General features: G+C 44.0%; 2 protein-coding genes across 3 annotated transcripts in view; one reads left to right on the top strand and one right to left on the bottom strand.

The window, feature by feature from the left end:
- Positions 1 to 89,428: 89,428 nt before the first annotated feature.
- Positions 89,429 to 141,373, top strand: Ube2e1 (ubiquitin conjugating enzyme E2 E1). Its single transcript, XM_051206758.1, has 6 exons — positions 89,429 to 89,592; positions 90,169 to 90,353; positions 94,567 to 94,617; positions 138,232 to 138,364; positions 139,257 to 139,404; positions 140,606 to 141,373. The coding sequence occupies exons 2-6, from the start codon at positions 90,202 to 90,204 to the stop codon at positions 140,701 to 140,703; spliced, it is 582 nt and encodes a 193-aa protein (XP_051062715.1). The 5' UTR covers positions 89,429 to 89,592; positions 90,169 to 90,201; the 3' UTR covers positions 140,704 to 141,373.
- Positions 141,374 to 143,600: 2,227 nt separating this feature from the next.
- Nkiras1 (NFKB inhibitor interacting Ras like 1) overlaps positions 143,601 to 144,179 on the bottom strand; it is a 10,085-nt gene continuing 9,506 nt past the window's right edge. Inside the window, exon 3 of one of the 2 annotated variants that reach the window (XM_051206778.1) lies at positions 143,601 to 144,023. In XM_051206778.1, the coding sequence (XP_051062735.1) occupies positions 143,781 to 144,023 (243 nt within the window). In that variant the 3' untranslated portion in view covers positions 143,601 to 143,780. The remainder of the gene's footprint in view (positions 144,024 to 144,179) is intronic. The other variant, XM_051206777.1, reaches the window with a different exon arrangement.

Here is a 144,179-nt window from a genome sequence, read left to right as displayed (position 1 = left end):
ATGTATGTGTCTCTGTGTATGTTGTGTGTTTTTTGTATTTTGTGTGTGTGTGTGCTGTATATAGTGTGTGGTGTGTGGGTTTTTGTGTGTGTGTGTGTGTGTGTGTGTGTTTACCATGGTGTCATTTATCTGGAGATTTAGATTCTTGGCTGAACAGTGCCTTCTTTCAGGAATCTTACTTCATAGCAGGGCTATTCAGAGGAAAACTGAGGCCCAATTCTTATATATGTTCATCCACAGGGCCTGCTGAAGTCATTTTGATGTCGGAGAACAGGGAGCCAGGAATGAATGTGGACTAAGAGCCATGAGGACGTGTTTGATCATCAGACACCACGGTGAGGAAAAGTCTGCAGTCTCCATGGAAAATTTTCCACCCTCTTCCATCAGCTGCGGAGGAGGGGTGGTGGAATACGTACTAATTTGCACCTCTGCCCAGAGGATGAGTTGTGTCATTTTTCCTTCAGCAATCTGTGCTGCTGGCTGACAGCATGGGCTTTCCTCCTAGACAGAGTTGGCAACTGCTCACACAAGTAGCCAATCAGGCTGTGCAAAGGGAGCAGCTTGCTGGGATGTGCTAGAGAGGAGGAGGGAGAGGAGGGTTAATTTGGCCCTGTAGCAGAGGGCCTCTGCACTCACCAAGTTCTGTTCATTCCGTGGGGTTTCGCTCCTGAGCACCCCCCATATCTCCATCCCCCATGTCTCCACCCCCACACAACCCCCAACCCCCCATCCCTCATCCTGCTCACTAGCATACCTGACACTTGGCAAAAGTCCTTGGTCAATCCCTGCCTGGGCCCAGGGACTGCAAGGCTGCTCTTCTACCCCACAGAGCCTGGAACACAGTGCTCTGAAACCCAGGGAGGCTGTAATGGCTCCCATAGTCTCATGTATTTGAATGCTTAGTCACCAGGGAGTGACACTATTTGAAAGGATTAGAAGATTTGGATTAGAAGGGTTGAGAGGTGTGACCTTGTTGGAGGAGGTATATCACTGGAGATGGGCTTTGAAATTTTAAAAGCCCATGCTAAGCCCTGCCTGATTCTCTCTGCTTGCAGATCAAGATGAAGGTCTCAGCCACTGTTCCAACACTGTGTTCGGTGCCATGCTCTCTGCCATGGTGATAATGAACTGGCCCTCTGAAGCTGTAAGCCACTCCCCAGTTAAATGCTTTATAAGCATTGTTGTGGTCATGGCATCTCTTCACAGCAGTGGAACACTGACTAAGACAGAAATCTTCCTGGAAGATATAGGTATCCAAGTGTTTGCAGAGATGCTCTCTACTTGCTATGATAAGTAATCTTGACAGTCAAGATGACCGGACCAAAAGATACCCAGGAGTAGTAAGACTAAACAGTGGGTTTCCCACTGACATGTGGGACAGTAACCGAGAAGGAAAGACATTCCCTGAATGTGGATGACACTGTCCAATAGGTTAGGGGTCTCAGATAAACTGAAAGTAGGAATGGAGGGTGCCAGCTTTTCAATGCAGATTCATGCTACAGCTCTACAGGGGCTTCCAGGAATTTCCGCAGTCTGGGTTGCACCACTGGTCTGTCTTGTTCGGAGTCTCCCACCTTCTTGCACTGAGCGCTGCTAGGTTCTCCACTCCTCCCTTGTTCAGACAGCCATGGTGAGGCCACCCAACTTCCAATCATGGAAGCCAACCTGGCAAACTCACTGCACACAGTCAACTAGAGAATGAAGACAAAACTGAGAAGGGTGTGGCATAAGGAGGAGCAAAGGCTTGGCCAGTGTTTCCTTGTCCATGAATCAGGGCTGCGGTTGGTAGCGTGGTCTGATTGAATGATCCTGGACAGCAGTTGTCACCAGGCCCAGGTGAAGGTTGCTCAGTGGGACTTCCAGTATCTATAAACCATAAATCTCCTGTTCTATTCTAAGCTCCCATGAGTAATATGGCCCACATGACACACAGAGAACTGCCCAGCCATCAGATAAGGTGCCAAGCTCCTTGTTTAACCTTTCTTTATGCCTCATCCATACTGATAGATCCCAGAACCCTCGTCCCATCCCTCAGGCTGTATGCAAGCTGTGGCAGAGATGTGACCCGATTTCCAGCTGTTTAATCAGATCTGAGCAAAGCCTTCTCCAAAAAACACAGCTCTTAGGGTTCAACTTTACATTTTTGTACTTAAACATAATTGTAGAAGCTACCTTCTGGAATGGTTATTTTGTTTTTTGTACTTTGTTTTCAATCTCTCTCTCTCTCTCTCTCTCTCTCTCTCTCTCTCACACACACACACACACACACACACACACACACACACACACACACACACACCCCTATGTGGATCCCATGGATCCAACATTTGGGTTGTGAGCCTTGGCAGCAAGCCCCTTCACCCAATAAGCCATCTCACCAGCCCTATTTTCTGCCCTTTCTTTCTTCTTCCTTCTTTCTTTTTTCTTCTTTCTTTCTTTTTTTCTTCTTTCTTTTTCCTCTTCTTTTCTTTTTCTTTTTCTTTTTTTTTTTTTTTTTTTTTGAGATAGTCCAAACTTTCCTGAAACTATATAGCCCAGGCTGGCCTCAAATTCCAGATCCTTCTGCCTCAGCCTCCTGTGTCCTAGGTTAAAGACAGTGCTATCACACACGGCACATGGGTGGGGTGGGGTGGTTGCTTTATTTTTTTGTTTTATTTTAGACACATTCTAAAATAAGGCAGTCCAGGCTGGCCTTAAATATACTATGTAGCTAAATATGACCCAGGACTTATGATCCTCTTGTCTCTATCTCCCAAGGCCCTCGACCTTGGCTGTCAGGAATGCATCACCATGCCCATCTGGGATGTTCATTTTAAAGGTTACACCAGTTTCTGTGTTCATCTATCTCCTTATATGTGACTCCATACATTTTGATAGGACCCCTGTTGGTTTTCTTCTTATTATTGGGGGTTGGGGTGCGTGCCCCTGAAGACCTGTGGAAGTCAGAGAACAACCTTTGGGAGTCAGTTCTCTCCTTCCACTATGTGGGTCCAGGAATCAGCCCGATTGTCAGCCTCAGCAGCAAATGCCTCCCACACTGAGCCATCTTGCAGGCCCCAATTTCTTATTTTCACTTTCATTTTTACTACCTCCAGCCGGGTGTTGGCTCTTCCTTGTTCTCTGATAATTTAGCTCTCCTGTTTAGATTCCCTTCTGTTCCTCTTGTCGATTTCTCTGATTTCTTCCCTGGGCTTCTCCTTATTCTCTCCTCTTTCACGTTAGAGGCCTTCAGTGCTGTGTTTCTGTTAAAGCCACAATAGAGGCTTAGGAGCCTTCAAGATATTCCCAGTGACTCCCAAACCTACCCACCTAGGGTTCAGACTTCCTGTGTCATCCATGCCCATCCCCTTTCCCCCACATGCTCAGCAGAGCTGGACTGTGTAACCAATATGACCATGCAGAAAGGAGGAAGTAGGACCTATCCACAGCACAAAAGACATTGCAGTTCCCACCTCTCAGCTACAACTGCCTAGCAGGAAAGCAGCAGCCGTGGTGTAAGGTTACTCAGCCAGTAAATTCTGTCCACAAATGACTAGATGAAGAAAATGTGATATAGACTCAATGGGATTCTATGTAGCTCTAAAAAGGAAGTGGACCCATGACACTCATAGGAAAATGAATGGACCTGGAAATCATTAAGCAAAATAAGCCAGACTCAGAAAAACAAAATACAGTTTCTTTTATTTGCAAAACCTAGATTTAAAAGTGTGTGAGTTGGGGGAGGGCCTAGGCCCTGCCCCAAATGATGTGACAGACTTTGATGAGTCCCCCCCATGGAAGACCTCACCCTTTCTATGGAGCAGAAGAGGGATGGGATGGGGGTGGGGTGGGGGCATGGGAGGATGGAGGAAGAGGAAACTGGGATTGATATATAAAATAAGATTGTTTCTAATTTAAATTTTTAAAAAAGTATGTGTGTGGGGGTTATCAAACTAGAAAAGAATGGGCAATGACAGATACATAGTAAATTATAGGGGAACTGTTGTTCTTTTGATGCAACTAATGCCTAAGAAACACAAACACGAGACTCAGCGCCCACGTGGACTTTATTGAAAGAAGGGAGAGAAAGAGGGGGTAGCTGGTGGCCAACTGAAAGCAGGAGAGGGAGAGAGAGCAGAGAGAGAGAGGGAGGGAGGGAGAGAGAGCAGGGGGGCAGAGAGAGAGCAAGAGGTGGCAAGAGAGAAACCAGAGAGAGAGCTTGGCGCGCTTGCTTTAAAAGGGGGCCTTGCACATGCATAACTGAGTCCTCTGGCAGCCAGGTAAAGCTTGAGCCACCAGGTAAGGCTGACATAGTGATGACACAGCCATGAGCATCCCGCCCATCGTCGGGGGCTGGGGTCAGCTGGCTGCTAGTTCCTAACAGGAACCATCTAGAGAAGGAAGGAACCAGACCAGACAGAGGCTCTTGTTGAAGCAAAACATCCCGATGGGGACCATAGAGTGGATCGAAACCACTCAGTTCCTGGTGGTTAGGAATCAGAGTAAGAGAGAGAGAGGCAGGGACCAGAGTCTCCTTACACACTTCAGAGGTCCCTCAGGACCTACTTCCTTCACCAAGGCCAATTCCAATACCTTGCAGTAGGAACACCAGCTGTTGTGCCCCAATTCTGAACCCCAAAATCACCAAGAGACCCATTCCTATGCAAAAACAAAGAGTCTTTTATCCTTTATTAACAAGTTAGCTGCATTAACTCGGGCCCTTGGCTGACATGAGGACACCAAGGGGCTGTGAGGTGGGGGGTGAGGGTGGGATTTACTGGGTAGAACAAGGGGAACAGGTGCACTTCCAGGCTTGGACGCCCTGTCCTGTGTTGATTGGTCAACTGGTTGTTATGGCCTATAGGCCCTCCCAGGGTGGTTGCTATGCTCTGCATGTCACTATTGCAGCTAACTTCTGATTGGTGCCTTGCCACATGAAGGGTATCTGATCTAGGGCAGCTCCTAGAAGGCCAGAAACCAAACACATGTGCTGATTCAGGGCCTTTGTCTTGCTAGGTGTTTTTTGCAGCCTGTCATGGCTGCTAAAGCAGGGGGCTTGGTGAGGGTCTGGTCCCTTCACAGCTAAAGACCAGGCCTACAGCTCCTTTGAACCCCTCCAGATCCAAATGAAAATAGACCCTGAGCTCAAACTGCCCAGCTATGTTTCCCAGAATCGTGACCTACATAAACTGTGGCATAATAAAGGCTTGTTTTTATTTGGAGCCACTAAACTGTGAGGCAACTTATTATGCAGCAGTAGACATCAATTCAGAGAGATAGGTGGTTTATGGGGAAAGTGCCTACTGTGCAAGCAAGAGGCCCTACCTGAAAGTTGGAAATAGTGGCACTCCTCCTTCGCCACAGAGCTGTGGGGATATGGAAGCAGGCTTGTCTGGGAAGTCATTGGCAAGCTAGGCTCGCCCAATGGGTGAGCTTCAGGCTCAGTGAGAGACCATGTTCCCCAAAATAAGGTGGAGAACAGTCTAGGAAGATACTCCAAGGTGGTCTCTGGCCTCCACACACTCAAATGCATGCACATGTACCCCCACATGTGCATGTACCCACACATGCATAGAACATACACAGGCAGGGAGGAAGGGAGGGGGAGAGGAAGTGTTCTTGGCCATCTGGGCTGGAGGAGGGAATTTGAACATCTAATTACCCATCAGTTAAAGTTTCAGCCAGTTGTGGGTCTCACCCCTCCCTGTACCCAGCATGCAGAGGTGCCTGCCCTCCCTAATCCCCAGCTTCCAGCTTCTGGTTTCTCCACTCTGCTCAGTCTGCTATCACTTTCCTATCTGCTTTCCCTTTTCTAAAATATTGCCAGCATCGCTCCTCTGCTTCTGAGTCCTACCTTTGGTTTTATTTCATTCTTCTTTAGAGTTTCAATAGTTTTTTGCTTACTGTCATCTGAAGAGTGTATGAAGAGAGGGCAGACTTAGTTATACTTAGTCTGCCACATAGAGTCAAATCAGAGGTGGCCTTTATGAGTGTGGGTGGAGGGAACAGAGTTGGGGGTGGACAATGAAGAGGCCAGAGGTCCATGTTGGGTTCCTCCATCACTCTCCACCTGAACTTTTGAGGCAACACTTGTTGCTGAATCTGGAGCACTGCAGGGTGCTAGACTGGCTGGCCAGTGACCTTGGGGATCCTCCTGTCTGCTCCTCCCCGGTGCTAGGATTACAAGAGCATGCCCTGCGCCCATGTTTCTACCTGAGTTCCACTCAAGACTGCAGAGCAAGCACTCTGCCACTAATTCCCCCATCCTCAGAGTTGATCTCTAACGGGGTTTACTTCTTCTTGGCTACGGAAGACCATGACTACTATAGCCACTTCCTTCTTTATCTGTTCTTTTCTTCCATTTGCATGTGTGTGATGATGGGAGTTGAACTCAGGGCCTTGTATATGTGAGCAAGTTCTCTGCCACTAAGCTGCACAGTGAGGATGGTTAATATGGATGAGTATTTGGAGGAATCCCATAGGTCTAGGAATGTACCTTAGGGCTGCAGTGTAGACACAAGAGGTCCACCTCAGCCCTTTGAGGAGACTGGGAAGAGGGTACCGAGAAGATGCTGAGAACACAGAACCTGAAATGGTTGGAAGAGGAAGAGCATATGAAGCGTAGCGTGCTAGTGATAAAGCCCAGACTCCTCCTCGGACACCTGATGTGAAAAATAGGTCCACATGTGGTGCGGCGATATCTACCTATAATTCTAGCATTGGAGAAGCAGAGGCAGGAGGATTTCTGTAAGTTCAAGGCCACCTGGTTCTTATGTAAAGAGAGTTTTGGGATAGCCAGACTACAAAGTGAAGTTTGTCTCTAAATAAGTGGAGTGAGTAGAAAGGGGCTCATGCTTACACAGCAGCCCTTCCAAAGCAGATTCAGATGACAAATCCACTCTCCACACACAAGAAAAGAATCTTATAGCCCTGCGTGAACTAAATAAAGCACAGCGGATGTCTCAGCATCCAGCATCTTCTACTTTCTAAAACATGTGTCTGCCCTCAAGGTGACCCCATGATCCAACACTGGCTGCCAGTGTCACAAGTCAGAGCAAGGCACACAAGGACAGAAAGAGGCCTCTTGTCAAGACTCCTTTCCTGGAAGGCCTAATAACTCCATCTCCTTGATCAAAAGCAAGGTACACATTCACATTTAGCAGGGATACATCCTCAGTAATCGAATTGATTGATTGATTGATTGATTGATTGATTGATTGATTGATACTGGGGATGAAACCCAGGGTTTCATATTAGGTAGGCAAGGGCCCTGCTAAAGCCACTCCCAAGCCCTAGGAAATGATTATTTATTCTTGGTCATAGTGTACCCAATAAGGAAAGAGGAAGTAGGGGAGAGATACAGGGGTGGCAACTAGCCACCTCTGTGTTTGACAAGACACAAAGGTCAGGCCTTGCACTGGAACACTTCGGACAGAAGTGTTTCTAGGCTCTCTAGAGAATGCCTCTTCTAGCTTTCGCTGGGCTCTTCCAGAGAGTAAAACAAGCCGAAGGGCGGAACTATCCTGGTTTGGACAGTTGTGTTTATTTATTCAGAAGCCTTAGGCAAAAAACAGAAACAGAGGAGATCAGCTGAGCATGCTCAGGTGTGCTGAGGCCCCACAGCAGCAGTGCAGGGCAGTGGAGTGCATAGCAATGTACCTCTGGTGGCATGGGGGCTAGGCAAGGCAGGGTTTATCCTGGTTCCTGGTCTAAAGGGTGTGGTTGTTTGAGAAATGCCCCCCACAGGCTCCGGTGTCTGAGCACTTAGCTCCCTGTTGCTGGTGCTGTTGGAAAGCTTTAGGTGACACTGCCTCCTCATTCCCAGTTTGCTTTCTCTGCTTCATGCTTGTATTTGAAGATACACGCTCACAGCTTGCTGCTCCGGCCACTGTGGCTGCCACTTATACTGATAGACCTCCTTGCCACAATGCACTTATCATCAGGAACCATGAGCCCAAACTCATCTAAAGGGAGGGAACCTCAGTGGAGAGCATGCCTCCGTAGATCCAGCTGTGGGCAAGCCTGAAGGGCATTTTCTTAATTAGTGATTGATGAGGGAGGGTTCAGCCCTTTGCGGGTGGGGCCGTTACTGGGCTGGTGGTCCTGACTTCTATGAGGAAACAGGCTGAACAAGCATGGGGAGCAAGCCAGGAAGCAGCTCCCCTCCGTGGCCTCTGCATTAGCTCCTGCCTCCAGGTTCCTGCCCTGCTTGAGGTCCTGTCTGACTTTCTTTGATGAAGAACTCTGATATAGAAGCCAAGTAATCCCTTTCCTTTCCAAGTTGTTTTGGTCATGGTGTTTCGTCACAGGAATAGTAATGCTGAGACACACCCCAGAGCTCCTGCAGCTGTGACTTCGGCACCGTGATGGACTATATCCATGAACTAAGAGCCAAACCCTTCCTCCCATAAGCTGCTTCACTGGGGTGTTTTCTCACAGAAACAGGAAGGGCAACTCACACACCAACCTACCCCACTCCTAGTTCAGGACTAGACCTCTGACCACAAGCTTAAGTGTAGCAAGGCCAACTTGCCATAGCAATGTGTGTCATTTTCAGAGGAAGAGGTCATGTTGTTGTAGCCCACTTAGCCTGCTGTGACAAAAAGTCTGTAAGCTGAGTGGCTTATGGTATCAACTATTCTTCTCCTCACTGTGAGAAAATACACATCAGAAACAGCCTGAAGAAGGGAGGATTTATTCCTGTCTGAGGTTTAAGGGGCTGCAGTGCACCATGGTGGGGTCAGCATGCAGCAGGAACATTTCAGGACGGCAAGAACGTGAGGCAGCTTGTTCATGTGGCTTAAGCAATCGGGCCACAGCGAGGGAGATGAACTCTGACATTGAGCTGACTTCCTCCTTTTTCCCTTTATTCTGTCTGGGAATCCAGCCCATGTGATGGTACAGCCTACATTTAAGGCACTTTTCCACTTCAGTTAATCCTTTCTGAAAATATCTTTACAGATATACCCAGAGGTATATGTATCACTAGTACCTTAGGCATTTCTTAATCCAGTTAAATTGACAGTTAAATTAATCATCACGCTTCCAAACAATGGAAGTTTATTGGTCATGATTCCAGAAGCTGGGAAATCCAACACTGGCAACTCACATGTTTGCACCATAGAAAATGCCTTCTCCCTTTATCTTCATGGGACGGAAGGGAGATACGAGAGCCCCAAGGATGCTCTTCTCTGACACTCACCCACTTCTGCCTTTATAACCTCTGCACCTCCAATAGGTTCTTATTTGGCAGGTGTTGCTGCCTACATGCTGGGTTTTAAGGCCTGAATGGTCCTTCCATCATGGCGTGAGTTGTACTAATGTCTGGGGCCCTATTACACCCTCTTTTTAAAAAGCAGACAAACAAACCAAAGATCACAGCTTGCTGACCGCTGGCTGAACATTGACTATCATAATACTGCAAGCAAAGCTCTTCTTAGACCCTGCCTAAGTGTCCTGGCCATGTGTGGGACCCTCATTTGTAACTTTGTCTTCTACTGTGGAGTGCCAGTCCTCAGCCCCGGCACCTGAGACCTGTCATCCCGTGTGATTTTACGAGAAAAGCAAGTGCAAGAAATCAGGACTTCCTTCTTGATAGGGAAGACTCGGGGCTGGCCAGGGCAATGTTCTCCTTCAGGAGTTTCGGGGCTGAATGAGTGATACCAAACACAGAGACAAATGAGGGGTGCAAAGACGATCCTGCTTGCCTGCCACTTCTGCTGTTGCTCACACTGGCTTCCTGCCCTAACCCACACAGCTGGGCTTACTCGGTTCCAGTAGCTCCCCCTTTCTGCTGCTGTAGGTACTTGGTTTCTGAAGCACAGGCATCACTGATGTGTTAGTTACAGGGCCCACTGTTTAGAAGGCCAGGCCCAGGTCATTACGGTTTAACTGTGAACTGTATCCCATATTTTCATGTGCTTGGAATTGGTCCTCAGCTGCCAGTGGAGTTTCAGAAGGCTGTGGAATCTTTAGGAGGTAGAGCCATTAATGAAGGAAATGGGTCACTAGAGGTGGACCTTGAGGTGGGATGGGCCTTGAGTCAGGATGGATCTTGGGTCCAGCCTCACTTCCTACTTATACTGTGTTTCCTGGTTGTAGACACAAGTATGGCCGGCCACCTTGAGTTCTTCCTGCTGAGATGTCTTCTCTACCATGACAGACTGTGCTCTCTTAAACTATAAGTTGAAAAAAGCCTCCCTCCCTTGAATCGGACTCTGATCAGGCATTTGGACACAGCTACGAGACAAGCCAGGAGTTCAATGGCTCTCTTGGGTCACTGGCTGTGGAGACAGGTTTATTAGGTGTGCTCACATGACACAGGCTAGGCAATCTAGCCATTATCTGCATTCTGAACCGCTCCAGAACCCAGGCAGCTGCTCAGTCCACAAAGATGTTTGTGTCTGCAATCCCAATCTTGTTCGGATGCCTGGAGGATTCCTGGAGAGCTGCTGGTCTTCAGTCCACCTTGGAACCGGAAGAAACTAGCTTGTAATGCTAACAATAGGACAGACACAATTACAGTCACACTGCTTATGCGCTGGGAGGCACGTGTGAACACACACACACACAGTAAATAAATAAAAATGTAATAAGACATTTTAAATATATACTAACCATCACAAGGACAATCTCACTGCAGCCTGTGGTGGCACCACGCTCACTGCAGCCAGTGGCTTTGACAACCAGTTTCTGCCGTGCGTTGTCAAGAAAGAAATGTATGCGTGGTCCAGCAAGATGGTTCAACAGATAAAGATGCTTCCTGGGCCCCAAGTAGTGGAAGGACAGAGTCAACTTTCAGTAGCTATTCTCTGACATCCGTGTGCACACTATGCTGCCTGAGCACACAAATGAACGAGTGATGTGATGTAGAAATGCACAGCTCTCTGCTTCTGCTAACAAGTTCAACAACGATGCTTCTTCAGCCGGCCTCGTTCCTCACTGTGCGTTTTCCAGGGAGCAACCGCAACACTGACCTGCTCACTGCGCATGCCTCTCCTTCAGAGCAGAAATGAGGGCGATGCCAGAGCTGTGTGAATGAGCTTCCCCACCTTCTGAGCCTTACTTGACGTTTACTTTTAAGCCCTGATTCTCATCTTCACTTTGTGTTCACAGAGTAGGGTTCCTTTAGTTCTCTCCACTGACAGGAGTAATCCCCCTGGAATTTTAGCTTTTAAAGCATGGCTCCCGGGCTGTTGGAAAGGGGGCCCTTAGGACCTGCTGTTGCGGACAAGCCTCCTTCTCACCTGCGGGGTGGGGTGTGGGGAGGAGGCTGTGCGGGAATCAAGGAACACACACCTTGATGTATCCTGGGGCGTGGCAAGCCCAGGCAGTGCTGGGAAGGGAGCTCGCCGCTCAGACCTGGCATTCCTCCATGTCTGCACAAGTGTACACCAAGGCTGGCCTTGGAGGAAGGAGGGGCTGAGAGAGGTTGTAGGGAGGAGAGAGGAATGCGATGGGAGAGATGTGCAGAAAGGTTGGAACGCAGAAGCACGGTCAGCCCACCCTGCAACATGACTGCTGGCTCTGCTGCTAGCTGCTAAACATGAGCACACCCTAGAAGGGGGCCACAGGGTGGCTGATTAGCGGCACACTGCCTGGAACCCTGTCAATGATAGGCTTTTTGTTTTGCTTTTGTTTTGTCTTAATGCTGGGCGAGGGGCCTCTTTTGGGTGGAGGTGTCCAAAGGTGTAACTGCTTGAGTATGAACACCCTAAACACATAAAAAAGGAAAGGAAAGCCTCAATCATCACCCTCTACTGACTGCCTCTGCAGCTGTCTAGCTTGTCACACTTCTAAGTGTCCCATAAACAGTGAAGGGCAACAGGGGCAGAAAGGCCAAGCTGTCTGTATCCGCTGGGGGCAGCTCTTAAAGTCATGTGGACTCCCTGTGGGATCAATGATGTCTACCCTGGTGGCTCAGCTCAGCTGGTCCCACATTCCTTCTGTCCCTTCTGCTCCATTCCAGGAAACTATTCCCAGGGCTGGCCCCTGTTTGAGCAGCCTACTGAAGTCAGCTTCCCTGAGGCTTGCATGTGAACACCCTTAACACATAAAAAGGAAAGTGTAATAGAGCAGGGCTTTATGAGATATAAAATGACTTTCAAATCCTGATTCACTGTATATACTATCTATGACATTTTAGCTCATCTCTGTGTCTATCATTTAGAGATGTAAAAGGCCATCCCCATAATTACTTTTGTCTACAGTTACAGAAGCGTCAGCCAAGGGATGGACAGGCAGACACACCTTATACAGTGCCAGCATTTGGCCCCAGGCAGGCCACCTCTAGATCTGCAGTCAGGATGCTATGCTGAAAAGTGCCTCTTTGTTGCAGGGTTTTCTGCCTGCTTTGTCTTGGGGCTGTTTCTACCCTGCTGGGATATGAAGTTCAGGGATCAATTTCCATCTTAAACACAGTCATGGCCAAGGTGGTACACACAAATAGAAAACAGTAAGAGGGTAGAATAGAATGCAGCCAGGTGTTGTGATAAACACCTATAATCCTTGTGCTAGGGAGGCTGAGGCAGGAGGATTGCAGGTCCCAGAATAGGCTGGGCTACTTAATGAGGCACTGTCTCAAAATGGAAAAGGGAAGAAAACATGAGAAGAGACTGTAACAGCATAAACTTCAACACCAGTGAGCAATTTGGAGAAGGGGGAATAAACTTTTGTTTTTTTTGAGACAGGGTCTCGTGTAGCCCAGGATATCAATGTCATCCTGGACAAGAAAGTTGTTACCTTTGGGTAATTTTCTTCCCAAAGACAAATCTATTTGGACAAAAATCTTTAAGTGAACCCATGAACCTGTCACAGATTCTGGGCCCTAACAACAGCACTCAAACCAGGTCTACTTGCCAGATCCACGCTCTCGAACAGGGCTTCCTGCAGTCATGTGTTCTACACCCAGGCTGGCCACCTGCCACACTCCAGGGCTCATTGCCCTGTGACTGCACAACGGTCTTTCCATGTCAAATCACACTCTGCAGCAGAGTGTGATTTGACATGGAAAGGATATGCTAGCCCAGCTGGTAGCACACACCTGTAACCCTAAGCATTTGGATGACTGTGGCATGAAGTTCTTAAGTGAGTTCAAGGCTGAAGGCATAGACCAGTGGTAGAGCACTTGCCCAGCATGTACAAGATGAGTACCAGAAAGGTTGAGAGGCTGTTGTCTTTTAATTGGGCAGCCTACAGGGAGCAGTACAGACTGTGGGGAAATGGCAATCGTGTGTCTACAGGACCAGGAAGGACTGCTATTTAGTTACAGTCCATCATTGTCTTGCGGCCAGAACTATGTATTTTCATAAAAAGAGAGTAATGTAGGGTTTTATGCAAAACCTTACTAGTTGTACAGTCTCCAGAGACTTGCGAACTCTCTGTAGGTGTGTGTCATGTTGAGGAAACTGTCCTTTACATAATATGCTATGCCATCCCACACTGCAATACTAATCATTTCAACTCAAGAAACATTCATGGTAGATATCCTGGAATTCTGTATCATAAAGTGTGTCCAAACATTTTTTTTTTTTACCAAACAATGATTGGAACATAATATATACCAAAAATGAAATAAAAAGTACCAAGTTTCTTAAATGCTCAAAAATATAATTACCTTTCATAACCACCAAAATGAACTAGTTCCGAACACCACACCCTCATTTGGAAGTGAAGCTAACTGATTTGTTTCCCTTTGGGATTTGGTATTAATCATTTAGAGGTTGGGGGGAAAAATTCATGGAATACCTAGTGAACACCAGAAAGTAGGCCAAGATAAAGAAGACTAAGATGTCACTCTCATTTTCCTTGGCTCAGGTCTTAACAGACACGACAAAAAATCCTTTGCAAGTGAGGGATCAGGGCAGCAGAGTCCCAGGGATCAGGCAGCAGCAATGAGCCTGGAGGACATGGCAACTGAGTAGGAGCTGCTGGCAAAGGGAACATGCTGGGCACTAGTGCTGCTGGGTGAACAGGGTTCATGAGCACTGGAGCGTGCGCAGGGAATCCCAGCAATCAGAGAGGACTAAAGCATCAAATTTGAAGCTGGAAGGGGCAGGAAGGATGAACAAAAAGCAAGAGCAGATGACAGACAGTATAGTCTATGATGCAAAGGAGGTCTCATCTCTGGTTTACCAAGCCCATAGGATGAATGATGGATAGATTCTCCTAAACTCGGTGTTGAAAATTCCCAGGCTACTGGCCACTAAAATTGTCTTATTTGTTTTGTTTTGATTTGATTTTTGGTTTTTTGTTTTGTTTTGTTTTGTTTTTTCAAGACAGGGTTTCTTTGTGTAACAGCCCCGGCTGTCCTGGAACTCGATTTGTAGACCCTGCTGGTCTCACAGAGAATCACCTGCCTCTGCCTCTCAAGTTCTGGGATTGATGGCGTGCACCACCACTGCCTGGATAAAATCATCTTTCTTGTGGGGTTTAGTTCTAGCTGGGAGAGAAACAGTAAACGGTGGAGAAGTACCTGAGTTAGAAGGCTGAGGAAACACACCAGCCTTAAGAAAGAGAAGTGGCAGTGACAGGGAGAGTGTCTGGGGACTTGAAGGCAGAGGAGGCATGAGACCTGGCCTCAAATGTAAACAAACAGACAGTAGTGTAATAATTCCAGAGCCAGACTCCAACTCCATGCATCAATTAGCGAAGATGTTTTATAATTAAGCAGAACCAAAAGCAAAGGGCATTTGAAAACAGAAGAGCGTATTCACTCATACTCTAACTGCCTTGATAGCCCTTCTATCTCCAGTGTCTCTCCTTAATCTGAGCTACAAGCAACCATGTCTCGTTTGCAGACTGTAACACTATTTACAATTGCAGTCAGCTCTGTAGCCTGGCCGTCATCACTTTCAATGGCTGCTCTTTTGTCTGTACACTGGGTATAATGTACAGTGTTAACCTCTCCTTCCTTCACATTTAAATAGATTTTTTTCTATTTTCATGCTTATATACATAAACATCTATTGTTTTCTTATAATTTCCTTAGGTTAAATTTCCGGAAATAGGAAATTAGTGGGTCAAAGGGAATACTTAAGAGTTTGTGTTGCAAGCTGCCAAACTGATTTACAACAGAGGTCAAAGGTCAATGATAAAAAAAAAAAAAAAAAAAAAAAAAAAAAAAAAACTAAGAAGCTGCATCAAGAAAGAGAGGGGGAAAGCAGGTGGAAATAACACACCAGGAAGGTTGTATCCTGATTGGCTGTCCTTTGTATGTGTTTGGTGCCTATCACACTGTAGACACAGTAAAAGAGTGAGTCTCTGACTTCTGAGTTCAAACTTTACAGCTCAAAATTGAGTTTTCAGGGTTCAGAGAGATGGATCAGTGGTTAAAAGCACTTATTTCTCTTGCAGAAGTCCCAGGTTCGGTTCCCAGCACACACATAGCAAGTACACAGCCACCTGGAGCCCAGTTCCAGGGGATCTGATGCCTTCTGCTGACATCTCCTGGATCCTGCATACACATAGTACACATAAGTACAAGTGCACATGTGTGAACACACACACACACACAAACAAATATAGCAAAATTTTTTAGATTTATTCTACTTTCAATCATGTGTAAGTTTGTATGGCTGTGTAAGCGTATGGTATGTGTGGGTGTCCAAGGGAGGCAAAGGTATCAGATCCACTAAAGCTGGAATTTTGGGCAGTTTGGGTCCTAAGGACAGAACTTGGATCCTCTGGAAGAGTGAAGTGTCCCTTTACCCACTGAGCCAGTGCTGCAGCCCATACTTTTTTCTTTGTAAGATTCATTTCTCAGGGGCCGATAAGATGGCTTAGAGTGGTGGTTCCCAACCTTACTCACATTGTGACCCTTTAGTACGATCCCTCATGTTGTGGTGACCTCCAACCATACATTATTTTCATTGCTACTTCATAACTGTATTTTTGCTACTATTATGACTATTAGGTGACTCCTGTGAAAGGGTCATTCAACTCCCCCAAAGGGCCTTAGCGGTTAAGATGCTCACCACCAAGCCTGATGACCTGAATCTGAGCCATGGTGGAAGGAAAGTACTGACTCTGGAAAGTGATCCTCTGGCCTGTACATAACACATAATGCATAAAATTGTCTTCATTTTCAGGGCTGGAGAGATGGCTCTGTGGTGGTTAAAATTGTGCACGCCGCTCTTGCACAGGATCCCAGTTCAGTTCCCAGCACCTGTATCTGGCAGGTCACATGCATTTGAAACTCCAGCCCCAGGGGATCCATCACTTCCAGGCTCTCTGGGCATCTACATCCTCATTCCTGCACTCAGGCACATACATATGAACATGACTCTTTAGAATTTTTCAAAGATTAATTTTTAAGTAAATCTGCTGTTCCCCAAAGAATAGAATTGGATGGCCTGGAGTGAATGTTATGCAATGCCCTGCTTTTGTTGCCTTGGTTTGTGATCCAAAATAAAGTGAAGCTAACGTAGATTAGGTGGCTGGGAAGAGGGCTCAGTGCTTGTTGTTTAAAAGGAAGACTCGAGCCTCGATCCCCAGTATCTATAGTTGCATGCCTGTAAGCCCAGTTCTGAGGGTGTGGTCAGAGCCTGGAAGATCTCAGGCACTCACTAGAGGTGGAATGCTACATGGTAAAAAGCAAATGTTCACCAGGCAAACAGCACCCATGCAGCCATGGGAGCTCTGCTTATATTCACTTTCAGAGAATTGATAGCTGGGGTGCATGTCCCCAGGGGTGGCAGGTCTTTTAATGTACCACATTGAGGACTGGCAAATGCGGTCTTAGGAAGGTGTGAATTGGAATCCAGCAGAGCCAAGCAGCACAAGGTATCTAACAGTCTTTGCCCCCTCAGGGCAAACACCTTGCACTGGGTACCAGACCCACAGGGGTAGGGCCCTTCTGGCCTTTCCCTTGGAGCACTTAAATTATCACATGGAATTCTTCCCAATGCTTCGGATTCTGAGCACTGACTGGGAGGGGAATTGAACAAGAAATGAACAAGTTTTGAGGGAGACTAGTTTGAGCAGGGAAGCTGGGGGCAGGCGCTTTAAACCATTTTTTGCTTCAGCTCCTGTGTATGTAACACTGCCCCAAGGCTAAGACTCCTCAGATTGGCTTGACTCTGGGGTTTACCAATTCCTCCCAGTTCGGTGGTGGAATATGGGTGACCTCCTTTACTTCAGAAGCCAGGGCCATTGGTTAAGACCAATGCCTTCTCATTTCTATAGGAACCTTTCAATAGCCATTTCCTGCTGGACGAGCGACGCTTAATTACTCTCTACAAAAAGGAAGCCCACTACAGCAGGGCAGCTTCACGGTTCTCTAAAAATAGAGACCATAGGTTATTTTTTTAAAAACTCTCACCAAGCGAGGGATCCTGGCTGTGAGTCACAGTTTTCTCTGAAGTTTCTCTGATGAAGGAAAACCACACCCGTGTGGACAGTTTTCAACCTTCTGAAACTTTGCCCCATGGGCAGAACCAACCACGCCAGCTCCCAGTGGGGAAATGCAGACGATGCATGTGCCAGAGGTGCCGAGACGTGGGCTGACCTGAAACAGGCTCTCCATGTCAGTAGGGTGCAGCATCAGCTCTCAGTGGCCGTGTTCAGCGGGGTGGCTTTTTACTTATTGTTGGCTTTATTCTTTCCTAGTTCCAGGAAGATTCATAATCTAATGAAGAAATATTTGCTGAGGAGGAGTTGTATGGCATGAAAAGAATCGGTCTTCCCGAGATATCAATTTTACTTGCTTTACAGAACATCAAAAAGAAATTTTAAATGATAAATGCATTAATCTACAGCTACTTACGATTAGCCTGCTCTGGCTAAAATGGGGATACATTATCTACAAGACATCTTTCATACTCCCAAGGCACTTTAAAATAATGAAAACATATAAAATCATATCTGAGTAATTAAAGTAATGGCAAATAAAATCGTAGCACTGTGTGGAATGGCCTATCAGGGCAATGCATCTCTTTTTATAAGCCCTTTGTGATATTGCTATTAATTTTTAAGTAACAAAATATTGCTCCAGAACCAAAAAATGGGATATTAACTAACACATACACAATTAATTGCTTTGAAAATGCCAAGTCCTAGATTCTAGTTTATACAAAGGAACTTCTATGGGTATCTAGTAAATTCTACACCCAGTAGCCACTTGCTGTCAGCTGTGGAGGAGCCTGAATTGAGGTCTTTAAAAAAAGAGAAGCCAGGGCTGGGGGGACGCCTTAGCTATAGTGCTTGACAAACAAGCTTAACAACCATTATCAGCCCCCATCTAAAACGCCAGATGTGGCCAGCTCCAGTCTGTAATCCCAACTCCCCTAACACGAGACAGTTAAGGTAGAGATGGAGACAGGAGAGCCAGCTGAAGGCTCCTGTGAGCAGACCCTCCCTTAACAACAAGATGGAAGAAGAAAACAGACTCTCTGAAAATCTCCCCGTATTATTCAGGCAGGCCTTGCACTCCTGGGCTCAAGTAATCCTCCTGCCTCAGCTTTCCAAATAGCTGGAGAGACCAGCATACTCATGTACCAGACTATCTGATATTTTTGAGGGGTCCATGTTCCTTCTTACAGATATTAGGTAAATATTAATGTATTTAAGAGTCTACCTGAAGGAGAAAAAAGCAGTCTGTTCAAACTTGCTTTGACTCTTGTTCTGGGAATGCACACATCTCTTCTTGTGCAGAAAGCTGATATTATTTGACTGTCAGGACACAGGGCTTGGACCATGAAAGCCAAGACTCTTACAGCTAATAGACAAAAGTACCCTATGCCTCTGTCTCTCCTCTTTTCCCCTTGGGAGCCACCCTTATCTGGGGGCTCCCAGTGGAGAAAGTATCTTTATTTACCAATGTGCCAGTCCCAAGTTGGGGCTCTCATACAAGCTTTGAAGTGGAATTTCCCAGAACCCAGCAGAGTGACTTGAGTCTTGAACCTGGGCCTGTTTACACACATGAAAAACACATTCAGGCTGGGCCTGGAGCTCAGCAGGGGAGTGCTTGCCTAGCATTCACAAGGGCCTGCATTTGATTCTACACATAACAGGGAGACAGGCAGAGGAAGAAAACAGGCATTTAGGTTAAGTCAAATCATAGAGTCAGGCTCCCAGAAAGAGCCACCTATCCTCAACCCTCCAAGAGTTTTGACCCTTTGGCAAGACACAGGCTTTCCCCCTCACTGGTGAACCCTGCCTGTGGTTAATTCCAGCTTCAGATGAACCCTTGGGCATTAATACTGATTAATTGTCAGCCTGATCTTTATATATATATATATATGTATATATACATATATATATATACATATATATATATATATATCTCAATATTTTAAGGCTGACATATAAAAGCAAATATTTGCCTCTTGAGGTAAAGTAGGCGACTTTTAAACAAACAACAAAAAAAGACTTTGTCTGAATCACTAATGAGCATTTTTTAATCATTTTTTTCTTCCCAAGTTTTGAGAGAACTTGTCTAGCAAACCATATTTACTGAGTAATTAATTTGTTTTCCCTTAAAGAAAATTAATCCAAAACACATTATCACTTGGCTGCCTTCCCAGCCAAACACAGATACGAGTTATCTGAATTCTATTCATCTGTTGGGTTTTGAGTTTTTCGTTTATTGTGACTTTCCAGGACATCATGTCTACGTAAACATACAGAACTTTCATGATTCTGTTGAAGGGCATCCTTAGTGAACATGGATTAGGGGCGTAGCCGCTGCTGACAGACTTGCCCAACCAAACCGCCATGAGTTTGAATTCATTTGCTCACTCCTTGTTTCTCAGTGAAGACTGTGGGATCTTGCCAATGGAGAGTTAGATTCCACAGAAATTTCCTGTCTTTAGTGTAATAAACCCACCTAAAACCTTGGCAAGAAGAGCTTGTTAACTCCAGTTCCATGATGCTCAACATGCCTCACCCAAGCTCCCAGTGCTGGTGACAGTCCCAGGGCTCTCAACCTGCAGCTTCAGTAGAAGTATCTCTAAACATGTCCATGGCGGGTGGGGGCTCTAGTTCTATGGTTCTGGAGCTGAGGGAGTTTCCTGTCTGCTTCTCTTACATTCAGGGTTACTTTTGCTTTTTTAATAAGGAAAAGAAAACGAGATGGCCCCCTTAGGTAGTCAAGACTAGCCTTGAACTCCCTATGTAGCCAAGAATGAATTTGAATTCCTAATAGTCCATTTCTCAAGGGCTAGAATTGCCGACTTATGCCACCTTGACCAGCTTTCATGGTTACTGGGGAGGGGCATCTCTTTGTTTAGTTCTGCCTGGCTTCAAGCTCACCATCTCCCTGCCTTAGCCTCTCAAGGTCTGGGGTTCCACCCTCGGTGAGGTTAGTTCGTCTGTAGATGTGTTCATTCGTCTACCGAAAGAGCAGTCTGGTGGAATGCCAAGTCAAGTGTGAGGAAAATGCTAAAGACAGGTGCAAGAGGAAGATGCCTAGTTTGCATGGGCCCAGCCTTGGGGAGAAGGACCAAACAAATCGCTCCTTGCTGCTGAAATGGGGTGATGTTTCAGCCCCACTCCCCACCCCATAGCTGCTTAGCACATCCCTACTGTGATCCAAGCCTCCCAGGCAGCTAGCTGCTCCTTCCCCAGGGGAGGGTATACCTGGGTAAAGTAAATGCAGAGGCATTTACCCTACTGAGCTCGAGGAGCTGACAATCAGCATGTACAAGATGTTAGTTAGAAGGTTCCTCCAGAGTTGGCCCAAGGGGAGACTTGACATGGAGAGGGCCACGTGCCTGATTTCTAAAATATTCCAGGAAGACCATGGTACCCTAAAGGAGTTTGTGGAATTCACAATCTGAAACAACCTTGTCCTGCTTCCCCTGAGGCCCTCATGGAAGAAGGCACAGGGACAAAGGGCTCTGTAGTTTGTCCAAGATCCTACACCAGTCCTCCTGTACCCACCTCCACAGGCAAAGACTGGGGTCTACAACACAGGACACACTGCCCTGAACATAGTGATAGCCAATGGCCAATGACCCACCCCTGCTTGGCAACAATACTTCCCCAGGCAAAGAGGAAAATATTTAGACAGAGTTTCCAGCATCCTAACAGCAACAGAAGCCTGAACTAGAGCTCAGTGAGTTGTTTCAAAATGAAACTGTGTGTCTTTGGTATCAGAGCTGTGGAGTGGGACCCCCTTCCCAGCCTGTGATAAAGATGGGGAACAGAGAGGCGTAGGCATCCGAGCAGGGGACAAACTCCAAGTCCTCCATCAGCCTAGCTCACTGTGCACACCCTTCCCACCTGTCTGCCCATCTGCAGGTTCAGCAGCCAGGAGACCATGTCCCAGTGGTCTATACAGTTTCCAGTCTGGGCAGGTGTGCGAATGCCAAGGATTTACTTCCAGGGTGAACACACTGTCAGGATGCGAGTGTGTTCTCGTATACACGGGGGTGCAGAGGGGCTTGTGGGAAATCGTTCCTGTTTGATGCTTATGCTACACTCCTTCTGTTCTTCAAGGTGTGGAACCAGCCCAGGTGTCTGTCCACACATGAACAGATAAGGAAAACATAGCCAGATATCTAGGGAAACCAGCCAGCTGTTGGAAGAGTAAAAGTAAAGCCTTTGTTAGTAAGTGGTAGAGCTGGAAATCATCATGCTAAACAAAATAAACATGATTCAGAAAAACAAATATTGCATTTTTCTCCAATATGCACAATCTAGATTTAAATTTGTGTGTGTGTGTGTGTGTGTGTGTGTGTGTGTGTGTGTGTGTGTGGTGTTTCTATGTGTTTGTATGCATGTGCTCATACATGTAGGACACAAAAGTAAGTGGGAGCTGTGAGAGAGAAAGAAGATATCTAAAAGACAATGGAGTATGTGCGACGTTAAAGCAGGACTGTATTAGTCCAAAATCCCAAAAAGATGTATATGTGTAAGCCCGAGAGATTCCAGACAACTGAGTGTAACCATTCAGTTCGGATATCTTCCTCACCTGGTGGAGAGCTGGGGGAAAAGAACAAAAAATAAATTATTGAGCCAGAGTTTCACTTCTCACATTCTAACATCTGAGGAAGATGCTAATGAACTCTGTTCCCCCAAGAAAGACAAAAATAGGGGACTAGGAGTCTGGATAGAACACGGCATAGTGACTTAAAGTCGCCTGAACTTTTAACGGGATCCCATTTGTATTTGACTTCTCTGAGTGTGCTGGTTAGGGTTCTGTCAACGTGACACAAGCAAGGGCCATCTGGGTAGAGGGACCCTCAATTGAGACAATGCCTCCATTCGACTGATCTGTAGGCACATATATGAGGCCCTTTCTAGACTAATGATTGATATAAAACTGCCCAACCGATGTGGGTGGCGCTACCCTGGGCAGGTGGTCCTGGGTGTGTAAGAGAGCAGACTGGGCCTGGCATGGTGTGCACGCCTTTAACCATAACACTCCAGCGCTGGGAAGGCAGAGGCAGGTGGGTCTCCGTGAGTTAAATCCAGCCTGGTGTGTGCTCCACAGGGGAGCACACGTACTCCATGACATGTGCATCAGCTCCCACCTCCAGGTCCCTGAGTCATGTCCTGACAGCCCTAGCTGGTGAACTGTGTTCTGAGAGTTGTAAGATGGAACAAACCCTTTCAGTTGTGGTGTTTCATCACAGCAACAGAGAGTAAACTACAGCACCAGGTCCCACAGATCATTAAAAATGCAGATTAGGGACCCGGGACATGGCTTGGTGCAGAAAGGTGTTTGCTGTCAAGCCTGACTTGAGCCCCATCCTCCCAAGGACCCATGTGACAGAAGTGAGAGAAATGACTCTCATAAGTTGTCCCCTGACTTACACACCTAAACACACACACACACCTAAACACACACACACACCTAAACACACACACACACCTAAACACACACACTCAAAAAATGAAAGTTAGATTCCTCCAGAAAATGGTTCCTACTTTCCTCCCTCCTCCCTCCCTCCCTCTCTCCTATCCTTTTTTCCCCAGAAACAAAGGTGCACATTACAGTGTTTATCCCAGAGTCAGTTGGAATACCTGGGGCCTGAAAATGAACACTAACATGGCAGAGCCCTGGTCCCTGTGAACCCTAAGACAAAAAGACAGCACAAAGCTGGGCAATTGTGTGTTTGTTACATATATATCTTACTTGCTTCTGTCTTGGTCTCCTAGTGTGTCTTCATTGTCTTGTCTCATTCGCAGGGCAGAACCTGTATTCTAACATAGTCCCAAGTAATGAACAAAGGGAACTGTGCTGGTGTTCTCTTAGAAAACGGCCCAAAAAAGCAAGAAAACACTAGGAATTCTCCACAGCTTCTCCTGATTGCCCAAGGCTGGGTGAGTCAGTGCACAGCCATGTGACCGACCCTTCAGTGCAAGGGACACCTGACAATCTTGCTTAGAATTCAACTGTGAGAGAAAACACAGAAGTGTCTGGAGGAGGAGAAACCTACACTTTGCCCTTCCAGGCACCAGTGTAAAGAAGAAAAAGCAAGCCCTTTCCAGACCTTGTCTCTTGTAACCCTGACGACATTCCAGAATTTCCTGTGTGCTAATTTTCTTCTGAAAGGAAAATGCAGGGAAGGTTTGCCTGGCTACTTCGGTTTTACCAAACAAGGTCAGAACTCCCTCCTGGACCTTGAGCTAACCTTACAATTTCTATACACGTCATTTAAAGAATCTGAAGTTAGTTGAGGATGTAGCTCAGTGGTAGAGCACTTCTCCACGCTTGAGGCTCTGGGTTCAGTCACCCTAATTCAATGCCAGCTTGGGTTATGAAAGACCCTGTATCTTAAAACACACACATACACACACACACACACACACACACACACACACACACCAAAAGAATGGCTAAAGAAAATGTGATGTATATATAATTTGTTATATAATATATATATATGTGTGTGTGTGTGTGTGTGTATAGTTAATTGATTTTTTTCATTCATAAAGAAAGAATAAAGTTTTGTCATCTGAAAGAAAATAGATACAATCACAGGTAAATCATGTCAAGCAAATTAAGCCATTCTCAGAAAGACAATATTTGTTTTTCCTCATTTGTGGTTTCTATATATTATACATAAAATAATCTATAAAGGGACTGGAGAGATGGCTCAGACCTTAAGGACAATCGCTGTTCTTCCAGAAGACCTGAGTTCAGTTCTCAGCACTCACCATGGGCAGCTCCCAATCACCTAACTCTAGCTCTGGGGGACCAGACACCCTCTTCTGGCCTCTGCCAGCTCCCACCTGGCATGCTACATACCCATAACTTTTTTAAAAATTAAAAAAAAAATGTGTGCAAATATGACAGGAAAGGAGACGTGAAGCACCTAGGGGAATAACGGAGACTAACAAAATGGGAAGGGAGAGTAGGTGGGGTGATGTGCTCAATGTGTAATAAATACTGTATGAATTCTTTTAATGATGACCGAGGAAGAAGGTAGCTGATGGTTTAAGAACTCTGGCTTCTCTTCCAGACTTTGCCAGGGTTTGACTCCCAGTACCCACTGTCACCTCACAACTGTCTACAATTCCAGTTCTAGGGAGCCAATACTTCCTTTCAGTCTCGGAGACACCAAGTGCACACACAGACATACATACAGAAAAAACACCCACAAAATAAAATCATATAAATAAAAAAGAAAGAAAAGGAAGGACGGTCAGGGGTAGTTGGAAGTTTTGCTCTGTCTCGCCAATGGGACCAGTTTCCCTCCTGCCCACTGGGTCCCCACAGTCCCTCATGAAATAATCTCTCAGAGGCTAACATATCAATTACAATTGTTTGGTCAATGGCTCAGATGTATTACTGTCTAGCTCTCTCTTATAAATTAACCCATTTCTATTAATCTAGGTATTGCTGTGGCTTAGCTGTAATGCTCTGGCAGAAAGGGAAGGAAAGAGAGGGAAAATTATTAAGAAGGTCTAATTCTGATAAAATATAGGCGCAGAATTAGACAAACCCAAAGGTCTGTTTCTGAAGCCTTCATTTTTGCTCATTCCAGATGGTTCTCCACTTTTCCACCCAACCATCTTCATTTATTAGACAGTACTGAAGAAATACTTTAAAGAGAGAATTTCTTTGAATTGGATAAGCATATAGATTTGCTTAAGGATGAGGCCTGATGGATCAAGCCTGTTAGCCCAGACATTTGGGAGACAGAAACAAGAAGGTCAAACTTCAAGACCAGCCTCAGCTATACAGAGAGTTCAAGGTCAATCTGGGCTGTATAATCAGATACAATTTCAACACCAAAACAAAAACAAACAGCGGCAACAGAGAATAGGAGGTGTATTAGGTGTATTAGTCAGGGCTCTTCAGAGTCACAGAACAATATATATGGGATTTACTGGAAGGACTTACAAGCTGCAGTCCAGCTAATTCAACAATGGCTATCTGTGAATGGAAAGTCCAAGAATCTAGTAGTTACTCAGTACCATGAGGTTGGATGTCACAGCTGGTCTTCAATAGATGCTGGAATCCAGAATTAGACTCCAATGTCAGTGAAAGAATGAATGTGCTAGCAAGTCTAGGGCAAGCAGGCAGAGAGCAAAAGCTTCCTTCCATGTCCTTATATCGATTTCCAGCAGAAGGTATGGCCCACATTAAAGGTGTGTCTTCCCACCTCAAGATCCAGGTCAAAGGTGTGTGTCTTCCTACCTCAAATGTCTGGCCTAGAAGTGAATTCGCCCACTTCAAACCAAGCAGAAAATCTCTCACAGCTGTGTCCTCTGTTTCTGGATTGCAGTTCATTCCAGATATAGTCAAGTTGGCAACCAAGAATAGCCATCACAGGAAGGAAAGGAGAGGGGAGGGGAAGTGGGAGAATAGGAGGAGGGAGGGGAGGGGAAGGGAAGGGAGGGGAGGGAAGGAGAGGGGAGGGGAGGGGAGAAAGGCCTATGGCAAAGCAGCCTGAGAACCGTGGTTCTAGCAGACCAAATGTCAGCTCTGCCACACTCAGAGGATGGCCTTCCCTATCGGTCTTCACTTGCCAGGCATGATAGCTCACTATGCTATCATGGCTAATTTTTTTTTCTGTCACATTTTCATAACAATCCCTGATGCTTTCATTCAAAATTTTAAAAGAAAAAGACCTCTGGGAGCTTCCTGTGTATGACAGATGAACTAGACAAAACACTGATATCACCAGGCCCTCCTAGTAATTTATCCAATTATGCCACCAAAATAATTGCTTTTGGCATTTAAAACAAAAGCCACTCTGAGTCTAATGCTTTCTTTAGGACCAAGGAGCACCCTGCTTGAGTCTTCCTGCCAATACAACATCACCACAGAATTGTGGTGGATGGTACCTGGAGACATGCAGAAGAAAGTCCAGGGACAAAGGGCCTCAGGTATGGCACACACTCCTCTCATTGACTACCACGTGTCACTGTTTGCCTGGGACAGTGTCACATAGCTCTGCTGTCCCTAAGTAATTATTAATTATCCCGGTCTGGGTAATAAACTAGCCTTCTTAATCATAAAGAAATTTAACAAGCAAAGAAAAAGTAACAAAAAAGTCATGGACTCCGGGAATTTGTTAGGTGTAGAATTCATCCCACAGACACATGAATTAAGCTGCCCAGGCTGCGATGTGTCTTCAAGGTAGAGATGAGAGGTGAGCAGCGCACACATCCTCGTGCTGACCTTCGCAATCGCTTGGGGCCAGAGGATCATCCCTTTGCATACTTCGGTGGCAGTGAGCACACATTTCATAAGCCTGCTCCCTTGACACTGTCACCCTCCTAAAAGGGGCAGAACCACCCAGATTGGGATATGGTTGCTTCTCCACCCTGCTGCCTCACTCCCTGTCAAACCCTTGGTCACTGTACTTGTGACCGTCCTTTCCTTTCTCCCTGCCCACACCCTGCTTTAGCTCACACCTGGACACAGCCTAACCGGTCTTCCCACACCCATCCCCTCTTTCCTTCCTGACCCACCTTCACCCTAGCATGGATGACTCAAAGCTGCCACCCCGATGGCACCCCACCCCTGATAGCCAGGCCTTGGCTGGCTTTCTGTTCTGCAAAGACAGAAGCCAAAGGTGCTTATCTCAGGCCCTGCCTGCTCAGTTAGGTCCCAGTTTCTCTGTATGCCATGTCCCCAGTGACCTCCTAGCAGCCAGCATCCCCACCTTGGGGCGGTGCTCATAGTGGCTCTAGTCTGGCAGCCTGAGCCCCAAGCCTGTCTGAATACCTCAGTGTAATTACTGCACGCAGCTATTTATATCTGGCTCGCCAGCTAATAGCCACCCAAATTACCAAGGCTGTACTGTACTACAGCAACCACACTAGCTGAGAGAGTTGACTCTCCCTAGCTCCTCCCTAAGAATGAAAAGCATTTCCCCTTCCCTCTCTGGGGAGAAGGGAGAAGGCAGCCTGGCCTTCAAGTCCAGAAGGTTTGGCTACCAGTGAAGCTGGGAGAGTTAGAAGCCTGTCCATGTGTCCTCTGCAAAGAAGCCAATCCATAGAATAGATTCCCTTTGTTCTGAGAGGTTGAAAACTGATACTGCTCAGACCAGCTTTGATTTGGTTTATGAAGCATTTTACCTGAAATGTAAATATTAGTTGCAATTTTCAAAATATGAAAGATCTCCCTACAAAATGTTGACATTGCCATGGATAATCTTGGTCATTAACTTGAATCAGCTATTGTCCAAGCTTCCGGGCACTCCTGTGAGGGCTTCTTTCAATCAAATTATTTGAAGCAGGAAGAGCCACCCTATATCTGAGCCACACCTTCTGGTGGCAACCCACGTAAAGGACACGGAAGAAGGAAGCTTTGCTGTCTGCCTCACTCCATTGTCATCTGTCCTGTCTTCTGAGGCTGTCCTTCACTGACAGCGGAACCAACTTCCTTTGGATCCCAGTATACACGAAGAGCAGCAGCTCCCCAGGGATCCGCAGGGACTCTAGCAGTAGAGCCAGACTGCTGAGACAGTCAGTCTCGGCCGAACAATCACTGACTCTCTGCCTTACCAATAAGAGACACCGTTGTTGAACTTGAACCACAGCCTATGAGCCAGTCTAATAAATCCTGATGCATGTTTTTTTTTCTTCATTCTATCAGTTCTATTACTTTAGAGACCCATGACTAATAGGAATATTCTCTAGAAAAACTCTTGATGGGCATATTGGCACACATCTTTAATGTTAGTGAAGGTGGAGATGGGCAGGAAGATAGTGGGAAGGGAAAAAGAAAAGTAAGCATGTTCTCATATGTAAAACCTAGACATAATAAAATATGTGACGTCTGAAAGCAGGGAGTGGGCTGTCTGGAGGAGAAAGGGATCAGTGGGAAGGGCACAAGTGGAGAAATGGAGGGCAAAGATGGCAAAGTATAGCAATTATGTATGCAAATGTCATAAACAAACCCACTGGCTAGGCCAGTCAGGGCTACAGGAGTAATTCAGAGCCAACCTGGACAATTTAGAAAGACTCTCTTTAAACAAATAAATAAACAAACAAACAAACAAATAAAAGGAGGGGTCAGCCAGATAGATGGCTCTGTGGGAGGTGGTTGCTATCAAGCTGATGACCTGAGTTCCATACCTGCGACCCACATGGTATCAGGAGAAAACAGACTCTTACAAGTTGTACTTTGAACTCCACATGCTGTGGAACATACATGCTGATTCCCTCTACCCTACAACACACAAAATAAATACTTAAAAATGTAATTAAAAACTTTAAGTGTAAAGGATATAGCTCAATGGTAGAACACTTACCTAGCATGAGTGAGGACCTGTGTTCAATCTCCAGTACAATGCAAAAAAGAAGGCCTGTTCTTTGTCTTTTTCCTGAATACATTGATTCACACACACACACATATACACACACACATACACACACGTGCACACATGCACGTACACGCACATACACACATGCACACACATATGTACACATACACACACGTGCACGTGCACACACACATACACACAATGCACACATGCATACATACACACAATGCACACATGCACACATGTACACACACACATGCACGTACACACACATACACACACACACACACACACACGCAGGATTTAACTTGCTCTCTTGAGCTCTTGGCATCACTATGGGAACACATTCAGGCTTGCCCCTCAGTTTAGATAAGAATGACAGACACATGCAATGAACCGAGTCACCCTGCCTTGTCAAGCCAACCCAGACAACCTTTAGATACAAGAGAATAAAGTGTAATGAGCTCTACAGCAGGCACCATGCAGAGGCTATTTTGTTTTTTGTGGTTGGTTGGTTGGTTGGTTGGTTGGTTGGTTGGTTGGTTGGTTGAGTGTGTGTGTGTGTGTGTGTGTGTGTGTGTGTGTGTGTGTGTGTGTAACTGATCGATACAGAAAGTCCCTCCTACAGTAGAAAAATATTTTCTCCAATGTACAAACTTTTCCTTTTCAATAAAGGTGCTTATGTGGTCAATACAGTTCATAAATTCAATTCCTCAATAGGAGACTAGCAAGTCATATTTTTTAAAACAAATTAAGACAGATGTTTTTGTTTTGTTTCTTTTAGAGGTCTTACTGTGTGGGCCAGACTGAATTTGACCCCACAGATTAGAAGCATATGCCTCCATACCCAAATAGCACAGATGATAATGTATAGCCATTTTCAGAAAATATAATCATCTTAACTATCTTCTGTCTCCTCTGTGAGGAGACACCATAACCAAGACAATTTATAAAGTACAGCATTTAATTGGGAGCTTGTACTGATTTCACAGTTGTCCTCTGACCTCCATACTTGTGCATTGCACAGAAGCACACACACACACACACACAAAGTAAATAAAAAGAACCATGCAGTGACCAACCAGATGAGCTGTTGGACAAGAGGGAAGTATCTAGTGAGTAGGCCAGCACAGAAGACTAGGAAATAATTTGGAGACTGAAAGTGTTTTTGCTTTAATTGTGGTTGTTATGATGGAGATTTTCTTAGCATCTTCCATGGATGCAACATGAGAAGGCCAGCGCTCTCACTGGGCCTGTAGTCCAGTTCCATTTCATTCAAGTATTTCTATAGCTTTAATACCGGGCTTGTTTCAAAGAAACAGAAAGAACTGACCAGGCTTTCGCCCCCAAGTGTGGTCCTGGTCACAAACTATCATTCAAACATCCACCTCCCCTCAGAGTTCATTAAAATGTGGAATCTCAGGCAGTCAGTTGCTCAACCCCTGAGCAGGAACCTGCATTGCTTACTGTAGAACTAGGGAGACAGACTCAGAGATAGAGGCCATGCCACCAGGCCTGGTGACCCAAGTTCATCCCCCAAGGTCTACACTTGGAAAGGAGAAAGATGACTCCTACAAGCTGCTCTGTAACCTCACACACACACACACACACACACACACACACACCACAGCATGAGTACAAGCAATTGCACATACACACAACAGTGATAGTAATAAAATGAAAAGGTCCAGCTGTTTGTTGTAGTAAAACAAGAAAATTCACACTTTCTGCTTCTTCATTCTTCTCTCTTCCTTGTTATTTCTGTTTTGCCACATGTGTGTACTGGGAATAGAACTCAGGGCCCCACACAGGGTAGGGAAAGTCCACTGAACTACATCACCAGTCCTTCATAAATTTTTCCGACTGTCGTTCCAAGTTGACCTTAAATTTGTGATCTTGCTTCCTCAGCCTTCTGAGTTTCTAGGACAGTCAGCATGTGCCTCCATGCCCGACTGCAGGCTTCCTTCCATCTGTATAGGTTTGAGTGTTCCAAGTATGTCCTATAAGCAGAATCACAGTGTCTGAACTTACATGACTGGTTCAGTTACCGATGTCCTCAGAGGCTCTTAATGTTGCAACAAAGTCTGTCTTCCTTTTTTCCTTTTTCTTTCTTTTTTTTGGGGGGGGTTGTTTGTTTTTCCTTACTGGGAATTAAACCCAGAATTTTCTCTATGCCAGACAAGTGTTCTACCACTAAGTTATACCCCCAGGCCTCTTAGGTTTTACTTTGAGACAGGATCTCTCTAGGTTGCCCAGGATAGCCATAAACTTAGTTGTATCCCAGCCAGCTGGCTTTAAACTTTCATTCTACCTGCCCCGGCTTCCTGCTCCACCTACCTCTACTCCTGCAAAAGCTAGGATTATAGGCATGAACAAGCATGCCACAAGCAAATTCTGTACCTGGATAAGATCTTCCCTGTATGCTTTATATGAGGAGCACAGCTCTGAGAGTTTCCTGGGAGCTGATGGGGAGAAAAGGAAATCTAAGAGGTCAGTCTCAGCAGGAGCCCAGGCTTTGCCTGCTCTTCTAAAGTCCTCCACGTGGGGAATCACATCCCAGGGTTAACCCTTCAACACGGATGATGGATGATGGCTAAGCTGGCCTAAGCACAACAGGGTTGAAGCCTGTAGGGAAGGCACTTAAAAGCATAACCTGTGAGTCACTGAGGAACGCTGGCCAGTAGAGCCAAAGGCTGAGCCGCGGGGTCAGGAGTTCACTTAGGACCACACTGATTCAGTAACACAAAACTCACTAGCCACCAGCTATCCATGTCTCCCTTGTATAGAGGAGGAAGGCAAGGCACCGACATGTCCAGTAACTTCCCCAGAGTAACAACCTGGGAATGGTAGAGGTAAGGGAGACCCTGGGCTCCTCATTACTACACTGTGCCTCTTTTCCTGGTGCTGCTTGGCCAAGGTTTTTGCTAAAATTGAACTAAAGGGAACCATGTGGACTATGTGTGTGCTATAGGGAGGAACCTACTTTTAACCTTGGCATTAGTGGTGTGTGTGTGTGTGTGTGTGTGTGTGAGAGAGAGAGAGAGAGAGAGAGAGAGAGAGAGAGAGAGAATCTGAGAAAATAAGTAGGAAGCCCCTCTGATTTAATGGACAGAAGAAAATGGGCTTTGTCTGTGATGTTCAGAAGTCAGGTGAACTGGTTTCCCTGGGGATTTCTAGGCCACCTTCTCCCCCTGCTTTGCAGGCTCCTCCCACCCACCCCAGCCTTCTCCAAAACCTCTTCTCCTTCATGAGTACCAGCTGTTCTCTGGCCTCAAGCAGGTAAGCTCCAAGGCATGCGCTTGCTCTATCTTTCATCTGAGTTCCTGTTCATACTCCATCCTGGTAAAAATGCCATCCCTTGAAGTCAAATTCCTCATTGGAGCCAGATTGGAGCTCAAGGTCACTGCCAGATTGCTCCATAATTTGACACATCCCAAGAGCACCACTATCTCTCCACACAACCCCATGCCCCAAGTCCAAGGCAATTCCTAATATCACACCATCTCTTCTGGGATTGGGAGCCACCCTTTGCTTCTCTGTTTCTCCAAGCCTCTGAGATTCGTAGAAACTCCTCCTGGAGTCTCAGATTTGTCTTCTGCTTTACTGGCTGTCGTTGCCCAAGCCCATCTCCCCAGTCTCCAGTCTCCCAATCCCATTCCTATACACAATGGCAAGCAGCCTCTCCATAGGGAGCACAGGCCCCCTTCCAGCCCTGTTCTTCTGCTCCATCCATGTGTCTCAGATGGATCTGCACAGATGCAGCAGAAACAAACTCTTTCCTTAAAATAACGGGAATCTCACACTCACAGGAAAGGTGCAGGGAACACCCAGAGTGCTTTTCTCCTTAGCAATCTGAGAGTCGCAGACCTCCCGGATGCCTGAAAGTTCCAGAATACATTTCCTTCTAAGGAGGACAAGCTTCTTTGTGCACAATATGGCCATTTTAAAAGTTACCAAGTTAGCCTGGGTACCTTACCACAACCACAGGTTCCACTCGGTGCTGCCAGCTGCCCCATGACCATCTCAACAGCCACAGAGCTGTTCTTCGGCAAGGTCCCATTCATTTGTCTTCTCATCACTCACCTTCAGACTGGAACAGCCCTTCATCCTTTTACCTGGATTTTTAAGTTCCTGATGTTTTTCAAGACTACATAGTAGAATGCCACTCCATCATGGTGTGACTCAGTTTCCCTTGATGAGATTCGGGCAAGACTACTGCAGGTGTGGTGCTGGGTTCTGTTGGTTGCAGCTTCTTGTGTCGTGCCTGTTGTCATTCTGTCCCCCCAGCTGGATATCAGCCAGGCTCTTCCTCAATGACTCTTTTCCTCTTGCAAGCATTTGGAAAAACCACTGAGCCCATGCAAATGTCCCGTTTCTCATCACTTTTCTTCAGAATGGACCAGGAGTCTCCATCTGTGATGGTTTATCTTGGTGGTCAATTTGGCTGAATATGGAGTCACCTAAAAGATGAGTTGTTGGCCATACTTGTGAGGATTTTCTTGACCAAGTTTATTGAAGTAGGAACACTCACCCTAAATGTGAGTTGTGGGGTGTGTGTGTGTGTGTGTGTGTGTGTATGTGTGTGTGTGTGATATTCTAAAGGAAAGCTTTGCTTTCTGCCTGCTTGCCTGGGCCTCTTGCTGGTAAGTTCATCTACCTGTTGGTGAGTACATCCATGCTCCTGCTGCTTGTGCCACTGCTGTGGCTGCGACATCCTCCATTGGCATTAGAACATAGTTTTTTTGTTTTGTTTTGGTTTTGGTTTTTTTTTTGTTTTTTTTTTTTTTTTTTTTTTTTTTTTTTTTTTTTTTTGCGCTTCCAATGTGAACTGAAAACCAGTGGATCTTTAAGAATCTGTCAGGCCTTCAGCACCAGCTAAGACACCCAGACAGCAACTACCAATTCTCAGCCTCTCTGGAATGAAAACTTGTTTGAATATCCAGATTGTCTATCATGTAAGCCAACCTAATAAATCTGTGTGTGTGTGTGTGTGTGTGTCTGTGTTATAATGCATGTAAGCCAACCTAATAAATCTCCAAGTATGTGATATATATATATATATATATATAGTGTATTTATGTGTGTGTGTACATATGTATATACACACATATTCATTCTTTCAGTTCTTTTTGTCTAGTGACTAATGCACCATTTTCCGTACAATTTTCCGTACATTTTCGTGTACAATGTTATAATCAATCATCATCCCACCACAATTGCCTACTTAAAGGGGTTTTCAAGCAGAGCATGGTGGTACACATCTCTATTCTCAGCAATTAAGAGGATGAAGCAGGAGAATTGCTTCAAGTTTAGGGTTTATCTTGAGCTACATAGCAAAATCTTGTCTTAAAAGGCAAGGTCTGGCCACAGAAATTTATGTTTACCCAAACTTTGGACTGCTTTCTTATTCAGGGGACAATAGTTATCTGAGTATTTGTACCCACGTGCCCAGGTGACTTGATCAAGAAGCAATGGCTGTCATAACATGAAAGCATTTTTCACAGCTTGGCAGTGGTGGTGTACGTCTTTAACACCAGCACTCAAGAAGCAGAGGCAGGCAGATCTCTGTGTTCCAGGCCAGCCTGATCTACATAACAAGTGCCAGGACATCCAGGGCTATGCAAAGAAATGCTTCTTGAAAATAAAGGTAAATGAACAAACAAACAAATAAAAAGAAAGCATTTGTCAGAAGATCATAACATAGTCTTGTACCATCTCTGCCTACTAGAGGCCAGCAGGCATCTCCACCCAGGAAACAGACACATCTGTGGCTTCTAGAAATATCCAAAATTACAATTCAGACTCAGTGCAAACTGGGTCACAAGATGAAGTCCAAACCTTGCCATGGGGCACAATGAAACCCGGGGAAGCAAGGTCCAGATTGGAGTAAGGCCAGACAGGGGCCACCCACAGAAAACAGAGAAGAAAAGCAGACTGTGTGAACAGGCAGGAACCAGAAACAGCCTTTAAAGCCTGGTCAGAGTCTCAAGTGTTTTGGGGGTGGGAATGATTCCTTTTTTCTTTGTACACGAAATGAAAGTCAGAATGGAGAAAACAAAAAATGTCCATGATGAAGGGAAGGATACCACTGCTTGTTGGTTATGAGATTGGATTTCACAGTACATCCCAGACTGGCTTTGAACTTCTGACCCTTCTTCCTCAATGTCCTAAGTAGCTGGGATTTGCAGGCACATACCACTGTGTCTAGTGGATACAATACAATTTTGACAGGAAAGAGAATAAAATGCTTTGCACTCTTTGTTCTTAACATTGACCCGTTGGTAAAATTAGAATCTATTTTTTTGTTTTTGTTCTTTTGAAACGATATCTCACTATGTGGTACTTACTGAATGGTGTGTGATGACCCAGTAACCTTGGTGCCATGCTTTCCCATTTGGGCTTCAACGGCAAAAGCCATGACATAGTAGAGCAGGAACAAAAGATATGTGATAGGCTGGGGATGTAGCTTAGATGGTAGAGTGTTTGCCTGGAGTGCACAACACCCTGGGTTTGATTCCCCACACTGCATAAACTTGGTATCTTTACTACCAGAAAGCAGGCGAATTAGGAGTTCTAGGTTATCCTTGGCTATATAAGGAGCTTGAGGCCAGCCTGTAGACTACATGACTCTGTCTCAAGATAAGAAAAGGAGGGAAAAAATAAGGTTCTCTCTGTGTGTGTCTAGTGCGCACACACACTTCCAGGCCAATTTACTTAGACCCCAATAAACTCCACTACTGGCACCCAGTGGCACTCATAGGCATTGCTTAATCCCACTCAGATCAGCTAGCTCCCTGACTCCTGGCTGTGGGAGACAGAAACAGATCAACAGCTGTGGTGGTCACAGCACCGATGAGGCTGCAAAGGGAGAATTGCAAGTTTAAGGTCAACCTGGGCTAGAGAGGGAGACCTGTCCAAAAGAACATAGACCAGTAAGGCAGACTGAGGACTAACTTACCTTGGAGGGTGTTCCACATGGCGGCTCAGCTCCCGAAGCCCTCAGATCACTTGGCTCTTACTGTCCCAGACCCAGGTCTGGTGGAAATAATCAAGCTCTTAAACGGAAGTTTGCTTTCTGACAAGTAACAGGGGAACTGCGGTTATCTGTGAGGTTCTAGAATTTACTGTTTATAAAAATGCAAAACATGTTGCTAAATGGCCTCGTAGAGGATGGCGCAGAGTTTGTCCAGTCTATCTCTAGAGCCCTCAGTTTCAGAAGAAAGGGGCTGTTTCAGTCAGGGTTCTTCACAACCATGGAAAAACACACATTTCCCATGGTCTTACCAGCTGAGACACTGCTCAGAGCAAAATTACAGTTATGAAGTAGAAAAAAATAACTTCATGGTATATGTGTGTGGTATATATAACATGAAGAACTGAATTAAAGTGTAGTAGCATTAGGAAGGTTGAGAACCATTGCTCTAGAGGAACAGAACCAAGAGAATGAAACACACACACACACACACACACACACACACACTCAACAGCCAGAGTAATCCCGAAATAGCTGTCTCTTACTGGAGGGCCAGCAGCCACTCAGTACTCAGTCCACAAGGCAGTGCACCTCAGCAGTCTCAGTCCATCACTGGGAACCCAGAGAGTTCCTGGAGAGCCACTGGCCCCCATTCCACAATGAAAACTTGGAAACACTGGTTCTACTGCTATTAGCGAAGGAAGCAGTAGCAAGCCAACTCAGCGGCAAGATAAACTTCCCTCTGACAGAGTCATTTTGTCTGGACTGCTATCAAAAGATGCTACCTACAATCAAGGTGGGCTTTCCCGTCAATCAAGGAAATCAGGACAATGCTTTGGATGAGGGTCCCTTCTCCGGTGATTGTAATTTGTAGAAAGTTGACATTAAAACCAAGCATAATAAGGGCAGATACCAGTTGCCATAGCTATCCCGAGGAGACCCTTGTGAGTCGGAAATGGGCTGTTCCAAGAGGATGAAGCATGGCCTGCCTACTGCTTGGCGAGAGATTGGCTTTTTTGCCCTGCTCTGCCCCGGAAAGGCACTTGTAGGACCCACTGCTGGGTGAACCTGGCTTAAAGTGAAATGTCAGCCACTGGCTTCTCAGCTCAACGCCCTGGTGCAATGTGGCACTACAAGACATTGTCCTGGCAGTGGCAAGTGAGGAAAGCCAGCAGACATCCTCAACTCTGACCCCAGACTACCCGGTATATTCGCCCTGTGGTTTCTAGCCTGCCGTGCTTAAACTATGGTTTGCAAGCTTGGGTGTGAGATGCTGAGTACAAAGGGAAAAGGAATGGAAGGATCCACAGACCTTGATTAGCCCACTGTGCTTTGCCATCTGGGCATGCTCACTCTAGTCCTAGTGGGTTGGAGGGTTGCAGGTGAACCTGGAACAGTGACCACACCCCCTTTGGGCGTGGCTTCAGGCAGACAGCGCAGAAAGAGGGAAGGGTGAGTCCTGGTTTTGGTTGTGTGCTCTCTTTCTCTTGAGTCAGCCAATCCTATAGCAAAGGCAGAGAAGCGCTTCCAAGGTTCTATACTATTATCTGTGTAAATGTTCCCCCAATAAACACCCATTTATCGTTTATCTTGCATGTAGTGAAATCTTTACACCCTTGCCTTCAGCGGGTGTCAACTTTCTCTGTACAGGGTCAAAGGGACCCACCTAAGAAGCCTTCCCTTCTACCCAAAGCCAGGTGAAAAAGAGGACTGTGGTTTGGGAGCCCCTCCATTTCTTCACGTCTTCCATTTCTTCTACCTCATCAGCCCACCAGACATGGTATTAGCAGTTCTCAGTCCTTTGCCAGATTCCGACGCCTCCAGAGACTGATATTTCTTTCCCTAAAGACATGCACTCGTGCTGGGGACATACTCAGCCCCTTGGTGCTAGGGATGTGAACAGTTCCTCATGCCTACTTGACAAATGAGCACTCAGACCCTGGGCCTAAGCCCTTCAGAAGCTGGCTGGGACAAGCACCCGTGAGCCTTCTACAGACGTGACTGTAGCTTGTGGACCATTGCCAGGGCTAACCCTGCACTACAGGCCCAGCTGCCTCTATCGGAGCCAACTGGTCCTCATTCTCAACCCTGTTGTTTGAGAAACCCCAGGAAGGGACCAGTGACCTCAGCCTGTCCTCAGTTTAAGGATGTTCACCTGACTCCAAGAGAATTAACTGTGAGATTATTGCTCGACCTGTTAGGACTGAGACAACCTGTTGCCTGGAAGATTGCCCTTGGGAAAGGCCAACAGCACTGTTAGAATCTTAGAATCAACTGAGTCTTCCAGATAGATTCATCCCCTCCCCTTCAATTTCCCAGTTACATGAACCCTCTCTTTCTCACTGAGGTTATGATGGGTTCATTTCTGTTCCTTATAATTAAAAGTCTCAACCAGGGCTGGGAAGATGGCTCAGTAGATAAAGTGGGTAGGCAGGTTTTTCTTTGGATTGCCAGCCCCCCAAATCATTCCGACTGTCAGGCCCCAAATCATGACAGGTGACTTGTTGTTAATTATGAAAGCTTGGCCTTAGCTTAGGCTTGTTTTTAACTAGCTCTTACAACTTAAAATTCAACCCATATCTTTTAATCTATGTTTTTTTTCCTGTGGTTTGGTTACCTTCACTCTATACTGCCCACCCTGCTTCCTCTCCACGTGGCTGACAACTCCACTTTGAGACCTCTCTGTCCCCAGAAGTCCAGCCTAACCTCTTCCTGCCTAGGTATTGGCCATGAAGCTCTTTATTAAACCAATCACAATGACACATGTTCACACAGTGTAAAGGAATATTCCACAACAGAAGTGCCTGCTGTGTGAGCATGATAACCACAGTCCAGATCCTTAGAACTCACATAAAGCCAGCCAGGTGTGCCTGTTACCTGTGATCCCAGCACCCACGAGGCAGAAATGGAATGAGGCACGCTAGATGAATTCTAGGTTCAGTGAGAGATCATCCCTCAAAAATAAGTAGAAGACTAAGGAGATGGTTCATCAGATGAAGTCAGTTTTCACCAAGCCTGATGACCTGAGTTCAATCCCCATAACCCACATGACAGAAGGGGAGAACTGACTCTCCCAAATTTTCTGGTGACTTCTACATGCATGTCATAAAGTGAGTGTGTGCATGTGCACACATGCTCATGCATTCACATGTGAATTTGCTGGGAAAACCACACCCAATAAATAAAAAAATAAACATATAAAAAGTATCTAATTATTTTATTAAAACATGAAATGGAGAGTAACCTCAGAAGACATAAAGTGACAATTTCAGGCCTCCTCAAGTACCATGTGTGCCCTCACAAACACATGTGCACACACATACACGTGCAAACATACATACGTGCAAACACACATATATACCCATGCACACCACGCATGCATTAAAAAAATTCCCAACCAAAGTTGGTAATACAGTCCAATTATTAGGTACTTGCCTGGTATGTACAAGACTCTGGGTTCAATCTCCTGTACTACACAAGGCGGTGATCACTTGTCATCCCAGAACTCAGGAGATTAGAAATTCTAGGTTGTCCCTAGATATATCACCAGTTTGAGGCCAGCCCACTCTAAAATTCCAACCAAGCACTGTGAACCAGAGGAACAGAGTCACCTCTAAGAGCTCCTCTCGAGGACTGTCAAGGATCATCCTACACCAGAACCTCCACTCAGTCCCCACACCAGACCTCAGCTCCTTAGAGACCGTGAGTAATGGAGGCCTGCTCTGTAGACAAGTGAATTATGGGGACAATAACAGCACACACCTGTCCTCACCTTTCCCTCCATGATTCTGGAGCATTCCTCCCTCAGGTTATCGGCTGTACAGGGGAGCCAACACCTGTTTTGTAAATTCCATCTCAGCTCTTTCTGAAGACCTTCCAGACCCAGTGAGACAGCCATGGGAAATATATGGCTCTCATTATTACAACATGTGAACAGAGATGGTTAATGGCTTTTGTGCACTGGCATGTGAGGAGGTGGGCCAGATGTGCCTTAAGAAGGCTTGTTGAGCCTCTGCTTCGGACAAAGCAATCTGATTCTCCTCCTCTCCCCTGAACACTATGCTCGCTCACATAATTTTTCATAGCTTCATTGACTTCATTTCTCACAGAAGATGAAATTCGTAAATTGGCCTTGAAAGCCTTCCTTTTGCTCCTCCTCTATTCAAAGGGACAGTTGGGCACCATGCCCAGTGCTCCACACTCCCGGACAGCTGCCACTTTGCAGTGGGATGTGGAAGAAGTAAGTCCTCATGCAAGCCAGACCCTCACCCCTCAGCTGGGAACAAGGCTCTCTCACAGAGAACCCACAGGAACAGATCTGAGCTGCATGTCTTTAAATAGAACCACCCAGGACACAGCTTCAGCTTCGTTTTCCAGAAGAGCCCCTAAATCTGCTTCCACATTTTTAAAAACCTCTCCAGTTATTTTTAGCATACTAGCCCATGGAGCCCAGCAGGCCCATGATGTCCTAATAATGTCCCTCCGTACTCATCAGAGGTGCATCTGAAGTATGCAAGGGAAAAGGAAATTGAACACACACACACATCAGCGCTGCCATGGCCAACAACAACAAAACCAGACCGACTTTGGGTGGCCCCAATGTCACGGTGCCAACCTAAGTTCTACTCACTGAAAATACAATCCATGTAAAGACTATCCGGCTATTTCAAAACAAGTTTGTTTTCCTGAAAACAGTGAACTAGGCAGAGATGTTTCCCAGAGCGTCTGTGCATGGAGAGTCCCATGGTCTTGACCCCAGGGACATGGATGGGCTGCTACGGAAGGGACATCCTTCCATCCAGCATCACAGGCATTCATCCCACCTTGGCCCACATGGGGAGCGAAGCTGACTGACTCACTGGGGGACAGCGTGCCAGTACTCTGCTCTCTGATGCACAGGGTTCCCTCCCACTTCTGGGTCAGAAACCACAGAGTTACATCTCATAGCTTCCTGGGGGTCCTTTCCACTCTCTGCTAGAGAACCCACTCCACACACAGCTAATGTCTGCTTGGGAATGTATCGTTTGTTTTTCTGTTGCTGGGATAAGCACCATGATCAAAAGCAACTTAAGGAAGCGTTTATGTTGGCCTACAGTTCCAGAGGAAAAGATTCCGTAACGGCAGGATAGCTAGGTGTGGCAGCAGGATGGGGAAGCTGGCTGATCACATTACATCCACATATGAGAAGCAGAGAGAGCAAGCAGGAAGGACAGGGAGGCTATAAGCTCTGAAAGCCTACCCCAGTGTCCTGTGTCCCCCAGCAAGACTGCATCTCCTAAAGGTCCCATAACCCACCTAAAAAGTGTCACCAACTGGGGACCAAGGGTTCAAACATGTGAACCTACTAGGGGAACTTCTCATTCAAATCACCCCAGAGAATAATGAACAACTTTGGTTCTCCTCAGTTATTGTATAGGCAGTGCTCCCTCAGTGATACCAAAAGAAAAAGAATGATTGGGTAAAAGAACATGCAATCTTTAAAACGCCTGCTGCTGTGGGCAACCCTCCCAGCACGTACTTCACACACCCATCTCCCCATGCATGCGTTCATTATCATTCTAAATCAGAGTCCCCCCTAACCTAGGTGTTCCCGTTTTAATATGGCGCCTTGGTGTCTGTCTTGGTGTTCTATTGCTGTGAAGAGGCACCATGACCACAGCAACTCTTAGAAAGGAAAGCATTTAATTGGGGCTTGCTTTCAGTTTCAGAAGTTGAGTCCGTTGTCATCGTGGCAAGACATGGCAGCGTGTACAGGCAGACATGGTGCAGGAGAAGGAACAGAGAGTTCTACATCTTTATTCACAGGTAACAGGAAGAGAGACACCAGGTCATGCTTAGGCCCTTAAAACCCCAAAGGCCACCCCTGGTGACACACCTACTCCAACAAGGCCACACTTCCCAATCCCTCCCGAGCAGTGCCATTCCCTGACAGCCAAGCATTCAAATATACAAAGTCCTAGTTTGCTTTCTATTGCTGTGATAAGGGCCATACCTGGTAACAAGTTGGGGAGGAATGCGGTTTGGGATTACATTTTATGTCACAGTCTATCGTCAAGAAAAGAAGGGCATGAGCTGCAGCCGAACTGTGGAAGAATGATGCTGGCTTGCTCCTCAGGGCTTGCTCAGTTTCATTTCTCATACAAGCCAGGACTATACTCATAGCGGTAGTACAGTCCCCCATGGCCGGGCACTCCCACATCAATCAAGAAAAAGTTCCACAGACTTGCCTACAGGCCTCTCTGATAGAGGCATCTTCTCAATTAAGGCTCCCACTTCCCAAATGAATCTAGTCTGTATCAAGTTGAAAAACTCCCCAGCATAATCGCTTTACGGTAATCCTAATGATTTCTAGTCCTCTTTTTCATCCGCTACCCCCCCCCATTGATTTCTCGAGATAGGGTTTCTCTGTGGCTTTGGAGTCTGTCCTGGAACTCTCTCTGTAGACGAGGCTGGCCTCAAACTCACAGAGATCTGCCTGGCTCTGCCTCCTTAGTGCTGGAATTAAAGGCGTGCACCAGGGATGTGTGTACCACCTTGCAGCGACAACACAGTTCCTGCTTTTAGAAATGGGGCCTCTGGAGTCACTAAGCTTACTCTGCTGCCTCAGACTCCTGAGTGCTGGAGTTGCAGGAGTGTGCAACTGATGATGCTGATTTTAACCTACACAGGTTCAGATCATATCCATCAGGAAGATTTCCAGAAAGGAATCTCAGTTTCCCATGATGCCCATTCACAAGCACACAGTTCCCTGCCCATGCTCACTCCTGCATACAGCTGTAAGGGGAACCAGTAGCCAAAAATCTAGTGACACCCATAGAGAAGGAAAGAAGAGGCCTCTCTTGCTACAGAGGACTGACTCTTAGTCACGGAATATTCTAGAGGCACTTTCCATCGACATGACCCTCACACTTTCCCCTCTGAACTTTCCCAGAAAGCAGCCATGCCTCCATTCCAAGCTTTTCCGTTCCCACATGAATCCACCCCTATGGCTAACCAAGCACCTACTATCTTACCACACAATCCTAGGAGGAGACTGCCCTTCCCTTCCTTCTGCCCAGATGCAAGAGCTATTGTTAATTATTTTTTTTCTTTGAACTATTTTCAAGCTTTGAGGACACTCATAAAAATGTAAAAATGAAATGTGGCCACTTGAGAAACAATTTGTTAACTTCTTTCAAAACTAAATATGAATTTGCCAAATGACACAATAATTCCACTCCCAGGAATGGACCCAATAAAAATGAAAACAGACATATGAACAAGTTGTACTTCTGTACATTTAGCATAGCAAATGAGGACGATTTTTTAAACATTATGTCAAGCTGATGAGATGGCTCATCAGGAAAAGAGGCTTGCTTGCCACCTGTCTGGAACCCACATGATGAAAGCAAAAAGCCAACTCCCACAGTTGTCCTCTGGCCTCTGCATAAGCAGTGGCTTATACATGTCTCCAAACATACAATGTAATAACTTAAAATTGACATTGTACTAAAGGACCCAAGCTTGGGCTTGGTGGCATATGCCTGTACTTCCAGCACTCAAGTTGAGTCAGGAGGATTTCTGCTAGTTCCAGGTCAGCCAGGGCTAAACTCACCCAACCTCAAAAGAGAAGGGAGAGGAGGAGAGGAAAGAAGAAGAGAGAGGAGAGAGGGGAGGGGAAGGGAGGGGAGAGGAAAAGGAGAGGAAAGGGAGAGGGAAGGGAGAGGGAAGGGGAGGGAGAGGGGAGGAGAGGAGAAGACAGGGGAAGAGAGGAGAGGAGATGGGAGGGGAGAGGGAAAAGAGGGGAGGAGAGAGGAAGGGAGGGGAGGGGAGAGGGAGAAGAGGGGAGAGGAGAGGAAGAGGAGGGGAGGAGAGGGGAAAAGATGGCGAGTGGAGGGGAGAGAAAGAGAAGGAACCAGATACAAAATAATTAAATCTATACATCTATACAGATAAAAGTTGATTAGTGGTTGCTAGGGGCTTGTCAGAAAAGGAAATGGGAAGTAATTGTTCAAAGGATCTGAGTTTGTTTGTTGGTTTGTTTCTGAGGTGGTGAAAATCTTTTGGAATAAACAGAGGTGGTGGTCATATAGTATTACAAACATGTCAAATGCCACAGAACTGTACATGATTTTAAAAGAACTATTCATTTTATTTTGTGTATCCATGTATATGTACATGTGGCTGTGGCTTCCTGGTGCCAAAGAAGTCAGAAGAGGGATCTCATGGAACTGAAATTATAGGCAGTTGTGAGTCACCATGTGGGATGCTGGGAAGCACCTGGGATCTCACCAAGACCTGGCAGTGTTCTTAATTGCTGAGACATCTCCCATCTCTCTGTGCACTTTAAATGGAGGCTTTTCTTTCTTTCTTTCTTTCTTTTTTTTTTTTTTTTTTTTTTTTTTTTTTTTTTTTGGAGACAGGGTTCCTCTGTGGCTTTGGAGGCTGTCCTGGAACTAGCTCTTGTAGACCAGGTTGGTCTTGAACTTACAGAGATCCGCCTGCCTCTGCCTCTGCCTCTGCCTCCCAAGTGCTGGGACTAAAGGCATGCACCACCACCACCTGGCTAAATGGATCATTTTCACCTCCAGTTCTTACAAGGGCACTAAGACCTGTGAGGCTCTGCCACATATGTTCATGTGTGTGTGTGTGTGTGTGTGTCTGTCTGTCTGTCTGTCTGTCTGTCTGTCTGTCTGTGTCTGTGTCTGTTTTGTTGTTGTTGTTTACTTGCTTTCTTTTTTGAGACAGGGTCTCACTGTGCAGCACTGGCTAGCCTGGAACCCACTACTGTAGACCAGGCTGGCCTCAAAATCACAGCGATTCTCCTGCCTCTGTCTCCTGAGTGATGGAATTAAAGGCATGTGTCACATCCAGCTATTTAAGAATGTAACCAAATGGCTCCATGTATATATTCCCCCAGACAAGGCATGTTCTCATATAGTGCGGGAAATCTCACACTCGGGATAGTAAACCCTGCGGTGATCCTGTTTAACTTACAGCCGAGGTCAGATTTTAGCCCTCTGCCATCGGTGCTGTCACAGCGCTTATCCTGACAACTGGGAATTCAAGACCACAGGGTGTATTCCCTTCTCTGTCTCCTTACTCCTTTATTCTGGAATGCTTCTCAGTGCCTTTCCTTTTGATCTTTCCTTAACGTTAGCACTTTGAAGAACACAGGCTCTCAGAAAGAGTCCCTCTGTGGCTCCCGAGGGTGAGAGGCAGCTGTATGCTACTGGCAGGACATCACTTTAACCGTGTGAAGGAGTGTTACATTTGTTTATGCGTTTATGCTGCACTCCTTTAATGATGTAGAGATGCGTTGCTGTTTCACCTTGCCTGCCTAAGGCACCCGATTAGTCTAATAAAAATCTGAATGGCCAATAGCTAGGCAGAGAAAGGATAGGCAGGCAGAGAGAATAAGTAGGAGGAGAAATCTAGAAAATGAGAGAAGGAGGAGGAGAAGGAGGAGGAAAAGAAGAAGAGAGACTGTAGAAAAAGAAGAGCGAACGCCCAGGGCCGGCCAGGCAGCCGCGGGCCAGCAGACACAGAGTAGGGCATACAGAAAGAAAGGTAAAAAGCCCTGAGGCGAAACATGGATGAAGAGAAACAGGTTAATTTAAGTTAAGGGGGGAAAAAAGCTAGCCAGAAATGAGCATGATCTAAGCCTGAGCATTCATAACTAATATTCATTCAGGAGCTGGTTGGTAGCCCAAAAGAAAAAGCCTTGTAGAGACCGCAGCAGGCATGCTGGCCTTCCCAGGTCACATCACACCACGGTGATTGAGTGCTGTCAGCTAGGGTCTATGGGGAAGCTCCATTTGTGCCTCATATTTAATAGCACACTATGCTATTTTTAAGGTCAGGCAGAACTAATTCATTGTTGCAGGATATTTGATCACACTGGGAAGCCTGTTTGTATTTGCATTAATTAAATAAAATCAGCATTGGGTCAGGAATGGGAGCCAGCAACTAGTTGACAGAAAGTAATCACAGTCAGAGGGGGTCTGGAAGATGGATAGAGGGATGCACAGGAAGTAGTTAGGGAGGGACTTTGAGTGTGGGGGGGTTGTCTTTTTGTTTGTTTGCTTTTTGGTTTTTTGGGGGTTTTTTTTGTTTTTGTTTTTTTGTTTTGTTTTGTTTTGTTTTTGCGGAGCAAAAGGATGCTCTTTAAGACACCAGCAAAGAAAGAAGGATAGCTAGTTTCTTCTCAACCTTCTCTGAGCTAGCAGGTTTTCACCCCAGCCTCTGACTCTGGAGTCTTATTGATAAACTGACCGATAGAGATTTAATTAAAAACTACATTTGGTGGCAGCAGCAGAAGGCAGGTCCTGCAGGATGTAAAAGTCCCGCAGGGCCACGGCCTGAGAATCAGGCCAGTAGCTGCAGAGATGCAATTACTGGCTGAAACAGCAGCAGATCCTGGTGCAGCAGCTGTGCTGGCAGAAAAACAGTTCATAAAATCATGTTTGTGCTGTTGTCATTTCTCGGTCTGTACCTGGTTCAGAGAAGAAACAAAGATGTGTGTGTGTGTGTGTGTGTGTGTGTGTGTGTGTGTGTTCACCTGTGTGTCTACCTGATACTGTAAATCTGGTCAAGGACCATCGTTGGGACTTTTACAACTTCTGGGGGTAAGCTTACTACTATTCTTCTGCTAAATTTGCAAGGTAAATTTGCATCTCTCCGCCTGTAGATTTGTGCAACTCTCAGACCTCATCAGGGAAGAATCTTTGTGTAGTGCAAAGTGATGCAGAAACTCACACTGGTCAAAGCGCAGAGAATAGGCTTAGTAGAGTGTTCAGCCCAAAGTGTGATTGTCTATGTCTTCCCCGCCCTCCCATGGCTTGGGACATTGTGGAAGAGCAGGGAGAAAGAGAGGACTGGAACACTCACTGCACTGAGGAACTCACAGCTTCCACAGTTGCCTGAAGATGAGCAGCCAGAACTCTCAACCTCTGAGCTGCCTCTCCAGCCTCCTGTTTAGATGTTTTATACTTTTAAAGCAGTAATGGCTTTTTGTTTTAATATTTGTAATGGACTGATTCTCTGGATTGTTTGAAGGATTACTGAGAAGGCAATGACAAATAGATCCCCGGCTCTCAAGTTTAGGTAAAATGGCTGTCATGTGATTGCCAATGTTTTCATATGAAATTCCAGAATATTTCACATAACATTCTAGCATGAAGTGGCAAGTGGTTCATAAACCCCCACCCCTAGCTAAAGCTTCTGGGGTTAGAGAATCAGTTTTCTTTAAGGGTGTGACTCTTGGTAGGTCAGCCACAATCTAATGCATGATAGCACACCCAGGAGCACAAATTGGAGTCCATGAGTTATTTTAAAAAGAGGGAAGGACATAAAATAGGGGTGCATCTTGGAGGAACTGAGGGTGAATATGGTCAAAATATATTGTGTGTACTATCAAAGAATGAATTATATATGTGTGTGTACATCTGTATATTTACATACACGTATATAGTTATATAGGCACATACACAGATGCTTGCTAGGGATGTAACTCAATTGGCAAAGTGCTTGTCAGTATGAACAAAGTAAAGTGCTGGGTTCAGTCCCCAGCATAGCATAAACCAGGTGTGCTGGTGCACACCTGAGATCCCAGCATTCGCACGTGGAGGTGGGAGGGTCTGAAGGGTAAGGCCATCCTCAGCTACAGAGCAAAGTCAAGGCCAGTCTGGAATCTGTGAGATTGTGTGTGAAGGGTCAGGGGCAGAAAGGGAGAAAGAAGAAAGAGAACATGAGAACATACACAAAAACCAGGTATGGCCATTTTGGCCATGACAGACAAACAGCTACATGTTAACATCTCACAAACGTTGGGACCAAGGAGTCTAAAATATCTAGCTGAGTTTTTTAAAAGAGCTGAGATAAGGCTAGTTTACAGCCTTTTGATGTAAAATCTGTTTCCATAATTTTTAATTATTTAGACTTTATCTTAGGTGTATGGCTGATTTACCTGCACATATCTGTACACCAGGTGTGTGCAGTGCCCTTGAATGCCAGAAAAGGGCGTCAGATCCCCTGGGACTAGAGTTACAGATGATGTGTGTACTGGAAATCAAACTCCAGTCCTCTGGAAGTGCTCTTAACCTCTGAGCCAACTTTATAGCCTCCTCTCAGGTTATTGCCAATGTCTTCACACTTTCATTTTCTCTTTTGGTATTAATCTGTATTGTCCCCAGTGTAGGCTGTCAAAATGGAGAAGCATATTGACAAAAAGATAATTTGTATGCAGCCTCTACATGTGTATCATGTGTGTTGTGTTATCAATTTGAGTGCTAGAAAAGTAAAACATCACAGAATTTAATATGAAACTCAGATGCTTGGAGTTCTGAGTCTATCTCTCTACTTTGTGTAATTTAAAAGTTATTTTGCTGTTAAAATTATGTGGTTTGGCCAGTCCTAGTGGAGATGACCTGTTATCCCAACTGTTCAAGAGGCTAACAATAGCAGAAAAATAGAAAATTCCAAACCTTCCAGGGCTACAGAGAGAGTTCAAGTTTGGCCTGGAAAACTTAATATGTTCCTGTGTGAAAAATAAAAAGTAAGAATTTTGTTGGTAACTGTTAGCTGCAGTTTTTTTTTTTTTTTTAGCTGAAATTAGGATGTTGTCAGGGACCAGGAAGACTGGATTGCCAGTCAAAGGACTGGCGGGAGGAGAGGATTCATGCCAGGGACATCTGTTTCGCTTGCTTCTCAGGTTCTATGGGATCACCTGGTCTAGCAATGTGTAGGCCACATTGGAGGAGTCAGGTACAGTGGTCCAAATCTGGGGCTCAGACGAATTGGAAATTCTGTCAAAAGCATCTGGTTTACATTAACTTTCATCACATCCAGGGCTCACTGAATCCAGTCTGAAACAGTTTGCAGTCTGTAATTGACTGGAAATCTCTGGGACAGAGGGTAAAGTTAAGGGCCTTAGGGAAAATCTTTATCATTGGCATACACCTGAAACATCCAGACCTCTGGTAGTTGGTAGGGGAAGGGTTCCAGGATCAGGGGAAGGAAAGAGAGATCCCACCCTCAGGGGTAGGCAGCAGGGAGAAAGCTGAAGCTAAACTATTGACTGGAGTCCATTTAACCTGTGAAAGGTGGAGCCAAGTCATGACTCCCTAGAGCATATATGAATTTTTTTTTAGGTTTACAAAAAGAGATACAAGTTTTAGATAGATTAGTATAACCACTGTTTGTAATCTGCTCTGAAATCCACATTGTAGAAAAGCAGTTAACAAGTGTCTGTAAACAGCTAGAGTAGACTCACCCCTTTGAGTCAGAGCAAAAGCTATGGTTTAGGGTTTAAAGCATAAACATTCTTTTCTCTGTCCAAAGGGCTGGATAGATAGATAGATAGATAGATAGATAGATAGATAGATAGATAGATAGATAGATAGATAGATAGATAGATGATAGATAGATAGATAGATAGATGATAGATAGATATAGATAGATAGATAGATAGATAGATAGATAGATAGATAGATAGATAGATAGATAGATAGATGAGACAAGAGTGGCGTCAGCACAGTAAGAAATCCTTTTAAGTCTTTACTTAGGAAACAAACAAAGGAGTTGGTTGCTTGCTACTGTTAACTTGATAAAACTACAGATAGCCCTCAACATCATCAGAGGCCTGAGAAGGATAAATTTGAGCAGGAACTATAATTCAAATATCCTCTGCATCAGTTAAAGTGACAGAGACTAACCCACTTTCTGAATGATTACCCTAGGCTCCTCTGTGATGATCTCAATGGCTTTGTTGGGGACAGAGGACAGCATTAAGTCTTCCATGCTACACAGGGTGGTAACAGTCTTCACCTGCCCAACCCACAGTTTGGGCAAGGGCCCTGATGGCAAGTGAGGCATGAGACAGTTCTTTGCCCAATAGTTATCACAATGCAGGTAGAGTTGCCTGCCCGTCATTGTCTTTGGAGGAGAACTTATGGCTGCTGCTAGGGTCTGGCACTTCGTTGTCAATCATGGAAAGCCTTTTCATTAAACACTCAAATGCCATGTTCAGCAGGTCTCTGAGGAGTTTGAGGGCCATCATCTATTAAGTACCTGATTTTAAACAAACTTCACTTGTTTTTTGTTAACTTGTTTCAGGCTTAACCTTGACAGCATTTACAGAAGGCTAAAGGTTGTCACTAGAAATGGATTACATTTGCACTTATCATGACTACAAGCACATTAAATAATTTGATCATTTGCTGGGTGATGGTGGTGCATGCCTTTGATCCCAGCACTTGGGTGGCAGAGGCAAGAAGATCTCTGTTCGAAGCCAGCTTGATCTACAGAGCTAGTTCCAGAACAGCTAGTGCTATTACACAGAGAAACCCCAACTTCAGGGAAAAAAAAAAAAGAATTTGATCATTTATAAGGTGACTAACCATTAACTAGCATGTCTTTGTTACCTTTAACAATTTACAAGTTAGGCCAAGCTGTGGTGGCACATGCCTTTACTCCCAGCACTTGGGAAGCAGAGGCAGGCGGATCTCTGTTGAGTTCAAGACTAGCCTGGTCTACAAGGGCTAGTTCCAGGACAGCCCCCAAAGCCACAGAGAAACTCTGTCTCAAACCTACCCCTCCCCAAAAAAAAGAAATTTACAAGTTAGTATATTTAAAAGATGAACATTTTATCCTTGTTAAGTTTGACCCTTAAAAATTTGAATTTTATTTAATTGAAGATCCTTTAGCATCATAAAAACCTTAGACCATAAATACAATCTATAGTGAGATTGGGAACTTTCTTAATCCTTTCATAGTCCACTATTACATTACAGAATAGCCTTAAAGAGATTTTTTTTAATTTTTAAAACTAATGAACATTTATTATACTTTGTAATTTGTTGGGAGTTTTTCAATAATTTTTTGTTTGTTTCTTAGGTTTTTATATTATAATATTTTATTGATGCTCCAGGAATTTCACATCATGCAGCCCAATACCACTCATCTCCCAGCCCCTCCATGTCCGCGCCTCACCACTGCTGCATGCCCCTCCCCCCAAATTAATTAAAAACAAAGAACCCAACTCAGTCTTCTACCTTAACCCTAACCCGTTCACCCTAGTGGCATCGGGAGCGGCAGTGTGCCACACAGTACGCCCTTTGTCCAATCAGCTCCACCCACAAAATGTTCATTGCAGTGAGTCATTGGTCTGGTTCAAGGCCTCTGGCACACCATCATCACAGGGCCCTCACCAAAAGTCCTCTTAGATGTCCTGCTGCTGTTGTTCCAAGTCATGGAGATCCTGTGGTTATCATTCCACAGGACCAGTCCCTTCACACGCTCCAGCAGATCACAGAAGGGGTAGATCTTAGGGTGGACAACCCAAGGCCCAGGGTGTGGGTCTGGATGGTAGCTGAACTGGTCACTCTGGGCCACTGGGACCACCCCCTCAGGTGAGGTGGGGAGAGCCAGCTCTCCCATTCCTGTAGAGAGAGGTGAAACCATCTCTCCTGAATGTGGGGGGGGGGAGCAATTCTACCATGGGGTGATGGGACCAACTCTCCTGGTGCAGTGTCTAGTGAGGGGCAGGGCCAGCTATCTCAGGGTCAGTGAGTGGCAGGGCAGGCTCAGCACAGCCCTCAGATTTCAACACGAATGGTTCCTATGACCCCCTGTGGTAACACAGACCATGGACATCATCACAGACCCCCAGCTGCAGCAGGACCATGAATCCAGACATGGCCCTAAGCAGTAGCCCAGGCCAGGACACCACCATGGCCCTGGGTGGCAAGCAGACCTCTCACATCAGTGTACTCCTTATCAAGTTCACTGTGGCTGGGGGTGGGGGGACAGGAAGCCGGCCACCCACATCAGCCTGTTTCTCACTGCCCTTGCATCTTCAGAACTGCCTCTGACCACAGCAACAAACCACCCTACCTCTTTCTCTCGAATGCCTCCACCACATACTTGCTTATTATAATAGAGACTCACTGGCAGGCCTATGGATGCTTCAGGCAGGCTGAACCATGAGGACCCCAGCTGCCCCACGGCTGTCTTCAGGCAGGACCTCTTAAGAGATTTTTTGAAAGCAGAAAACCAAGAAAACAAAGAGGTAAAAGAATGTCAAGTGCAAAGTAGAAAAGGCTTAGAGATAAGAGACTTTGGGGATCATTTGCTTGTGCAATAGCAGAAGTTGTTACAGTTTTCAAGAATTTGGAACTCAAGTGTGCCATTTTGACCACTGAGCTGTCCCAAGGCCAAGACATTTGCAGTAAGACATGGAGGCTTTAATGAAATCTTTGAGTCCACGAGGGAAAAATCCTTAAAGAAGGAGAGGAAGATATGAAAAAACAAGAACTCTTCCAGAGGGCAGATTTCAGTAGTACGGCAGCCAGGAGCTAGCTCCAGTCAGTCAATGGGAGCGACAGAGACAGAGCAGGCAGCTCCTAGGGGACAGGAAGAAGCTCCAGGAGGACCTGAGAACAAGTGTAGAGGGAGGAAGCCAGAAGGGTTCCAGCTGACCAGGATTTCATTCAAGGGCATCCCCAAGCACACTGAGAGACTTGTCACAGAGGCATGTCCCCTATCACAGATAGGGGGCCCTTTAGGGCAAGAGGTTCCTCCCCACACACTGGTGTGGCTTCTGTAGTGATAGTAGGCTCCAGTGAGCAGAAAGCTCCAGGGTGACACTTACACGCTGGGTAAGGAGAGAGCAGTGGAGGATACACAGAGCCTTCCCGCTCAGCACCTGGTCTGGCCTCGAACTCCAGGTGCCCACGGCTGCATAACAGGTCCCAGGAGCCAGAAAGACCGAGAGATGCCCCAAATCACCATAGAGAAGCATCACAGGTAGAGGGGAGAAGTAGTTGAAGAGGCAGAGTCTAGAATTTGGAGTCAAATAGGTGGTTGGCAGAAGCCAGCAGAAACAACTGTTCACATAGCTCACGAGAATTAAATCGGCAGCTTGGTTCAGCTAGGAGAGGCCAGACCCCCTGGAACAGGTCCATTTATGCCCCACCCAGAGGTGTCAGCATCAGATGTATAAACTAAGGACATGCCTGCTCCTGCTCCATGGTATGTTTGAGGGGAAGATTATATTATTATTAATAGTAGTATAGATATGAGAGAAGAGCACAGCCAGGATCATCTACAGGAGTCCGGAGCAGGGAGAGAACGTATTAGATGAAACATGGCTGGCTGGACCAGGCCATGAGATGAGTGAGAGACAGGGAGCAAAAGAGAGAGTGTGGGCAAATGAGACCAAGAGAGAGGGCCAAGAGAGGAAGACAAAAGAAAGCACATATCCAAAATGGGGGGATTGTGAGGGAACAAGAAGCTGGGGGAGGAAGCCATGAGCTGGAGACTTTAGGGTAGGGAGTGGAGCGAGAAGAGCTGAGAGGAGCCATGGGTACTTGTGCTATGCACAGCCTGGAGGCCGGCGTTTGATTTGATATGCTAATAGACACCAGAGAGAGTGGTAAGGAAATGCTCCTTTGGAAGAGGGGAATGGGCACCAGAACCTTTGGACCTAACAGTGGTACATCCTTTAACCCTAGCCATCAGAGGCAGGTGGGTCTCTGTGAGTTCCAGGCTGGCCACATGGTGGGGCTTTTCCCCTCTCCCAATTAAAAAGAGAGCTGTGACTGTTCCTCAGTGGTAGAGTATTTGCTTCACAGGAACAATGCCCTATGTTTGATCTCCAAGAATATAAAATTTCTGAAGGAAAAAAATAACTGGAGAAACTTTTCTAAAAACAGATTCATTTATTACGTATACAGTACCCTGCCTCCATGTGTGCCTACACGCCAGAAGAGGGCACCACATCTCATTATGGACAGCTGTGAGCCACCATGTGGTTGCTGGGAATTGAACTCTCAGACTTTCTGGAAGAGCTTTTAACCCCTGAGCCATCTCTCCAGCCCTGGAAAAACTTTTTTAAAATTATTTATTATAATATATATATACATATATATATATGCATATATATATATATATAATGTGTGTGTGTATGTATGTATGTGTGTGTGTGTGTGTGTTTTGCTTCCATGTATGTGTGTACACCACATTCGAGCCTGGTGCCATCAGAGAAAAGAAAAGGGCATCAGGTCTCCAAGCACTGGAGTTACAGATGGCTGTGAGCTGCCATGTGGGTGCTGGGAATTGAACCTGATTCCTCTGCAAGAGCAGTCAGCTCTCTTAACTCCTGAGCCATCCCTCCAGCCTCAATATCTGGGCTTAAAAATCACCTAACAGATTAGAGGCCTGTTTCCTAACGATCTCACAGCAGCCCAGAATCAATGCACTACCCTAGCCATGATTTCAGTGCCTCTTCTTAGATAAGACCTGTGTCACCACCTCTACATGCCTGACAGAAACAGAAAGCCACCCAGAAAGGAGAGTCCGTGGGTGGGGACCTTAGAACATTGCCTTTCAAAGTTATGGAATTTTTGTTTTGTTTTGTTTTTCAAAGCAGAGTTTCTCTGTGTAACTTTTGAGCCTGTCCTGGAACTCTGTAGACCAGGCTGGCCTTGAACTCACAGAGATCCACCTGCCTCTGCCTCCCAAGGGCTATGATTAAAGCTGTGTGCCACCACTACCAGGCAAATTTACAGAATGTTTATGTGCCCTTAGCCATCTTCTCTTAGGTGCGGTTGCCTTCTGCATCTGTCAGCCATGATTCAGTTTAAAGCAGTCAGTATTCTGTGTTACTTAGATACCATACTCTCACCATCCATCTTAGCCCATTTCCTGCCATCACAACAAAAGATCTGACCCTGAACCGTTGATAGTGAGCAGGACCCCTGGAGGCTGAATGTCAAGGCTGAAAAGTGGGTTCTACTAACGATTGAGGACCTCCTACTTTTGTCACATCATGTCAAAAGGGATCACGTGACAAGAATGACAGGAAAACAAGCTAGATACAGTGGCAAACCCCTGTTCCATGAACTCAAGGCTGGCCTTAGCTACATAGAAAACTTCTGGTCCCAAAATAAATAAAGAAAAAGAAAAAGGACCAGTCTGGAGAGGCCGCTCAGCGGTTAAGAGCACACACTGCTGAGTCAAGGTCCTTGGCCAATTCCCAGCACCCATGTCAGGCAGCTCATGACCACTTGTAACCCCCTCTCCAGGGGATCCAATGCCCTCTTCTGGCCTCCGTAGGCATTGTACTCACATGCACACACCCACACACAAACACATACGTAAACATAAAACTAAAAAGAAAAGAAAAAAATAGAAAATTAGTAAAAGAACAAAAGGAAGAAAGCAAAAGAAAAGGAGGGGGGGGAATCCTCCATGTCATAACTAACCCAGCTCCTTAACATACCATTGATTTCTTCACAAGGGTGGTGCCCACATAGCTTGATAACCTCTGAGACTTAGCTTTGAACTGCTGAGAAGGCTCAGAGGGTTCCCTCCCCAGGACCCACACAGGGGAAGGAGAGAAGTGACTCCCACAAGTGACCTCCACATGCACTACATCACACACACACACACACACACACACACACACACACACACACACACACACAAAATTAATTTAAAAAGACCTAACCTTTCCACACTGCTGCAATGCAGTTCAATATCAATCTGAATTTGGAAAGGAACATCCAGACCATAGCATCACAGCACCATAGGAGAAGGAGACTGTGGCTCTGTAAAATAAAGAAATCAGGGGCCAGAGAGGTGGCTCAGCTGTTAAGAGTGCTTGCCAAGCGAGGACTTGTTTGGGTCCCAGCACCCAAGACAGGAAACTCACAAATGCCTGTAATTCAAGTTCCAAGGGCTCTGATACCCTCTTACTGCCTTCAAAGACACCTACATAAATGTGGCGCGCGCGCGCACACACACACACACACACACACACACACACACACACACACACAGAGGCATGCACATAAATAAAAATAATCTTTGGTTTTGTTTTGTTTTTGAGTCATGACTTCTCTGTGTGACAGACCTCAAACTCACAGATCCACCTGCCTCTGCCTCCCAAGTGCTGGGATTAAAGGTGTGCGCCACTGCACCTGGATTAAAAATAAATAGATAAAAAAGGAAAAGAATCGAGGTCTTTAATGTGTTCTGGACAAAATGAGACACCAAGCTCTATTGTAGAGACACAAAAATGCTATAGGAAATAAATGAGCTGGCAAAAGGAATCCTAGAACCCAAACTTCTGAATAGAGATTCCCAGAAATAAAGGTCAATATTTAAGGGAGCTGCTACGGGAGGAATTATACCAAGGATATCACAGTCCTTGTTTTCTTATGCCCTTCCTAGGAGAGAAAAGCTAAGAGGAGTTTCATTTTTTAAAAATATTATAATTAGTCTGGGGGGCGGTGGATGGGTGTGATGTGGGTTTGTATGGTGTATGTATGTGTGATGTATGTACATGTGGTGTGTGGGTACATGTGTATATGGTGTGTGTGTGGTATGAGTGTATATGGTGAGTATGTGTGTGTGGTGTACGCACGTGTGGTATGTGTGCATGGGATATGTGTGTGTATGTGTGTGTGTGGTATATGCTCATGATGTATGTATGTGTGGTGTATGGGTAATGTATGTGTGTGCGTGTGTACATTGTGTGTGTGTGTGGTGTATTGCATGTTGTGTGTGCATATGTATATGGTATGTGTGTAATGTGTGTTTCTGTGTAGTATGTGCAGTGTGTGTGTGTGTATGGAGTTATGTGATGTATGTATGTTTGGTATGTATGTGTGTGATGTGTGCATGATGCATGTATGTGTGGTATTGTGTGGTATATTATGATATGTGTGTATGATATGTATATGATATATTATATGATATGTGTAATGTGTATATATGGCATGTGTGTATGTGTGTGTGTATATATGTTTATGGTGTGTGTGTGTGTGTGTGCGCGCACAGAAGCATAGTGTGGAAATTAGAGGACAACTTTCGGGAGTCAGCTCTTTCCTTCCACCATGGGATCAAGCTCAGATCACTGGGTTTGCCCAATAAGCATCTTTACTCTCTGAGTCATCTCAACAGCCCTTATGTGCATTTTTCAAATCTTGCATGGGAGCCAGATACATCATTGCACTCCTGTAAGCCAACACTTCAGAGTTAGGGTGTGAGGCTAGCCTGAGCTACACAGCTGAGACCTGTCTCTAAGAACCAACAAAAATAAGAACTCTCTCTGATAGCACAAGGGACTGAAGCCTGAGCCAAGACTCCCATTGCCCGGCCCAGTCTCCTCCCACCTGGACGTGCCCAGCCTGGTTCCCAGTGGCCAGCCACTGCATCTGTGTCCATTTGCCTATAAACATGGCAGACTAGATGCTCCTGTGAGTGGCCTATCCCTGGAAGCCCTTTGTATGTACCTGACAGTTGTGAGTGTGCTTGCCCCAGGTCCCTACTCTCTGCTCTCCTGGGCTGAGCTAGGTGTCCTGGGCTTCCTGCAGGCTCAAGTTGCAGCAGCCTGCTTTACAGCTGGCTGAACACTTCGCTCCCTCCCTCCACCTGTCCCTTCACCTCCCAGGCACTGACCACTGACCTGTCATTGTAGGGTTAGCATCCGTCAGGAGCTCAAGCTACTGAAAGGTCAGGCAGCCTGCAGCTTACAGCTCAGTCAAGAAGGATGCAAACACAGAGCTAAGGTTAGAACGGAGGAGTCTCCCACCAGAGCCAGTCTCCTGGACTAGGAAGAATTACCTCTCTGATATTGCTGTGCTTCCGGCTGGCAGAGTCTCAGAGCAGTAGTGGAGAAGGAGGGGGCTCCCGGGGCTATAGCAAAGGTACACTGCTCCGCATAGACAGCCACCTCTTCCTTCCTAACCACCCCAGCAAAGGAAAACACACTGCCCCTTTGTTTATCAAGGCAGGCTGGCTGTGCTGGCCTTTCCCCTCTCACTGTACTGTCCACAAATGGCCATGGTGGGGCACGAGCAGGCCTGAACCATTACCTAGCTGCTGTGGAGGCTTGGGACAGCAGCAGTGGCCATCTTCCTTCCTGAATTAGCTTCTCAGCCAGAGGCCTGGCAGAAGCAGAAGCTCTGCCCTTCATGTGGCAGATGGAAAGAAAGTTTGTGCAGTCTGGAGGCCTGGCTCCAAGCCCCAGAAGGACATACAAATGTCTTTGTGGCAGATGCCAGAGCTGAATCGTGTCACCAAGAGTCTTGTGATGTCCTTTAAAAAGATGAGGCAGCTTTTCCTTCGTAAGAAAACCTGTGCTGGAGGAACATTGAGAGCGAACAGCCAGACGACATGAAGTCATTGTCCTTTGTCCCCCTGGGAGTGAGCGTGAGGCTGCAAATTTCCCAAGACAGGCATGTGACTCCTTTCTGTGAGGAGTGATTCATGCAGAGATGGCCACTCCGTTCCCTAGCATGGGGCATTGGAATCTGCATCTTGAATGTATAAACAGAGTACAGCTTCTATTATCACATGACAGAAAGAATCATCTCTGTGGAACATCATCCAAGGGAGGAATAATAGCTTTCAAAACTTCCAGATACTGAGCAGTAGAAATATTTTCATGACACTTTACCTAATGTCAAAGTGGTGCTCATGAGCCATCTATCCATTCTAAGGAGACAACCAAGGCAGCCGCTTCTCGTCTCCCCAGGGAAGGGCCTGCCATGAGGGTCTTAAAAAGCCATGTCTCTCAGAGGATGTTTTGTAAATGCTGGAAGCATCATAGGCCACAGTTCTAGGGACCTGAGACCAGGGTGAGGCACAGAGGGCCATAACCTAGACAAGGTTTTGAACAGGATAGCCCTTGGGGAATGTACCAGAAGGTACATTCTTCAGTAATTTCATTTTACCCCTGAAGCTGAACTTTTATTTCTAACTTAAAATTTTCACTGGGGTTATGCATCCCCACAGCTATGCTTCCGACTGCCATCCATCCTCCTTAGCTTGAAATGTGTAATTCTTCATTTCACCATTCTTTAGGGGCTTTTAGCTAACTAACCGTGTAAATCCATCTCCCTTCCCCTCCGTTCCGTCTTAAGTGTCAGGAGGAATATGACAGACACAGGAGCCTGGGACCTTGATGGACACCTCAGAAAGTGAGTTCAGTCAAGAATTGTGGGTAAGGTGAGCAGCAAAATTTTATTCACCCTACCATCTATATTAGTCAGGGTTCTCTAGATCAGTGGTTCTCAACCTGTGGGCCATGGCCCCTTTAGGGGTCACCTAAGACCATCAGAAAATACAGATGTTTATATTACAATTCACAATTGTAGAAAAAGTATAGTTATGAAGTAACAACAGCAATAACTTTATGGTTGGAGGGTCACCACAAAGGAACTGTATTAAAGGTCACAGCATTAGGAAGGAGGGTGAGAACCACTGCTCTAGAGAAACAGAACTTATACAATGAACATATATATGAGATTTATCAGAATGGCTTTGGTCAAGCTGATCCAACAATGGCTGTCTACTGAAAGAATTCAGTAATTGTTCGGTCCATAGACTGGATGTCTCAGCTGGCCTTCAGTAGACATTGTACTTCTAAAGAAGTAGGTTCTCGCACCAGCAAAGGAATGGACTTGATCAGCAAGAGCAAGCAGGCAGAGAGCAAGCTTCCATCTCTACCTCCTTTACACAGGCTGCCAGCCGAAGGTGTGGCCCAGGATAAAGGTAAATTGTCATCCCAGCCCCCCACCCCTGTCAGAACATCTGGATTAAAAGTGGGTTTCCTGTTTCAAATGGTTTAGTCACAGCTGTACCCAGCCACTTGGGTTTTAGTTAATTCCAGATGTAGTCAAGCTGCCATCACACCACCCAACAATGTGTTTCCCCTAAACCGGCTGCTGTTAGCCAGTGTTCTCAGCACTCAGAGGCTGTGCAAGGGGCTGCAAGTTCAAGCTTCCAAGACTACTCAGAGAGGAGAGAGAGGAAAAAGAGAGAGAGAGGGAGGGACAAAGTGGGCGGAAAAGAGAAAGAAGAGAAGAAGGAGAAAGAGATGGGTGAGAGACAAAGTGGGAAGAGAAAGGATAACAGAAGGAAGATGGGCAGCCAGAGAATATTTAATCCTAGCACTTTGGAGGCCGAGGCAGGTGGATCTGAGTTCCAGGCTAGCTTGGATTACATAGACCTTGTCTTAAGAAACAAACAAAGAAAATAACCCCGCAGTGGAAGCACGAGGGAGTCCCAGGAGAGAGATATGAGCAGAGAAGGAAAGACTTTCCTTGGACCACCAGGAAATGGTTAAGAGGGGCAGGGTGAGGCTCTGCTGCACACAGTTTGACTCTGGAATTTGCTCTTTGAGAAAACTGTAAGAATCTAATGGTAAAATAGAAATTCCCCTCCAAAAACACCTTGGAGGAATATTGGTCATATTGCCCCTCTGTAGTGCCCCATACCTTTGTACCTTTGCCCTTAAGAGCCATGCAACCAACACCCAGTGACACCTGGCTGTGTGCACAGTTCTTCTTCTATTCCTTGCCACTATGGCCAGTGCTGTAGAAGAAAGGCTTAAATGTATTTTGAGTTACCCGCCAAACAGTCAGGAAACCAATAATAGTGTAAAACAAGAAAAAGTACTTTTGAGATTATACAAAGCATAAACACCAAGCTGGTAACCTGAGTTAGATCCCTGAGACACGCATGGTAAATGGAGAAAACATTCCACAAGTTGTCCTCAACCCTCAGACACAGGCTGTGGTTTGCATATGTGTGCCTGTGCGCATGCGTGTGCACGTGTGTGAGCCCCACACACACACGAGAGAGAGAGAGAGAGAGAGAGAGAGAGAGAGAGAGAGAGAGAGAGAGAGAGTAACTAAATGCAACCAAAATTTTAAATAGAAAAATCTCCAAGTATGATGGTATAGACCTTTAATCCCAGCATCAAGGAGGCAGAGGCAGGCAAGTCTCTGAGTTCAAGGCCAACCTAGTCTGCATAGCAAGTTCCAGGTCAGACAATGCTACATAGTGAAATCTGACTCTAAATAAGTAAGAAAAAAATTTAAGGGCTGGAGGCATAGTTCTATGGTAGGGTACTTGCCTAGCATGCTAGTGGCTCTTGATTGATCCCCAGCCAAAACAAGCAAAGAGACAAACCAAGTAGGAAAAGGAAGAGGAAGATGAAGTTTGAAACTAACAGTCCATAGGGGAGTTTGAAGTGTTAGCTTTCCTGAAACCTTCCATCTCTCCTCCTCATGTGGAGAGTCCAAGGAGTCCTCTGCCAGCACAGAACTCTCATCAAGTGTTACATACTCTGAACTCCAGCACTGGAGAGCCAGGAAGATCTCTGGGAGTTCTAGAGTAGTCAAGGCTTATTACATAATGAAACTCTGTTCAGAAAAAGGAAGGAAGGAAGGAAGGAAGGAAGGAAGGAAGGAAGGAAGGAAGAAAAGAAGGGGGAAGGAAAGACATACAGATACCTCCCAATTCTCTGAGTACTCTGAACTCTATGGTTACCTTTAAATAATGACTTCCTGTGGCCAAGTCCATGTCTAAACCTGAAACAACCAGGTGATAGATCTCCCTCCCCTTACACACACACACACACACACACACACACACACACACACACACACAAGAAACATTTTGCCCTCCTTAAAATAATCTGGGAAACCCAGGAGCATTAAGCAGAAAGAGATCCCAGCAGTTATATAGCTCTATTTGTGGAGCAAATAAAAAATTATCACATATTTCACTACCCTTCAGAATCTATTCACAACTGACCAGTCATTCACACTTTAAATTTTCCCTTGAAATGAAAAACACTGTAATAGTAAGAATTATATTTAATAATAATAATAATGGGAAGGGACAAACTATTTTAAGAATGGTAATAGAACTGTAAAAGAAAACCAGAATAAATTGTACTATTGTTGTTATTTTAGTATTTACTCAATATTCACTGAATATAGTTTGGGCACCATCTTAGGTGTTTGGTAGTAGCAGAGACAAGGTACAAAAGCATCCCTACTCTCATGGCGTTTTTAGTCTAGTTGAGAAGGAGATGGGCACAGATTATCCATGTGGTGAGAGATGATGTGAAGAAAGATAAAGCAGAATTAAGATTGCAATGCAAAGTAAGAACAAGGGTTTTTGTGGGGGATACCTTACTATTCTAGATGAACCTTTATGGGAGCTGAGGGAACTTGTAGGATTAGAGGAGAAAATACTGAGGGTGGAGGGGGTACAGAGAAACCGGTTCAAAGCAAGGGGACCAGCAAGTAGGAGCAAATGGCCTGAAGGGAAGTGACTGGAGCTTATGAGGGGGTAGGCAAGGACAGAAGGAACAGGTGACCACCAAGAGACCAAGTCTGGTTCAGAAAGCTGGTTTACTTCCCATGGTCCTGACTGTGCACCTACTGAACTACAGCCTCGGGGTCAGCCTGTATGCAGCAGGCAGCTCACCCAGGGACACTTGCTCTTAAAAACAAGTCCCTTAGGCTGGAGATGCTACTCAGTTGATCCTGTGCTTGCCTGGCATGCACAGATGCTACTTCCCATCCCCAGCACTACATGAAGTAGCCATGACAGAACAAGTCTGTAATCTAAACACTCAGGAGACAGAGATAGAAGAATAAGAAATTGAAGATCTTCCCGGTCTGCATATGCAGTTCGAGACCAGCCTGGGCCTGATGAAATTGTGCCTCAAAGTAATTAATTAATTTGTATAAATGGATAAATATAAAAACTGGTATGGAGAGGAGCTACCTGGTACCAGGTGGGACCAGGAGAAGATGCTGAACTTATATCATAAGGCAGTTACCACCTTCCCTGCTTCATTCTTTTACTGCATCCTTTATCAAGGCATTCATTTCTATCTACTACGCTTATCAGATGCTGCCTGTGTGCCAGCTATGCACGGAGAACTGAGCAATGGAGACAAAAAGGAAAGACACCAGACCATTCCTACAGCTCTGTGTGTGTGTGTGTGTGTGTGTGTGTGTGTGTGTGTGTGTACGTGTGTACATGTGTACTTGTGTACATGCACATATGTGGGGAGCAAATATAGAAAGGAAATATAACTACTTCTGAGTTTGTCCCAAAATGGTAGATTTTGATGGGATTTTTATATTTTTATTACTTGAAGTCCTATTTATTGCTATCATTTGAGCAGGCATGATCATTCAATGTTTTTAAAAGTATTATGTAAACACTTAAGAAAATGTTGTAAAATTCCAGTCACCTAACACATTTCAGCTCCCCGAACTCTAAGTCTCTTTCTGTCTTTTGAGCCCTAAAATCATCCTCCTGCTTCCATCTTCCCAGCTAGGATAACAGGCAAGTGTCTAAACTTTCAACAATCCTAGGCACATCTTCATTTCGTAGATGAAAGAATATCTTAGTGTTTCTATTGCTGTGAAGAGACAACATGACTATGGCAACTCTTATAAAGGCAACATTCAGTTGGAGTTGGCTTATAATTTCAGAGGTTTAGTTCATTGTCGTCATGGTGTGATATGGAGGCATGCAGGTAGACATGGTGCTAGAGAAGGAGCTGAGAGTTCTACATCTTGATCCTCTGCAAGAGGAAGTGAGCTAACTACCACTGAGTGTAGCCTGAACAAAGGAGATCTTAAAGCTCACCCCCATAGTGACACACTTCCTTCAACAAAGGCTATCTCCTAATAGCGCCACTCCCTATTTGGGGGAGCATTTTCTTTCAAACCGCAGTAATGAATGAGCCTTAAAAAGGTAAAAACATATTTCTAAGAGGTCAGAAAGTGGACGGGTATGGAGGCAACAGTTTACCAAGAGATAAAGAACTTCAACAGAAGATCCACACTGTTAAAATGCAGACTTCCAGAGCCCAATGCCTGGTCTATTCTGAGAGCACAAACCTGGTACCTATTCCCAAATTACTCCATCCTCATTCTCCACTCCCACCAGCCTTACTGGAAGCCATCAATGCCCCTCTTATTCCAGCTTCCCCAAGAACAGCCTCCACTCAACCACATGGAGATGTAAATATTGCTCAAGGGGCCTCTGTTTGCCAGAATTCCTGAAAAAATACTAGATCTTTCTTTGCTGGACAAATTGTGCAATTTTTTTTTAAAAAGTAAGAATCCTTGGTTAAACGGTTTGCTTGGGGGCTGAGAATCAAAATTTATGTTCTTAAACTACCAAGACCATTTTCTGGGAAAACTAATGTTTTGAAAATTAGTACCATGACAGGCAAGCACAAATGTTCACACATCATGCATGTGCAGAAGTGAGTGCTACACACACACATAAACACACATTAGTGCAAAGAAAATTGGAGAAACAAACCAAGGCTGTTTCATGGCTACTGAAAGGGTGAGGACAGTGACAGAGAGAGATGAGGGCAAAGGAGGGAAAGGTAAAGCAAAGGCTATGCCCAGTTAGCTTTCTGGCATCTGTGTTATTTCTCTGACCTAGCCTGTTGGAGGTACTTGAGCTCCTAAGCAAATATTAAAAGTTAACCTGCACTTAACATGGAGGAATTATATGGACCAAAGTTAATTCCTCTGGAAATATATATATATATATATATTCCTAGCATTCTGTGCTTTCATCTATTGCCAGGTGGGTGGAGAAGGAAGGAAGGATGTTTCCTGATGCTGGTGCCGGGACCCTGGCTCAAGAGCCATTGCATAGTTTAACTACACTCTGGTTAATGGCTATTGATCCAAGCAGAGCCTTGATGGAAAGATGGTGACAGCCTAGATGGAAACAAAAGAAGAAAGTGCTGGTTGAGACTTAGCTCAGTCAGTACAGCACTTGCTGGAGTGCAGGAAGCCTTAGGCTCAGTCTTCTGCATTGTACAAACCATGCAGAATCCTAGCACATGGGAGGGTCAGAAGTTCAAGGTCATACTTGACTCCATAGCAACATTTATATAGCAAGTTGTAGCAAAACCTACGATGAGATTCTATCTCCAATAAAAGGGGGTGGGGCTAGGGAGACTATCAGTCAGGAAGAGAGACCTGAATTCAATACCTGGAACCCACAGTAGAAGCTGGAAACCATGGCACACTCCTGCAGTCCCAGAGCTGGGAAAATAGAAAGAAGAGGTTGGTGACATTTATTGACTAGCCAACCAGTCTAGCCTCCTTGGTAAGAGCCAGGTCAGCAACAGAATTTTCCTCCCCTTCCCCACCTCATAAAATACCAACACTGACTGTGCCAGCATCGTTTCCCTAGTTTGTGATTTTTCTTCCCTTTTATTGAAACACATTCCTTTCTCAAACAATATATCCTGATTACAGGTTCCCCTCCTTCCTGTTCTCCCATCCAGATCCACTCCCCTTCTGTTTCTCATTAGGAAAGAACAGGCTTCTAAGAGACAGCAGCCAAATGTGACAAAATGAAATACAAGATAAAACCCGAAACAGCATATCAAAGTTGGACAAAGCAAACTAACAGAAGGAAAAGAGCCCCAAGAGAAGGCACAAGACTCAGAGACCCACTCATTCTCACACTCGGGAGTCCCATAAAGATACTAAGTTGAAAGCTACAATAAATATGCAGCCCTGTGTCTGTCAGTCCTGTGCCTGCTGTTTCAGTTCGGTGAGTTCATGTGAGCTTTGCTCTGTTGATGTAGAGGTCCTTGATCTCCTGGTGTCCCCCAATCCCTTCTGGCTGACCCACTCCTTCTGTCTCTTCTGTGGGCTTCCTTGAGCTCCAAGGGGAGGGATTTGATGGAGACATCCCATTTAGAGCTGTGTGTTCCATAGTAGTCTTTCTGTCTCCCTTTTCCTCTGCAACCTCGTGTGTGTGTGTGTGTGTGTGTGTGTGTGTGTGTGTGTGTGTGTGATGTCTGGCTGAGGGTCTCTGTATTGGTTACTATCTGCTGCAGGAGAAAGCTTCTCTCATGATGGATGAACATGGGACTGATCTACCTTCTTTTTAGGACCAGTAGTATTTGGTTTTACCCTAGGTCTCTAGGCTCTCTAGTCTCTGGTTCTTGGTCACCCAAGCAATATAGGTTCCATCTTGTGGAGTGTGCCTTAAGTCAAATCAGATGTTGGTTGGTTACTCCCACAAGTTTCATGTGACCATTGCCATAGCATAATTTGCAGATAGGACAGCATTGTAGCTCAAAGGTTTTATGGTTGGATTTGTGTTTACACTTCTTGTGATAACCTGCAGAGTACCTTCCACACCAAAGACACTAGAACATAGGAGTGAAAGTTCTATGTAGGCACCAGCTTGGCCTCTCATGTTCAATGAGTTGTGGGATGTTGTCTTCAGTGGTAGGGTCTTGTTGTCAGTTTGTGGAGAGCAACCTATTGTCTGGGCAACAGCCTGGGTTGTTTGGGGGTTTTCATGGGACCCCTTTGAACAACAATTCAAATGGATATAACCCAGTCCTGGTATTGGAAGCTTCGTTTAGTGATGAGATGGTCAGTTGGGACTCCATCCTGCCCACTATTTGGAGACTTCATGTTAGGATCATTCATATATTTTAGGAAGTTTCCACTGAACCACTCAAATACCCCTTAATTCTAGCTGTCTGTTCCCACATTCCCTTCCTCAATAACCTCTCCTCTGCCCCTCCTTACCAGATATCCTGTTCCCTTATGCCCTCATCCCCAGTCCACCCACAAAATCCATTCTCTTTCCCCATCTCAGGGAGATCCATGTGTCCCCCACCTCCAGTGCTTTCCTTCACACCTATCCTCTCTGGGCCTATGGATTTTACCTTGGTTATTATTTACTTAACAGCTAATATCCACTTATAAGTGAGCACATACCATATTTATCTTTGTGGGTCTGAGTTACCTCACTCACGATTGTTTCTTATAATTCTATCCATTTGCCTGCAATTTTCATGTCATGTTTTTAACAGTTGAGTAATATTCTGTTGTGTAAATGTACTATATTTTCTTTATCCATTCTTCTGTTGAGGGGATCTAAGTTGTTTCCACTTTCAGAGTCTATTCCTGTCCTGCTCAGTTGGTGTGTTCCCGGGTAATGCCTGTTGGTGTTGGGAGTTGGGAGAAGGAAGGAGATTTTCATGATCAGTTCAAGGATGGCGTCAGAGAGGAAGAGGAGACCACAGCAAGTCTTAAAGATTTTGTCTTTAAAAAAAAAAAAAAAAAGTCTTCAAAAAGTAATAGGCAGAGTTCCAGGCCAGCCAGAGCTATGCCATGTCTTTAAAAACGTGAACAGCCAGCTGGGCGGTGATGGCACAACCTTTAATCCCATCACTGAGGAGGCAGAGGCAGGTTGACTTCTTCGAGTTCAAGGTCAGCCAGGTCTACAGAGAGAGTTCCAGGACAGCTGGGGATACACAGGGAAACGCTGTCTAGAAAGTAAACAAACATACATACAAAAAACATGAACTGTACCTGAGGAATGACACCTGAAGTTGTCCTCTAGTTCTGCCCCTATACACACTAAGGGAGGAGAGGGAGAAATATGAAAAGAGCAGGCCCGGCGGCAGTGGTGGTGCATGCCTTTAATTCCAGCACTGCCAGGCAGGCAGATTTCTGTGAGTTCGGGGCCAGCCTGGTCTACAAGAGCTAGTTCCAGAACAGCTTCCAAAGCCACAGAGAAACCCTGTCTCGAAAAACAAAAACAAAATATGAAAAGAGCAAAGTGGTTTCCGGGACTTGTGGTCTCCAAGTCAAGACTGGGCTGCTGGAGCAGCTAGAGTCCCAGAAAGCCCTTCTCTGATTAGAGTTTGTTTTGGTCCAGTGACAGCAGCAGAGATTTCTGAATCCTCTCCCACCACTACCCTTCTTGAGAAGGTACAAAGGTACCTTTAATTAGGCACAACGGCCACAAATAGCAGGAGAGCAATAAGTGCACCTGGTAACAGCATCTGAAAGTGGTCTCTAGTTTCCAGAACTCATCCCTTGGGACCTTCTGGGATCCTGAGATAGGATCTCCCAGCACCATTATAACATGAAAACACAGGCCTGAGAAGCAGACTCTAACACAAAGCACTTGAAGTGATAGGTAAGAAAACCAAGCAGGAATAGACTATCTCACACAGACAGCCTAACTTGAAGCTTGGGGGAATTGCTGTTCTGGTTGGGCTAAGGCTATTTCAGGTGGATTGCTTAAGTTCAGTGAAAGGTATTTTACATGGGGGAGACAAATGTGAACAAATACAATGGTCAATGTGTATGTACATGTCTTCATGAAGCTCATGATTTTTTATGGTAATGTTCAAGACTAATGAAAGAAACAACATCCTACTAAGTTCTCAATTCATATATGCTTTGGGTTTTGAATTAAGTCAACAGACATTGGAAATATTTTCCATGATACCCAGAAGCTGGGCTCTGGCACCTACCACCTAACTGCTGTGTGACTTGAACTTGGCTAAACCTCTCCAAGCCTCAATTTACCCATTCATGAATTAGGTTTGATACATTCCAGCTGCCTTAAAGATTGGTATCAACCATCTTACTCCTGTCAGAATGACTAAAATTAGAAACACCAAGGACACCTTATGTTGGAGAGGATGTGGAGAGAGGGGAACACTCCTCCACTGCTGGTGGGAATGCAAACTTGTACAGCCATTTCGTGGATCAGTATGGTGGTTCCTCAGGAAAATGGGAATCAGTCTACAAGGACCTGGCAATTCCACTCTTAGGCATATATCCAAAGGATCCACATCCATGCAACAAAGACATCTGTTCAACTATGTTCATAGCAGCATTATTTGTAATAGCAAGGACCTGGAAGCAACCTAGATGCCCCTCAACTGAAGAATGGATAAATAAGATGTGGTACATTTACACAATGGAATACTATTCAGTGTGGGGGGGGGAACAATGGAATCTTGAAATTTGCAGGCAAATGGATGGAACTAGAAGAAACCATCCTGAGTGAGGTAACCCAGTCACAAAAAGAGGAACATGGTATGTACTCACTCATATATGGACTTTAGACATAAAAGGATCACCAGCCTATAACTCACACCGCCAGGATGTATCCCTGGTGCACGAAAGGACTTTGGGAGCACATTCCCCATGGAGGGATCTCCCTTAACCTAGAGGCAGGAGGGAGGGCCTAGACCCTACTCCAAATGACTTGACAGATTTTGATGATACCTCCTGGAAGGTATCACCTTCCCTGTGGAGTGGGGGGGTGGATTGGGGGGGGTGGAGTGGGAAGGGATGGGGGGCATATATATATATATATATATATATATATATATATATATATATATAAAGATTGGTATCAAAATTAAAGGAGCTATACTAAGCAATCCATACACAACCGAGAACTTTTTTTTTTTTTCTCAATTGCAAAGCATCTATGAGGTCTAGGCTAGCCTTAAACTTGAGTCTTCCTGCTTTGATTGATTTGATTTTTATATGTATTTATTTTATTATATGTATATGAGTGTTCTGCCTGCATATATGCATGTGTACTTGCTTGACACCCTTGGTAGTCAGAAGAGGGTGTCAGACCACCTGGAACTGGTTATGAGCCACCATATGGGTGCTAGATCCTATGAGCCAAGCCATCTCTCTCTCCTACCCCTCCTCTTGCTTTTAATTCCTACGTGCAAAAGGCATGCAACATCATACCCATCCATATCACAAAGATTTAAGCCCTCCATTTACCAAAAAAAAAAAAAAAAAGGTAACTTTCGGGACTTTTGAAGTGGACATTTTTATGAAACCATTTGTCTTTGTGTTACCATTAAGTAAGATGGTGGTGGTGCTCACCCTTAATTCCAGTACTTGGGAAGCAGAGGCAAATGGGCCTCTAAGAGTTTGAGGGCAGCATGCTGTACACAATGAGTTCCAGGACAGCCAGGGCTACATAAAGAAACCCTGTTAAATAATAACAATAACAACAACAACAATAGTAAAGCAATACAGCATTTTTAATTTTTTTGATGTAGTCACCTCACCCTAGCCTGTTGATACTTTAGTGGCTGTTTTCCTTGAATGGGGGGGATGTATATATTTGTAATTTATTTCAAGGATCTTACTGACCTCATGCAGTGATGCAATAAGAATTGAGCATGGTGGTGTGTCCCTGTAGTTACAGTATCAGGAGACTGAGGCAAGATCAGTGTGTACCCAAGGCCGTCCAGGACTACATAGCAAGAACCTATGCCAAAAGCAAAGCAAAGAGAAGAATCTGGGCCTGTTGCCCCACAGCTGTAATTCCAACATTAGGGAGATGCAAGCAAGAGGATGGGAGTTTAAGATCATCCTAAACTACACCAGAGTTCAAGACCAACGTGGGATACATGGCCCTGACTAGAAACGTGTAAGCAGGGGCTGGGGAGCCGGCTCAGTGGTTAAAAGCACTGACTGCTCTTGCAGAGTGCTTGGTTCAAGCACTCATGGCAGCTCCCAACAGTCCAGCTCCAGGAGATAAATAACTTCTCGCCTCTGAGGGACATACATGCAGGTCAAATACCCATACACATAAAAAATAAAAATAAATTACTATTTAAAAAATAAATGTGTGTGTACGTGTAATTTATATCTCCAAGGTTAAAATTGTCAGCAAATTAAACATTATGAATTTCTGATATTTGAGGCAGAGTGCAAAGGCAAAAAGAAATTACCTTCATGTAGCCCAGCCTGGCCTTGAAGTCATGGTCTGACTTCCTCTGCCTCCTCAGTGCTGGAATTGTGGGTATGTTTGCCACACCCAAGCTTGGTTGGGAAAAGTCTGTTTACTGAGACAAGATAACCCAGGATGTCCACAAACTATGTACCATGACGATGACCTCTAACTTCTGATCTTCCTGCCACCTCCCTAGTGCTGGGATTACAAGTAAAGGCCACCATGTCCATTTTTATGAGCTCCTATAACCAGGACCTGAGGCAAGCATTCTACCAACATCCCCTGCTAGCAAAGGTCATTTAAGGAAACCATCTGTTTAGTTTGAGGTTTCAAGGGCTCCAGAGATACTGTTTGTCAAGTGTGCTTTCACACTGGTGCAGACAGATGTTCGGCATTGACTTCCAGTGGTGGCCCTTCTTCTTTGGAAACCTTAACCACACTTTCCCAAGAGCAGCTGTTATCAATGTTTAGATGTGATTAGCCAACTACCCTGCCTAACAGAGAAGAAAATGCATCTCTAATTGTTTTCTTTTATCATTTTTTGACAATTTGATACACATTCTGATTGCTGTTACCCTCACCCTCTCTTATTTATTTATTTATTTGTTTGTTTGTTTATTTATTTAAAATATGGGGATCAGAAAATCTGATTCCAGGAACTACTTGCTTGTTAATATTGTCTTAGGATCAAGTGAAACTATCTGGAAGCTAATGTGTAAAAATGTTTATGAAGTGAGCCATATGCCGAGTAACACAGGACAAAAGGAGTGGCCCTGTGAAGAATACAGATGCCCTTTGATGTGTCAGCACATGCGTCTATCCCATCCTTGCCAAAGTTTGCTCTCATTGATAGGCTTCCCTTTAGCCAGTTGTCAACACCAGCACAGCAAGGACTCATTCTGATTGTTACTTTTTACTTGTATTCGACCCCGCGATGTGGAAATACCTATTCAACTTGCAGTCATTACATTGTAAGGGAACAGCACCAGTGAGAGTCTGCGAGCAACAGAGAAAAACATGGCACCACGCAGCACCTGCATTTGGTGTCTGTCCTAGTCACTGTCCTATCACTGTGAAGAGACACCATGAGCACAGCAGCTCTCAGAAAGGAAGCATTTAATTGGGGCTGGCTCACAGTTTCAGAGGTTTAGTCCGTTATCATCGTGGCAGGGAGTATAGCAGTATGCAGGCAGACATGACTCTGGAGAAGGAGCTAAGAATTCTACGTATGGATCATCAGGCAGCAGGAAGACAGTGACAGACTCAACCTAGTTTGGGCTTTGAAACCTCAAAGCCCACTGCCATTGTCAATTTTCCTCCAACAAGGCCACACCTCTTAATCCTTCTCAAGTAGTGTGGTTCCTGATGACTATGGAAGCCATTCCTATTCAAACCTTCACAGCATCAATGGTCACTTTTTAAAATCGTGTGTGTATCTGAGTGTGTGTGTGTGTGTGTGTGTGTGTGTGTATGAGTGAGTGTGTGTGTGAGTGTATGAGTGAGTGTATGTGTGTGAGTGTATGAGTGTGTGTGTATGTATGTATGTGTGTGTATGTGGAGTGTGTACGTGAGTGTGCATTAGTGTTGTGAGTGTGTGTGTGTATGAATGTGTTTAAGTGTGTGCATCTGAGTGTGCATGAGTGTGTGAGTGTGTGTGTGCACACTTGTGCATGCTGTGGCATATGTTTTGAGAGTCAGTTCTCCTTCTTCTTCTCCTCCTCATCCTTCTGCTGTGGACTCCAGGGATTGAACTCAGGTTGGAGGAGGCTTTTTCCCACTGAGCCATCTCACAGGTCCAGTACTTCATTTGTCCCCAACACTTGTAATGACTTCCTGCATGGACTGTGTAGCCTGTCTGGTCAGCTGTGCATACTACCTGCACCCTCAGTAGCTGTTTCATATCTATATGGTATGATAGCACCATGTAGTAGTGGGCTTTGTGAGCATTAGCTGGATGGTGAATGGAAAGCTCTTGTGCAGGGCTTGGCAGAGTGGATGGATCAGTAAATGACAGCTACTGGTGTTGTTGTTTTCTTTTGTAGTCCTTAGGACTACAACCTGTACAACTACCAAAGTTGGCGCTGCTTTTGTCTCTAACAAGAAAACAGAGGCTAAGGGAGATTCTGCAGCTCACTATCCTAGCTTTAGATCCAAAGGCTTGTTTGTTTCACAGCACAGGAGATCAAACCCCATTTGTCCGTACAAAGAGAGTGTTCTACCATGCTAGGATAGTGTTCTACCATGCAAGGACAATGTTCTAACATGCTAGAAAAATGTTCTACCATGCTAGAAGAGTGTTCTACCATTCTAGGAGAGTATTCTACCATGCAAGGAAAATGTTCTACTATGCTAGGAAAGTGTTCTACCACTAAACTATATCCCTAACCACAGAGGCTTCCTTCTTTTTCTTTTCATTTTTCTTTCTTTCTTTCTTTTTTTAGACAGGTATGAAGTGCTAGCTATTTCTGTTTCTCATGTCTTTGAAGGGACAAATAGTCATTGTTCCCTGATGGGATGCAAAAGGAGGTACAGCCTGTCACCCCTGCCTTGATTCTCTTGCCATAAAACGTAATTGCAATTGAATCATGATTTTTCTATGAAACCTCAAATTTATAAGGCATAGAAGGGACAGAGGGCTCATTTTAAGGCAGAACAATCTAGCCAAGTCAGAGCCCTCTGGAATATGAACTAGTCACATCTTTTCAATAGGTCAAGGCTGCAATCAAAAGAGAGAGGGAGGAGGGCAGAGGAGGCAGAGCAGTTTGGAAATTGTTCTAGGTTGAAAGAGACACATCAAACAAAAGCGATGTGCCTGGCTATAGCAAGATGCTGATCTGTGCCTTACATTACACAACTGAGTACATTAAGAAAGACAAAGGAACTGTTGGTAGTTTTGCCAGATGTGAACATAGTATATGGTTACTTTTTGAAGACTCACACTGAAACTTTTAAAAATAAATTGTCATGATTGATACCTGTAATTTTTCTTTTCTTTCTTTTTTCCCCCCCCCCCCCCCCCCGAGACAGGGTTTCTTCTCTATATTGTTTTGGAGCCTATTCTGGAACTAGGCTGGCCTCAAACTCACAGAGATTCACCTGTCTCTGCCTCCCGGGTGCTGGGATTAAAGGAGTATGCCACCAACACCTGGCTGTTGATACCTGTAATTTAAAGATTCAAAACATTTTAAATTAAAACCTGCGTAAGACTGAACTAGGCTCCCTTAGTATAGGTGACAATGGTGCAGCTGGGACAATACATGAGGCCACTGGCAGTGAATCCAAGGTCTAACACTAATGCACAAACTGAGTTAGTGGAGCCCATTCTATACGGGGAGATACTTTGCCCCAGCCTACACAGGGGTGTGGGGGTGGAGAGGTGCCTTGGTTTCGCCTCAGTGAGATGATGGGACAGACTTAGTAGACTTCCTAGGGGAGGCCTTACCCTCTCCATGGAGTAGATGGGAGATCAGGGGTTGTGAGGGGTGGGGGAGAGAGGGATTGGAATATAAAAAGTAAACTAATTTTAAAAAGTGCCAAAAAAAATTTAATTATGTGTGCATGTGTGTATATGCATGTGCATGCAGGTGGCTTTTGAGACCAGAAGAGGGACTCACTGGCACTAAAATTACAGACAGTTGTGAACTACTTAATGTAACTGCTAGAAACCAAACTGAATCCTAGAAACCAGTCCTCTAGATATACATACTCTCCTCCCTGAGCCACCTCACCAGCTACCATGAAATTTACTTTTAAATGACAGTAACATTTGTAAGCAAGTACAGCAAAATAGCACCAGCTCTTGACTGCTGGGGCCAGCCTAGAATACCCTTGCATTGTGCTTTGTAACTCCTTAATGAGCATTTGGAAGGTTTCCTAATACAAAGCAAACAGGCATGTTCTCCGGTCACAGTAGCCGTGAGTGAGGTTTGGGGTATGGGTTAACACATTCCCTCCGTGGCATCACCCCTGGCCAAATGTCTGTTGGAGACCAGCCGTGCCTTCTGCATCTTACACAATTAAGAGTTGTTTTGTGTGTCATTTCATGAGAAGGGACACAAAAGTCCTTTGTTTAATGGAGGGGGGGAAACCCCACCAAACTCACAGAGAGAAGAACCTTTTCAGTCATTTCTATGAAAGTTGAAAACTAAATAGGCAAATTTAGATTGGTATAGTGTTTAGATCAGTTTTGTTGTTATTCATAAATCTCCAATCTAGAGACACAAAATACTGCACTGGACTTCGCAGCTCATAATAATACATGTTTCTAATGAAAGAATGCTAGAAGCAGAAGGACTATTTTATTTGTTCAGTTGGTTTTTGCTAGGCTGGACCCGAACTTGTGATGCTTCTGCCTCAGCCTCCCCAGTGTCAGGGTTATGGCAGGGCACTGTCACACCCTGCAGTTCTGTTTGGTTTTTAAGATAGGGTCTTGCTACATAGCCTTGTCACTTCCTGTGCAGGCCAACTCTCTTCATCTCTCAACCTCTCCAGCTCTTGGACTGCAGGTATGTACCATCACACCACCACACGGGGCACTCCCTCTCTCCCCCTCCTCCCCTCCATCACTTATTCTTTTCATTCATTCCCTCCCTCCCTCCTCCCTTCCTTGTAGACCTTGTAGACAAGGTTTTCCTAAGTATCCATGGATGACCCCAAACACCCTGCCCTTAAACTTCCCTTACCATTCCTCCCTTTGCTTCCCAAAATACTATGATTATAGGCATGAGTCACCATACATGACTTTTTGTTTTGGTTTGGTTTGGTTTGTTGTTGTTGTTGTTTGGTTGGTTGGTTGGTTTTTTTAAGGATAGTTGATGATTTTGGTAAAGACCAGTCCACAAGCAGGAATACAGCTTGGTTGGGGATTCCCGGGATAGGGGTGGGAGCAGGTGGTTGAAAGCTGTAAAACCTGAATTTCTAACTCCGAGTCCTACAATAACTTGCAAGCAAGAACATCTAAGGACAGTAAATACATTCACCTGCAAGTTCATAAAATCTTTATTTTTACTTTCGAGCCAAGTTCATGGGAAATCACGAGTTTTCATTTCATTCTTTAGCAGTTTCCAAAAATAACAGCTCAAATATAAGCCTCTGCAGACCAACCCACCACTGTAAGGGTGTATTTTAAGCTAGGGCATGTAAACTCTGTGTTGTAACATAAATCTCAGTGCAAAAAGGATCTTTCTGGTCTGTTCCCCTAGCATAGCCGAGGACTCCATGGTACCAAGGGGTAAGCCAGAGCTTGAGGAAGACTGAAGGGCTGATCTCTACTTCTCATGTGGGGAAATCTGTTTTCAAACCAAAGCAATGGCTCTGAGACCATCAATTCAGTTTAAAAAGAAAATCTATAAGCCAAAGAAGACAATTCCAACAAATGAGCTGGCTCTAAATCTCTTTTCTAGATTAGAATTAGAGCTGGACTGCCAGTGAGAAGGCTCAGCAGGTAAAGGTGCTTGCCACCCAAGCCTGACAGGCTGAGTTCAATTCCCAGATCCAGGAAAAGCTTAAAGAGATAATCGGCTGCACTAGGGCCTCCTCATGCACGCCCTGACAGAAAAGCCCCCCACACACATTCATGATGGTGAAGCCCCACCCACACACATTCACGATGGTCCTCTTGGTTGTCAGCTCTCCTCCATGTGAAATCAACTTACATCCAAGATGCTGGGCTGGGCAATCCTGTGAGGAATTTTCTTTATGTTTCTCTTTTTTTCAAGACAGGGTTTCTCTGTGTGTAGCCCTGGCTGTCCTTGGAACTCGCTCCATAAACCACGCTGGCCTCGCACTCACAGAAATACACTAGCCTCTGCCTCCCTAGTGCTGAGATTAAAGGCGTGTGTGGGCCTTTGGGATTTTCTTAACCAAATTATTTGAAAACAGAAGGACCCACCTTACAGGACATGGAAGAAGGAAGCTATGTTGTCTGCCTGCTTGTCCTCTAAGTGTCTAACTGGCAAGTTCTGTCTTGTCACTGAGGCAATCCTTCACTGAGATCAAAAGCAACTTCATTGGGATTCCAACACAGACCGAAGAGCAGTAGCTCTCCAAGAATCTTGCAGACCTCCAGCACCCAATTGAGACTGCTAAGACATTCAGCCCCAGCAACTGAACAACTGCTGGATTCTTGGACCTTTCCATTATGAGTCTAGCCATTGCTAGACTATCCAGAATATATCACATAGGCCAATCTAACAAATATTCTCTCTCTCTCTCTCTCTCTCTCTCTCTATATATATATATATATATATATATATATATATATATATATTCTTTTCCTTTAGAGGACCCTGACTAACACACACATTATGTGTGCACATATATACCCACACTGATAAATACAAACTTGAATATATATATATATATATATATATATATAAAGAAAATACTGTTAATTACAAAAAGGAGTAAGAATCTGAGTAGGAGAACTGGGGCTGTCAGTCATTAGAGAGTGTTTCCCCGCTTGACCAGGGCTCTGAGTGAGAAAACTACACAAGCAGTAAAATTGGTGTATTCAAAATATCCTGAGTTGTGTGTGGTGGTGCGTGCCCGGCATTTGGGAGACTGAGGCAGGAGGATGGCCCCAATTTTGAGGCCAGTCTGAGTTCACACACTGAGTTTCAGTCCATCTCTGAGTTAAGAGTGAAACTCTATCTCAAAAACTACAACAAGGCTAGAGAGGTGACCCAGAGGTTGAGATCAGCTTGTTGCTCTTTCAGAGACTGTGACCTCAGGTCCCAGCACCCACATGGTGGCTGGGTAATTCTAGACCCTGAGTTCCAGAGGATCTGGCACCTTCTGACTTCCTCAGGCATGCACGAACAAAAATGAGGACAAAACATTCATAGCGATAAAATAAATAAATCTTTTAAAAAAGAAGTGTATTATATTTAAAACTAAGTAAAATTTATTTTATTTAAAACTAAATAAATCTTTTAAGGCAGAAAGAATGAGAGGAAGAAAGGAAGAAACAAAGAAAGAAAAGCAATAGCAGAAACAGAGAACTGAGACAATAATAAGAGGCTCAGTTAGTAAAGGCACTTCCCACAACCCGAGTCCAACCCGGGGACCCATGTGACAGAAGGAAGAACCAACTCTGACAGATTGTCCTATGACACACGAGCACATGCACACACACATACACAAACACATGCATAGACACACACAGGTGTGCACACACACATGCACACATGTACACACATGTGCATACACACAGACACACACACATAAACACACACATAGATAGACATACACGTGCGCACACACATAGACACACATAAACACACACATACATATACATACACGTGTGCACACACACAGACACACACATACATACCGTACACATAAACACACACGCGCGCATAGACACACACTTGCACACACACACACTATATTAATGTGAGGAAAGGTGAACTTGAATGTCTCACGGATGCTGTAGAAACCAGACTTTCAAACAGGTTGATTGCAGCAGGTCCACTGTTTGTTTCCAATAATCCCCTGTGCAGTCCTCTGGTGGAGATCAGCATGTCCAGGAACATGAACAGCGTTGCTATATTCCCCTTGCTTGCCTGTGTTGTACTTAACAATTTTCATAGAGATGGTCCTACTTTTTAATTTCTTTGAAAACCTTTTCTTTCTCACAACCAGCTTTCCCCAGATCTTTTGATTTAATAACTCTAAGAGGCTGGGCTCCCCTTTCTCTCAAGAGAAAGAGACTTAATTCTAAGGAGTAGATGCACATACTCTACAGAGATCCTTTTCCCAACAGTTTCCCAAAGACCCTGGTAGGCAGAAGCAGTGCCTACGAGGCCATTCCAGCTCACTCTGCACAGCAGAACAGAAGGGCACTTCGTTGCAAGAGCCATGCCTTCCAGATCACCTGCTGGCTTCTGTGCTTTCGGAGAGTCCTGTGGCTACTGCCAGCAGATGGTTCTTCAGCTTCTGGTATGAACTTAACACTGAGCTGAGCTGCAATTGGGCAGGGATCCTCTCTGCTAACCCTTACCATTTTTCAGTGATAAAGAGCAGAATGAAGCGGTGTCTAGGCGAGAGTTGGCTGCACATAAGCTTCTAATTTGACACCAGGGAAGCCAAGGAAAGTCCAAAGTCGGTTTTTTAAAGTGTTGGGATGCAATGCATAGCTAGAATTAGGGTGTTAGGGTGCAATATCACTCCAGTGATGGTAGTGACTATCGGGTTCTTGGTCTATGCCAGGTGTTCAACTAAGCATTTCAAAGGTGTTTCTCGCAGAAACATTCGGGAATGAGTTGTAGTGGTGCTACATCAAGAGAAAGCTCAGTAGATTAAAAAAAAAAAAACTGACCCAAGCTTGTGACATCAGGAAGAGTCAGAGAACTGTGGGAACTCAGGTCCTGTGCTCTCTTAGCCTCCCTAGGCTTCCCGCCTCCCCAAGATGGCAGAGCAGAGACTTGGAGCAGAGGGAGCAAGTGACAAGGACACCCCTCCACTCTCAGCACCTGACAACCCAAGGGGAAGCCAGCCACAAAGCAAAGTGTTCACACCCACTATTTCCTTTCTCGGTACTATTCCTCAGAGACAGAGAAAGGCCTCAAGCCAAGTGTGACAAAGGGGATTTCAGAGTCTGTCCTCTCAGCCACATCAGGCAATAGGTGTCTTTACTTCGTTATGAGACATAAGATAGTTTCCAACTGTGTTTGTGTGTATTTCTATTTACATAGTTTATGTATGCATGTGTGTGCATACATAATTTGCAAATACATATTTGCATGTGTGTGCCCATTAGAATGTGTAGTATATACACATACATCCCTATACATGTGTATGACTGAGTGCATATGCATTTCTGTGTACACACATGTGTATGATGAACCTATGCCCAGCCTAGAGGCCAGGCTAGGGTACACCAGCCCCGCTCCCCAAGCAGCTAGAACACCTCAACTTCCCTGCAGCATGGAGGCCATCTGCTGCTTCTGCAATCTCTGGCCAATGCTTCACCGTCAAGGAATAGCGGTCTAGAGCTTCAAAATCCCTGTAGTCCTTTTGCTTCCCCTAAGAGAAGACACGTCTTCCCTTTGCATTCCAGCCTCTTGCCTGTCAGCAGAATGGGGTGCATCGGTGATCTCTGGGTGCTTCCAACTCAGAAATTCTGACATCAAGGTGGGGGCTTCTTTACATTCTGGGGATCCCTGGAGTCACATTTGCCCCTCCCTTCCCTCCCCCCAGAAACAACAGCAAGCACTCCACAAATTCCTTGTTCACTGCCTGGCAGTAAAATAATTTCTGCATGAAGTTACTGAGACAAGCCTCTCATTCTCTGTCTCCATTTGTGGATGAAACGTTTGTTTGTTTGTTTGTTTTTAGGTAGGATCACTATATAGGCCAAGCCAGGCTTGAAACTACTATGTAGTCCAGATTGGTCTTGAACTTAGGGAGACCCTCCTGCTTTAGCTTTCCCAGAGCTAAGATCATAGGTACACACCATCACATGTGGCCTTCATTAAACTTTTATTGCATACCTGCTGAGTTCCAAACCAGTCCTAAGCAGATATATTCTCTGCTACCTTGGAACCTATTTCCCAGAATTTGAATATTGAATAGTATCAATTAAAATAGTATAGAGCTCTTGGAGTCCTGAGCTGCTCTCTTGAGCCACACTTCATTGATGTCTTCCTCTTTGGTCCCTTCTTTCTGGATTTTTCTATCAATTGTTTCCTTTCTTTTCATTTTTAAATCAAAATTGTTTTATTGGTAGCTTTATACATGTACACAGTGAGTTTTAGTCCTTCTCATCCCTGTTTCCCTTTCTAATTCCCACTCCTTCTCCCACTGAATCCCTTCTTTTTCCTAGATCTTCCTCCTATTTTCTAGGATTTGTTTATGTACATAAATGCTCTATCTGCATGTACAACTTTATGCCAGAAGAGGGCATCATATCCCACTATAGGTGGTTGTGAGCCATGGTGTGACTGCTGGGAATTGATCTCAGGACCTCCAGAAGAGCAGCCAGTGCTCTTAAACACTAAGCCAGCCCTACTTTTATGGTTTTTTTGTGTGTATATGACCCACTGAGTTTAAGTAGGTCTGCATGAGTGAGGAGTTACTTACTCAGCCATGGTTACTCCATTGCAGAAAGTGATACCCAATCCCCTAGCCACCATTAACTCCCTCAGGATGCTGTGGGCCTCACAAGCCCTTTTGTGAGGAAATGTCGACAGGCCCAATCTTGTGTAATTTTGTGAAGGTCTTCTACGGGTACAGTGAGTTGATAAGTTCCCTGACTATGTCCTGCCTGAAGATGCTGGTTCATAGAAATCTGCTCCAGCCTCTCTGACTCTCATACATTTTTGCTTCTTCCTCTGTACTTTCCTTGAGCTTTGGGGGCAGGGGATTATGTAGAAATGCTATTTAGAATCTCTCTCCACAGTCTCTTATTCTCTGACTTTAACCAGGTGTGAGTATCTTAATTAACTACTATCTCTTCAAAAAGAAGGATCTCTAATAAGTCTTAAAGTATCCTATCTGTGGGTATGAAATAAGAGCATGTATAGAGAAGGAAGCTGATCTTCCCAAAAGTCCTTTGACAAGGTTTAAAGTATGAGTCATGAGTTTCCTCCATGGAGCAGACCTTAAATCTAATCAGAGAGCAGTTGGTTGGCACCCACCCATAACATTCATGCCATGCTAAGTACATCTTTATAGGCTGGTAGTTATTGTATGTCACTGGGCACACAGCTGAGAATACCACTAATGCCCTTCCTTGACAGTAACCTACATCTCTTTCTACGGTGCTGTGAAAACTAGCCATCAGGGAGGAAACTTCCAGGTCAGCTGCAGCAGGATTTAACGATGTTCTGTGACCAAAGTATGGGGTGGTGTGTTCAACAAGAAGGCCTTACCGTCAAGTTCTGATGTGCAACTAACAGCAATAGAAATAGCCTTGTTGTTTGGGAGGACTCTGGAAATGCCCCTACCATCTCAAAATTACTTGCCAGTAGGACTTCTATTTTTACTCGCCCATGGATTCTGGAAGAAGCATTATCCCTTGTGTAGGACACTATCATTCCAACTTTTTTAATTATAATTTTTAGTAAACTTATAAAATAGTACACTTCCAAATGTTTTTTTCAAACATCCTTAGTGTTAGTTATCTTTCCTTCAAGACCTCCTCCGCTCTACCTTCCTATTCCCCACCCCACTTGAAGCTTCCTCTCCATAATCCCCTTTCATACCACCCAGGTACTACAATCCTCCCTCCCTTAAGATCTTTCTTCCCCAGTCCGATGTTCCTTCCTAGGTCCCTGTCCTCCATGTACTCCAAATTAAGCATATTAATCTAAGGATTTGAAACAGTACCTACATGCAAAAGAGAACATGGAACATTTGTCCTCTAGGTCTGGGTTACTTCACTCAGTGTAATTTCTTACAGTTCCACAAATCTATCCACACACTTTATAATTTAATCTTTCTTTACAGGTGAATAATACACACACATATCACATAACCCATTCATTAGTTGATGGACATCTAGGCTGATTCCATTTCCTATCTCTTGTGAGTACAGCAACAATGAACATAGAGAACAAGTATCTCTATGGTAGGGTATAAATATGCCTTTACATGTATACCCAGGACAGGTAAGGATGGGTCACACCGTAGTTCTGCTTTTAGCTTCTTGAAGAAACCACACTCACTTCCATAGTTTCCCCCAGTTTTCACTGCTATCACTGAATAAGGATTCCTCCACCCTCACAATCATCTGTCATCATTTGTTGCCTTAGCAATTAACCATTTGGGCTGGGATAAGAAGAAATCTCAATGTAGTTTTAACTTGCATTGCTCTGATAGCTAGGGATGTTGAACACTTTGTAAAATATCTCTCAGCATTTTGCCTCTCTTCAAGAACTCTTTGTTCAGTTCCATAGTCTATCTTTCAGCCAGGCTGGTTTTGTTGTTGTTGCTGCTGGGTTTTTTGTTTTGTTTTGTTCTTTGTATATTCTAGCCTGGAATCCTCTGTCAGATATGATCTGACAAAGACTTTCTGCCATCTGTAGGTTGTCTCTGTCCTTTGTCTTCTTTGGGAGTCTTGCATGATACCACTACACCAGCACTGAGAGACTTAAATAAAAATGGTTTGAGAAAATTCAAGTGACAGAAATAAGAAATGTGGAAAGAACAGAAATCAAAAGATTTTATATGTCCCAGTTTTCATATTTTCTATTTTTCAAATATCCAACAATAAAATGTAATAGGTAAACATTACTAATTTAAAAGGGAGGGTCAGGGCAGTGCAGAAGATTTTAAGTTCTGTAAGCTCACACGTTTTGATTTTGGTCTTATTTCTGCATGACCTAGCTTCCTTGGCAGGGCCTGTGTCCTTTAGTATACTCCCCACTCTTTCTTCTGTGATGTTCAGGTCTAATGTTGAGGTTTTTGATCCATTTGGATTTATTCTTTATTCTGAAAGAGAGGATTCAATTTCATTACTCTACACTTAGATACCCAGTTTCCCCAGCCATTTGTGGTTTTTGTTGTTGTTGTTTTAAGATTTATTTATTATGTATACATCATTCCTCCTGCACGCCCAGTGCCAGATCTCATTACAGATGGTTGTGAGCCACCATGTGGGTGCTGGGATTTGAACTCAGGACCTCTGGAAGAGCAGCCAGTGCTCTTAACCTCTTAGCCATCTCTCCAGCCTCACCCGTTTGTTGACAATGCTTTTTTTCAATGGGTATTTGGCGTCTTTGTGAGTGGGTTTATATCTGGGCCCTCAGTCTTGTTTCGTTATTCAATGTTTCTGTTTTCATGTCAACTCCATATTGTTTTCATTTCTATGACTCAGTAGTATAACTTGAAATCAGGGTTGGCGATGCTTCTACTAATGCTTTTGGAATTTTGATGAGGAATCTCATTGAACCTATAGAGTGTGTTTGGTAGGAGTACCGTTTTCACAATACTAGTACTACCAATGAATGCATGAAAAGTCTGTCTTCTGGTGTCCTCTTCAGCTTCTTCCTTCAAGGTTTGAAAGTTTTCTTTTTAAATTATTTATTTTGAGACAAGATCTTATGTATTCTAGACTGCCCAAACTTCCTATGTAGTCAAGGATTACCTTAAATTTCTGATTCTTTTCTAGCCCGTATTCTGGCATTACAGACATGTGCTACCTGCCATGCCTGGTTTGCAGTACAGAGGATCAAATAACGAAGAGAGGAGAGGGTCATGTGACTTTTACAAAGACATTCATATACTTTCTACCTATATTTCCCAATCTGTAATATTTGGACACACCCCCTGGTACTTGTGTAAGCATGGGCATACATGCACACTCATACACATACCTTAGTGCATTGGTCTCAAAGGTTTAGAAAGGTCAATGGACACCATTGTAATATGAATTAATAAAAGTCCCAGAGACTAATATTGGGGTTCAAACTTCAAGCTGAACAACAGAAAAACAAAGTAGCTATCCACTAGCTCTTACCATTACCCCAGGCTGAAAAGGCTGGTCCACACACGAGCTCTTCACCAAGCCTCAAACTGCTGCCTCTCTTCAGTGTGGCAGAACTCTGAGACATCAATGTCTTCCTACCTTCCTTGTGGCTGGAGAATTCCACTTACTGAATACTGAAGACCTTGCTTCTATCTTTTATACCCTCTAGTTACTCTTTTAGACTGATTCAACCTCATGTATCCCTGGGTGGCCTTGAATTCAGAGATCTGCCTACCTCTTAAGCCTGAGTCCTAGGATTAAAAGTGTGTACCACCATCCCCTATTTTCTGGCTGCTGGGATTAAAATTATGTGCTTGGCTTCTTTAGCTTGTGGCTGACTTTGCTTTCTGAATCCTCAGGCAAGCTTTAATAAATCATAAACAATATATTACCACACACCATGCCTTCTTCCCCTTTAAGATTTTAGTGTGCATTTTCTAAAAACAAAACAAAACAAATCCTCAGTAAGTTACCTGCTTTGGGAAATTAAATATTGATACAGCACTTTTATCTAATCTAACTTCATACTCTAATGTTTTCAATTGGCCTACTTCTGTTGGCATTTTCCCATCCAGCAGAGGCTCTGGTCCTGGATCACATGTCACAGTTAGTGCCCTTCTCTGTCTAGACTCTTGTAGTCTAGAATTTTAATTTTCCTTTGTCTTCCACGCCAGTGCCATTTTGACAGCTAAAAACTCTTCTCTTTGTTTTGCTGTTGTTGAGACAAAGTCTCCCATAGCCCAGGCTGCTCTCTGTGTAGCAAATGAAAATCTTGAACTCCTAATTTTACTGCCTTAGACTCCTGAGTGCTAGGATTACAGGCATATAGATAGAATCATGCCTAGCTCTGTATGGTGTGTGTGTGGGGGGGGGTGTCTGTGTGTGTGTGTGGGGGGGTGCGCGCGCGTGTTCAGAGGACAACTTGAAGGAATTGGCTCTCTTCTTCCACTATGTGTGTCCTAAGGATTAAACTCAGGTCTTTAGGCTTAGCAGCAGGCCCTTATGCCCCCTGAGCCATCTCAATCAGCCCTTCTGTGGTTTTTTTTTTTTTTTTTTTTTTTGGTTTGGGGTTTTTTGTTTGTTTGTTTGTTTGTTTCTGGTTTTTGTTTTGTTTTGTTTTTGAGACAGGGTTTCTCTGTGTAGCTTTGGAGCCAGTCCTGGAACTAGCTCTTTTAGACTCAGAGATCTGCCTATTTCTGCCTCCCAAGTGCTGGGATCAAAGGTATGTGCCACCACCACCTGGCTCTTCTGTTTGTGTTTAATAAACTTTTTAAAAAATAGTTTTACAATGTATGTACATTTAATTTCAATTTTTTTTTCCCGAGACAGGGTTTCTCTCCAGGTAGCCTTGGCTGTCCTGGAGTTAGCTCTGTAGACCAGGCTGGCCTTGAACTCACCGAGATCTGCCTGCCTCTGTCTCCTGAGTGCGAGATTAAAGGCGTGCACCAGCAATGCCCGGCAAATACTTCTTTATTAAGAAATAAGATCTAGCATTTTAGCCCAGACTGGCCTTAAATTTACTTTGTAGCCAATACTGACCTTATGATTCCCCTGCCTCATCTCCAAAGTACTGGAATTATAGGCTTACACCCCTATCTCTCCAACCCCCAACCCCCCTCTTAAAGTTAAGGTTTCTCTGTGTAGCCCTGGCTGTCTTGGCACTTACTTTGTAGACCAAGCTGGCCTTGAACTCAGAGATCCACCTGCTTCTGCCTCCCCAATGCTGGGACTAAAGATGTGTGGTGTGCCACCACCATTCAGCCCTTTTTTAAAAAGAGATAAAGTTTCACCAGGTGTGATGGCTCATGCCTGTGCTAGCTATCTATTTAGCTATCTATCTATCTATCTATCTATCTATCTATCTATCTATCTACCTATCTATCTATCATCTGTCTATGTATCCATCTACATATCCAATTTCTTGCAATTACTGTTCATTTTGTTTTTAAGGCAGGGTCTTAAAAGTCAGATTGCAGTGGAACTCACTATTGTAGCACAGGATGACATGGAGTGTTCTCCTGTCTCAGCCTTATGAGTGTTGGATTAGAGACTATGAGCTTTGTATGTGTGTGTGTGTGTGTGTGTGTGTGTGTGCGCACGCTCATATTTCTAGATAAGGTCTCCCTATATTGCTCAGCCTGGCTTTGAACTTGGTAAAATGCAAAGTCAGGCTCACTATGTCTTTGGGATGTCAGCTCCCAATTACTTAAACTCTTTTGTTTTTTTAAGTGTAAATTGAGCAATCCAACCATAGCAATTAATGCTTGCACTCCCAGAGCCCACAACAGGAAACAGCTTCCTCTAGGGAAACTGGGAATGGGGAAGTAGGGAGATATTGGTTATTCTTTTAGAAAGAAAACATATCTATAGATGTAGAATGAGTAGGGGTGATTTCCCTCGGGATAGAGAACTTGAATAGAGGACATTACTTTCTTCAAATAAATAAGCAAATGTTATAGATTCTGTGGCTCTCCTCTGTACTCCCATCTCCTCACTTTCTCAGCTTTCTTGATTGCTGTTGCTAACTAATTATTTTTTCTTTCTTTCTTTTTAGAAAACAGTCTCATGTAGTCCGGGTTGGCCTCGAACTTGCTTTGTATCAGAGACTGGTCTTGAATGCCTCCTGCCCCTGCCACTCTCAATTCTGATCTTCCTTGCTTCTACCTCACAAATGCTAGGATTACAGGCACATGCCATCATACCCACTGTCCATAGTACACCATACCCACTGACAGAACTGGAGGTCCTGTGTGGATAGTAAAGCATCAATGTTGTATTGCATGATCTTGAATAAGATCCACGGCTAGCTGGACAGTGATGACGCCTGACATTAGTCTCAGCACTCGGGAGGCAGAGACAGGGGAATCTCTGTGAGATTGAAGCCAGCTAGTTCCAATATAGCCAAGGCTACACAAAGAAACCCTGTCATGAAAAACTAAAACAAACAAACAAACAAATAAACAAAGGTAAAAAAGTATCCATGTGCTTTCTCCACCTTCATTTCTTCAGCAGAGATGGATAAATGTGAATGTAAGCTAGAAAGTAGTCTAGGCTCCTGGAGTGGAAATTTTCATCCCTTGACTCTGCTTTCCTCCTAAAAGATTTCTTCTTCCCTTCTTCCCTTTCCTTCTTCTTTATGATAATATTTTTATTTAAATTTGAAACAAGCTTGTTTTACATGTAAATCCCAGTTCCCTCATCCTCCTGTCCTACCCTGCCCCCTACAACCCCCACCCCATCCCCTTCCTGCTCCCCAGGGAGGGTGAGGCCTTCCATGGGGGATCTTCAAAGTCTATCATATCATTTGGAGCAGGACCCAGTCCCTCCTGAGAGAGTATCCCTCTATGTGGAATGGGCTCCCAAAGTCCATTAGTACACTAGGGATAAATACTGATCCACTACCAAGAGGCCCCATAGACTGCCCAGTCCTCCTAACTGATACCCACATTCAGGAGGTCTGGGTCGGTCCTATATCAGACTGGGGGGTCCAAGAGCTCTTTCTTTCTTTTTAAACTTGGTTTTGTGATAGGCCTGGGCTCATGCAAGCCTTAAACTCACTAAATAGCAGAGAATGGCCTTGAACTTCTATTATTGTTGTCTGTTCACAAACTACTCATTACAAACTATTCTAGGGTCTTAAAGACCCTAGAATCAGGCCCTGAATGAAATTATTCATTTAATTTGCAGCATAGTTAATTTACCGTGTTTGTTACTGATAGACATTTGATCCCACCAGTGAATACGATGTAGGTATTCTTGCCCTTTACACAAAAGGAAACTGAGGCCAGGAAGACCAGTTTAGGTCCTCAGGCCTTGTAACTAAGTACACCAGTCAGTCTAGGTGGGGGTCTAGAGAACTTTATCCAGCTTGTGTTAAGGCTCTGGGTTCAATTTCCAAACCTGCCACAAGAAAAAGTAGAAAGGTAGAAGCTGGGCGTGGTGGTGCACACCTTTAATCCCAGCACATAAAAGGTAGAAGGGAGAAGAAGGAGGAGGAGGAGGAGGAGGAAGAAGATCCCTGTGAGTTTGAGACTAGCCTGGTCTTCATACACAAAACACAGAACACTTTTTAAAGTTGTTCTTTTGGGTTTTTTTTTGTTTGTTTGTTTTTTGTTTTTTTGTTTTTTCCAAGACAGGGTTTCTCTGTATTGCTTTGGAGCCTGTCCTGGAACTAGCTTTGTAGAACTGGCTGGCCTCAAACTCACAGAGAACCACCTGCCTCTGCTGGGATTAAAGGCCTGTGCCACCACCACCTGGCTACATTTTTTTTTTTTTAAGTTTTAAAACAAATAGTAATCTTTATCTCAGAATAGTATGAATATATAGCTTGTCTTCATTTATTCACTTCTAGCTTCCTATGACTTTTTTTTTTTTTTTGAGATTAGGTCTCAATACATATCTGTGGATGGCCTGAAACTTGTTTATATAGACTAGGCTGGGTTTTGTTTGCTTGTTTGTTTTTGATCTTTGTAGCCTGTCCTGGAACTCAACTCTGTAGACTAGGCCAGCCTCAAACTCACAGAGATCCAGACTAGGCTGGCCTTAAACTGATAGAGGTCTGCTTGCCTCTGCCTCCCAAGTGCTGGGATTAAACACTTGAACCACCATGACCTGCCAATGTTATCATTTATAAGCTCTACCAGCACATATAGACTCAAACACATGTGGGGATTTCTTCAAAAATTCATAGGCTTTGGGTAGTGGAGGAACAGCTCTTTCTGACAGGAGGCTCAAAAGTCTTACCCGTGATTTTACACACACAGTTCAGAGACAACTCGTACTAGGTACAGATTTCCTTAGAGACTGAGTGAATGAATACAACGCACAATTGCTTTATGAATTTTAACCCAGCTGGAGTTTCAGATTAAAGGCTAGAAGGGGTTTAGCTGGATAGTGAGAATGCCTGTACACCTGGGTTCTGGATATGCCTTGAGCTTTCTTTATATCATGTGTTACGGTAACTGAAGACACTGTTGCCTTGGGAAGCAATGACAATTTGAATGAGACAATTTAAAGCGGACCATGGAAATCTAAGTGCGGTTGTCTGGGCACTACACAAGACCTTGTGTTTGTGACACCTTGTACTTGGATGGTAGGGATCTGTTTTTACCTTCGGGGTAAACGATAAACAGGTAAGAAACTGAGTGGTAATTTAATGGCAGAATGCTTTTAAAAATAAAATTTGGTACAGTGCCACGAAAGGAACAATTTAGTGACATTACTGTGTGATTATTCTAAAATTATTGTTTGAATGGCATCGTACTGGAGCAAAAGCAGGGTGCTTTCTAGAGCTTTCTTTCAATTTCTAAACCTCAGACTTTATACCTAATTTAAGAATTCCAAATCTTGTCAAAACCATCGGTTTAAGGTTTATTCCCAGTGATCTTACAACTCCCGAGCCGGGTTACAGATCGCAGTTACCTGTCATGAACTCCAGTCGCATACATAAAACCCCCCACATCCTTTTCTGTAACAAGTGAACGGGGTGTTTCTAATGTTGTAAATTGCTCACGCCTAGTGTCCTGTACAGGAACCTAGTCTGGGATTTTTCTCACAGGCGTGACCTCTGCTCCTAGCAAGTAAATCGCCAGAGGGAGAAACAAGTGTCAGCCCAAAGGAAAATCCTGTTAGGGGAATTTTTTGCTTTTTGTTTTTTGTTTTTCTTTCTCTTTACACCGGTCACTTTTGAGGAGGAGTCAAAGTCCTCCAGGAGAGTACCATCCTTTCCCCACACCGGCCACCTCACCCCCAGCCCTTTCCTAAAGCCCTCCTGGGAAGAACTTCCCCCTCGGCCACCCCGGGTTCCACCTGGCCGCAGTCGTCCCCCCCATCCAGCCGGGCTCCCTCGGCTCCGCCCGGCTCCGGGTCCCCAGGCCACGCCGGGGTCGCTCGGGGCTCCCGGGCCGCGGCCCCCAGGTGCGGCGGGGGAGGGGCGCGGGGCGGGGCGGAGAGGAGGAGTGGCGCGGAGCGTGTGCGGCCGGGGAAGCCATTGCCTGGTTAATAGTTGCTGTTGCTGCACTTCCGCTTCTCTCCCAGCGAGAGCGAGACACGAGTGGCCAGGCCCAGCCGCAGCCGCAGCAGCAGCCGCCGCGGCGGCACGGAGCAGCCAGACACAAAGAGAGGTGCGGGGGCCCCCGGGGCGGGCGAGCGGGCGGGCCGCGGGGCCTGGGGCCGCGGGGCCGGGGGCGGGCGGCACCGCCGGGCCGCGGGCGGCAGGGCCGGGCCGGGGGCGCCGAGGGCCGGCCGGCGGGGATGGGGCGGCGGGCCGGGGCGGCGGGGACCGCGCGAACTGTCAGCGCGGCCCGGTCCCCGCGGGGACCCGCCCGCCCGGGGCGCATTGTGCGCGCCGGCCTGCGAGCGCAGCCCCGCGTGGCCGGGCCTGGCCGGGCGCCGTGTCCCCGCGGCCCACGCGGCCCACGCTCGGCTTCCTAACCCACTCTCCCTGCCCGGCTCGTCCCGACCTCGCCAAACTCGAGCGGACGCGGGGAGGCCTTGGGGACGGCGGCGGCGGCTCCCGGCCCTACCCGGGCCGCCCCCGCGCGATCGCGGCCCCCGCGGATCTTCGGCCGGTGCGGCGGTGGGCCCCGATCCTCTGCAGGGCGGCGGGGGCGGCCCGGCCCGCGCCCTCCTGACAGCGGAGTTCCCTCTTTGCAGCGCCTGCATGGTCTGTGTTTCTGTTTTGTTTCCTCCCCCTGCAGGGGCCGTTCGCGGGGTGGGGTGGGGGGTTCGCTATGTCGGATGACGATTCGAGGGCCAGCACCAGCTCCTCTTCATCTTCGTCCTCCAACCAGCAGACCGAGAAAGAAGCCAGCACCCCCAAGAAGAAGGAGAGTAAAGTCAGCATGAGCAAAAACTCGAAGCTCCTCTCCACCAGCGCCAAGAGGTACCCCACTCCTTTCTCCGGGCGTCCTAGCTTCCCAGTTGCCTCGTGCTGCATGTCAGGGAGGGTGGCTTCAACGACGGTCTCATACGTTCCCAGGCAGGAAAATGGGGCATGGAGTCCCTCCCACCTGTTTTCTCTCCTGTTTGCTGTTTCTGGTTTTGTTAATACCCTTGTCCATATGCAGCAGTGTGGCTCGCCTCGTCCATTTCTTGTTGAAGTTTCGGGAATCCTCATTACTTTTATGAGTGACTCTGAATGTGATTTCCAGAGTCGAGTCCTGGTAATCAGGAATCTGTGACTCCCCAGAGGCTGTCACCCTCCTTAATAATTAAGGGCACCCTCTTCCCAGGAACTCGTGTCAATGAATTTTGACCATCTTTCTTCCTCACCTGTTGCAGGGATGATGCTTTCTGAATAGAGTTTTCTCCGTAACTTGCTTAAGGAATAATCAACTCCCATTGGTGGTTAAGAAACTGAGGTGGTGTTTTCTGGTGGAATTTGAAGAGCCTTTTCTGGTTTGGGGTAGATAAATGAGTCAGTAAATACTGTTAAATGATTATTTCAGGTATTTGGGGAGATAGTTTCTTTGTTTAAAAACTTCATTTCGATAGTTTTCAAGGAGACCTTGTTATTTTATTAGACAGAGCCTTTGGGAGTGAGCCACTCACTACACAAAGGGTTAGCCTCTTATGTAAAAAGACAGGTGAATACTTTATCAACCTTGAGTGACAATCCCCGACCTCAGTAGTCTAGCAGATACCTGGGAACCCCCTGACATCCTTTCAAAAATCCTCCTCTTTTCATTGAGATAGTTGACCATGGTAAGGAATGGAATCTGTGGGGTAGAATTTAAAATGAAATTGAACATCTAAATGGCTTTGGCTCTCTCCACTGAGTAGTGAGCCTGGAACTCAGATTGACAGTTTGTTCTGTCATTTTCTCTGACCTGAAATTCTTGGTGTACTGTTTTAGTGACCTAGCTGGCCTGATGTAGTGGCTTCAGCCCATTCTAAATAGTTAGTGTTCAGGTCTTGAGAGGGTGTGGAGCTGCCTTGGGAAGATTGTTCTCATTTTCAAAGAGTTGGTTTGATACTATCTCAGGCCCTCTGGAGTCTTAACTGGCCCTCTTTGATTAAGCCTATGTGAAATGTCTCTGAGCCTGGGTTCTCCCTCCTTGCTGAGGATGGTCCTTCTCTCTCCCAGCTCTCTAATCTCTCCATCCTCATTCTGCTTTTGACCCGCCCCTTAAGTCAGTGCAGCTTTTGCATTGTGATAGAAGGCCCTTGGTGTGTTTGTGACTAGAGTGGGAGGAAAATAACAGGTATAAAAAAGTAGAGTATAAACAGTTGGATTCCCTGTGGATACAGTTTGTCTGTTTATGCTATGGGAGTTAAAAACTTAGTTCTGGTCATGGTGGTACAGGCTTTTGATCAACTCAGTCCTTGGAAACAGAAGCAGATAGATCTCTTGTGAGTTCAGAGTCAGCCTATTCTACATAGACAGGTCCAGGAGGTCTGGGTATAGATGAACACACTGTCTCCAAAACAAAATGCCAAACAAAAAAAAAAAAAAAACTTTACTTGGTATCTCAGATAGTAAGTAGTCCCTGTTCAGTCCCCAGGTCTGTAATCCCAGGGCTCTGCCAGGCCAGAAGATCAATCCACAGTCATCCTTGCTTGCAGTGCATTCTTGAGTTGGAGACAGGCTCTCCTGCAGTCAGGACCTCATGCAGTCCAGGCTCAGCTATCTGAATGGCATTAGATGTTCCCTTTCCAAAGGTTTTTGGAGAGTAGGAAGAAGCCAGCTATACTGTACCAAGCATTGCCACTTTTAACTGGCACCTCTTCCCCAGTGAAAGGGAAAACAAATTGAGTGGTGGCTGGACAAGTTCCTACCCTTAGAAAAACTTCGGAAATAGAGAAACATCCATTGTCATTCAGATTGCCAGCCTGAGACCTTATTTGGAAACAGCTAGTAAAGAAATGTTGGAAGTAGAAATAGGGGCTGGGGAAGAATAAATAATAATTTTGCCTGTAAACTAACATGTTTTATGTGTCTTTTAATGCACCACATTTAGACTCCTAGATACCTTGCTGAAATAGTAGCTATTTGTGTTAAATAAAGCAGAGCTAAGGTTAACATGAAAAGGCGAAAGTAGAAATGGTATGTAGGAAAGGATGAAAGGGAGAATTGGGATTGGCGTTTGATGTAGGCCTGTTCTACATCATTGGTTCAGATGGTAGGTACTGCCCATGGGATTGGAAGGGGCACGTGTACAGGAGGAAGCTAGAATCAGCAGACTAAGACAGTGGTTCCTAAGCCTGGGCAGAGGAGAGCCGAGAGCAGAGAGAGGCGAGGTGAGCAAGACTCTTGGATTAAGCCTTGGAGTCACTGGTAGATCTCTGATCAATGCTCTGGAAATGGTGCAAATGGCGCTGTTTAAGATTAAATGACCAAAACTATCTGGTGTTGCCCTTTAAAAATTATATCATAATTTTGTGTGTATTCCTGTGGTGTGTGTGTCCAGGCATGTCAAGGCTCATGTGTGGAGGTCATGTGTGCAGGAGTTGGTTCTCCATGTGTAGGTCCCAGAGATTGAACTGGGGTCATGTGAAGGATGGCAGCAAGCACCTCTGGCTGCTAGCCATCTCACTAGCCCTGGTATCCCACCCTCTTAAGCACTAAAGGAGCAACTGTCTTTTCACAAGCTTGAAGGAGGACATGTTTGCGTTCTGACAGATCTGAAAACTGTCAATTCCAATAAGTACAAGAATCCGGAAACTGGGGCTCCAAACTTTAGTTTAACACCCTGAAGTGAATGAATCGGTGGATGCAAATGCATATGGACTGAAATGCTTCCTGGGAGTGATAGAATTTAGCAGGGCACTAATAGATGTCAGTACAGACTGGGTGTTCTAAACTGGACCACATTTGTAGGGACAGGAAGTACCCTTCAATTGGAAAGTTTGAAGAACTTCCCCAGCCACCACTCAATTTGTTTTTCCTTTTAACGTGGAAGAAGTGCCTGCTCAAAATGTCAGTTACAGCTGGCCTCTTCCTCCTCTTCGGGAAAAACTTTCTTTGGGAAGGGAAAAACATCCATTGTCATTCAGATTGCCGAGTGTGTTGGCTTTATTTTTACTACCGAGTTGCCCTGATGGATTTTTTTTTTTTTTAAGTTTTAACAGCCTGGTAGGCGGAGAAGTTATAAAAATAGTCTTCCTTTAGGAGAGGCAGTCTAAGGCCCCAAACTTGGTCGTTTTAATTGGTGCCCTAAGCGCCTAGGTAAGCCGAAGACAAAGGCCTGGCTCGGTGTGAACTGTCAGTGGCTTCGGCCTAGGGGTGGGGGATGGGCTCTTTGTGAGGTGAGGAGGTGCGGAGAGGCCGGTGCGGGCCTGCGGGCCGCCCAGTGAGGCCGCCTCGGCCGGGCCGGGCGGCCGGGGAGTGGGGCTGGGAGCGGGCAGGCGCGCGCAGGGCGCAGGTGGCTGGTGCACCTTGCGTGGCCGCCGGGGGTCCCGCCGCCCTCAGCCCCACCCAGCACTTCCTGCACCGCCCGACCCTTGCCGGCGGCGGTCACTGGGGCCCGAGCGGCCATGTTGGCTTTGCCGGGAGGTCACCGCTCCTGGGTGCAGGGTCCGGGTCTGAGAAGCACTTGACCTGCGGAGGGCGCTGGTGTGCGGGTGCCGGGTGCCGGCCCGGGGCTTGGGCCAGAGTGCTGGTCTGTGGGGCAGGGGCCGGCGGGGGGCGCTGGCGTGCGGGATCCCGGCCTGAGGAGGGTGCCGGTCTGGGGCACCGCCTGAGTGGTCTCGGTCTGCGGGGACACACAGCTGTGGCGGGCCCTGGAGGTGGGCTGGTGTACAGAGACCTGGTCCTGGCCAGGGTGGAGGGGGGATGGCAGGGCAGGCTCACTGCAGGATAATGACGTCCCGTTCACTAGTGCTGAGAACTGGGAAAACAGCAATGAAGAAAAATTTTAATTGTTTCTTAAGTGGAAAACACCCAGAGGACAACTGCCCTAGTGTGCTGGGCAGTATGGAAAGACCGAGGCTGTCCGAGCGTGGGAGATACATCTAGTTGCTCCCCTGTACCGGAAAGTCTCCCCAACCTGGGACCCCAGGGTGTCTTCTCATTCCTCAATGGATGGAGTAAGGTGGGCTGCCAAACTTGGTGTTGAGAGGAACCTCAACTAACTTTCTGTTTCTCAATCTCCCAGGATCCAGAAGGAGCTGGCAGACATCACTTTAGACCCTCCACCAAACTGCAGGTGAGTTGCCTATGGATTGTTGTCCTCTCAAAATTCTCCTGACTTCTGTTTTCTATTATAGAATTTTGCTTCTCATCTATGATCTGTGTGTATTTGGTGCTAACAGCAGATACCAAAAGTATTGGCATGCTGTGGGTGTGGTACACACAAACTCGGGACTGTCGGAAAGTCCTGGATTTATACTGAGTGTGGGCACTTGTGTATATGAAACAAACTGCAAAGTTAAGTTGAAGAAGCCCCCTTTTGTAAGCTATCTGTGGGTAACGTCGCCTTTAGAAATTTTGGGTTAGAATTGATATGCCGGAGTAAGCTCATTGCAGGGCTACTAAGATGCTGGAGTGAGGAACGGAAACAAGCACTAGACCCTCAGATTTACTCAGCTGTATTGGACTTTTGGCAAAGCAATGCAGGAAATAGCTTTGGGAATAATTTTGTTCTAAATTATTTATTTATATATATATATATATATATATATACATATATGTATGTATATATATATTATTTATTTATTATTTATTTATTTTTCGAGATAGGGTTTCTTTGTGGCTTTGGAGGCTGTCCTGGAACTAGTTCTTGTAAATCAAGCTGGTCTTGAATCCATCCACCTGCCTCTGCCTCTTGAGTGCTAGGATTAAAGGTGTTGGCCCCCACTGCCTGGATTAAACTCTTAAAATGTGGTGTTTTGTTGATACTGTGTAATACAGAGTGTGTATGTGTATATTTCAGTGTGAAAACTGTAGCCAGCTTCCAAAGGGTGTGTTGATCGGTTGGCTTTATTTAAAAATTGTCAGTTTTGTATTTTTTGAGTCAAGGTGCAAAGAAGTTGTGGTTTGTCTAAATTAATAGTGAATTGTTGAAGGTCTACAGACTTCAGCAGAACCAGGTCCAGCCTTGAGTGGAGACAAGATTTCATTGGTGCTTTACATTTTTACAGGTGGGGGTTACTGGCAGATACTTAGAAGACATACGCAGTGAGAATGGGCAGGCAGTCAGGATGGAAGCTAAATTGAAGTAGTTTGCTTTTAATACTCATGTTTTAAAGCCATGATTGGTGAATTAAAAGCAAAATTTAGTGTTGCTGTTTTGTTGACTCTTCATACTCAGTGTGTGTGACTGACTGACTGCATGATGTGTGCGTGTGGATGTTAAAAGACAACTTTTGTGGAGATGGTCTCTCAAACTTTTATGTGGGTTTTAGGGATCAAACACAGGTTGCCAGGCTTGAGCTACAATGTAAGCATTTTCCCCACTGAGCTGTCTGGGCTCACCCTAACGATTCTATTTTGTATGAATTTGTTTTTAATGTTGATCAGATTTGCGGCACTTTTTAAAATTTTGTCCCTATTTGTGAGAAGTCATTTTGAATATTAGGTTTTTTTTTTTTTTTTTCCTTGAAGCATTGTCTCAAACTTGTTGTGTAGCTAAGGATGACCTTAAGTTTCTGATCTACTGTCTACCTTCTCCTCGGTGCTGGCATTAGACACGTGAGCTACCATACTGGCTTTATGCCAGGCTGAACTCGGCTGCATGCATGCGCTCTACCAATTGAGCTATATTCCCTGTAAGATACTTTTAAACTGTGCTCTTTAACCCAGCCCGTACTTATTCCAGGCTTTCTTTTGTAGCTAATAATCTTTTCAGTGGTTGAGAAAGTGGAGAAATACTAAGAACTGTTTAGATGAAAGCCTGAGGTGTCCCTTGGTTGTTTGTGTGGAAACCACTGATGCTCCCCACGGTAGGTCTGTGCTGTAGCTGCCGCTGCTGCTGGTGTTTGTGTGTGTCTCTTGTGAGTTCAAACAGCTTTAGCTGATCAAATTATAAATCATAGCTTCAGAACTAGTATAATTTATTAGGACATAAATGGTTGTCTTGTGAATAAGTGCTATCAAATTTAAAACTGTAAACAATTTGGAGATTTTCATGAGATTAATCTTTTTTTTTTTTTTTTTTTTTTTCCGAAGCATGATAGCATATTCCAGTTCTTGTCATTGTAGCAGAGTTCACTGTGAGAGGTTTGTGTTTTTGAAGTGTGAAGGGCGTGTTATCTTTGTAAATTCCTTGTACTCACCCCTTTAAGCTGAAACCTTTGTTTTATTACCTGTGCCTACCCTGGATAATCTACACTGGATGGTGGGGTGACAAATCTTACTACACTTAAACATTTTGGGAAGAGTGTGATTTCCAAGAACATATGAGGTATCTTTATTGTACAGAAAGGTAGTTATTTATGCTGCCCTTTATAAATAACAACTGCTTTAATTTCTGGAGATATTGCCCACTAGAGCTTTTAACTCAGTGGCTCTCAACTTCCCAATACTGAAGCCCTTTAATATAGTGTCTCATGTTGTGGTGACCCCCAATCATGAAGTTATTTTTATTGCTTCTTCATAACTGTAATTTTGCTACTATTATAACTAGTAATGTAAATATCTGACTTGCAAGGTATCTGATATGCAACCCCTGTAAAAGGGCTCTTTGGCCCCCATAAGCATCTTGATCCTCAGGTTGAGAACTGTGGTATGAATTTTGAGTTTTTATTGCCTTCCTATGTTATTACCCTGTATTGTGCTATACTTTCTGTCCTGGGCTCTTGTCTGAGTTTGGTTTTATATTTTGTGATGCTACCTGTATAGGATTTAAAACTAATTTTAAAGTAATATTTGTCTTTCTGTGTATGTGTGAGGATGTACATGTATGACACAGCATGTATATGGATGTCAGGGTAACTTGCAGGAATCCTACTATGTGGGTCTTAGGGACTGAACTCGGGTTTTGAGGCTTGGGGCAAGTTCATTTCGCTAGTGAGCAATTTCACCTGCTCCTCTATAAGCGTTAATTATTTAATATCTTGATGGCCTTTATTGTTGGAGACAGAACAGTTAGCTTAGCTTAGATGCTTTTTGAATCAGCTTCCAATAAAGATGTGTAAATTAAATGATATATTAAGTGTATACATTAATTTTTTCTGGTATTACCCTCTGCATAAGATATCAGTAGTTCCTAGTGAAATTGTAATTTCATCTATTATACGTTATATTGAATAAGCTAACATTGGTTTTAATTTTATGACTTTTAGATATAGTTTACCCTTTTCAGAACTTCTTTCAGGCAGGCAGCCTTCAGTTTTAAATTTAGACACATTAGTTTCTTGAAACATATCAGGTGGCACACAGCATCCTCTCAGTGGACAGCTGCCTCTTCTACAGAAGTCTGGGGGTGGGGGCGGGGGCTGGCTGTGCTGCATGTGTTCACTGGTCTCAGAACTTGACTAAAAAGTTTGCATTCAAAGTTACTGAACTTCAAAACTTGTGTGAATTTTATTTGTTAAATATGTTGTATGAGAAAAGGTAATATACTGAATGGATTCATTTTTTTATAGATTGTCTATACACATGTTTAAGAGTATGGTTTGTGTATGTGCATGTGGTTGATGGCCATGGAGGTCAGAAGAAAGCATTGATCCCCTGGAGCTAGAATTATAGGTGTTTCTGAGCTGCCTATTCTGGGTTCTGAAAATGGAATTTGAGTCCCCTTACTGATCAGCAAGACTACTGAACCATTTCCAGCCCTGGAGACTTTTACAAATATAAATTGCTATTTAGTATTGTGTATGTGAATCTCTCTCTCTCTCTCTCTCTCTCTCTCTCTCTCTCTCTCTCTCTGTGTGTGTGTGTGTGTGTGTGTGTGTGTGTGTGTGTGTGTGTGTGTGTATACACATAGCAAATGAAATATTTCTGCAACTTACCATGCTTTTCCTCTATCATTGGCTTTGTTCTTTTGGGGGAAAGTACTGTTGTGTTTCTTGTAATGATTCCATAAAGCTTGGCTCTATTTGGGATGGAAAAATCATGCATTTTAGATAGCTCATGAACTGTGGGCCACTAGGATCAGGTTTGTACCTGTTATTTGTAGCTTACCGCTCATACTTTGTTAGATTGATTAGCTATAGTCAATTTAAATTATAAACACGAGTGTCTTTGGTAGGAATTTTACTCATCATAACTGGCATATTTTGCACAAGTCCTTTTTACTTTAGTTTTATTTAACAGGAACATCTGTATTATAAGTAAGCCTCTAGTGTAAATGGAAACCTAAAATTCAGAATTTTGGTTGATGTTATTTTAGTTAAACAATTTTGAGATGTCATTAAGCATTTTATGCACAAGGAGAGGGTACTAAAAAATGAGTTTTCCTTTATATAATTTTATTATATTTGTTTTTATTTTACTTTATTTAAGTATATAAAGTTAAGTCAGGACCTTCTCCACTAAGAGCTGTACTTAATCATTAAAGTTCTTTTTAAGATGATTTGAGGTGAAATAACATCATTAAAAAAAGCAAGCAGAACATTTGTCTTATAATTCTCAGCCTTCCTGTTGTTCTGTGCTAAAAGGTCCCAGTGCTTAGTTGCCTGCCTGACAGTGTTGGAAAGTGCAGGCTTTTGTTTTGAGACAGTGTCATGTAGCTCAGGCTGACCTTGAACTTCTGCTTAGTGGAGGATGATTTTGAACTCCTAATCTTCCTGCTTCCACCTTCCAAGTGTTGGGATTACTGGCTCATGCTAGCACACCCTTGTTTTTGAGACAAGTTCTTGTCTCAAAATTCTAGCCTTGAATCCCTGACCCTGCTGCTTGCCTCCTGGTGGGAGTCATTAATCATCACAGTTGCTGTATTGAATGATGGACTTAATGGAGCTGGATAGTGTCGAAGGGTACAATGTTGTAAATGTATTTAATGTCACTGGATTGTATCCTTATAATGTTAAAATGCTAAATTATGTGTAGTGGGTTTGTGAGTGTAGAACCTCAATGGGGGCTGTAGAGGTGATGACTGGGAGTTTAGGGCTTGCTGCTCTTTAGAGGACTGGAGTGTGTCCCCAGCACCTATGTGGGAGGATTCAAAACCACCTGTAGTTCTGCTCCAGGGAGATCCCATGTTTTCTTGTGGCCTCCAAAGCACTTGCATTCACACAGAAGTATACACATAAATAAAATGAATCTTTAAAAACTATTTTAAAAACTATATATGCATATATATATAAATATATATATACACACATACATGCATATATATATTCTTACAGTTTAAAAGGTGGTACTGGTTTTAGAGATTGTTGTAAAAAGGCTGATATTCTCTGCTAGAAACCTTGAGTGCATATTGTATATGAAAAGGAACTAACTTTCAAATGGTTCATAATCTATTAAAGGTGCTATGAAATGTGGAAATGTGAACTATTGAAGTAATAACTGCCAGTGCCATGCTGTAGAGGTTCAGAAAAATGAGAGATGGCTTTGCCCTGGGTGTGAGGGCCATGGCTGGAACACTGAGTCATCTGGGAAGGTTTCAAGAGGGGGGTGGGAATTGGGATGAAGAATGAGGCATAGACTCAGTGAAGGAAACTGCCAGCAGCCGTGGTGGGGGCAGGTAGAGAGGGTTATCTTGCCTTTACTTACGGAGTGCAAAACAAATGGGAGGATGTAATTATATTAAAGATAATATTTGAGTTGCTCTGTTAGGACAAGATCTTTGAATTTCATTTTGTAGACATGAGAGAATCTTCAAAACATTTGAGTGGGAAATGAAACTTTTGTGGGATGATTTGGACAGAGACGAGGATGGCATAAAGTTGGGTAGGAAGCAGTAGGCTTAGAGTTGGCTGCTGTAGGAAGGGACTGAAGACTCTTGGGAGACAGACAGTAGTAGCCTTTAGAGTAGAGAAGAGCGGAGACAGAAAGCAGAAGAAGTAGGGAACTTGGCTGCTGAAGTTCTGGGTTTGGGGGCAGTTGGTAGCTTTAATAGTGAGAGATAGGACAGGAAAGGTGGCTTAGGGGAGGCAAGATCTCTCTCCAAAGTTATTTGTGTTGTGAATTGTATACAATGTCCAGCATGTTGCTGCTACTGTGTAGGCCATCAGTAAATGCTTGTAGTTTGGTTATATATTTGAATCTATTATTCATCAATTATTTAACTCTCAGATCTGTCTGCTTTTAAGTAAGGTTGGGCAAATTGAGTAGATTAAAAATTCCCTGAGAGGCAAAGACAGTGACTTAAGTTTCCTGCATGTTTCCCCCAACTTTTCTGTTTGACGGTTTCAGAACTATAGAAGACATTGGGAGATTAATATGGTGCACACTCACTATCTGTGGAAACTTCATGTTTGTATAGTTTATATATTTTCATTATTACTGTGACAAATACTGTAATCAAAACCAACTTAGTTAGGATAGAAAAGGGTTTATTGCAGCCCAAGACATGTCAGAGTAGGAACTCAAGTAGAAACCTGAAGCCAGGCCTGCCTACTCTTCCACACTGAGTTATCAAGCCATAGAGGAATTCTGCTTGCTGGCTTGTGCAGGCTAATCTTAGTTAACTTTCTTAAACAACCCAGACCACCTGCCAAGGGAATGTTGCCACTACAGTGTATCAGTCAACAAGACTGTCTCCTACAGACTTGTCAGGCCCATCTAGGTAATTCCTCACTTGAGACTCTCAGACTCTAGGTTGTCAGTTTGACAGTTAAGTTAACCAGAACGCATGGTTTCTTTGTTTATGTATTGCAGATTGTGAATGAAAGCCACTTCCATGAAGTGCTTAAGTGTACTGAAATCAAATCTAAAGGGCTTGCCAGACGTGCCAAGGCTGGAGGTGGCTTTGCAAGTCCATATGCATTTGGAAAGTTTTGTGATGATAAAGAAAATGAAATTTTGTGGGAAGAAGAGGGCTAGGAATTGTGTTCTAAAGCTGGTCACATACCATAGTAACAGCGCAGGGAAGTCTCTTAGGCCATCCTGGACTACTGTGCTCTGAGGGGTATCTGCAAGTGAAGGACGGGCAGAGAAAGAAGACCTGGAAAAGAGGAAGCAAAGGAGGAGGAGTAGCCACCAAGGCTCTGGGAGGAGAGAAGGAACTTAACCCTCCCTTAGATTTTAAAATGTAATTGTTGTGGGTGTGTTTTTATAGATCAAGAGAGGAAAGCAAAAAGAGAAGGATGGAGGGGCAAGAAGGAGATGGAACATTTTTCAAACGTAGAAGGCAGTAGAATGTGAAATTGAGGCAGAGAACATTTCTTTTGAAAAGCTGACAGCCTGATGTTCTGGTGGCTGGCAGCTCTCTGCTGACTTGCAAGTATCTCTGGTGTGAGGGGCCTCCTGCCCTGTGTAGAGCTCAGAGCTGTAGCATCTGCCCCCTGCTTGTCCTTTCCTGGGAGACTTTAAGTTCCTTGAGAAAAGGGACTGTTCCGTCTCAGCATCCCTTTGGTACCCGAGAAATGGATGCTCATCAGTGTGTATTAAATTAATAGACACAAATGGCTAATGTAGCCCTGATGGGGTCCCAGAACATTTGATTACATTTCTTTAGGAAACAGTGGCAACTATTGGGGAGATTGCTGTCACAAATGGTTTTACAGGTGTTCATGGTCCCAAGTGTTGTTGGCAGTTTGGGCCCTTCCAGAATCACAGAGAAACTAGACATCAGTCAGGGTGATTTAAAAAAAAAAAAAAATGTAATCTATCTTCAGACTAGGATGTATATAATAAAGAAAATGATGCATCTCTGGTACACATTTCTATTTTATAAAGTTGCCTGCAAAGAGCACTGATATAAGGATGCTAAGTAAAGCTGGTCCAAATGGTTGTTAGAGGTGCTGGGACCAACTATCCTGAGACATCTGATGCACCCCTTGTCACCAGTAAAGTGGAACAGGGTTTTCATAAGAAACCCATTCTTACTCATCCTCTTACTTAGTCATGCTCTTGGGTGAAATAAAAGGCCTGGCAACTGGTGCAGCTGCCCTCACCCTCTGGACCACCTCCTGCTCTTGGAGTCTAGAAGCTCATCAAGCCTCTGCTTGAGAGAATAACCCAGGAACCGCTACATTCATACCACTCTTTCTTTAACACGTGGCATGTGGACGAATGGCTCTCCAGAATCTCTGTCACTCTATGAGGAGGGGAAGCCTTTGGAAAGCCAAGGTGATGTCTCCTGTCCTGCTGGGACAGTGCCAGAGACTGCCCTAAGAATAATATACCTGCAAGTTGCTCCTCACTTTGCTGCCTGGGTTAGTGTCCTGCTTAGAGTTGAAGAACCCAATTCTGTCTGCTTGTCAGAGAATGTCTACCTTGAATGTGACAAATTGGTAAAATGGCAGATGGGAAAAAAGGGGCTGATGTCATCTAGTTTTGTGTAGTGTTCAGAAGTAACTTGACCACTGGAATTCCATCAGACTTTTCCAGTCTGATCTGTCAATACTGTTCCAAGCAATACTAATCAATGTTGTAGTGTCAATAGGCTCTTAGTATTGATATGATGGTCACTAATATTGTCAGGACCTTAGACATTTTTGTTTGTTCTAACTGATGAAAATTGATGTGGGGTGTACCACTAGTAAATCTTATAGAAAAACGCATTGGGCTTAGCGTGGTATATCACAACTCTAATTCAGCACTTGGTAGTCTGAGGCAGGAGGATTGCCTTGAATATGGGTGTAGCCTGGGCTACAGAGTGAGTGAGACTCCCTCTAAAACAAACAAACAAACAAACAAACAAACAAAAAAAAAAAACAGAAAAAAGTACTTTGGGCCAGGCAGTAGTGGCACTCACTTTTAATCCCAGCACTTGGGATTGGCAGAGGCAGGTGGATCTCTGTGAGTTCAATGCCAGTTTGGTCTGCACAGCAAGGTCAGGACCTGCTCCAAAGCAATACAAAACCAAGGGGGTAAAAAACCGTTTGGGAAGATCTTATTAGAAGAAAAGAACACATATGTACATCTGAGAATTGTACAGAGTGGCCACAGGATGAAATCAGCTGCTAGTGGCTGAAACAGTGAGCTGTGCTGGGTGCTGGCAGGTTCTATGGGAGATGAAACCAGAGCCGTTGTCTGCTGTGAGACTTGGGTTTTAGTCCACGTCTTAGTTAAGGTGTTTACTGCTGTGATGAAGACCATGCAAGTTGGGGTCACACATCACTGAGGGAAGTTGGGCAGGAACTGAAATAGAAGCCATGGAGGAATGCTGCTGTCTGTCTTGCTTCTCTCCCTCATGGCTTGCTCAGACTGCTTCCTCATGCAGCTTAGAACACCTGCTCCGGGATGCCACCTGCCATTGACCATTAATCAAGAAAACGCTCCACTGCTTGCTCACACTTTCTTAATTGGGGTTCTCTCTTGCAAGGTGACTCTTGTGTCAAGTTGACATAAAACTAGACACAGTGAGCAGTACAGACAGCAAGTCAAGAGATTTGTACACTATGATGGCTTGTAGGAAGAAAATGCATGAAGTGCAATGATAAAGGACTATTGGGTGGAGGGGGGTGGTCTACCTGCAGAAGGCTTGTAAATAACTTAAGCAAAGACCTCAAAGATGAAAAGAAGGGAAGAAGCTAGGGGGAAGTCCTGTAAGAATATTCCAGCAGAGGCCCAGTGAGGAAAGCCAAGAGATTTCAGGTCCAGTAAAGAGTTGGGGAAAAGCCCTCCTTGGTTTTGAAGCTAGAAGTGGTTTAAAGGCTTTTCTTACCTCAGGTATGTGGAACATAGTTGGGGAAGGCACGAGTGGGAAAGGAGGTGCTGTGTTTAAGGTGATGGTGGAGGTGGAGTAAAACACAGACCTCTTTGGACTGCAGTTGGGACTTAAGAGACGGGAGCGCAAAGGGCTCTTTTAGGCTGTGGTTTTGCTGTTTGCTAGATGGTGGTGGTTAACAGGGAGAAACCTGGCATAGGGAGGAGGACAGACTGGAAATGATTGCTCAGACAAAGTAGGTGTGAGATTGATTCCTACCAGACATCTAAACTGAGATGTCAAATAGAAGCTAGATATGGGGATGGGAATTCAGGAATATTTTGGAGCCATTTGGGAGACCTCATTGTATTGAGTCTTGTGACTAGGAAAAGCCCATAGCTAACCCTAAAGAAAGGAATAGAAGAAGAGCCCTTTGGGTGTAGCTTGGGCATCATACTCACATTTAGATGCTGATACTAGAACCAAGAAGTGGGAGGAGGGAACAGAAGTGGTGACTGAGAAATGTTCCATGTAGAGTGACCATCAGATCTAAAACGAAAGGGGATAGTTTTCAGTTAAAACAAAAACATGTTTTTGTTCTTTAAAAGATCACATTGTATTTATGCAGAAAAGTGGGTAGTTATTTCATATGTCCTCTTTAGGACAAAATTAACTAATTCCTACAATTATTTTCTCAATTTATTTTTGCTTTTTTGTGTGAGAGAGAATAAAATGAATGGATATATATATACCACATATATGCAGGTACCCAAAAAAAATGTTCAGAATGGAGTGTTGAATCCCCTGAAGCTAGAGTTTTATAGGTGGTTTTGAGCTTCCCAGTGCAGGTGCCAGGAACTAAACCCAGGTCCTCTGGAAGAGCAGTACATGCACGCTTTTAACCAGTGAGCCATTTCTCTAGCCCGAGATTTTATTTTTGAGAGAGTGTCTGATTATGTAACCCTGGTTGGCCTGGAGTTTGCTTTGTTGAGCAAGGTAGCCTGAACTTAAAGATACCCTCTTGTCTCTGTCTCACAAGCACTGGGATTAAAGGTTTGTGCCACCACACCTGGCTTCCTAGGATCCTAAAAACACCTGGTAAACACCCTCTTTGTCTTGAGCCAGCCATATCAACTTCAGATTATACTGGCTCTCTTGGTCTTGCTTAATTTCATTAATTTGGTAGCATTTGGGAATGTTTGGGAATGGGAGCTGAGCTCAAGGAAGCCTTAGATGCCTGAGGAAAACAGCTAGAAAGGCGAGCCACACGTGTCTCTCTGCAGAGGGAGTTCACTACAAAAGTAATTTAAATTTCTCCCGTTACCACAACCTTGCCTTCTCTGTGGGAATACACTTCACTTTTTAAACATAATTTACTGGAATTGGTGTTATAAAAATTTATTTCTTGGCAGACTTTACTAGAGCACATTTATCCCAAATAGAAGATCATTCAATTGGTTTACATAAAAGACCCTCAAAGAAAACATTTGTTTTATTATAAGCACCCAAGAGGATTTCTAAAACATGAGTGATAACTTTCCTCTAACCTGAGGAAATATTTCAAAATAAACGTTTGTTTAGTGCTTATAGTAGCTTGTACTCAGAGCCTGGCAGTGGGCTGCGGCTCGCTTTCCGCTGCATTGCCCTTCATCCTGCATGCACCGCCCCCGTGGAGAACATCCTTGGCCACATCACTTCATTCTTCAGTGACACAGAGGTGTCCTCACATGGCAGGGTAAGTGCTATGGAATGATGAAGGACCTCTAAAGTAAATCTTGCTTGAGGACACAGATCTTTTGTTTTTGTTTTTTGAGACAGTGTTTCTCTGTATTGTTTTGGAGCCTATCCTGGAACTCACCTGTCTCTGCCTCCCAAGTGCTGGGACTAAAGGTGTGTGCCACCAACACGGGCAAGGACACAGTTTTTGTTCCAGCTGGATTCTGTGTCACTGATAAACATTTCTCCTTTATTTTGTTGCTGCTTGATGTGTGTGTGTGTGTGTGTGTGTGTGTGTGTGTGTAGAGAGAGAGAGAGACATTTTATATTGTGTTACATGCAAATTAAAAACATGTTTGTGGGATAAAGGAATGGTATTCTGATCTTCAGCCGGGTGTTTTCAGGTGGGAAGGACCAACTCCCCCCCCCCCCTTGTCTCTCAGCTTCTCTATGAGCTGTGCATTAGCAGGGAGTTGTGGAGAAGCATTCTTTACTGTGGAGACTTAATGCAAAGAAAAGTAGTGGTCATTTTATCCCTCTGTCTCCTGGTGACTGGTGCTGTCTGGTTTTTATTTCCCAGAGCCATGGCTAAAACCTTTCTGCATTTAGTGGCTTGTTGCAGTCTAGCTGTCATTGCTTTCAACAAGTTTGTGCTTCTGGCTGATAGCCTTCCTCGAGAGCTTCTGAAGCTCCCACTGCCCTTCAAGCCTCTGCAGGAACACTAGGTCTGAGGTGCTCACATTTGCTTATTGCCATTTGACCTGAAGATGCATTTAAAATGCTTTGTGAGCTGAGTCTAGTCTTCATATATATATCCTTTGTGCTTGGAATCTTTGTCAGTTCATGCTTAATTTCTGTCTTTCTGTCATCTTGGTATGCTCCCTTCCTTAAGAAAATTGTGGCCAACCAGTTGGATTTTCTCAAAAAATTTTTAAATAACTCCCACCCTACACACAGGGTTTTATTCAGCATAATAGGCCTGGCTGTGCTTGAACTTGACCTTCAGTTCACAGAAATCCACTTGCCGATGCCTCCAGTCAGTTCACAGAAATCCACTTGCTGATGCCTCCAGTGTGCTGGGATTAAAGGTGGGCACCACTACACCAGGCTTTCTCAGAAATTTCTTGTTAACATGTTCATTTAGCCAGAAAATATTTTGTTGTGTTTGAATTTTCCTGAAGCAGATAAAACTTGATGTATCCACCTGTGATTATAGCTCTGTGGTAGAGTACTTATAAGTCTTAGGTTTAATTCCCCGCACCACCAAAGCCAAAAGAGCAGCACGGATCCAAAATAGTTCAATGGCTAGAGTGCTTGTCTAGTATGCACAAAGACCTAGGTTTGATCCCCAACACCAAATAAAGTTGATGAAATGGTGCATGCCTTTGATCCCACTGCCCTAATGGGGAACCCAAATAAGGCTATGTAGCAAGTTCAAGGCCAGCCTGGGATTTGAGGCTTAAAAGCACACAACAAAAACTTTACGAACCTGACCTTGTATATTAAATCTCAGGAACCTAACCATTGAGGGCATTGTTCAGTCCCCAATAAGAATGTACCACAGTAAGCAGGGTTAGAAATTCAAATACTTACTCTTGCGTCATGAGAATTGTCTGTAAAACAGCAGCTTGCTGGTCATTCCAGTGAAGTCATTACTGCTTTTCACATTGTTTTGAGGTTACATGGTTGTCAGTGACTTAGCTGCAGTGGGCCGCAGTCTCCTCCCTGCTCCACCTGTAACACTTCCCCTGTTTCTCTGTGTGGCAGCCCTGTTGCTACTTTGGTACATGCTACCCTGGCTCACTTCCTCCTGTGCCCCTTGAGTTTTAGTAAGTTACAGCTAAGGACAAGAGACTCCTCGAAGCATGTTCCAATTCATTCTAACATTTACTGAGTGATCACTGTTATGCCAGGTATTCTCAAGATAGCCCTGGTGCTCTCAGGGAATGCTTAGTCACAGAGGAAGGGCAGTGAAAGAAACCTGTATCTCCTTTATTTTACTGTTCCCTGTTTATATGTGGAAGCACATTCTACATTGTACCAAGTAAGTGCACTAGGAGCCTAAGGTGGACATTACCTGGCCAGTTCGGGCATTGGCTAGTGACACTGTGGGGTAATGACACTGAATGGTAGAGATCCAACTATGGGAAGAGTATTTTATTTTAGCTCAGATGGCAACAGCTAGTAACTGTGAGAAGGCCAGAGTGGCTAGCATGGTAACTGAGGATAAGCATGGTGGAGGGAGGATTCGATGGGCAGGGCAGGTTGTTCTCTGTTTCATTTGGAAGCCGGTGGGCCGAGCCCTACATTGGAGGAATGCTAATAGTCCTCACTACCTGAGTGCTGGGATTTTAGGTGTGTGTTGCTATGCCTAGCTTAAATGTTTTTATTAATAGTTTTCCTGACTTTTCTGTGTGTAACAGAACAGATCTGCTTTTGTAGCTAGAAACTTTAACAATAATTGAATACATGCTTCTAGAATTTTGTGTCCCTACATGTGACAGGAAATACAGTGCTGCTCAGTGCCCTCAGCATAAGGGCTGGATGGAAGCAAATACTTTATAAGGCAAGTGTCACACTGAGTCACTTGATCAACCCTGTGTCCTGGTTGCCTGCCATCCTGTTTGTCCCTGTCCATGAAGGTAGCTGGAATCCAGCACTTGAAAAGCATCCCACAGTTGGCCCTCTATCTCTAGAGTAGGAACAGGTGAGACTGGGGCAGTGAACATGACCTACCCATCTGGCAGGGACTCTGGGGACCAGAGACTTGTGTGGAAACTCTGAGACAGCTTGCCAGCACTCCCACTAATCCTAACATGGTTACTTGTGACAGGGAAGAATTGAATTGCACAGTGGGAAGTCTCAGTTCTAGGGTATGTAGTGTGGGTATGTGGACATGTGCCTAAAACATGCACAGCACTCTGGGATTACAGTAGTGCAGCCTGGTTTATGTAGTGCTGGGGATCAGGCTCAGCCTCAATTATACGCTAGGCAAGCACAAAGGCAACTGAGCCGAATCCCCAGTTGGTAAGCCTCAGACCCACAGGAAGTTGGAACCCATGTGAGAAGACACAGTGGAGGAGTGGTGAAGTAATCGTTCTTAATATGTGTACTTAAAACTTCTGGCATTAACTTCTAGTTTTTATTTTTTATTTTATGTGTATTGGTGTTTTGCCTGCATGTCTGTCTGTGTTAGGTGCCAGATCCCTTGGAACTGGAGTTATAGACAGTTATGAGCTGCCATATGTGTGCTGGAAGAGTAGTTAGTGTTCTTAACCACTGAGCCAGCTCCCTAACTGTTCTGTTAGGGGCTAGAGCAATGACAACATGCAATGTAACTGTATTGCATCTCAGTAGTGTTGCATTGATATGAAATAGCATTTCTTGTGGCTGGAGAGATAGTTCTGTGTTTAGGGTGTTTGATGACCTTCCAGAGGACCTGAGTCCAGTTCCCAGCACTCACATCTGTAGCTCAGAACTCCCAGTAACTCCAGCACTAAGAGATATGGTGCTAGCTTCTGCAAACACCTGTACACACACATGTGGCATTTGTGCGCACACGTGTGCGTGTGCACACACACACACAGAGAGAGAGAGAGAGAGAGAGAGAGAGAGAGAGAGATAAAAAGAATAAAAAGAAACCACATTCTCTTTTGTTGGTGATGGTGATTCTTTGTTTTGGGACAGGGTCTCATGTAGCCCAAATAGCCTTTAATTACTGTGTAGCCAAGGACAGCCTTTAACTGATGACCCTCCTGTCTTTATCACCCAAGTGCTAGACTTACAGATGTGTCACACTTTCCCAAGCAGGACCATTTTCTCACTGCTTTGTTTTGTTTTCCCTCTTTGAGCTATTAAACAACTAAGGAAAGGGCCATGGTGAAAACTTTTCACTTACCTAATATAGACAGGTTGTGTGTCAGTTCAGATTTCTAAGAGGACAAAAGTCGAATATAAACATAAATGTTTACTCAGAAGCAGCCCTAGTAATAATGCAACCAAAGCACACAGGATTGTGAGCTTGCCCTTGACTGTGAGGGGAATTGGAAGTGATCTGTGTATACATATTCCTGGAAGCTGCTTTATACAGAAGGCCTGGTTTGTAATATTCTAGACAACACAGAGACCTAAAGGTATCTTAGCTTCATGGCCTGTGTTATAAGCATTTAAAAATAGAGCAAAATGCCTTTAATCACAGTCCTCTGGAAGGCAGAGGCAGGCAGGTCTCTGTGAATTCCAGGACAGCCAGGGCTGTATAGAGAGACCCTGTCTCAAAACAAACAAAATTTGAATAAAACTTAGCTGGTGATAACAGTGACCCTTATGAAGTATGTCAGTGTGGTTATAATTCTATAATTTTATAGAAGTGCCTTCGATGATTAAGTGGCTAGCCCGAGTCCCCGGGCTCAAAAGTGGGGATTTTACAGATTTGGTCTCTACCCTTCAAAGGACCTATGCCTTACAATTGTGCTCCACTGGTATGTTTGTGGGTCTCGGTTGTAAACCTCTCTTGGAGTTGCTGTGTTCAGCTTTACTCATACGCAGAACTGTATGTAAATTCTAAGAGCTACTTGGGGATTTTCATCAGAGTGGCCCTATCCCTCCAGTGTTTAATGTACAGTTAGTTGTTACAGTGGTTTCTATTGGTAGAGAGGGTCTACCAATAGGGCTACCGTGCAGCCCTGGCCAGCTTGGAATTTAGTTCTGTTGAACTCTATGAACCACCATGCCCAGCTGTCAGTCTTTATTTAAAGCCTAGGGTTTGGGGCTGATGAGATGGCTCAATGGGCAAAGGCAGCTTGTTGTTTAGCCTGACAACCTGAGTAAAATCCTGGAACCTAAACCTAGAAGGAGAGAATCTATCTGTACATGAAAGTTTGTCATCCAGACACCACATATGCACCCCCCCACACACACACTCAATAAATAAATGTATAAAATGTCCCTTCTTTCAGCTTCTAGCATTATTTTGTAGTTTACATGAAAATGACCCTCCACTGGGGCTGGGTTATAGTAGGCTTTGGGTTCACTCTATCTACACAGCTTGTCTGTGAGCTGTAATATTTTATGTGTACATACCACACACACACTTGCATGCATATGTATGTACTGTATATACATACAATATATTATACATAGTATCTCATGCAGTTATGATTATTTGTATTTGCCATTCTAATAGACCTGAGGTTTTGAGTGTTTTTTGAGAGGTACTGGTGTGAGATAGCATCTCACTATGTAAGCCTGCCTCACCTGGAACTTACTATTTAGAGCAGTCTGGCATCAGGGATCTGCCGGTCTCTGCCTCCCACATGCTGGGATTAAAGGCATAAGCCCAGCTTTATTTCAGGGGGTCATGTTACTTGTTGGCAAATGCCTTTAGACACTAAGTCATCTTGCAGGCCCTCAATTTCTTTAAACAGCAACATTTTGGGTCTGGAGTGATGGCTCAGTAGTTAAGAGCACTTGCTGTTCTTGCAGAGGACCTGAGTTAGATCCCAGCATCCTGTTGTCTGGCACCATCTGTAACTCCAGATCCAGATCTGGTACCTCTTCTAGCCTCTTGAGCATCAGGCAAACATGGTGCACATATATACATGCAGACAAAACATTCATACACAAAACCAAAAATAAATGTTTAAATAATTATAGAGTATTCTTACTTTTTGAGAATTTCATACAATTCATTTTTTATTTTTTAGACAGGGTCCAACTATGTAACCCTGGCTGGCCTAGAATGAACTATGGATCAGGTCAGCCTCTAACTCACATGCTTCTGCTCTCTAGCCTTCCGAGTGCTTTAATTAAAAACATGTGCTTCTCTGGTTGGGTTTTGTTACTAAGTTTTTTATTGTACCTACCACCTGAAGATAGCAGAGAAAGTGGGGAATCATGCAAACAAATTATGGTAGTTGTCATTTATTTAAACATTCTAGTTGAAAGTGGTCAAAGCTTGGATCTTCAGTTTTATTTAGTCTTATTGTTTAGAAACAACTTTAGCTCTCTTAAGGATTTACTTAGTTTTATTTTAGTATATGAGTGTTTTGCCAGAGAATATATATGTGCACCATATGTGTGCCCGATTCCTGAGGAGGCCAGAAGAGGATATCGTATCCCCTGGAACTGGAGTTACAGATGGTTGTGAGCTGTTAATGTGAGTGCTTAAAAGGGAATCCCAGTCTCACTATGTAGACCAGACTGGCCTTGAACTTACAGAGATCTGCTTGCCTCTGCCTCCCAAATGCTGGAATTAAAAGCATTTACTACACACATACACACATACACTGGACATTTTAAATACTGGTTTTTGTTTGTTTAGTTGGTTAGTTTTTTTTTAAACAGTCTTACTATTATAGTCTACATCGTCCTTGAATTTGTGATATTTCTGTTTCTATTACCCAAGTGCTAGGATGATAGATATATATTACCATATTTGGCTTATTGCCTTGATTTTAAAGAAAATACATAGTTTGCCCAGTGATTAACAGAGTGTAGATCAGATTGTACAAGAAGACAGCTCATCTGACTGTTTGCAGACTCTGATTGAAGCAGTTGCTGGTGAATAAATGAGAGTTAACAGCCACCATTGGGAAACCACTTTTGTTGGACTAAAATTATAAACTGGGTATTGAGTGTGTCAGAGTTCATGTAGAGAAAGTGTTCTGATGCTCTCAGCCCGAAACTAGTGACCACTAAGGGTGTGAGCTCATTGTAACTCTTCTTACCCTTAGGCATCTGGTGTAGTGACTTCTAGTCTTGCTCCTGTCTTGGTCCCGACTTCATAGGTCTTCAGCAGTAGGATCCAGAGGAGATAAATTAGGGAACTAGTAATAATAATCATTATAGTAGGCTCACCGTGGGGGCAGGGCTAACAGCTGGAAAGACATCCCTCCACCCACCCACCCCCTCCTGTTCAGTAGGCTTTTGAAAGGTCTGGCTGGACTGAGCTCCTGAGAGCCTAGGAACCAGAGCTGAGAAAGCAAAGAGATCCCCCCCCACCTTTTAGCTTTTATTCTCCTGAACATCTTTATCTCTCTAGCAGTGGGTAGTACAATGGAGGAGATATTTTGTATTTTGTGAACCTAAGTTTTATGTTGCTTGTTCCTAACCTAAATGATCTGTGTGCTGTGAACCTTTGCTGAATCAAAGTGTTTGATAAGCAATATAGTAATAAATTTAATCAGATTTTAAAATTTTTAGGTAAATTATATTCTCCCATTTTTAGAAAATTAGTACAGCCAGTTTGGAAGATATAAATAAATGCCGACTGAGAAAGCCTTAGGGTGTCTAGAAGCTGTCCTCAGCAATCCTTAATACTATAAATCTTATGCAGATGGGAAGGAAAGGGTTTTGGAAATGGGCTGTGTTGGCAAAACTAGAGGGAGAATAATTTCTTACATTTTACACAAATTGTGTTTTGTATTTAGAGATAATTGAGGTTGATTTAAGATGCCAAAAGTATCACATCAGAAAACAGGAGCTTTTCATAAGATGGCTTAACAGGCTAACACTTTGCTTCACTATTCAAAATATTGTTTGGAATCTCTTTAGGTGAGAGCCACCAATGGCTCATTATCAGAGAATCATCCATATTCTTTGTTTAGGGTCTAAGAGTATGGGCTCAAGTCTCCCTCCTGTGGGTGTGGAACCCTGGGTAGCTCTTTCTCCTGCTGAGGGCACACTGCAGACACTGAATGACCCATTATTTCACTGTCCTCACAAGTGTGGTCATAGCCTGTCTTCCTCACCTGTAACCCTCATGTAAAAGCAACAGAAGCTGGCCTCCATTCTCTTCAATACTAGGAGAACTTTTTGGAATTAGAAATTAGATAACATTTCCTTAAAATTGTCTTGTATTACAATAGAGTAATTTTATAAATGGAAACATTATTTGGTAAATGTTTCTTTAACTCTATCAGCCATAATATCCACAACCTTCTAGGTGCCAGCCAGTGTGTCTTTGCCAATGTGTAAAACCTAGCCAGGATCTAGTCCAGCAGTTCTCAACCTGTGAGTCTCGAACCCTTGGGGGAGTTGAATGACCTTTACCCAGGGGTTACATATTAGATATCCTGCATATCATATATTTATTTACATTACGATTCACAACAGTAGCACAATTACAGTTATGAAATAGCAACAAAATAGTTTTGTGGTGGTGGGGGGTCACCACAACATGAGGAACAACTGTATTAAAGGGTTACACAGCATTAGAAAGGTTGAAAACCACTGATCCAGTCCCTTTTCGAGGTTTATGTCTCCTGAAGAGGGCATGCTTCACACATGAGTTTGGAGGCTCCTGGGCCAGGATAGCTAGTTTGGGATGGAACTATGCTAGAATAGTTGTCTGACTCCCCTCTATCTCCTGAACACTCTAAAAATGAAAAAGAGATAAACACTCTACTCTTCTGCCTTTGAAGTTTTGGGATTCCTAACACTGAATTTGTTTTAGGACGTGGTGATATTCCCTAGAACAGAAAAAAAAAATTACATAATTCATTGTTTCAGTTCTTTATAGTTGAGGAAAAGAATATAGAGAGTAGATAGTGAATTGACATTTTTAGGGTTTATGTAGTGAGCAAACTTATTGAAGCAGTGTGGCATTACAGTTGATGCCAGTGCTGTGGCTTCAGCCTGGGCTGCTGTCTTTATATAGAGTGCTTTAATTAAAAAAACAGGTCAAGGACCCCACTCTGCTAGAGCCATGTTCAAGGGAAACTCACCCCATCTGCACCAAAACAAAACTCAAGAAGCCAGGGTAAGAACCAAGGCACAGGCCAGACAAGATGGCTTGCCACCAAACTGTTTCCTGAGTTCAGTTCCTGGAACCCAAATGTTGGAATCAGAGAGCCAACTCCTGCAAGTTGTCATCTAACCTCAGCTCAGGTGCACATATACAAAGTATATAATGAATAAAAATGTTCCTAGGGCCAGGAGTGGTGCCACCTACCCTTTAAGTATCCTAAATTGTTAAAGGAATTCAATTTTAGAAACTATTTTTTTTAAATGTTTTATCCTTTACTCATGTCTGTGTGTGTAATATGGAACCCAGGATCCTACACATGGGGTGTGTGTGTGTGTGTGTGTGTGTGTGTGTGTGTGTGTGTGTGTGTGTGTAACATGGTGCCCAGTATCCAACATGCTGTGTGTGTGGTGTGTATGGTATGTGTAAAATGAAGCCCAGTATCCTACACATGCTGTGCATGTGTGGTGTGTGTGTGTGTGTGTGTGTGTGTGTGTGTGCGCGTGCGTGCGCTTGCATGCTTGCATGCATGCATGCATGTTCGTGCGCTCCTGTGTGTGTAATATGGAGCCCAAGATCCTACACATGCTGGGCATGTACCTGTACCTGTGAAATAAACCCCAGCTCCACCCATCTTTTAACTTTTAGAAAACCACTACCAAGGCAGGTGTGATGGCACCCTCAGGAGGCAGAGGCTGGAAAAGTGTGAGGAGGCCTAGGTCCAGCAAGGAATATAAAGGTTTTGCTACAGATGGAAGAAAAGCCTCAGGGTAGAGGATACAGTTGCTCCAATTTGTAGGTTATTGTTTGAGGAGCTCTTGTGAATTTAGATGACAATTAAGTTTTGGTGTGTTCTTCTGTATTAATCTACATAAATAAGCATTGAAATAAGAGGCATTGGGGAAGAGGGCTAACTTCTATTTCCTTCTAGGTTTTAGCTATTTCTAACAATCTTTGAGCTGCTGTTTTTACTGTTTAGGCGTAGTAAAGGTACGATGCCAGTTTTGTTTTTTTGTTTTGTTTTTGGAAAGAAAAAGGATTTAGCTCTTAAGATGTTATGTCTTCCCTTCCACTATTCCTCTCTGATTTTCCTTTCCTCTTCCCATTTTTTCCTTTCTCCTTCCATTTTCTCCTGTGAACTCTTCTTCCCTTCCCCTTCCTACACAAGTGGGTGTTTTTGTTTGTTTTCTAATAGGGCTTTTGGGACATAACCTATTGGATGCAGGCTGGAGAAGCATGAATTTGTAACATCATCAAGAGGCTTGTTGAATAGATTTTTACATTCTTACTTTGTAACTAAAGTAGGAATATCAAAATAAATAACCAGTGAATAAAAATTAACTGCCTACCTGTGGAATTTAGGAAATAAGCAATCAGTGCTGTATAAACTTCTCCTGTTCACAGTTCTTCACCCAGATGCGTCCACTCATTGAATGCCAGAGCCTTCCACACATGTGCTGTGATAGGGATGCATAACAGGAAAGTTAGGGCCTGACTATGTCTAGGAAAGGAATAGAGATTATATTTTTAAAAAAAAATCTAACTTCTGTACAAACTTTCTTTTTCCAAAAGATGCTAGCTTTTCTTGGAAGTTTTAAAGGTGAGTGGGGTGGTGGTGGCTAGATTTAGATTGATTCCCCATTTCACAAATGAGGACACTCAAGTCTAGAGAAGCATGAGAGTTTCCTCTGTTGGTACCTGGCAGATAGTGTGGTCGGGATAGCATACACTGCTCTGCTGGCTCTTAACTCTATCCCCAGGGGCAGGTGACAGGACCATGCCACAGCTGTTTCTGCCAGTTCTCACTGGTGTGCTTCTATCTGTTAAATGATAAGTTATATTACATATTTCAGTCTAATAAAAAAGCAAGTCAGCTGCTTGTTTAGCATATTGATTAAGATGGCAAATCCCTGCAGGAGAGATGGCTCAGCATTAGGAGTGCTTGCTGCTTTTGTAAAAGACCTTTCAGCTCCCAGCACCCATGTCAGGCAGTTCACAGCTCCCTGTAATGTGCACATGCGTGTGCACACATTTATCTCGATACGAACTTGAAATAACTGTATGAAACTAAGTTGAAAAATAGTTCTCATTTTTATTTTAAAAATAATCTCTAAAATAACAAGATTACACTTGGAAATCTTGTCAGAAATGATCTGCTTTCAAGAACACATGACTTCACATGTATTGAAATCCCTTTTATCCACAGAGGATCCAGTGTGTCCCTTTGTGGTGCACATACAGAACACCTACACAGAATGAATACATGGGTGGATGAGTGACAGACAGTAAATAAATGTACATTGCATCCACAGGTGCTAGACATGCAGGTGGCACACAGACAAAATACCAGTATACAATAAATAAATACCTACATAAATAAATAATTCACATTGTGTCAGGTAAAATTTGTGAGAAAGTAGAATGATTTGCCTTTTTGTTGTTTGGCTTTGCTTTGTTTTGGGGACATGGTCTCATACAGCCAGGGCCAGCCTCAGACTTGCTCTGTGATATAACACCTAGTCCTTCTCTTATTTGTTTTTAACATATTTAATTTTGGGGTCACAGTCTCTTTCTGTAGCCCAGACTGGCCTGAAACTTGGAGAAATCTCTCTGTTTCTGCCTCTAGAGTGCTGGGATTAAAGGTCATTCTCTTACTGGGTTGGGCTTGGGTCTAAATCCCCCCTCTCGAGCTCACACTACTCCACTTCCCATAGACCCGTCCTCTAAAGCAGGACTCGTGTTTTTCACCCCTTTCTCCAATTTTTTTTCTTTTTCTTTTTTTTAAACAACCATAAATGTAGATATATAAAATAAATATAAAAAATATTTACTGAGAATAAATCATAAATTTATTTAAAAGCAGTTCTCTGATATACTTTTATCACTTCCTAAAGACAAATATAGCCTATATACTAATGAGATGAATGTTCTGGTTCATTTTAGATGAAGAATTATATCTTAGCTGAATATTCAATCCTATGGGATATAGAACATAGACTGTTACTTCAACTTTATAACTGTCATTGAAAATACTTCTCATACATCATAAGAATGGCAGAAGTCTATTTAAAACCATTTCAGAAATTGTCAGAAATCCTTTCCTTGCCCCAAGCTAACATTTATTAAAAGTTTTTATCTATCTATCTATCTATCTATCTATCTATCTATCTATATCTAATCTATGGTGAGATTCAGGTTGGTAGTCGACAACAGTTTTTAAAATCAAACATTGTAAAAACAGAAAGTTGGCACAGGGAGGTTAAGAGTAGATTTTGGAGGAATGTAGGTGAATATGATAAAACATGTATGTAATTCTTAAAGAATTAATAAGTATTTTTTAAAACAAACATGTTAGCACAGTTCAGTCCTGAGATATACTAATTTTATACTTACGTCTGTTTTTCCTAATTAAAGCATTGTTTCTATCACAGCACAGAACTTTACGTGTACAATAGAAATTGCAGTCCTAGCCAAAGTGTCTGAGACAGTAGTTGTGTGCTTGTCTGCATGCAAAGTGCACAGGTTGTGTGTGCCAAGTGAAGGCTTCAGTGAAGGCTTGCCATGCCTGAAATACCTTTGGTTCATTGTGTGTTTGGAAACCTTTGGCTAGGATCTCACATGTATTTAAGCAACACCACACGTGTTGTGATGCATCACCTTGCATTTCCACCCAGGTTACTAGAGCCTCTTACTGCTTGTCTATGAGCAGGCTCTAGCTTCTTATCCCTTGGTGTTTGAATTGTGCCAAAGGTGTTGAAGGGAAGTGAAACTGACCCTCTTACTCCTGGTCAAAAGTTCCTTGGGTCAGGTCCTTAGCCTCGCCTAAAGCCTGGTAGCTCCAGAAAGGGAATGTTTACTTCTTGGCCTACTTGTCATCTTTCCCAGATAGTAATGGGCTTGTTAAAAAAAAAAAAAAAAGTTAAGAGAGCATGGACCCCACCCCATCCCCATCTGAGCACATGCCTCTTTACTCTGGATTACCTGGCCCATCTTTCTGGCTTCAATATCATAACTTCCTGGGATTTCCAGGCTCCTCACTCCAAACACTGAGGTGAAGTTTCCCTTACCTTGGGCAATAGGAGGTTGTATCCAGACTATGGAGGGTTAGGCCTAGCCTCTTCCAGTTAATAGCTGAGTGGCTATAGATAGGTTAAGGTTACTCAACAAACAGCTCCCGGCCTGGTTCTTTGATGCAAAGTGTAGGGAAATTCTCTCCAGAGTGATATTTTAAAGAACTCATTGTGGAGTTGCTTTACCCCAGACTGTCTTTGCTCTTTAAAGGTTCTTCATGATTTGGCCTTAGCTGTTCACCCACCAGACAAGCTGCTTCTGTGTCTAGCCTAGAACTGACCAGGTAGTAAGGTCAAAGTGGGTGTTTCTGAACAGCTTCTGCACTATTGTAAACACAAGATGTTCTTTATACTTGCTGCTCTGAGCCTTACATTCCTTGTGGAAAGACTACTGAACTCCCAGGCAGAACCATGTCTGTACCCTGTTTGCCTTCGAGTGAAGGCTGCTTCTAGCTGGTGTTGCTGGTGGAGCAGCCCAAGGACAGAGGCTTGTGCTCCTAGCTGACTGCTCTGGCTGGCTTGAGACGAACATTCTGTCCCATGTTCAGGTTTCTGGGGACTAGTGCTGCAGCTGCTGCTGCTCCAGTGCTGACAGCCACACCTCATGACAGATGTCTTGCCAAGAGAGCCTCGAGTGCTCTAATTTTATCACTTTAGCAGTGTCTTGCTGGTAGTTGTCCTGTGTCTTCTCATGATCACTGTCAGCACACATAACCACTAACAAAGCACCAAAGTGGCAGATGCTGGTGATGCCTTTAGTTACATGTACTGGGAAAGGTGTGAAGAAGAGATACTGCAGTTTAGTGACCATCCTAGAGTGTGTATCTTTTTTTTTTTTTTAAAATTTCTTTTAACATTCCAATCCCTGTTCCACCTCCCTCTCTCTTCCTGCTCCCCCCACCCCCATCTGCTCCTCTGAGAGGGTAAGGCCCCCCTTAGGAAGTCTAGTAAGTCTGTTCCATCATCTCATTGAGGCAGGTCCAAGGCACATCTCCACTCCTCACACACCTGTGTCTAGGCTGGGGCAAGGTATCTCATCATATAGAATGGGCTCCATTCTGTATGATGTGCATTAGTGTTAGATCTTGGATTCACTGCCAGTGGCCTCATATATTGTCCCATTCACACCATTGTCACCTATATTAAGGGAGTCTAGTTTATGTAGGTTCCCCATTTGTCAGACCCGAGTCACTGATCTCTCACTAGCTTGGATCAACTGATTTTGTGGGTTTCCCCATCATGATCTTGACTGCTTTGTTCATTCATATTATTGTTCCTCCGTCGCTTAGATTGTACTCCAGGAGCTTGGCCCAATGATTAGTTGTGGATTTCTGTATCTGCTTCCATCTGGTTCTAGCTTTTCTGGGATTGTGAACTGTATGCTAGGTATCTCTGGATATCTTGCTTTAAGTCTGGTATCTGCTTATGAGTGAGTACATACTATATTTGTCTTTCTGATTTTGGGTTACCTCACTCAGGATGTTTTGTTTTGTTTTGTTTTTTTCTAATCTGTCCATTTGCCTGCTAATTTTAGGATGTTATTGTTACTTACTGCTGAGTAGTACTCCATTGTGTAAATATATTACATTGTCTTTATCCTTTCCTCAGTTAAGGGGCAGCAAGTGTATATCTTACCTCACCATGCCTGTGTAGAATTATATACAGCCATGTCAGGTATCTTCCTTGTCACTCTCCAACAGGGACAGGGACTGAACCTGCTGAACCTTGTCATTTTAGCTAATTGGGCAGTAAGCCCCCTGGGATCCACCTGTCTCTGCCCCACATTGCTGCGATTGTTTACATACACCACCAAGTCTGGCTTTGTGAATGCTGGCCATCTGAACTCAGGCCTGTATACATAGGAAATGATTTATTTTGTTGAACCATCTCCCCAGCCTGCTGTTTGTTTGAGATGTATCCTCCACGTCCCCCCACTTTCAGCTTCCAGTATTTTTCCTGTTTTGTTTTTTGTTTGTTTGTTTGTTTGTTTGTTTTTGTTTTGTTTTGTTTTTTTCTTGAAACTTACTTTTTTAGGAGACCTCAGCCAACTCTCATCGGAGTTTTTGAAATCTGTTTGCCTTCACTTTTAATTTCCAAAAGGGAAAAAAATATTTTTGTTTTGAAATTTCCTTTTCTTGACAATTTCAGTTTCTTGTTGCTGGCTGCTGCTTTCTAGTTTTGATCATTGAATTGTATCTTAGAGAGGCACTGTGCTCCTTGGTTGTCTAATGCAGATGTAATGGCTGTATTGAGAGCTTTACCTAGTCTGCTGTTGCTTCCCAAGAGAGACTGCCTGGGGAAAGAGCTAGAGAAAACCCAGGGATGGTGTGGGGGTCTTCCTGAGCAGATTGTTTAAGCTCCTGTCCAGTGGAGCACCTCTGCCCTCACCCATATTAATGACCCGGGTGTGGAGACCCTCTTGTTTTTCTTCCCTCATCTCTGGAAAATACAGCCAGTCCAGCAGAATTCCTGTTACTGCCTAACAGCATACTGCAAATGTAGCAATTCTAAACAACATGCACACTTACTTAGTAAGGCAGGCCAGCTTAGCTCAGCCTCTTGCAGTCCAGAGCTGGCTGTCCCGTTTTCTCTTTAGAAGCCCTTCCAGGTGTATGCAGTCCCTGACTGAGTCTGGTTCCTCACAACTGTAAAACTGAGGCTCTGAGCCTGTAGCAGCCACTTGTAATTCTCCAGCCTCTGTGGGGATTTTGTGTCATAGCAATGTTAGCAGATGACTCTGCTGTCTGTCAGTAAAGACAAAGTCTGTAGGCTGTGGCTTTAACTAGAAGGAAGTTAAACACCCATCTTGGAACTCACTCCACCTGTTCACAGGCTCTTGTGACTGCCCCCTATCACTTGAAGCCAGGCCTCCCTTGAAGCAGACATTCTCCTGCAGCACTCCAGCCTGTAGAGGCACCACCATTAATTAGTTAAGTCTTTGGAAGCCATGTTGACTGCATGGACTTCGACCTGTCTTGGTTCCTGGCAACCCTTTGTCATTGTCTGCTTCCTAACCTCTGAGCCTGTTGCTGTTGTCTTCTTGTCCTGTCTCCTCTTTTTTGAGACAAGAGTTTCTCTGTAGCTTTGGAACTCCTGGAACTCACTCTGTAGACCAGGCTGGCTTCAAATTTACAGAGATCCACCTGCCTCTGCCTACTGAGTGTTGGGATTAAAGGTGTGCACCACCACTGCCTGACATGATACGTGTCTTTTTAAAAGTTCTTACTGCAATGCTGGTGGATATTGGAGGAATAAAAGTTGACATACGTGCTCATTATACCATCTTTATTTTACCTGCTCCTTTTAAGGAGGAAAAAAAATTCTTTACACTCTTTATTGTTAAATGCTTTTACTCGTTTATGCATTTATGCCCCTAACACCATGATGTACCTTAAAACATTCCTTACCTTGGACTGAGACTAACGTGTCTCCTTTCCATTAAACTTTTGCTTTTTGGCATTTTCTATGAATTTATATGGAATACTTATATACCTAAGCTATTAGTTCTCTGAGAATATGCTTCATTTAAAATTGGAAATTCGGAACCAAGCTTGGTGATAGTATTTAATCCCAGCACCCAGGAGACAGAGACAGGTGGCTCTCTATGTGTCCAAGGCTAGCCCAGTCTAGATGGCAAGTTCCAGGCCAGCCATGGCTACATAATGAGACCTTGTCTCAAAAATAAAATAAAATTGGAAAGTCATATAATAAAACATTTTTGTTAGTCAAGACCCTGCTTTGTATTCTTTTGGTATTAAATATTAAATGGCTGTCATCTTAAGAAGTAAATGATAACCTGGGCACCTGTAAAATGTTCCATGATGGTGTTTCACATGAGGGCCTCCAGGGGGTGCTGTAGCACCTATCTTTGTGTTAATGCAGAGTTAGATAGCTGTGTACAGACAGCAGGATGAAGTCACTGAAGGCAGACCCAAGCCCAGCCCTGACTTTTACAGGGCATTTCCTCTTCACTCAATATCTCCAGCAGTGGAGTGGAGCAGGAGGAAACAATGGGTCCAGGCCCCATCTCCCCAGAGGTTGCTGTAGCAGTGTGTGGTACTGTATCCTCAGCAGGATCACCTCACAGTTCAGTGCAGGTCATCCCAGTGCCTGTCAGAGGTCTCAGTCCCTGCCTTCCAGCTTGAATGGAATAGAGGAAGTGGCCTCAGGCTGCATCTGAGACCACCAGACTTTTGTACTGTGTTGAATTTGGTGATGGGAGTAGAATTGTGTTTCTTGTTCTCTTTGCAACTTACATAAAACATTTGAACTGTTAAAACCTCCAGCTGTTTCTGATTTTCACGGAGGTAGGATCCTTTCCCTTCAGATTGCCATATTGTAAAAACTCCCCTTCACACAAAGTTTTGTGTGCAACATGTTTATTTTCAACTATTGCATTGTGTGTCTTCCTGGATTCACTGTCCACCTTGTATTTCAAGAAAGAACTTCTTTCTCTTGATCCCAGAGCTCTTCGATTCTGCTAGTATAGCTTACTAGCTTGCTCCAGGATTCCTGTCTCTGTCTCCTAAATGCTGGGCTAACAGGGCTTGCTTGGCATTTACATGGGTGTTAGGGATCTGAACTCTAGTTCTCGTGATTGCATGACAAGAGCTTTAACACTGAGCCATCTCTCCAGCCCTGAATTAATGTTTATTTAAGGAATTTTAGTAACACCTTTTACTTTTAGCAGATCACAAAATATTGTTTGGTTAATAATCCTAACGTGAAATTGCTTAAGCAGGGTTGGAAAAGCAAACATAAATATAAATAACAGTGTTAGGGGTGAGCCCCAATGCCAGGTAACCATTGGCAGAGAACTATTACTGTAATCAGAAAGCCAGGATACTGAGCTGGAGCTGCCTGCCTGGCTTTACTAGCTTCAACTCTTTTCTCCATCTTCCTTACTTTCTTTATTAACTGTGTGGTAGAATTAAGGGTAATTTAATATTTTTTTTTCAGGGGCCAGTGCGATGGCTCAGTGTTCATGTCTCATATACACATGCACACATCATAGTTTTATTTCTCTGTATAATTCTACAGGTTCTTAATATAAATATAAATTTTATTTTTATATTTAAACAGAAACACCAGTGATTTGCACTACCAACCATGTCCTCCCTTTCCCATAGGACACCCTTCTGCAGGGAGGGTCTCTAGATACACATAGCAGCTCCTGTCACCATTGTCTCATACCCTTAGGAACATAAGCCCTACTTGTGACCCTGTGCCATTTCTGGAACACCCCTTAATATGGGGAATGCCAACTTGTATCGATAGCCCCAGCCATCCCCTCTGAGAGTCCTTACTTGCCCCTATCACTAACAAGGGAACCTAGACTCCTTAACTCTATTCCAACCCATCCAACTCGTGGCATCTATCATAGTCCTGACTCATATCTTGTAGCAATGTGCAGCCTGTCAAGTGTCCCATCCTCTTCTCCACACACCCTCATTAGTCCCTAGATAGGGCCCAGATCTGTAGGTTAGCCCAGTCCACACTACCACTGATTTCCAGGTTTGGACCAGGATGCACATCTTGTGCCACAGCCTAGCCTGCTGTGTCTACCTGATTTCATCCCAACCACAGCATATCTACCCTTCAGACACAACTTGTCTTGTTGCATCTTTTGTGGTTTTTGGCAACCTGCTATGTATATACCTGACAACTAACAAATTAAATACATGTGCCTAAGTGAATTTAGAATAAATACTTGAGCATTGCCTAGGACAATATTAACAAGGCTAGAAGAAATGATTAAGACAACCTAGGATTTGAAAACCAAATTTAATGAAACAGCGAACAACCTTTCTACTCAGCAAGGTCCTGCACCTCTTGTTCCAGGGTCTTGTCCAGTAGTTCGACTGTTAATTCCCAGCACCCTCCCTGATGTTCAGGCATATCTTCAAACTTCATGCCTGAACTGGGACTCACATCTGTATACCAGCCCACTACTTGTGTCCATTTGACTTCATTCCACATAGCAATACCCAGTCTTTGGAGGCAATGTGGCCTGCACATCCTGAGTCTGCCCCAGCCTGCTCAATCAAGGTATTGGCAAAGATAGTTCCTTTTGAGGATTGTTAGAATCTCTTTACTCACTTTAGCCTGGCTTCTAGTGATTACTCACTTTAGCCTGGCTTCTAGTGATTTGTATCCTATCAACTAGATCTCTGCCTTTATCTTCACATGATTCTCTCTCTCTCTCTCTCTCTCTCTCTCTCTCTCTCTCTCTCTCTCTCTCTCTCTCTCTCTCTCTCTCTCTCTCTCTCTCTCTCTCTCTGGTTGTGTGTACATTCATGCATGCATACATATAATCCAAATGAAGTCAAAAGACGAGGCACTGGGATTTAGGACTTTCAACACAAAGTTTTCAAGAATCGAAATTCAATCCACTACTTCACTTATGCTAGCCAGCTAGCCATTCACTGTTGAGCTACATACACCCCAAGCTCATTCTGCTGTGTGTGTGTGTGTGTGTGTGTGAGAGAGAGAGAGAGAGAGAGAGAGAGAGAGAGATTTGTTCTCTCATACATTATAGTCTGACCTCAGCTTCCCCTCTCCACCCCTCCCAATCTGTCATGTCGCCCCCATTAATTCTCCTCCATTTCCCTTCAGAAAAGAGCAAGGCTCTCAGAGATATCAATCTAATACAGAATAGCAAGTTGCAATAAGAGTAGGCACAAACCCTCATATCTTGGCTGGACAAGGCAACTCAGTAGGAGGAAAAGGGTCCTAAGAGCAGGCAAAAAAGAGTCAGAGGACTCACTGTTAAAGGAGTCCCACAAGAACACCAAGCTAATAAATAACCATAACAGGTATGCAGAGCAACCTAGTGCAGACCCCTGCATGCTCCCCAGTTGTCACTTTCATCTCTGTGAGACCCACTTAGTTGATTCTGTGGGCCATGTTCTCTCCTGCAGTCCTCCTTTGCCCTCAGTCCCCCCCAGCTCCGCCTAATGTTTGGCTGTTAGTCCCTGCATCTGCTCCCATTGCTTGCTGGATGAAGCCTTTGTGATGACAATTGGACTAAGCTCCAGATGGGGAGCTCTGGCAGCTGGTGTGGCCACTGGTTGAGCAAGGGGCATTTGCTGGAATTGGAGGCCAGACTATGGATGTCTGTGCTTTTTAAATGGCAAAGTAACTTTTCCTGATATGTAGAGTTTGATAAAGATCAAAAGAATTCAATATTAAGAAAATAACTCATGAAAATGAGCAATTTTTGTGAAAATAGAGTACTTTTGCCTTTTTTTGTTTGTTTGTTTGTTTCTTGAAATGGTATTTTAAACACAAATATTAGGCCAGAACAAACTAATGAATTTTAGAGGACTGAATTCCAAACTTAATTTGATTTTATTTGAGATGCAGCTTCATCTTCAGTTTTCACAGTAGTTTTGTTTATCTGATGAATTGAGCATCAGCTGGCAGTCTGGCTCGTTTTGTGTGTGCTCTTGGGCAGAGAAGAGCGCCCTACTTTGGTGGATGGTCTCTCCTCTCTGACTTTCAGAGTTCTTGCTGTTACTGGTTGTTTAGAGGGTTTGTTTGTTGTTTGTTTTTGAAAGCTGACTTGGAATAAGTTTGCCTTTGATTTACCTGTTGTAGCATTTATGGTCTCTCCCCAGGGCTGGACCTCAGGTCCCTAATATCATATTGTGTATACAGAAGAAAAAGAAAAAGCATGTGGACCAAGAGGGCAAACTCCTGAAGTTAATGTAGGGAGAAACTTCCACTTTTCACAGGTCCCAAGTCGCCCCTTAATGTGATAACTGAGCCACAAGAGACTTTTGAATCACTTTAGTCATGGACAGGTTTTAGGGGCCAGTGTGTAGAGGTGCTTGTGGCTGGTCATACCTGTTGGCTGGAGTTCAATGCCCAGGACCCACATAGTGAAGGGAGAAAGCCAGCATCCACAAGTTCTTTTACTTCCAGACACAGAGAGGGGTTGTAGGCATAAATGTAATTTTTAAAAGCATTTAAATTGAGAATGAGAGTAGTTATTACTTTAGAAAATTTCCCATGATGTCATACAGATTGAGTTATGTCTAATCTGAAAGTGCGAAATGCTCCAAAATTTTGAGTATAGATAGGACGCCTAAAGTAGAAGTGCCACACTGGCCTCAAGTGATGTGCACTCAAATATAAGTATACTAAAAAATCATATTCAGTGTATAAGATGTATATGTATCCTAAATAGATCTCATGTTTTAGTCTGGATCCATCCCCATTGTGTTTAATTTCACACACACACACACACACACAACTTGCATGATTGATTTGTAACCCCCCCCCAATCTGAAATCTGTATCTGACTCCAGGCATTTCAGATAAGTCAGTGGTAATCCACTGAAAACATTTATTTTTGGGACTAAGAAGCTGGAGTGAATGTGTCTTACTTACTTTAGATCCAAGCTGCCCACCCTTTGGGAAAAGATGGGGCCGTTGGAGTAGGGATGTGGAACCAGCCCTCTTACCTGCTGGCTCTCCAGCCAAAGTGCTGTCACCCAGAGGGTGAGCTATAGATATTTGCTTCTTTCCCCTCTTGTTTAAATTTTCAGTGTGAAGAATATGTTCTAGATGGAATGTGTGGTCATTGCTTTCTAAATGAATAATTCACATCTGGGTAAATGTCCTTCATGTAAATCTTCCAGGTTATAACCACTATTAAGAGCTTGGCTGCCAAATGGCTGTCATCAAATAAAGAACAGAGGCTGGAGAGGTAGCTCAGTGATTAATAGCACTGGCTGCTTTTGCAGATGACTGGGTTCCCTATCACCCACACAGTACTCACAACCACCTGTAACTCCATTCTTTTGACTCCCGTGGGTATCAGGCACACAAGTGGTGCACAGTATACATGCAAGCAAAATACTCATACACATAAAATAAATCTAAAAGATTTTCTTAAAAAGAAAATAAGCAGTAAATGTCAGCAAGGGTGCAAGGTGTATGTGAGGCATGAGGAGTCTTCATCATTGCTGGTGAAATGTAAAGAAGTCCAGCCACAATAAAAGATAGCTTTCTGCAGAGATACCTACAGCCATGTTTATCACACATTATTCAAGATAGCCAATTTATGGATTAGTTTAGGTATCTATCAGCAGATTCAAAAAAAAAAAAAAAAAAAAGGTTGGCCTCATAAAAATGAGGCTGTTTGTGTGCCGCTATAAAACCTTTTTTCTTATTAATGAACACATTGCAGACTTTTCCTGTTTACTGTGCTTACCTCATCTCATTTACAAGCCTCACATTTACACATCCTTACTACTATATGGTTGTGCCCTATCCATAATTCAGCTGTGTAAAGTAAAAGACCTGAGTTCAGTTCCTCAGAACCCACATGAAAGTGCTGGCCAAGGCCGTGTGGTCCTGGGGCTTGTTGAGCAGCCAGCCTGGCAGTTCAGCTCGATGCAGGTTCAGGGAGAGACTTATCTCAAAAAAAAAAAAAAAAAAAAAAAAAGGTGGAAGGGGCTGTACAAGAGCCTGAGAACCTGCATTCAGATCCCCAGCACCTACATAAATAAAGGCCAGGCATGATGCACATGTCTGTAGCCAAAAACACTGGAAGGGGGTGGGAGCAGGGTAGAGACAGGCAGATCAGTGACCGGCCCTGTCTGAAAAAATATAAGGTAGGGGGCCCAGAGAGTCCTTAGCCCAGAGAGTCTCAGTCCTTAGGAGTGCTTGCTGCTCTTCAGTAGGACCAAAGTTCTGTTCACAGCACCCATGTCAAACAGCTCTGAACTCCAAGTAGCTGAAGCTCATCTGACCTCCATGGGCAATGTGTGCCTAGGTAGGCACATGCAGGCAAAACATCCTACACATAGAGTCAGAGAATAAACATAAGTGAGGTAGAGCATAAAGATGACATCTTATGTTGACCTCTGACCTACACACACACAACACACAAAGATGCACGCACATACTTTTGTCGTCCTATGATAAATCCTTTTAAATATTCTTATACTGTAGCACTTTACTTTAGGTCCTTTACTTTACACAGCTAAATTATAGTAGGACACAGCCATATAGTAGTAAGGGTGTGTAAATGTGAGGCTTGTAAGAGGGAAGCACAGTAAACAGGAAAAGTCTGCAATGTGTTCATTAAAAGGTTCCATAGCAGTTATTCTTTAGGGCATGTTCTGAGAGCCAGGATTTCATAGAAAAGGGTCTACTAAAAATCGTTACCATTCTAATAAGAAAGAAGTTTATATATTGCTAATTTACATTTCTATAGGAGTCTCCCATTTTGAGAAATGCCTGTGCATATTTTCAGCTGTTAAGTTTTTAATAGTTTATTTTTTTTTTTTTTTTTTTTTTTTTTTTTTTTTTTTTTTTTTTTTTTGCATTGAGTATTTTTTATTTAATTTTATATAACAAAGTCCAATTAAATGAAACAAACATTTATACCCATATTTGGGAATTTGGTGGTCCTTTCCAACTGCTTCCTTCTGGTAATGTTGGGTCTCTTCCTTGCTGTAGTCTGTAGGGCTGTTTTGTCCAGATGTTTAAGTTTTTGTTGTTGTTTTTTTTGCCCTTTTGTTTTCTTTATGTCCTTCTTAATTTGGTTTCTGTTCTGTGAAGAAGAAGGGAGGAAAAAAATAAAAACAAAAAAAAAAAAAAAAAAAAAAAAAAAAAACCACACCCATGGCCCAAAGCAAGTTGGGAATAAAAGGTTTGTTTCAGTTTATTGGGTACAGTCCACCCTTAAGGAAAGCCAAGACAGGAGCCTGGAGCAGAAATGACAGAAAAACATTGCCTACTGGCTTTTTCGGTTTCCTTTTTCAAGCAGCTCAGGTCAACCTGCCCAGAATGGCACCACCCACAGTTGGCTGACCCCCTGCATCAAATTGCAATGAAGAAAATGCCCCACAGACAGGCCTGCAGTAATTTCTCTGCTGAGCTCCAAGTTCCTAGATGTGTTATTTGACGGTGGTGCCAGCTATGGCACTGTAACTCACCAGTTTCCTCTACACTGTTTCCAATGTCTTCCTGTGCAGCTTTTTTTGTTTTTTTGAGATACAGTTTCTATGTATTGCTTTGGAGGCTGTCCTGAAACTAGCTCTGTAGACCAGGCTGGCCTGGAACTCAGAGTTCTGTGTAGCTTTAACATCAAGGAAAATCCATTTTGGATGAAAGAGCTACCAGCTATTTTATTGCTACATTAAAAAAAAAAAATCCTGAACAGCCACTAGTTATTATTGTAACCTTTCTTATATCCTTATATCTTATATCTGGAGGTTGATTGGGACAGGGTTCACTTGGACTCTGGTAACAGGTAGGGCTGGCTAAGTTCTCTGAGGGCTTCTCTACCCTTATACCTGGGTTGGGAAGAAACTAGCTGCAGCTGGCACATCTGTGCCATCTAAGTGAGTCCCATTCTCTGGGGTGACCTCTCTCCAATGAGCCTTAGGGTGGCCAAACTTCTGGAGGAATCGGTGAGTTTCTAAGACACATAAAAAGGGACATTGCCCATGTGTCAGAGGAAATAATATCTCCTTAATATATTATTTGTATTTATGTGTAGGAGTATCTGCCTGCATGTGTGTGTGCGCACCACGTGTGAAGGCATGGGACCCTGAAGCTGGAGTTACAGGCAGTTGTCTCAGTGTAGATGAAGGGAATGGAGCCTGGCTTGGCTCCTCTGGAAAGCAGCAAGTGCTCTTAGGCACTGAGCCACCTCTCCAGAAAAGAAGCAAAAGGACCCAGTTTGGCTGGGAAGTCATAGTGCATTGACTTACATATAAATTTCACGAGCTATGTTAAAAAGAAGTTAAGAGCTACCCTCCAAGTGAGTAGTCTGTGCACACCAGCTCTAGGTGGTGGAGGCTGACGACAGTCTCACCTGGATGAGAGTGACCTCTCTCACACCCCAAACTGTGAAACTGCCCAGGTGCATTTCTTCTAGGTCCTAGTAACTGTTATTGTTGCCTACCCTTCCTTCCTTCCTTCCTTCCTTCAAGGCAATGTCTTGTTATGTAACCCTAGCTGGCCTGGAAGTTGCTATGTAGAGCATACTGGGCTGGAACTCAGAGATCCAATTGCTTCTGTGTCCCAGGTACCACATTCTGTGGGGATTGAGTAAAGGACATCGAAAATGTCAGGATGAGTACTCTGTCTCAAAGCTATACCCGAGTCCTTGGTTTTTGAGATAGTACTCATTGTATAGTTCAGACTGAACTAAATCTGAGATTTGATCACTGTGTCTGCCTGTCTTCTGAGTGCTAGAATTATGGTTGTCACCACCATGTTTGATGCCCAGTTGTTTTAGCTAATGCCACTAACATTTAAATGATTTAGTTGGTTCTCAAATGTTTTGGTTTAGACCCCAGTACAGGCTGACACAAGCTAGACACAGTGGCTCATGACTATAACAGAATTTCAGGCCAGCCTGGGCTACAAAGCAATGTCCTGTCTCTGGCAGAGGAAAGCCTTTGTAGGCACTGGAGCTGTGTGGGATCTGGTAGAATAGTCAGGTCCCAGGGTCTGATTGATAGTACCACTAAAACGGATATTCATTCCATTACTCCTTTGGGCCATCCCATTAGATGCAGTAACATGATTGTATAGCTAATATTTATGGAGCTTTGTTATATTCCAAATTAAAAAGAACATTAAAAATCTAATTTTAAAATAACAATATAAACAGCATTTAAAATGAAAATAGCTATTTTCCAAAATTAAAAAACCTTAGAAGAGTGCTGCTGTATTACATATTTGCCAGTTTCTTTAATGCCTGGCATAATAGAAGGCAGCTGGGTTTCATCTGCCTAGTTCATCCCCTGCACAGCTGCAGCCTCTGGAAAATCCCTTGAAGTTCTGAGTAAAAATGGCAAATAGCATTTCATGAACGAGATCTTAGGAGCTCTTCCTGGCCTTTCTTTCCTTGGCCCTATAAATGCCAGCTTTCTTTGAAAGCATGTCTGTCCTCCAAAGAAATACCAGTGAGTTCTGGATTGAGGAGTGTTAACATGAACTACAAGAGGGTAGTAATTGGGTTGGAAGGGAAGGCAAGAAAGTTCTAGGCTTGACTGGAAAGTACGGAAGTGTTCTAAAATCCCCCCATAAGTTGAAAATTTCATCTAAATGACTTTTATGACTTTTTTTTTTTTTTTTTTTAGAGCAACAGGGGCTACAAAACCACTTAAAATTGTTACTACTGATAATAAAAATCTTGCCAAACAATAAAAATTAGTTTCACGTCACACAATAAGTGACCAAAAATTACTGTAGCAAGGTTCCAAAGTTTCTACCCCTGGCTCAGCCCCCATTTGAATTCTGAGATTGGCAGCAGCTGCAGCATGGAAACTGCAGAGACGTTCTTGAATCATCCCACAGTTAAGTGTTGGTAATACCTTTGTGAGAATTTTGCTGTTCTTTAACAGCTGTTTTGTTTTGTTTTTGTGGCAGGCACTATATTGCTCCAGGGTTCAGCACTAAGGAAGGGCTCTTGCTGTAAAGCAGAGGGGCCTGAGTTCAAATCCCCAGCTCTCCCATGTGTTCCTTTAATCCCTGTGTAGAGGAGTAGAGACTGATTCCAGACCTTGCTGGGTAGCCAGCCTGTCTAAAACAGTGAGATTCAGTCTGGTGAGAGTATCTCAAAAAACAAAGTGGAGACCACACCTGCAATCCTAGCCTTTGGAGGCTGAAGCAGGAGGACCCATAGTATAAGGCCTTCCTGGGCTTACATAGTAAAACCCTGTCTCAGAAAAAGGAAAATGTATTGTGTGGTAGTGGTGCATGCCTTTAATCACAGCTCTTAGGAGACAGAGACAGGTGGATCTCTGTGAGTTCTAGGACAGCCAGGGCTGTTCACAGAGAAACGCTGTCTCAAAAAAAAAGGGGGGAATGGGAACAAGACCTGCTCTCCCCCAGCTGCCTCTCACATAGTCCACAGCGTTGTGGATCTGCTGTTACCCTGAATGCTTCCGTTAACCTTTCTAAGAAAATGGCTTTCCTGTTAACTCTTTGTAATTATTCCATTTCAAGCTTTGACGAGGAACTGATTGTCCTTTCATTTGTTTTCTCTCTGCTGCCAGACCAGAGATAGAAGCATATTGCTTATTTCAGGCTACTAAAGACTAGTCCAGCCATTCCTGTCTCAGCCTCTCTGCTTGCAAATCACACCAACAATGGTTTTCTTTTTACATACGATCAGACCAGTGTGTGACTTACCCAGTAAAGTTTCTGAATGCAGCCACACCTAAGCACCTGAATTCTAGACCTGGACTTCACTTGGTGGTGTCCTCTGACATTACACATGCACACAGGCAAACTAAAGTATGGTTAAATCAAGACTTTATCCTTCATATAGCCAGTTGTTTTCCAGATGCGTCAGATTGTGGTTCCTGTATAATGCAGAGCATTCACAGTAAAACTACAGTTGAAGGACTAGGTGGGTAAGAATTGAGATTGTGATGTCACTGTTTCTCCTGATTTGTGCTGCTGTTTAATCCTAACCAACCAATTTGACCTTTTGATTAAGTATGTATGAGGAAATTACCACGTAAGACAGATGTGTAGCCAGATAACTGCATCATACCTGTAAAATAGCACAGATAGATTTTTCTTGTAGCCTACAGCATCTATAGGCTATAAGTCAGCCTTGTGCTTTATAAAAAGTTATTATTAAAAATCCCTTTGTATATTAAGAAGATAGAGGAATGAAGAATTCCAAGGTCATCTTCTACATGAGATAGGAGGGGGAAAAAATACCTCTTGAAAGGGCCAGAGAGATGACTCAGCAGTAAGAGCCCTGACTGCTCTTCCAGATGACCAGAGTTCAATTCTCAGCACCCACATGACAGCTCCCAACTTTTTTAAAACTCCAATCCAGGGATCTGACACCCTCTTCTGACCTCTGCAGGCACTGCATGCATGTGGTGCACAGACATATGTGCATAGTTAAGTGTTTTAATTCCTTAGAGAAGGCTGAGATCTAACTATGATGTAAATAGAGTTGTTTAACTACTGGGACAGCCACAGAATTTGGACCCATTTGAGATTTGTTCACTTCTTGTTGGACACTCCTGTTGGAGAGTTGAGTGTTGGTGTAACAGGAATTAGAAATCTTTGTGGGACTGCCACTCTGACTGGTGCCTTAGCCAGTCTCCTTTCCTTTATTGAGGAAGATACAAGGGCCTTGGCCCACTCTGCTCTAGTGAGGCTGGCCAGATTCCCTGGACACAGTGATGTGTTATGTGAGAGCCAGTCCACAGACTTGCTCAAGTCGGCCAGCATCCTCCTCTCCTCTTCTTGTGTAGACTTTTGCACAGTGCTCACTATAGTCTCTCCCCTCTTAGTCTCTTCAACTAGACTGTCCGACTCACTCCAGTCTACTTTTTGCCTCAGCTTCTCCAGTGCTGAGGGTATAGACGTGTGCACTACATCTGGCCTCTTAGTTTCAGGTGTAGTTTTCAGGAATTTCAAGCTCCTTCTGCTCCCCACATCTAGGTTACAAATCACTATTGTTTAATGAAAGAGTTGATGGTTATTTTAAATAAAAGCCCTAGCTAGATATGCTGAGTAGGTAGGTCTTAGGGAAAGGGCAGTGTTCCCAGCCTCTTTGTGAAGGGGAGGATCTACCCTCTGCTACCATCATAGCTGATCATACTCTCTGAGTTTCCTAGCAAAAGAAGACAAGATTAGAAGTGGTATTTTGAGCCTGGTGCTCTGTCTGGTGCACTTCGGGATGCTTAGTAGTGCATCCCTTAACATTGTTGAAGATTTGTGTTAGCCTCTGGCTATCACCTGCTGCCCTGAGACTTATTTTGAAATGTGGGACTGGGTGGAGTGATGTGTGTGAGTGGTGTGCTTCCTATAAGCAGCTTGCTCACTGTCTTCAAAGTCCTATAATGAGGTACACAGAGTAACTAGCCAGGTGGCAGTCTTTACAGCCTCTTGCTCCCTAGGGATACTGACTGGTTCTTTACTTTATGGCATCGCCATCAGATCATGGATGCCAGGCATTGCTTGGGTCTGTTGAAACATGCTCACTCAGTTGGACTGCGCTGTCCTTTACTCTCACTTCCTGCTGATGCCTGCCTGCTTCTATCTAGCTCAGCCTCATTGTCCGTTCTTCCCAACCCCACGACCGCTGTTTTAAAAGTAGATAACTAAGTCTTCAGAATTATACTCTAAATAGCTGGGTGCAGTGACCTACGCCTGTAATCTCAGCCCTCAGAGGTGGAAGAGGAAAGAAAGATTGTAAACTTAAGGAACTGCCTCAGAATGAAACCTGAAGAATTATACTAAAATGGGGCTTTGTGTGTCTGTAAACCAAGGTGCTGTCTTCTAATAAACTTTTAAAGTTGATAGCTAGAAGAAATACAGTTTTTAAAATGGAGTATAACCCTCTTCTTCAGGTTTCCTCATTGGAAAACTGGGATGTAACTGGCTTGACTGTAGACATGGGAGAGAGAGAGATGCTGGAGGGAGGAGTAGGGAGGATTCACAGAAATTACTGGAGAACAAAAGTTGTTTTTGTGGAAATTTTTATACTGGAAAAGTTCAGGTCAGTCCAGAGAGCACATCAGATCCTACTAGGACTGCTCCAATGGCAGAGCTTTTGTTTTTGTTCATTTCCAACAGTTTTGTTTATTGTTTGTTTGGTTGGTTTAGGCATGAATCTAAAATGACTTGGACTCAATCTGTGCTGTATAAATTCTCTTAAAGCCTCACATGTTAAGCAGAAGTTACTGCCAATGGTGACTTCAGGAAATGTAGTCAACAGTATACCATTAGCAAGGTGAGCATGGGTCACATGCACCTTAGAGTCCCAAGAAAAGCTGCCAGTGGAGACAGTCCTGTTGACTAAGTGAGATGCTGCCTGACAGACGCAGACTTGGCTGCACTGGCAGAATTGTTCTGTAGTTGGCTATGCCTGGCCTGCTCCTAGTGCTGTAAACCTGTGTGGTCAGAAAGCGTTATGGGGGGGGGCATCTTTTTTTGCCTTGTAAAAGAGTTTTATTTTACTTCCATTTGGAACCATATTTTGTTGCAAAGAAACTTTTAACTGAAAAGATGGCTCATTGATTAAGAGCACTTGCTGCTCGTCCATTCAGAACTTCACATAATGTAACCATTCAGGTTGGTGACAGTTGAGTTTCTTATTGTGGAAATGAAAGTATTTCCTGTTAATTCAAGCAACAGTGAGTGCTAGAGTGTGGATGCCCGCAGTCCCAGCTTGTAGGAAGATGGGGCATGGAGTCTTGAGTTCAGAGTCAGCCTGTGTTACACAACAAAGGGGGAGGAGGCAGAGGCTAGTAGAAGTAAACTTAGCTGACCTGGGTGTAAACCTGCTCAGCCATTTTAGAAAGAAATGGATGGGCATCTGGGTGTAATGGTGCATACCTATCATGCCAGCATTTGGAGGCCTTGGCAGGAGTATTACCCCCCCCATTCTCTCTCTCTCTCTCTCTCTGTCTCTCTCTCTCATATGTAAGTAGAGGTAAGTAGTTTTTAGAGTCTTTCCTGCCCCCCCCCACCTTGTAGAAGTGATACCATAGATACTCATAGATGAGTAACTTTATACTGTTATCTAACCTAAAGCAAGTCTCCAACCCAGGCTAGCCTCCTGCTTTAGGCTAAGGGGGATTACAGTTCCCCACACTGGTTTTGAGTCCCTGGAAATACCCACCACTAAAAGGTTTTAAAGGCTGTACTGTCTGAGCAGTTGTCTGATGGTGACAGCCACCGTGAGTGATGCCTATGAGCCAGTCTTAGATTCCCTCAGTTCCTTTCATTCTTGAGCACTGCTGAGGCTGACCAGAGTTTGAATTGGCTTAGTGAATTGCTCAGGTCACAGGGCATGTGTTTAGGGCTGTGTCCCAGCTCTTGCTGCACACGGCCATCCAGATTGGTCCGTATCTTGAAAATCCCAATGTCATTAGTGTTTGCACCCCCAGCTTGTGTAAGGAAGTAGGTCACAGGTAGCCTTTTATCCCCTCTCCTTCCCACTTCATCTCTGTCCCCTCATCTGAAAATCAAACCTGCTTCCTAGCAGTTGACCTAAGTTTTTTGAGGACGGTTTGTCTTGTTAAGCCCCAAATCATGACCATTGGGTACATGAACATGCATTGAGAGTTGAAGCAAATCTAGTATATTAAAAAAAAAAAAAAAAAAAAAAAAAAAAAGAGCAGTTTTGAGCCAGGCAGGGGTGACACACACCTTTAATTCCACCTTTTGGGAGGCAGAGGCAGGTGGATCTCTGAGTTTGAGGCCAGTCAGGGAAACCTGTCTGAGGGATTGAGGGAAGTAGTTCTGTCTGCTCCATTACCATTTGCCTGCATGCAGAGTGTCCTAATTCCCAGCTCTTGTCCTTGCCATAGTACTTTCCTCACTGATCAGAGCAGTAGGTGTATTGTACTCTCGTAGGTCGTAGAATTGGAGGGTAAGCTTTTACCACTTTTGTTAAGGTGCTTAAATACAAAGCACTCTGGTAGCCAGGGCGATGTTTGAGGAGGATACTTACTGTAGCCAAGTGGTGGTCTAGCCAAGTATATTTAACAAGAATGGGGTTTGGTTAATGGCTTACTGGAGTTAGCTTAGTTTTGAGTCTGACACTGAAGCAAAAACTGAATACACCCTTGACACTTTTCCTTCCTCACTCATTAGTTCATCAGGTAAAAAGCACAGTCACCAAGCTGGGATTTGTGGGAGTTGAATCAGAGATTATGATTCCAAGGCATCCTGGGCTACTCTTTCTCAGGGGAAATCCATTAGCTAAAGCAATAGTGTCTGTGTATGTACATGTTCATATCTGTGCCTGTGGAAACTGAAGCCAGTGTTGAATGTCTTTACCTCAATCTGGAGTTCACCAATATAGCTGACCAGCCCCACCAGGGTCGGACTCTGCCAAGCACCTTAGTTAGAGCAAAGATTAAGGAGATAGAGCACAAGGAAGAGTCAATCTATGGATCAGAAAATAAGATCGTTGGTACCAGACATGGTTACAAGAGATGATGTAGCCCTGAGAAAACTTAAATGAGGATCTGTCCTAGGTGTGGTTGAGTAGGTTTTACTGTAGAAAAAAAAAGGGGGAAAATAGGTAGGGGCATCTGCAAGAGTCTGGACAGAACCTGGCCAGCAGATTGAACAAGACCATGACTGGTAGTTGTTGGTGGGGCAGGGGGGGGCGACAAAGAAGGGGGCAAGCAAATCAAGAAAGGGGCCATGGACGAAGAGAGCCCATAGCCAAAACAGCTGAGTTATAAGGTAGAGGCTAGGGGAAGAGAAGTGGAAGCCCAGCCCCTGGAAGGGAGGGGGAGAGATGAGGAGAGCAGGGAAGAGACACACATGCCTAATGAGACATTCCAGGTTTCTTTGAGAGCTAACAGTCACCAGCTTAGCTTCCAAGACATGTTTTTAATTGCTTCTTTACCTTACATATTAAGACATTTGAGAGTTGAAGGTACCGTGTCTGGTTATAACTAGTAGGCTTAGATGTTCTTCTATCATTCCTGATAGATGATGAGTTTATACCACAGTCTTTATTGAAGAGAATCCAGACACTAAGCCAAAAGGATGGGCGGGGTTCTTTCCTTTTTCTGAGACACTGTCACCATCCTTTATCTGCTGGTATGGTGTATTATTTCACAGTGCTGGTCCCAAAGGCGACAATATCTATGAGTGGAGGTCGACCATTCTCGGACCTCCGGGATCTGTGTATGAAGGTGGCGTGTTTTTCCTCGATATCACCTTCACACCAGAGTATCCCTTCAAGCCTCCAAAGGTAAGAAATCTCACATGTATTCTCAGATCTGACTGTTGCTATGAGAGACACATTGAAGTTTTTAAAATGCAATCACAAAAGCTAAGTTCCTTCCATGGCCGTGGAAGTACCTGTGGATACTCCATTTTAGTAGTCTGTGATTTAGGTAGACAGTCTGGATCTGATGTTTGGGTCAGTAAAGAGCTCAGCTTCTTGGGTATACATGTTTATAGTTTTAAGTAAATAAAATAACTATTGATTGGATTGGTTCCTCAGTTGGCAATAGGCATTTCTAGAGGTGCTTAAAACCTGTGCTAGATTAGAAGCTTACTCAAAAGCAGTGTTATTACTACCAGCTAACACAAGAGGTCAGCAAACAACCAACAAATCACACTTAGAAATATCCATATTTAATACATTAAAATTAAGCCAAGAATGTCATCACAACATTCTGGAAACAGCAATAGGCAGGAGGATTAAAGTTTGCAGCTAGTCTGGGATATGTAGTTCGAGGCTAGCCTGTCAAGAAAAGAAAAACCCTGCCAGGTGGTGGTAACACACACCTTTAATCCCAGCAGATCCCAGGGAGGCAAAGGCAGGCAGATTTGAGTTTGAGGCAGGCTGGTCTAGAGTGAGTTCCAGAACAGAGAAACACTGTTTCAAAAATAACAAGAAAAGAAAGAGAAGAAGGAGAGGAAGAAAAGAATAGAGGAAGTTGGAAAAAAAGGAAAGAAAAGAAACCCCTATAGAAGAGAGGAAGTGTTACCCCCCCCTTTGCCTTTGGCAATGGGCATTGTCTTAAAATGAAAGACTGTAACACCACAGTCAAGTCTTCTAAGTTTTATGATTAGCCAGCTGAAGTGCAATAAAAAGTCTCCTACCTGAATGCTGCTTAACAATACCTTATTTTTAGGTTACATTTCGTACAAGAATTTATCACTGTAATATTAACAGCCAAGGAGTTATTTGCTTGGACATATTGAAAGACAACTGGAGCCCAGCACTGACCATCTCCAAAGTCCTCCTCTCTATCTGCTCACTCCTCACAGACTGCAATCCTGGTAAGGCTCAGAATTTGTACTTTATTCCTTACTAAATGAAAAGGTAAAGGTACTTGTTTCCCACATAAACTAAGACCTAAGTTTTTGAAGGATGTTTTAATCAAAAGTTTAACCCACTAGTTGGAAAATGCAGCCGCTTGCTGTGTTCGGCACTGAGGCTGGGTGGGTGGCTCTGTTGCCTTCCTGTTTTGGTAGTGGTTCTGTGAGCACTTGCCTGCCCCACAGCCAGTTCTCACTTTTGAAAGTGACGTTTTTTTTTTTTTTTTTTTTTTTTTTTTTTTTTTTTTTTTTTTGCCAAATACTTGGTGATTAGAGAATCACATCTTATTGGGACTAATCACTTTAAAATTTCAGAATTCTAATCTTACTGTAACGAATCATTTTATTTTGTTTATTTTTAAAAGGATCTTTGCAAATGTAATTTCAGTTTGTTTTGTTGTTGTTGTTGTTGTTGGGTTTTTTTGTTTTTTGTGTTTTATTATGTATACAACATTCTGCCTCTGTGTGCCTGCAGGCCAGAAGAGGGCACCAGATCTCATTATAGATGGTTGTGAGCCATCATGTGGTTGTTGAATTGAACTTAAGACCTTTAAGAAGATCAGTCAATGAATGCTCTTAACCTCTGAGCCATCTCTCCAGCTCAGGACTAAACATTAAAAAAAAAAAAAAAAAAAAAAAGATTTATTTTTCTGCATCAACATAAAAATTTAACTAGGAATTCTGTTTTGAAGAAACACATTTAGTTGGGGATCTGGGTTTTGGTGGTTTCTAGGTATGCAGAGTACAATAGTGTCGGCTGCACCAGCCACAGACTTCACAGCAACCACAGTGCTCTAACAGTGCCTTGGGTATCCAGACTTGAGAGTTTGGTCATACACATGGAGAACAAGAGTGCTGCTTGCTGGGAGAGAAGGACAATAAGAAAACAAAGCAAGACTCCTCTTAACCACCCTTGTTCTCCTTATGCTAAGATTAGGAGATGGGCTGTTGAGACCAGTTGCTCTTGCAGAGAACTCAGGTCCAGTTCCCAGCACCTACAGGTATAGCATGCAGGCAGATTATCCATACACATAGATCTTTTTAAAAAATGTCTTTAATATTTAGAAGAAAACAGCATGGTGTCTCAGACATTGAGCATGGTTATAACTGCTGTGTGTTTTAATTTACTTTCTCCAAAATAATGTACATATTTTTCTTCCAGCTGACCCTTTGGTGGGAAGTATTGCCACTCAGTATATGACCAACAGAGCAGAACACGACAGAATGGCCAGACAGTGGACCAAGAGATATGCTACATAAACTGGGCTTTCAGTTCTTCCATTATCTGTCTGTCACAGAAGAGAGCTGCTTATGATTTTGAAAGGGTGGGGGAGGGTGGGAGTTGGTAAAGAGTAGGGTATTTCTATAACAGATATTATTCAGTCTTACTTCCTAAGATTTTGTTGTAACTTAAGGTATCTTGCTACAGTAGACAAATTGGTAATAGTGACTTTTAGAGCTGTCAGTTTTGCAAGATTAGCTGGTTTTTAGTTCAACAGAAAAGAATGTATGTGTAGACACTTGGGTTTCATTAATTGTAGTCTACTGTAATTTCAAAATCAGCTTAAATTTGTATAGGTTACACACATGGCCATTTATGTAAAGTCCTATTTTCTTGTTTAAAAAGTTTGAATTTGTTTTTCTCTCTTAGAAGGAAACAATGGTATTTAACAGTTTGTAGAGATTGTTACCTCATATATATATAAAATGGACACCTGGCTATGAGATACCATGTAGGAAACGAGTAGTTAATGTATTTTATTTCATATGCAAATTAAAGGTTGAATCAGGATTTGTGGAAACCTGTAGTGAAATACCTTAAGCTGTTAACCGTAGGCGTGGAATAGGAACTGCTCAGTGGACTGGTTATGTGTTTTAGACTTCTTACGTCTGCATTTGTTACTGTGCTAATAAACAATATTAAGAACAACCCTGACCCTTCTGTATTCATTTCCTCTCCACAGAGTCTTTGCCTCTGGAGCAGGTTAAGGAATACATACTACTTAATATGCCAGGACAGGTACTTACACAGCAGATTTGGAGATATCTTTAAAAATATTAGAGTTGGGCATGGTGGGGCACACCTTTAATTCCAGCACTTGGGAAGCAGAGGCAGGAGGTACTCTGGAGTTCCAGGACAGACTTCAGAGATACACAGAGAAACTGTCTCAAGAAACCAAAACCAAAAACAACAAAATAAGCAGTTAGAGCCAGCTAAGCTTCAAATATAAACTCACCCCATATTCCTGAAAGCATTATCCAATTTGTAGATGCAGTAGCAGCGGGAATGTAAGAAATGAGCTACCCTGGTCAATTGGTGTTACCACCTTGCAGGGCAGTTTCTGTGACTTGGTAGTACTGCTGCTTCACACTTCTCCAGACACATGTAGGTAAAAGCTGAGCATCACAGCTTGTGGGTGGAGGCCAGAGGATTAGAGTTCAAGGTCATCCTCAGCTATACACTGACCTTGAGAGTAGCTTGGACTACCTGAGATCATGTCTCAGAAAAAGGAATACTAACCTAGGACATGTTCACTCTATCATTTTAAAAACATGGTAACAAATTCTATTGCATTAAGGCATAAGATCTAAATGCAGTTGAGAAAAAACCAAACTGCTGGCAGGGTTCTATATGCAGTATCTAAGAGGAAAAGGCAAGTAGAATAATGCCTTGAAGGGCAGGCTGGAGAAGTGACTTAATATCTGTGTGATAATCAAAAAGAGAAAACAGTTTTGTTTTGTTTTGTTTAAGAACTGGCCAAGACTGGGCATAGTGGTACACACCTTTAATCTCAGCTGAGGAAGGCTTTGAGTTCAAGGTTGGCCTGGGCTACATAATCCAAACAAGCCAGGGTTATAAACCCGTGTCTTTAAAGGGAGATGGCAGGGCAAACCTGATGTCTGTAATATCAGTATTCAGGGTTGTCTAGGACACAAGGATTCCACCTAAAAAATTTATTAAAACCCTTTCTCAAAGGTAAGAAGGTTAGTGACAGGTGTGTGAAGCTTGAGTTCAGTCTGCAGGACTATCAACAAAAAAGCCAACACACCAATGTCTAGCAATATGCTCTATACTCAGTGGGCTGAGACGGCCACTGTTAAAGCCACTGCATTGAAAATGCTATACTTTACTTGTTGCCTTAATGCATTCTCTACTATAGCTTATTTCATATTTTGCTTTTCAGTTAGATGGTTAAAAGCTGACTTATAGCTGAAACCTCAAATAGCTTATTTCCTAGTTCTTAGTATAGTGCTGTCAAGCTTTTTAAACACAGTGTCCCACACTGTTCAGATTTTGCTAAGATCTTCCATAAACAACAGTACAAACTCAGATAAATAATTAAGACTAATGGTAGCTTGGTGTCTGACATACTATTGTATATGACAAGGTTATCAGAAGAAAAGGGGTTCTTTCCTGTACCTCAGCCTAGCCAGTTTCAAAAGAAGATCCTCTAGTATTCGGTTTTATCATAAGCACAGGCCTAGTTATAGAATAAAAACAGGGTTCTGAAAAGCCTACTTATCCTAAATTTAAGTTCTATTATACTTAATAGAGCAAAACAAAACCATGACTTTTGTTCTATTCAGTAAAGTCTATGTGAAATAAGAATTTAACTCATGTAGATCCAAATTGTTATTGATACAACTTGGGTACACAAAACAGTTGCCAACTTTTAAACATTAGACATTAGATGATTAACTTCTAAAAAATGTAAATATTTTATGTGTATGAGTGGTCTCCCCTGCATGTATATATGGACACTGTGCATGCAGTACCTGAGGAAGCCAAGAGAGGACACTAGATCCTTTGGGATCAGTAACTGGTGGTTGTAAGCCACCACGTAGGTACCAGGAATTGAACCGGGGTCTTCTGCAAGAGCATCAATCTTAACTACTCAGCAGTCTCTTCCAGCAACCTTGGAACTCACGTGACCCCTGGAACTCACGCACAGATGGAAGAATGGACTGCATACACACATACCACATACATACATGTCTTTGAAGTTATGTTCACACTAAGGAATTTGCATAAAATTACAATGAATATGACAGTTCCTGACAGGCTGGAAGGGTTTCCCATGGTACATTGCATTTGCTCCAAATTTTATTTTATTATTAATGACAAGACTTAACAAGTAACAAAGATGCTGATTTCAAGAACAGGTTTCAAATAAAGACAAAATATGCTCAACAATAATAAACTAGCCCAATAAGTTAATTGTAACATAAAGTGCATCGAATTACCACTTAGGGGTCCAGAAGGCCCAGAGGTGGTTTTGTAAAGGGCCATGCTAAATCGCAACCTTGTGCCATGCTACAGACATTCAAGGCTTGACTCAGTTTTCAGAATTGGAGTTCGCTTTGTTTTTCCTCCCTGGCAAAGGGAAGCTGGATTTGCTCTGGGGCTGGGAAAGCTTGCTGGCTAGTAAAGTGAAGGGTTCAATCAGTGTCCTGCGGTCTGTCACTGTCACCTCCCACAGCTTCACCTTCTCACTTCTTGCCCACTGCTGTGCCACTTCAGCATCCACTTGTCTCTGCTCAGAAAGGTCGATTTTGTTTCCTAACACAACAATTGCCACCTGGAAGAAAATGATGGAAAGACCACACGAGTCACAGTCAGTGACAGTTTCTGTGCAGAGTGGATGAGAAGAATCACTCTTCAGTTAGCAGACTGTTTTACTTAAATGACACTGAGGTGATGAGAGCCAGGAACCTCAGCTGCTCTGGAGCTGAGG

Source organism: Phodopus roborovskii, unplaced genomic scaffold, assembly GCF_943737965.1.
Source record: "Phodopus roborovskii unplaced genomic scaffold, PHOROB, whole genome shotgun sequence".
In the NCBI taxonomy this organism is placed as follows: Eukaryota; Metazoa; Chordata; class Mammalia; order Rodentia; family Cricetidae; genus Phodopus; species Phodopus roborovskii.
The sequence above is the reverse complement of the archived record's forward strand: the minus strand, read 5'-3'. Positions and strand labels throughout refer to the sequence as shown.

Excerpts from the sequence above, each read along its gene's own strand:
- Ube2e1 (XM_051206758.1), top strand. The coding sequence starts at position 90,202 with ATGTCGGATGACGATTCGAGGGCCAGCACCAGCTCCTCTTCATCTTCG. Across the intron at positions 138,365-139,256 it reads ATCCCTTCAAGCCTCCAAAG|GTTACATTTCGTACAAGAAT; the intron begins GTAAGAAATCTC and ends CCTTATTTTTAG. Across the intron at positions 139,405-140,605 it reads CCTCACAGACTGCAATCCTG|CTGACCCTTTGGTGGGAAGT; the intron begins GTAAGGCTCAGA and ends TTTTTCTTCCAG.